This window comes from Talpa europaea, assembly GCF_964194135.1.
Source record: "Talpa europaea genome assembly, chromosome: 7".
Lineage (NCBI taxonomy): Eukaryota > Metazoa > Chordata > Mammalia > Eulipotyphla > Talpidae > Talpa > Talpa europaea.
Genome location: NC_140074.1, coordinates 114,802,895 through 114,947,073, shown reverse-complemented (window position 1 = coordinate 114,947,073; position 144,179 = coordinate 114,802,895). Strand labels below are relative to the sequence as shown.

General features: G+C 41.0%; 5 protein-coding genes across 6 annotated transcripts in view; 3 read left to right on the top strand and 2 right to left on the bottom strand.

The window, feature by feature from the left end:
- SPAG9 (sperm associated antigen 9) overlaps window positions 1-1,657 on the bottom strand; it is a gene marked incomplete at both ends in the record, with an annotated part of 115,738 nt that extends 114,081 nt beyond the window's left edge. Inside the window, one exon of the mRNA XM_084236191.1 lies at window positions 1,355-1,657. Within this exon, the coding sequence (XP_084092317.1) occupies window positions 1,355-1,657 (303 nt within the window). The remainder of the gene's footprint in view (window positions 1-1,354) is intronic.
- Window positions 1,658-24,128: 22,471 nt separating this feature from the next.
- On the top strand, window positions 24,129-28,665 carry LOC311173106 (nucleoside diphosphate kinase A; the record flags this gene model as incomplete). The annotated part of the gene is made up of 4 exons (XM_084236875.1): window positions 24,129-24,254; window positions 26,394-26,495; window positions 27,842-27,954; window positions 28,375-28,665. 4 exons carry the CDS (start codon window positions 24,129-24,131, stop codon window positions 28,490-28,492), a joined length of 459 nt encoding a protein of 152 aa, XP_084093001.1. The 3' UTR covers window positions 28,493-28,665.
- A 4,572-nt stretch (window positions 28,666-33,237) lies between these two features.
- LOC311173105 (nucleoside diphosphate kinase B) lies at window positions 33,238-37,598 on the top strand. The gene is made up of 5 exons (XM_084236874.1): window positions 33,238-33,353; window positions 33,685-33,814; window positions 34,691-34,792; window positions 36,003-36,115; window positions 37,369-37,598. The coding sequence occupies exons 2-5, from the start codon at window positions 33,689-33,691 to the stop codon at window positions 37,484-37,486; spliced, it is 459 nt and encodes a 152-aa protein (XP_084093000.1). The 5' UTR covers window positions 33,238-33,353; window positions 33,685-33,688; the 3' UTR covers window positions 37,487-37,598.
- A 5,562-nt stretch (window positions 37,599-43,160) lies between these two features.
- MBTD1 (mbt domain containing 1) lies at window positions 43,161-79,420 on the bottom strand (the record flags this gene model as incomplete). 2 transcript variants are annotated; one of them, XM_084238526.1, is made up of 15 exons in its annotated part: window positions 43,161-43,279; window positions 51,691-51,768; window positions 52,250-52,484; window positions 52,872-52,954; window positions 53,828-53,975; window positions 58,572-58,676; window positions 59,014-59,069; window positions 59,698-59,932; window positions 60,131-60,219; window positions 61,034-61,168; window positions 62,996-63,113; window positions 73,476-73,558; window positions 74,292-74,415; window positions 75,689-75,822; window positions 79,267-79,420. In XM_084238526.1, 15 exons carry the CDS (start codon window positions 79,418-79,420, stop codon window positions 43,161-43,163), a joined length of 1,896 nt encoding a protein of 631 aa, XP_084094652.1. The 2 variants fall into 2 exon arrangements, with proteins under 2 accessions (XP_084094652.1, XP_084094653.1); XM_084238527.1 differs by having other exon boundaries at window positions 74,301-74,415.
- Window positions 79,421-98,623: 19,203 nt separating this feature from the next.
- On the top strand, window positions 98,624-122,419 carry UTP18 (UTP18 small subunit processome component; the record flags this gene model as incomplete). Its single annotated transcript, XM_084237570.1, has 13 exons — window positions 98,624-98,941; window positions 100,651-100,763; window positions 101,964-102,062; window positions 103,946-104,013; window positions 106,409-106,497; window positions 107,893-108,018; window positions 108,138-108,312; window positions 110,431-110,531; window positions 110,778-110,868; window positions 113,801-113,924; window positions 115,386-115,560; window positions 120,030-120,172; window positions 122,395-122,419. The coding sequence occupies 13 exons, from the start codon at window positions 98,624-98,626 to the stop codon at window positions 122,417-122,419; spliced, it is 1,647 nt and encodes a 548-aa protein (XP_084093696.1).
- Between the last annotated feature and the right edge of the window lie 21,760 nt (window positions 122,420-144,179).

Below are 144,179 nucleotides of genomic sequence, written 5' to 3'. Positions count from 1 at the left end.
AAGACAGTGCTAATAAACTAGTGAACCCATCCTCAGAATTTTTTCAATTTCTCCTTCACTATATACTTGCAAAAACTCAAAGTCCATTTTGTTTGGCAAATAAATTCAATGCCACCTTTTGAAACAAATGGCTCGTAAAATCAGAACTGACAATCATCACTACACTGAGTTTAAAAAAGAAAAAGAGCTATCTGACTTGGCTCAAAGCAAAACGTTTAAATAGTGATACTATTCAATGCCAGGGAATGAGCTGCTAAACAAATCTTACATCCTAACATCTTTCAAGTATTTAGGAAAAATAACATGTTTTTCCTTCATTAGTTATTTAGCTTCCTCCAGTCGTCATTTCTCTAGCCAGGTATGCTAAATGCTGGGGAAAGAAAGGTGAACAGGAAACTTCCCCTGGATTAGGTAAATTCCGCAGAAATAATGCCATTGCAGTCTGAAAGCTATAATCCCCGACTGTCTCAAGAAGTGGAAGGAAGACCTATCACACTCTAGAGCTTCAAGAGGTTCACAAACTTGAGGCGAGGGCAGCGAGGTCACCGCTGAGGTGCTAGAGTTAACAGTTGGTCCAGTGCATCCATAAAACTTGGACTGGAGAAGGGTTTTGCTAACAGTCACCCACACCTCTCATCAACCCTGCCCCCCCCCCAGTCCTCTTTATAAATAGAGGGCTTTTAAAGGGAACTGTCCAAGGTTGCCACCTGATAGGGAGGAATGCTTTGGTGTGAGACACCAGAAAAATTAAATTGTTTACTCTCTCTATTTACCGAGTATTGCTAGACTAAGCGTTGACAAAGTGTCAACCAAAGCACATAAAACAGAAAATACAATCTCTTTCTCAAACAGGGTTAAAACGTCGAGAAGAAACTGGCCGAAAGAGGGAGATCTCCAACTTCCCAAAGCAGCAAACCCCCCAGGAAAGGTACTGGACCCAGCGGAAGTTACGGATCCAGGACCCAAGTGTTTAGATGCGCCTTCCCCCGCCCCCTCCCGCCACGGTAAAAGTTTGAGCCGCCTTCTGACTACCCTACGGTGGTCGGAAACTTCCCTAAACAGGAGGCCACCAGACACATTACAAACCACAGCCCTCGGCCAGCGCCAGGTGCCCTCGGGCCAGGCCGTGGCTTTCTCCCCGAGCCGCGCCTCTCCCGGGTCGCTCCCCTCGCCCCGACACTCGCAAGCCTCCCGCCGCTTCCAACGCCCGCCGGGAGTCCTGGCTGGGGCCAGGCTGGGTCGGGGGGCCTCGGCGCCAGGCTCGCCCCCGGGAGGCCCGGCGCGCCCCCCTCCCGGGCCCCGCGGCGACCCCCGCGCCCTCGGGCCCGGCCCCCGCCCTCCCCGCGGCCCTCACCTCCTCGGCGTGCTTGCGCAGCGCCTTCTCCCGCTCGTACTGGGTGATGAGCTGCTCGTTGTCGTCCCGCAGCAGCTCCAGCTCCACCTGGTGCTCCTGGTCCTGCGCGAACACCGAGTCCAGGTTCTCCAGCACGGCCACCACCAGTGGCATCAGCTCCTTGACCACCTCCTCGTCGTAGCGCCCGATGAGCCGCTCGAACTCGCGGTAGATGGAGCCGGCCAGGCCAGACACCCGCTCCGACATCACGGCCCCGGAGCCGCCGGGCTCCTCCTGGTACACCACTCCGTCCTCCAGCTCCATGGTGGCGGGCGGGCGGGCGGCCCGGCGCGTCGCCGGCCGAGGGGGTGGCACGGGCCCGCACGGGACGGGCCCGGCTGGGGCTAGGGCTGGGGCTGGGGCTGGGCCCGGCGGGGTGGGGGGCCGGGGCCGGCGGAGGGGAGGGGTGGGTTGAGCGCACTCGGCCCAACCGCCGCTGCACCAACTGCCGGAGCGGCCCGGCCGCGCGCGCCACACGTCACCCGTGGGGCGGGACCCACGCCGCGTCGGCCCGATGGGCGGGGCCCCGCGGGAGGCCAGGCGCGGCCGGGGGCGGGGCCAAACGTCACCGTGCGCCGGTGGAGGCGGGGCGATGGCGTCAACACTGGGCGCCGCGCGACAGTGCGTCCACCAATGGCAAGACTGCTGGAGGAGGGTGGTGTGAACTGTCAGCACCAGGAGGAGTTTGCAGGGCGGGTCCCAAAGGAAAGGGAGGGGTCCTGGGTTCTGGAAAATTGACTCGCCGTCCAGATTAACATAGCTAAAATTTCTCTTGCTTTTTACAGCTCCCAGAGTGCTTACTTTTTGCTCCTTACGCTAGGCGCAGTGAGACGTTTGACTGCTGTTTCACAGGCCGAGAAAAGTTGTAGTTCACTCAAGGTCACGCGACTAGAACGTGAAGAGGCTGACCCGGGACTCAAACCACTGCTGATTGAAAATTCCGGGCTCAGAAAAAAAGTGGGGAACAAAGAGGGAGGGAAAGCAACCTTAACTAGGACAAGGTCTGCCTGAGTGATTAAGTGGTCTCCATAAAGACAGAGCTGTTTGGGGATAATGAAAGGAAGAACAGTCTAAAACGTAATGCAAGGCAATTCCGGAGAAGGGTAAAACTGTAAGGCCATGAAATTCTATGATTCGCGAGCCAACTTGGCAGAGTGGCATTTCCTGGCTCGCGCCACCCTCCTCTCCCCTTAGACTTCTAGGCGGAGCGCAGAAGTGGGGGGCTGGGGAATAGAGGAAAGGGGTGGAGTCACTGGAGTGAATAAGTCCCATGATACGTGGTCTCCACCGCCTAGAACATCACGTGTGGGGAATGACACAACTCCCAAGCTTCAGGCTAAATGAGTCAAGGATCTCTTCCCCCTGTTCTCAGTTGCCCTCGGTATGGGGCGGAAGACGCTCCTAAAAGCCCCTTCTGTCCGTGGCAGGTGACTCAGGAGTTCTCCAGCCCGACTCACCTAAGAATGGAAGGAGGAAAAGCAGAACCTGAATAAGCAGGGACATCCCGGGATCGTAAATACCGTCAAATTGGTGTTTACAAGTTAAGATTTTTCTTACAAAACAGGAACCCGTCCCCTAAAGTGTCCCATTCAGAACCCACCTGGAGACCCACAGGAAGTGTGGAGGTTGGGTGAGGGTCAAACTATAAACCTAGGACAAAAATTTAAATACTAAGTCTCTTGAGGTAGGACAAAATTTGCAACCTAGACCGTCACCTTTCCTCACCCTTACCCACATCCACCCTTAAATTGTTGTGTGTATCTAGGTGGAAGGAATCCCTATCAGATAGTTGGGTGTGTGAGAGCCGCAAATGCTTTCTCTTTCCAAACCTCACACTTTGAAAACTAAAGATGAGTCTTGTTCTGATTCTTCTCTTTTCCTTTCTCTTCCTAGTGACTGTCACTTGGGCAATCTACCTACGTATTTGCTTCTATTTTCCCCGGAGTCAGAGGAGCAGGAAAACTTTGTCTTTCCACAATATTATATACATCAGAACATTTTGGGGGAAAAAATGTTGAGTTTCACGTGTAAGATTATAAAGACTTTCTATTAAGAATGCTTTAGGTGTAAATTCTACATGGGAAGAGATTAACTCTATAGTATGTCTTGATTTTAAGTTTCTGTTGGCAGTCAGAGATCACACTGATTGCTGTAAATAAAATTCAGCCAACTATCAACTATTGAATATACAAAACACAGTAGATTCCTATGATGGAATAGTTATTTCTCGGCAGTAAAAAAGAAATGAAGCACATTCTACAACATGGGTGAATCTTGAAAATATTAGTTTAAGTAAAACAAACCAGCCACAAGGAACTACATATTGTATTATTCCATTTATTTATTTTTTTAAGATTTATTTATTTATTTATTTATTTATACAAGCACTGGGTACAGTCAGAAGCGCGGGAGGGTGAGAGAATTCACCAGAGCCAGAGCGGGCAGAAGGACCGAAGTACACTACTGAGGGGAGCAGAGGGCAGCAGAAGTCTGCGGGCCTTGCGGAACCCTCCTCCAGTGGCCAGGGAGCAGCCGGGGATCGAACCGGCGCTGCAGAGGCTGTGGGCAGCTTCACAACCCAGCGCTCAACAGCTGTGCCACCGGGGAGGCTCTTTATGTGAAATGTTCAGAATAGGCAAATCTGGGTGTAGGGGGTAAAGGAAAATGAAAATAACTATTAATGGGCATTGGGTTTCTTTGGAGAAAGAATTTTGCCCAGGATGGGTCCTGTAATGAAAATGCTCTTAAATTGATTGTGTTCGTAGGTACACAGCTCTAAATATACAAAATGCCATCAAATTGTATACTTTAAATAGGTGAATTGGATGGTATGTGACTTATGTCTCAATAAATAAATGAAAGATAAATAATGAAATAAAAAATAAAATGGAGCATATGGCTATAATGATTTTATAGTAAACCTAATGGAGGCACATAATTCAGTGTTATAGAGTGAAAGAAAACGGTTTTTAAGTGTGGAACCTGGTATTCCAAACTTGGAATGTATTGGTCATTTTCAACAACTTAGGCCAGAAATAAAAAAGCAAATAGTTATTCACTGGTGGGTGCCATCATTGTGTTATAGGACAGGGAGAGGGGCAGCCCAAAACCCCTGGTAGCAGAGGACAGGGAGAGGGGCAGCCCAAAACCCCGCAAACCTGCCTATTCTACATGGGTTCTGCCATCCGCAGCATCAACACAAAACATAGGAGACTTTAATGAAAAGGAACTTTAATAAAACTAGGAAACAATACAGGTAAGGCAAAGAATCTAGTTTCTAAATCAAGCACCCAAAGTTACCCATCCCCTCGTGGGTAAAAGTCCATCCAAATGGGATCGGCCCAGAGCAAGGCCCCAAAGCCTGCCACAAGTCTAAAGCATCTTCCAGTGGGGACCCACAGAAAAGGGTCACAAACAACCGGACAAGCCTGGAAGGAAAAGAGCAAAATCAACATCAAGATAAAAGCTGCCATGGTCACCTCCCCACGGGTCTCACCCACATCTGTGTCACCCCGTCCACGACCAAAAGACAAGTGCAGTTTCTTCACGTGTCTCTAGGCTCCACGCGCCTCCTCCAGGTCTCCTGGCTCCATCCTGCTTCCTACCTCAGTCTCTTCTTCAGCTTCTCCTCTTCCTGCTCAGCTCCACCCTCCCTTGGGTGGGGCAGGGAACCTCCCCCTTTCCTGGGGACCACCCTGTTACAATTGCAATAAGGACTATGAGCATTTTTCTTCATTTGTATTATAAAGTGGTGTATGAAAGAATCTGTAAAGATTTCTTGCAATTCTAAAATTCTATTTTTCTCATTTGTGAGTGGGAGTGAAAGACAGGACACAGGACCTTGAGTTTGAATGCCATTAGTCAATTCTTAATTATGTAGGCAGTAATACTACCTCCTTACCCTGGGGCCTGGATAAATTCCCAGCACCCACCTTTAACCTCAAGGGCTGAGATTATTAAAGACAAAAGAGTCACTCAGGAAAACAGGTCATGTTGTGAACTTCAGAGTAAATGTTTACTTGTGACTCCTAAAAGGAAGGAAATTCCATTTTAAGAGATTCTTTGGCCTTGCAAAAATAGTGGGTTCTGTAATGGGAGCAGCAGAGGGGAGGAGTTGATGAGGGCAGGAAGGGAGGAGTTTCTTCCTAAACACAATAACTATAATCACTGGAACTGAAATGACTAGTCCTGTTGTTTGTCTAGCCTTCTGAAACTTGTACAGTTATTTCTATTTGAATCAAAGTCTCTGATTCCACAGATGAGATTTTCCCCCTTGGGGAGAAAGTGTGGCTAAAATGGGTCTCCCAGTGCACACGGCCTTCCACTTATTGCAGGGTGATATGTAAGTGATTCATCGCTCATACAAACTGGAACATGTTCAGTGAGGCAGTCTAGCTATGGAATTCATGGTTATTAAAAAGTGCCAGGGGATTTTCCTGAGCCCTTAGTTTTCCCTTTGAAAGCCTTTTTGAAGGTGTCAGGACAAGATGGATAACTGTGTCCAGGTTGAAGTTGCAGAAAGGCAACTAAGACAGAACTATTCCATTGTCACTCCCTCCCAACTTACAAGAACTTTGGACTACCAGAAATTGCTTCTACGATAAGGAGGCTGGGGCCTCCCTGATGTACTAGGGGTTAAGTCTCAGCACTCTCACCTCTATGGCCTGACTTAGATCCTGGTCAGATCCCACATATGGCATAGCAGACCTATCCTGTTTCTCTCGCTGTCCCCCTTAGCAGTGTGTTTTAGTAGATCTGCCTGTTCTGCTCCCCACTCTGTCTCTGGTGAATCCTCTCATTCCCCTCTGGCCTACACCCCAGTTCTTCTATGAAATAAATAAATAAATCTTAAAAAATAATAAGACAAGGAGACTGAACATATGGCTGAAGCAAGAATTCCAATATATGAGGCTATTCTTGATGGGTCCATATTTGTATCCAGGTCAATGAGTGGAAGTAGAGAGGCCCATGACCCTCCTTTGAGTATATTTTACACACAGAGCTGAAATTCACTCTGGAAATAAAACACATGCTTTCAAAACTAGATTGGTTAGATTCCCCTAGTCCCCTCATCCCCCCATAAACTAAATGCATACAACTCTAGAAAATTTTCTAAATACAGAAATGTACATAGAAGAAAATTAAAATCACCCATATAATTCCATCCCCCAGATAGCACATGGTTAATATTTAAAATGTGTAAAATGATCCAGGAAGTCTTCATTGTCCTTGTGGGAAAAAGAGTCAAGTACAAGGGACTTGTTTCCTCTGGAGTATGTAAGAATCTAGTGAGATTCACCAGCAAGAAACCTGAATTTTATTCCTCCAACCCTATCCCGTCCCCTCATTTGAATTTTCTAATAGATGAGAAAGGTATACATGAGAATTTTGGAAACATCAGACAGAAAGGGAGCCCATTTCCAAAAGAGTCTTTAAATAGATTTCATTGGGGATGACACTGCAAATTCATTCTAGTTTTGAAATTAATTTTGACACACTTATTACCAGGCATGCTGGAAAAGGAATGGATATGAGAAAAAAATTTTCTAAGTACCAATTAGTTTGTGTATATGATCTGGAGGGAAGAGCTCAATGACCCAAAACATCACTCCTGAAATCTGTGCCCTTCAGGAATTCAGTGCAATTCAGTCAACACTTGTTATCTGTTAAATTCCTGTCCCTACGCTAATACTAAAATGAAGATGCTAGGCTAAGGTCAAGATGATGTCAGGCATTGTACTTGCCTTCAAGACAGGCAGTATACAAAGGGAGGCAGGCTTGGGAGACATAAATCCTGTGAAAGTGAAGCAATTTAAATATCTACAAGGTGCAAGGATGGTAAAGAGGAAAGAATATTTTTTATTTTTTTAATTATATATATATATATATTTTACATCATTCTTCTTTTTTGTACAATGTGTGCTTTCTCCTCTCAGGTGTAGTCCCCATAAAATTCCCACCACCAGTTCACCTGTGAACCATCACCATAGTCCCTTGTGCACTTCCCTCCCCTGTTTTGATCCCTCTCCCTCCCCTGCAGAATGTCTCTGATTTATAGTTGCCTGTTAATTTTGTTTTTTAATTTATTATGATTTTTTTTCTGATCCTTTATTTGGTTCTCCTACATTCATCCTATAAGTGAAACCATCCAATATTTTTCTTTTTCTTTCTGGCTTATTTCACTGAGCATAATCCCTTCCAGCTCCATCCATGTTGCTGTGAACAGTATGAGTTTATCTTTTTTGAATGCTGAATAGTATTCCATTGTGTATATATACCATATCTTCTTGATCCAGTCATCTATTTTGGGGCATTTGGGTTGTTTCCACATCTTACCTATTGTAAATAGTGCTACAATAAACATAGGGGTGCAGGTATCCTTTTGAAATAATGTCTTTGTGTCCTTTGGGTAGATTCCTAGCAGTGGAATTGCTGGGTCATATGGAAGCTCTATTTTTAGTAGTTTGTGGAACCTCCACACAGCTTTCTATAGTGGGTGGAACAGTTTGCATTCCCATCAGCAGTGTAGGAGAGTTCCTTTTTCTCCACATCCAAGAGGAAAGAACTTTTAACTCTAGGGGTTATTAGGTGCAACCTAGAGGATCTACTAAGGGGGTAGTAATCTCAGCAGAATCTCACAGGGTGATTCAGATAAGCAAAAAAAAAAAAAAAATCTGATGCATTTGTTACGTATTTTTCTAAATGTAATCTGCCCTTTTTTCTGATATCAGACTCACAGAACAGACCTAGTTCAACGTCTAAAGGAATGATTGAAACAATCCCTTTAGGTCATGTACAGCCTCTCTCAATTAAGGATATTGTCTTTGAACTAATTAAGGATATTGTCTTAAGAACCTCTCTTAATACTCCCCTTAAAATAATTTAGAATATTCAGGAGAATTGTTTCTTCTACCCCTTGATTGAAGTAGACAAAAGTGAATGGGGTCTTGGCTCCAGGTAGTGTCTTTTAGTCTTTATTCCTTGCTTGCCTGGTCTCTGCATATCTAGCTGGTCTTCAAAGTCAAAGATTTGATCTACTAGAACTCAAGGTCCATTCTTTTTTTTTTTTTTTAAGATTTTATTCATCTTTTTTTTTTGCATAAAAAAACTGGGGTGCAGGCCAGAGGTGGGAGTGGGGTGGGGCGTGTGTGAGAGGATTCACCAGAGAGAGAGTGGAGGGCAGAACAGGCAGATCTACTGAAATACACGGCTGAGGAGAGCAGTGGGTGAGACAGGAGAGGTTTGCTGTGCCATGTGGGTTAGCTCCCTGGCTGGGGAGCAAACTCATGATGTTAGGGGGAAAGGATGTCCTGAGCTAATTCCATACAGGCTTTGTGGACTCCACCCCCACTCCAGACCAAAGCCATCAAGACACTGGGAAAGACAAATCCCATCACCACCAAAGGGAAGGTTGCTGGGACCTGAGGGTGGAGTTAAACAGCCAGGTTTGGTATAAAAACCAAACAAGTGGGTATTGGGGTCTCTCTCTCACCCGCCTCCTGCCTTCATGGCTGGTGGCTCGCCGCCAGCTCTCAGAGTGCCATTTGGGAGTCCGGATCGGTGGATCAGGTAGGACGCATTTAAGACTTTATCTCCCACTTTTCGACCTGAGTTGTACATTTCCTCATTTCCCCTTCCCTTGTAAATAAGCCTTTTATTAACCTTTTGTGTGTGCCTGCAGTAGAGTATTGATAAGTCCTTTTAAATGCACGGGTGAGGACCCACAGTCAGGCAACCTGTTTTGTATCAGGGCTGCCCTGTAACAATGCTGCAGTGGTTGCTGATAGCTTCTTAGTCCTGAGATTTAACCCCTTACACTACCAGGGAGGCCCTAGGGCAAAACTTTTAACAAGAGATCAAATAATAAAGCAATATATGGCTATGAAAGTGTTATGAAAATACAGTTGGATAAATATATTGACATTAAAAAATAAATTGTGTGGCCTCCCTGGTGGCGCAAGGAGTTAAGCACAGCACTATGAAGCTATCCGCAGCCACTGCAGCATGAGTGAGATCCCCAGCCAGGGAGCTACCCACATGGCGCAGCAGACCTCTCCTGACTCACCCACTGCTCCCCTCAGCAGTGTATTTCAGTAGATCTGCCTGTTCTGTTCCCCACTCTGTCTCTGGTGAATCCTCTTATCCCCCATACACACACCTCTGGCCTATACTCCAGCTCTTATAAATAAATTATAAATAAATATAATAAATTTATAAATAAATTTATAAATTATAAATAAATATAATAAATCTTTTTTAAAAAGGCAAAATTGCTTGACAATCTTGTCCCAGGTGGGGCCTGTCTCATAATCAGACTTCACAACATCTAGAGAGCACAGGCACCTACCCTCAGGCTGCCCCTCACCAAGGCAATGGATGATTATTCCAAAGAAATGCTGTCTATGTGATCACTTTGCAAGCTATAAAATGCAGTCACAACTGCTAGCATCAACCCCTATCTCAGAAAACTGCAAAAGCCCAGCTCTATAAACTAGGTCAATGCACAAGGAGAGAACAGGATATGAATAAACTATAACACAAAAACATACTGTTGAATATGTTTTCCATTTAAGGTGGACAGCTCATCTGAAATAAAACAGAAAAAGAGGGGCCAATTGGGAATGAGGTGTGGCCTCTAGTCAGAAGGGAAATTAACAACAGAGCCTATGTGACCTTTGTCACTTTTTCCTCCACATATTCAAGTATGAAAATGACTCAGCCCTAACACCGGTGGCTTATTTTTAGTAGGGGCAGCAGAGCCCGTTGAAAACCTAAGCATAGGAACCACTGCCAATCGACAGCCTCACACACCAGAAACAGGGAACAGATACTCATTTATTCATTTCAATTTGATACATGTGACTCAAGGGGCACCAGAGAGTCTCCCTCTTTCGAGATATATTTGTTCCTCCTTCTGCCACAGTGCTGGAAACTCTGTGTGAGAGCTGCTCTCTTCAGCATCTGGAGGTCGCTTAGAGCCAAGTGGAGTCCAATTTCCTCATTTGACATTTGAGGAATCATCCACAGCATTCACAGTCAGATGGTAAAGTTATGGTGGTGTTAGAACTGTTATCTAGAGCTCTGCACTCTCAGTTCTGTGCCCCCTTCAACCTCCCTTTTTCTCAAATTCCTAAGTCGAAAGCCAGGTAACATCACACATTTGATATAAAACCATCAGCCTGGGAGGAGACAGATGCTGGTCCGATGTCCGACTCGAATGTAAGGTCATTGATGCATATAAGGGATAACATTCTGTTCACGGCAGGATTAGCAGAAATCAGGACCCAGAGGGATGTATTCTTTTCTGCTTTGTAAAAATGATAAAATTTGAAAGCTAGCCAAACATGAAGCAATAAACAGGGGTGTGACTTTAGCTACTGGGGTCTGAATTCTGCTTGTGCCACTTACTAGCTGGGAAGTCTTGGCAAGTTCCTCTCTACCGCAATGTCATCAACTGCAAAATGAAATGGAGAACTTCCTAGAGTAATTGTGAAGGGTTAATAAGATAATATACCCAAAGCACTTAAAGGATCACTGACACATAAGTGTTCAGTATGTTAGCTAAGATTATTCATTGGTGTAGAGTTATTAGCAAGGAGTCAAGCATAGCTCCCTTTCCTATGGCATCTCTTCTTACTACATGTCACTGTTTCAGAATCACACCCAGCATGCCCATAGCAGTGTTCCAATTCTTCTGGGATCATTCTGCATTTTCTTCAGAAGGGTTATGCAGGATGAATTTATCCCTTAAAAACTACAGAAGGCCCTCCCTGGTGGCTCAAGGAAGTGTCAGCGCTGTAAGCTGTCACGGCAGCGCTGTAAGCTGTTGGCAGCCACTGTAGCACGAGTTCCATCCCTGGCCAGGTAGAGACTACATGGCACAGGAGACCTCTCCTGTCTTGCCCACTGCTCCCCTCAGGTGTATTTTAGTTAGTCTGCCTATTCTTCTCTCCTCTCTGTCTCTGGTGAATACTCACACTCCCTGCATCTCTGGCCTACACCTCAGTACTTGTATGCATAAATAAATACATCTTAAAAAACAAAACAAAACAAAAAACTACAGAGGCCAGCCAGGTATGTTTCAGGGAAAATGGCCTAGGGGAGAGGGAACTTGAAGCTTTGCATAAGAAGAAAACTTCAAGGATTATCTTTTTGAAGAGCATCCTGAGAGGAGATCAGTGATCTGTCTTCAAATAGTGCGTCATAATATTGGGGCTTCGCTGGTGGCGCAAAGCGTTAAGTCTCAGCACTATGAAGCGATCTGCAGCCTGAGTTCAATCCTCAGCCAGGGAGCTGGCCCACATAGCTCAGCAGACCTCTCCTGTCTAGCCTGCTGCTGCCCTCAGCAGTGTATTTCAGTAGATCCACCTGTTCTGCTCCCCACTCTGACTCTGACTCCTTTCACCCTCCCGAAACTCTGGCCTACACCCCAGCTCTTGTATGCATAAATAATCTTTAAAAAAACAAAAAAAAAAAAACAGAAGTGTGTCATAATATTATATACACATGAGGAAGTACACTTTTACTCAATAAAAGAACCTTTTTTTGAATCAGTAGAAGTTGTCCAGAAATGGTAAGGGGACTCTTGGGAAGCAGCGAAGTCTCCAGCAGTGGAGTTGTTCAAGCCTACCATGGGTAGCACGTGGCAAAGGAAGTGGTCAGAGGAAACACAAGAGAGCTGGAATAGCAAAGTTCAAAGATTTGTGATCTTAAAATGATCAGACTGGCAAAATTTGGTTTTGGAGCCAACGACCCCCCTTTTCTACAATTTCCCTAATTCTAATATTCTACCCTTATTGGCCCTCCGTTTTCCCAAGACACCTGAGGGAAGTCAGACTGCTTGCTGCTATGGGATACTCAGAGTCTTATACTGCTGTACTTCACCAGCTCCCCGAGCTTCCTCCTGTACCTAACCTTTAGTTCCTGATTCCAACCAGTTGTTAAAAAAATAAAACGTTTCCGCAGTATAAGTCCTACTCATTCACTTTAAAGGTATGTATAGGCTACATACTTTTTTTTTCCATTTTATTTATTATTTTTTATTTTATATATTTTTTACATCATTTTTTATTTTTGCACAATGTATGCATTTTCATCATGGTTATAGTCCCCATACAATTTCCACCCTCCTTGTTTTCATCCTACTCCCTCCTCCCCCCCAGCCCCCGTAGTATGTCTCTGGTTTATAGTTGCTTGTTGATTTTGATTTTTACTTTATTATAATTAGTCTTTTTCCTGGTCCCTTATTTAGGTTTTCTAAATTCCTGCTATGAGTGAGGCCATCTGGTATTTTTCTTTTTCTTTCTGGCTTATTTCGCTGAGCATAATCCCTTCCAGTTCCATCCATGTTGCTGCAAGTTGCATAAATTTATCTTTTTTTGATTGCTGAGTAATATTCCATGGTGTACATGTACCACATCTTCTTGACCTAGTCATCTATTTTTAGGCATTTGGGTTGTTTCCATAGCTTAGCTATTGTAAACAGTGCTGCTATAAACATAGGGGTGCAGGTGTCCTTTTGAATTAATGATTCTGTGTCCTTTGGGTAAATACCCAGGAGTGGAATTGCTGGATCAAATGGCAGCTCCATCTTTAGCAGGTTGAGGAATCTCCACACAGCTCTCCATAGTGGTTGGACCAGTTTGCACTCCCACCAACAGTGCAGAAGAGTTCCTTTTTCTCCACACCCTCGCCAACATTTGTTGTTGCTAGTTTTTTTAATATGTGCCATTCTCACTGGTGTAAGATGGTATCTCATTGCAGTTTTCATTTGCATTTCCCTGATTACAAGTGATATTGAACATTTTTTCATATGCCCGTTGGCCATTTGCATATCCTCTTTGGAGAAGTTTCTTTTTAGCTCTTCTGCCCGTTTTTTTGACTGGATTATTTACTTTGTTTTTGTTGAGTCTCATCAGCTCTTTGTAGATTTTTGTGATCAGTCCTTTATCATTAGTGTTGTGTGCAAAAATCTTCTCACAATCGGTGGGGTGTCACTTTGTTTTGGTTACTGTCTCTTTTGCTGTACAGAAGCTCTTTAATTTGATGTAGTTCCAGCTGTTTATCTTTGCCTTCACTATCACTGCTTTGGGTGATATGTCTTTAAAGATGTTTTTGAGGTGTATGTCATGTAGTGTTTCGATAGGCTACATACCTTTGAAAGGAATTTACTTGTTTGCTAGTTGTATGATTAGTATAATCACAAGGATATAAATGTGAGGGATATGAAGGTATGCCACCCCCAAAATATGCCTCTGTGACATTTGGATTATTCTGAGCCAAAGGCCACTGAGAACCAGCAGACTCAAAAAAGCTCTAAAAACAGTATGCAATTTTCTTTTTGTAAAGGAAATTTCAATTTATAAATGTGTCTCCTGTAGAAGGTGTCTCCCTTTTCCTAACCAGGAAGAGAAGGACTCTTACAACTCTAATTATGGAGAAGGAATGCACTTCAATCTGCATAACAAACTTTACTAAATAACCCTTGTTTATCCTATTTATCTGGTCACCTTCCCATAGCTTGCTTCCCCTGTCCGGATGACCCAACCCCAAGGGGTTATTTAGCCCCTTTGTTTACCCTAATTTGGTATATTACCCCAAGTTCTACCCAGCCCTTTAAGCTGCTCATCGCTGGGTGTTATGGACATGCACCATTGCCTGTCGAAAACTTCTGTTTGTTTTTGTTTTCTTCATCTGCCTTTGGCCAGTCTAACGTATAAGGGCCTAGCTGAAAACCAAGAATGGGAATAGGAAAGGATATTTTTTCCCTCTCTTACAATTGGAAAGAAGCATGCAAACAATAATTTGCAGGATGGTAGTTTTTTTTCGTTTAACTTTTCTTAAACACTGCCTTTGTAGTATGTTTTATCAAAACCAAAAGCATGACACTAATGCTAGTGCTCATTCTGATCAGAATGTGGGTGAACTAAGGAGGAGGAAACCCCTTTGCTACCAGAGAACATTGGGGTCCTTTCCCAAAGGTCTTTTTGTCTGATCTCTATTAAATTGTCCTAGGTAAAGAGGGAAGCAGGGGTGCCTTTAAGGATTTGTTCAACCTGAGGTTATCACTTCAGTATTTCCCCTGTACCCCATTCTTCATTCCATTCTAGAGAGTGTTTCTTGCTCTCAATGACTTCAATTTCAATTGCAATAAGTTTTGAGGGGGAGGTTTCTTTCCAGTCACTCTTATTTGGGTAGCTCCCAGACAATGATTGCATGCATGGGACTAGGGAGAAAACATTCCAGCTAGGAGGGAAGTCAGTGAAAGGGCAGAGGCAGCCTTCATCTGGCAGGAGATAAAACACTCCCAAGAACAAGAATGGGATTAAACTGTAATTTGTGGACTTAAAGGTAGAAGGTTAATGTCCAAAGTACAAGTGGATGGGCTGTGGTTAGAGTGGGAAAGGAAGAGACAAGATTGTAGCATGCCATTTGTTGATGACAAGAAGGCAAGGACATTTCCTGCTTGCAGGAAAATATGTTCCTTCATATTTTCTAGTTCCTTTAGAGTAGTTCTGGGCTAGGAAGAGCAGTGATAGATGTCACTTCTCGGCCTAGCCAACCATTTAAAGATTTATTTTATTTATGCATACAAGAGTTGGGGTGTAGGTCAGAGGTTGAGGGGAAGGAGGACAGAGGATTCACCAAAGAAAGAGTGGGGAGCAGAACAGGCATATTGACTAAAATATACTGCTGAGGGGAGCAGCTGGCGAGCCAGGAGAGGTCTGCTGAGCGATGTGGGTCAGCTCCCTGACCTGGGACCCAACTTGTGCTGCAGTGGCTGCTGATAGCTTCATAGTGCTGAGACTTAACCCCCTGAGCCACCAGGGAGGCCCTCCAAGTTAACCATTTAAAAGCTACTGTCTGGGGGGCCTCCCTGATTGTGGAAGGGGTTAAGTCTCAGCAATATGAAGCTATCAGCAGTCACCGCAGCACCAGCACTGAAGCATGAGTTCGATCCCCGGCCAGGGAGCTGAACCATGTGATGCAGCAGACCTCTCTTGTCTCTCCAGCTGCTCCCCTCAGCAGTGTATTTCAGTCAATCCATCTGGTCTGCTTGCCACTCTATCTCTGGTGAATCCTCTCCCCCCGCCCCCTACACCTCTGGCCTGTACCCCAGTTCTTGTAGGAATAAATAAATAAATCTTTAAAAAAAAGTTAGTTAAAAAAAAAATAGCTACTGCCTGGCCCTCCAGCTCTTTATGGTCTGGCGTATGCACAAAGACCTGGTACTGAAGTGGCAGAGCCATGAGGCTCCAGAGTCCCTGCAGAGAGGGAATTAACTGCAGAGACACTAGCTCTGCCATAGATATTGGGTGAGTGAGAGGGTCTGATTTTGTTTAGTTCAATGTACTAAATGCTTATGTCCTCCTCCCCTCAAAAAAGTTAACATACTAAAATCCTAACCCCTTAGGTGCTGGTATTAGGAGGTGGGGATCTGTGGGGGGTAATTAGGTCATGGGATTAGTAAAAAGGAGCTCTGACAGATCCCTGCTTCTACCCTGTGAAGTTGAGAAGAGAGCGATCACTGCTCACCAGACACTGAATCTAAGATGTTTTGATCTTGGGTTTCCCAGTCTCCAGAACTGTAGGAAGTAAATGTTTGTTGTTTATTTGCCATCCAGTCTATGGAATTTTGTTATAGCAGCCTGAATGGACTCGGACCTAACCACTGAGATTTGGGAGGATAGATTTTTTTTTTTCTGCAGCAAAACCTAGCCTATCCTGGTTAAAATGAAAGGCACTGCAACCATTGTACTATTGAAGTCACAGATTCCATGACACTCACCCCAATCTTCAGAGGCTGAGGGAGAAAGGAGGGACATGCTGAATCAACAGAGCAGCAGCTGCAGCAGCAAGACCATCATTCATACAGACAAAAGAAGCCAGGCCCATGTCAAAGACTCCCTGTAGAAGTCCTGGTGAACGAAACCATTTGAACATGAGAAGGAGAGGAAGGCCAAATCACCACTTTGCATGTTGAACTGCTTCATCCATCTAAGCCTTCCCCCAGCAGCTTTTTTTTTTTATCTCTTTTTTTTTTTTAAAGATTTATTTATTTATTATTTATACAAGCACTGGGTACAGTCAGAAGCATGGGAGGGTGAGAGAATTCACCAGAGCCAGAGTGGGGAGCAGAGAAGGCAGAAGGACCGAAGTACACTGCTGAGGGGAGCAGCGGGTGGCAGGAGAGGTCTGCGCGCCATGCGGGACCCTCCTCCGGTGGCCGGGGAGCAGCCGGGGATCGAACCAGCACTGCAGAGGCTGCGGGCAGCTTTGCAACCCAGCGTTCAACCGCTGTGCAACCGTTCCCCCAGAGACTTTTAACTCGAAAGACCAAGCCAAGGTCAAGAGAAATGGAGAGACTGGCACAGGAGAAGAGCCCATGTTTTTTGCCAACAGCTTTATTAAATGTAGGCTTACAAAGTAGAAACAGGGCCTCCCTGGTGGCCCATGGGTTAAGTCTCAGTGCTACCACCGCTACGGCCTGAGTTCGATCCCTGGCCAGGGAGCTAACCCACATGGCGCAGCAGACCTCTCCTGCCTCACCCGCTGCTCCCCTCAGCAGTGTATTTCAGTAGATCAGCCTGTTCTGCTCCCCACTCTGTCTCTGGTGAATCCACTCTGTCTCTGGTGCACCTTCTGCACCTCTGGCCTGCATCCCAGTTCTTGTATGCTTAAATAAATAAATCTTTTAAAATATTTTTAAAAAAGAGGGCCTCCCCTGGTGGCTCAGGTGGTTGAGCGCAGTGCTGTGAAGCTGTTTGCAGCCTCTGCAGCGTGGGTTCGATCCCGGCCTGCCTGCGAGGGTCCCACATGGCGCAGCACACCTCTCCTGTCTCGCTGCTCCCCTCAGCAGTGTATTTTGTCAGTCTGCCTGTTCTGTTCCCCACTCTGTCTCTGGTGAATACTCTCACCGTCCCGCGCATCTGGCCTGTACCTTGGTTCTTGTATAAATAAATAAATCTTTAAAAAAAATTAAAAAAAAAGAAAGTGGAAACAAAAAGAGGGGTGAAACAGAATGTAAAAATAAGTGGGAATGAGTTGCTCAATGAATGAAGATTAGTAATTTAACATCATTCTTCATCAGAAAGAGCCCAAAATGAAGAAATTCAAAGGAAGTCAGTATAGATGAACAGAAAGAAAAAAGATGACTGATGTAATTCAGGTTGGATTGTGATCTTAAATACTTTTTTTTTTTTTTAAGATTAATTTACCTATGCATACAAGAGCTGGAGTACAGGCCAGAGATGCCAGGGGTGGGGTGGGGAGGGGGTGGGGAGAGTGGGATGGGGTGAGAGGATTCACCAGAGACAGAGTGGGGAACAGAACAGGCAGACTGAAATACACTGCTGAGGGGAGCAGCGGGTGAGACAGGAGAGGTCTGCTGTGCCATGTGGGTTTCTACCCGGCCGGGGATCCAACTCATGCTGCAGAGGCTGCGGATTGCTTCATAGTGCGGTGCTGAATCCCTCGTGCCACCAGGGAGGCCCCTGGATTGTGATCTTTAAGGTCTCATGGTGATACCCAACGCTGGCTCATTTTAACTCAGCCAATAAAAGGAAACCGAGTTTGATTGAGGAGAAGGAAAGCAGTTTAATTTGTCCACTAACTGTGGAGGGCAGCAGACTCATGTCTGAAAGACCGCTGTCCTACTCTTTGGCAGAGGGCAGGGGTTTTGGCACAAAGGAGTAAAACAAAAGGGAGATGGGCAAGGGTCGGCATGTCCTTTTGATGCAGGCACAGAGAGATTTCAGGCAGGTGCCAGCTTGCTTTGTTAACACCTGATGTTTAACTTCCTTACATGTTTAACTTCCTTATTATCCTCTTAGGGACGTCTTTCCTTATCCTTAGAATGCAAGAAGACAAACTTGTTAAATGCAACAGATAGGAGGGACTCCCTGGTGGTGCAAGGGGTTAAGCACTGCACTATGAAGCAATCCGCAGCCTCTGCAGCACGAGTTCGATCCCTGGCCGGCCAGAGAGCTACTCACATGGCACGGCAGACCTCTCCTGTCTTGCCCGCTGCTCCCCTCAGCAGTGTATTTCAGTCAGTCTGCCTGTTCTGTTCCCCACTCTCTCTCTGGTGAATCCTCTCACCACCCCTCCCCGCATCTCTGGCATGTACTACAGCTCTTATATGCATAAGTGAATAAATCTTTAAAAAAAATGGAACAGATAAAAATGCTTATCTGATGGGGCAGGAAGAAAGACCTATCCTGTCCACTGCATCAACTGGACAAGGAAAGTCTATGATTCTGGGGCCATTCTAGTCTACGGTGCATACATAGTGTGGACGTTATACATGTGCACTCTGGAGTAAGAGGAAGATGGATTCACAGCAGGTTCTGCCACTTACTAGTATCCTGGCCTTGGGGTAATCATGTAACCTTCCTACCTCCATGGGGTAGTCATGTAACCTTCCTCTCCTCCAACTCCAAGGCTGTAAAATAGGAGTGAGAAGACTGCCCCCCTCCAATGGTTGTCGTACCAGACTATACACGGAGTCTCACGAATTCCTTCACCAACCAGCAAATAATGCAATCTTGTCAACAAATTCCCCTACCCACCTTCAGGGATGAGGGCCTCTCAGAAGACTGAGGTGGCTTCCTATGCATAGTCTAGAGCCACAAGCAGACAGATAGCCTGTGTGCAGGTTTTATAAAACACTCAATTACCTTCACTGAGTGAGCCTGCTGTTTGATCTGTAGCACAACTCTGGTGTCAGAGGTGGGAGGGTTATTCTTCATTCTTGATTATGAGCAGGGAAGAGTCCCTGGGGGCTCATTCCCAATTAGAGTTATGAATGTTCTCTCTTTGCCCTGCATCCCCAGATGCCTTTCTGGTTCTCACATGTGGTATAATGCATTTGCTTTCTGATTCCTTGAATCATTAATAACAGGACAGTCACAGCCTGAATCGATTCCACCCCTCACACAGTATTAGTGCTAAAACTATCTGGCTGGTCTTGAATTACAATTTCTTTTCACCCCAGAGGGATCACCCCTGTGAAGTGAGATCACAGAAGGGAGCCTGGAGCCCCATTAAGAGAGATCATAGAAGAAAGCAGCAGCACACATGTGGCTCCGAGCTCAGGATTGGCACTGCACACAGGGCTTGAATCCTGCTTCTGCCTCCTCTCTTTTTTCTCCTCTGGAATTCTATTTCTACTCTTTTTTAAAAAAAAAGATTTTATTTTTATTTATGCATATAAGAACTGGGGTATAGGCCAGAGTTGTTGGGGTGAGGGGATTCACCAGAGACAGAGTGGGGAGCAGAACAGGCAGACTGACTGAAATCCACTGCTGAGGGGAGCAGTGGGCGAGACAGGAGAGGTCTGCTGCACCATGTGGGTTAACTCCCTGGCTGGGGATGGAACGCGTGCCGCAGTGGCTGGCACTTTAACCCTGCGCCACCACAGAGACCTTATTTCTATTCTTGTATTAAAAAATGTTTCCCGGGCCTCCCCAGTGGCACAGCGGGTTGAGCGCTACACTGTGAAGTTGTTTGTAGCCTCTGCAGCGCGTGTTCGATTCCCGGCCGGCCAGGGAGATTCCCACATGGTGAGGCAGACCTCTCCTGTCTTGCCTGCTGCTCCCCTCAGCAGTGCTTTCAGTCTGTCTGCCTGTTCTGCTCCCCACTCTGTCTCTGGTGAATCCTCTCACCCTCCTGCTACTCTGGCCCGTACCCAGCTCTTGTATAAATAAATAAATCTTTAAAAAAGGTAAAAGATGTTTCCCACTTGGGCCTGGTGGCATATAGGGGTTAGTCTCAGTGCTATCACATCCACCACCTCAGTTTGATCCCTGACCAGGGAGCTAACCTACATATGGCGCAGCAGACCTCTCCTGTCTTGCCTGCTGCTCCCCTCAGCAGTGGATTTTGGTAGATCTGCCTGTCCTGCTCCCCACTCTGTCTCTGGTGAATCCTCTCACCCCTCCCCGCACCTCTGGCCTATACCCCAGGTCTTTATGCATAAATAAATAAAATAAATCTTCTTAAAAAATAAATAAAAAATAAAAATACTTTTTAGAACCATAAACCATCTTTATGCAGATCATTTCCATATGTTTCCCCATAGCCCTGAACATGAGATGAAAGTCTTCCATCAAGTACTGTACATTTTCTCTCTAGTATTACCCTTTGTTAGATATATGTACCAAACTCATCTTCTAAGTGACTCCCTTTGGTCATTATCATTATCGTCACAGTTTCTTAGGTGTAAAATTTTGTCACCCATAGCTATAAAAAACAACCAACCAACCAAACAGCTGACATTTATTATTTACTATGTGCCAGACACAGTGTTAAATTTTTATTGAATTACTTTATATAACCCTCACAACAATCCTATGACATACTATTATTATTCCCACTTAGCAAATGTAGAAACTGAGATTTAATGATGTCAAATAACTTGTCCAGGGTCACGTAACTAATAAGTAGCTGAGCTAAGAACCACAACCACATCTTCTGAAAACAGACCCATGCTCATAAGCACTATTTCTGGCTGTGATATAATTCCTATCTATCCCTTGTTAATTATATATAATCAATTCCCAAACTGTGTCAGCCTAGGAATTCTATCCTAAACATTCTTTTGCATACTTTAATCCAGAAGAGCTGATACCCTCATACCTTGATTTTTGGGGATGTCAGCATCCTCCTAATGGGGCTATTTGTTTCCAGTTTTGCCTTGTCCAATGTGTTCTCCAGACTGACTTGATTCTTCACTGTCAAAAGCTTAGCTCTCCCACGTACCAGTATAATCTTGAATAAACCAGCTCATCCTTTTCACCTAATTGTAAAGTGAGTGAATTAGATGACATCAACAGTTTTTTTTTTTTTTTTTCTGAGAGTTTCAAGATGTTTCTCAGGTCACTGTCCAATCCCCAAAGCTTCCTATTTTATTTCTGAACATTTCACTAATCCTTACTAATATATATGATTTTAATGATTTACATATAGGATATAATATCCCATATACAGGATGGGGCATTATCCATTTTCTTAATTAACTGTCCATCCTCCCCTTTCAAGATGTGTAGGCAAGGTACTACGGCACATATACACGTATACCTGTCTTATTCATAACCATATCCCCGGTATTTAGAAAAAAAAAAAAAAAAAACCTGGCACAAAAATGACAACCAACACATACCTGGAGAAGAATGACCAGATAAGCAACAGACCCATCTCCTCACCATCCAGGAGGATAAAACCACCAGATTAGTGATAAGTCTTGAATGCTAGTCTAAGAAGCTTAGAGCTAGAAGTTAATGGAAAACTATTGAATGTTTGGAATAGAACAGTGACCTGAGAAATGTCTTAAAATTCTAGAATTTTAAGCCAAAAGTAAACCTTAATTAGCACATGGACAAATTCCTCTCCAGAAATCCTTGTAAGGGATTTCATCCTCTGCTTGAAACCTCCAAGACTAGAATTCACATCAGATCACGGTCTGCCACCCTCCTTGTGCTAAGAAACCAAACCAGGGCCTTTCTGGTGGCGCAGGGGTTAAGTCGCAACACTATGAAGTTCATCGCCTGTTCTGTTCCCCACTCCGTTTCTGGTGAATCCTCTCTCCCCACCCAGAACCGCTGGCCAGTATATTTCAGGCTGACCTACTGAAATATACCGCTGAGAGGAGCAGGGGGTGAAATAGGAGAGGTCTGCTGAGCCTTGTGGGTCACCTCCCTGGCTGGGGATGGGATCCAACTCTGCTGCTAGCTTCATAGTGCTGAGACTTAACCCCTTGTGCTGCCAGGGAGGTCCCCGGTTTTTTATTTTTATTAACAGCAATAACATAATGTGACATATTATCTATTAAATTGCTCATTTGTTTATTGTTTGCACCAAGCCCACCAGAAGCTCTAGGAGAGTCTACTGCTAGATCTCCGGGGTCTGGAATAGTGCCTGGCACACAGTAGGAACTCAATAATTTATTGCTGACAGACTGCAAGGAATGAGTAAGTGTAAAGCGAGAGGGCCATGTTTACTTCTAGGTCAGGCGCTGGCTCAGACTTCCTGTAAAGTGTGAGCGCCACCTCTCGGGAAGCCAATTTACTTGGGATCCAAGGAAGTGAATCACAGACTCTTTAAAGAAGAAAAAAAAAAAAAGGCGGCCGGCCGGAAAAAGCAGTGAAAAAGCAGTGCCGGAAGTTACACTTCGGAAAGTTGCTCCTGCAATGACTCACAGGAGGAAGCGCGGGCGAGTGGTGTTCTGCCAAAAGGGCTCCCCGGCAGCCAATCCGGGCAGAAACGTTCCGTGCCTGCGCATGGCCGGAACCACGTGGGGACCCGGGCGGCTTCCGGTGCCGGTAGCAGCAGGCTGAGTTCGAGCCCCAGCAGCTGGAGGGGTAAGAAGGGTTTGGGGTTCTGAGAAAAAAAGGAGAGGGCTGGGGTTTGGCCAGGTTAAGAGGGCTCACGAGTTCCGTTCTGAGAGGTGACGAGGGGGTTCGGATCCCAGGGAAGGGCGGGGAGCGCCTGGCGACAGGTGCAGACCTGCCAGCGCACGCCCCACGCCACGTGGGCTTGTCTTTGTCCGTGACTGTCTTTTACATCAGGCCGCGACGACGGGGCTTGTGCCTTTTTTGTCTCTGTCGCGTGCAGTGCTAGACAGAGTTTGCGCTCAGTAAGTGTCCGCTGAATGAATGACAGCTGTGCGTGGTCGGGTGGGTGCGGAGGGGCATTTATGGGCACTGTTTTGGCCCCTTAGCCCTATTTTGTCCTGGGAAATCATGCTTGTGACCTTCCAGTGAGAGTGGGCCACCAGTCCTTTTGCTTTGTCTCTTTCTGGGAGGAAGCCTGAGTTTTTATCATTTATGACATTTTCTTTGCTCTCATTGAGTGGTAGGCCCTGGTGCTAGTCACCAGGGACAGACAGAGGAGCAAACCACCCCTTTATACAGACCATAGACTAGTGGTGAGACAGATACACACAAAATCCAAATGTACCATTAATGTGCTATAAGAGGTTAATTAAAGTATAAGAAGATCAAGCCAGGAGGTGGTGCTGCTCCTCATCTTAGGAACTGTTTTTCGAGGTGAGGGACCTGGTTCTTTTTAATCTTATGGAGACAGGGCAGGTCATGAGCTCATTCTTCTTTGACAAAGGAAAGGTCCCCAGATGCGCTGCAGGCTTGGCTTTCGTTGTGATGTCCTAAGTCATGATACTTACTTAGAATGCCTCTAGTTCTCCCACAGTCCATCTTTTGGTGATTAGTCAGAATATGCATTACTTATTATGAGTTAGCATAAATTGCAGAGGATTGAGAAATCTGGATTTATTCCTCATTCCTGTGCTCTTGATCTGTTAATTTGTAAAATAAGGGGGGTTGTAGTGAAATAAACTCTAAACCCCTTCCAGTTCAAATACCATGACTATGGCCATAGGTAAAACTATATTTCATATTGCTTTGTACCAGATGTCACTTTCACATTGTCAGTGTAGTTTTCCTCATCTGGATAATTGACGAAGATAGGATACACAATAGAAGCTTACTAAATCAAGTGGGATAGAAATGCTAGCTCCTGTTTTTGCAACCTTCCCTAGTCTGGGATATTAGTTCATAGAGGAGGGGACTTGAGCAGAAGTTGGGTTTTTACTAAAGAGGCTGGGAGTTGACCTGACAGATTTAAACCAGCTTTATGGGGTAATCCACTTGAGACTGATAATGATATAGGCAGGATACTCAGTGCTTTTTCATTCCCTCATCTGTGTACCCTCAGGACCATGGCCAACTGTGAGCGTACCTTCATTGCCATCAAACCTGATGGGGTCCAGCGGGGCCTTGTAGGGGAAATCATTAAGCGTTTTGAGCAGAAGGGATTCCGCCTTGTTGCAATGAAATTCATACAGGTAAGTGGACTTGATGCTTCCTATTTCTTTTTTTTTTTTTTTTTTTTGTACTGGACAACATTGTCGGCCCCCCGCCCCCCACCCCGCCCCGCTCTCTCTTAGCCTTCTCCATGTAGGGTGATCACAACAAATGTCCTGAAACCTGGAAACTTCTCAGTGACCTAGCGTTGTGGCTATATCTCAGAACAAAATAAATTTGGCACTTTCAAAAATAGCTTCCCTTTTCCTCTAACAATGCAGGGTTACACATATTATTGTAGCATGGTGATTTCTGAGTCAAAGCCTTGGGCATGTTTGAGTTGATCTTGAGCTTCCTGAGCAGATAATTTTACAAAAGTCCCTCCCTCCCCCTTGAGCCAGATTGTTATTCAGCAAGGAAATGGCTACATCATCATTTACCACCCACTTCATTTCTAGCACATGTTAGACATCACTGGGGGCTGTGGGGGAAAACTGATTTTGTCCTTGGGGTGGTCTACTTGAAGCAGCACAGCAGAGAACAGACACACTTGCAAGATTCATACAAAGCTATATTTAAAAGAATGCAAAAGATCGGTTGGCAAATATTCCTTCCTCAAACAGGTCTGGGGAATGCAAACTCAGAATCTCAAAGCAAATGAATTTGGGGATGATCATTTTTTCTTCCTAAATGAATCTACTTTGGACTCTCCTGATGCATTTTAAATTCAATTTTCAATTTTGTTCCTATGTGATGATTTAGAAAAACTGCCTTAATATGAAAGGGAGTAGACTGATGTTAATGTTGAGGGCAAACATGATGGAGGGAGTAGAGCCAAGTGCTGGGCCAGCACTGCTTGCCAGTTTGCATATTAATTAGGTTTTGAAGGTAAAGTAAAATGAAAGTATTGTTCATCAGACATTTACCACCTGCCAGGCACGTTTTCTCATCTCATCCTCACGGCAACCCTGAGAGGTACTTTGTCAATTGTTAAACGTTGGAGAGGCTTGGAGAGGTTAAATAATATACTTGAAACCACTGTTAGTGATGCACCTGGGATTTAATTTGGGTCTCACTGACCCCTATGTGTATACATTTTCTCCTTTACATTGCCTTTCCTGTCAAGGACACGCACTTGGTGAAGAATGGGAGGAGGGAGAGCCGCCTTGAATCTACAGGGTTATTTAAATAGGAGGAGGGCGAGGAGGGTAAACTTGAGGGGAAAGAAAAGACTGATCTATTTTGCAGACTAAAGCTAGTCAAAACAGTGTTCTGGTCAGGGAAGGCCAAGCCAGGGTGTGTTAGTAGGCTCCCCTCCAAGCCTTCCGCTTGGATCCAATGGGATGTGAGGGTGAATTATTGATGGAGTGGTCACGTGCTGTGTGAGTTTGCCTTGGCACGTGACCACCAACTAAGGGCCGAGGATGGATGCTCAGGATGTGCCTCTCTGCAGCACCCTCCACACGTGTGTGTCACTAAGTGGCAGTGTGCCTCGTGTCATGTAGGGCCATAGAGCTGAGAAAACTGAGGGACCTTGTTAGGCCCCTAACAAGCATCTTTTCCCTGGCAAAGGGAGAGCACAGCAGAGCAGATAGGAACTGCAAAGGAGATGGTTTACTCTCTAGCTATCTTGATCTCTTCCCACACACCAGCCTGGCAGCGCGAGAGAATCTAATTGGTTCTTCAGCAGAATTATGTATTGTTAGATGTCATGGACTTTTGGGTGGTTTAGATACCTGGGGGAACTGCATGGCCACTGTACCAGGCCTTTATCTTTTGAATAAATGGGAATAAATATCCCTGAAAATGACCTGCTTTAAGTTTGCTTCTTCTCAAATGCCAAGACCACCTCCCTTGCTGTACTCTGACATTTTAATTGAGGCTTGTCTGGGTGTGGAGATTCACCATATGTAGTTTTCCTTTCTAAAACAAGATAGCTGGGTTTGAGTCTAATGTTCTAATCAATAAGACCCATAGGGTGAAAATTGGTATGCAGTGAAAATACTTTTAGTTCGTATCACTGCTTCCTCTGATAGTGTTGAAAAGTCAGTTGGGTGACAACAGAATCAGAGAGTTCAGAGCTCAAGTTTTATAAAGCGGGAGGTTGAGTGGGAGATAGCTGTTCAGCTGGTCCTCAGATAGTTTTGGGCTCAATTCTCATTCCCTCTCCTGTGGACTAGGCTTCTGAAGACCTTCTCAAAGAGCACTACATTGACCTGAAGGACCGTCCATTCTTTGCTGGCCTGGTGAAATACATGCACTCAGGGCCAGTGGTTGCCATGGTGAGTGTGGTTGTGTGGGATATTGACATGAAAGACTCAGTTGGGGGTGGAGGGTGAGTGTTGTGATTCCTGTTTCTGAACAGGTTCTCACTGATACAGAGGGTGTTGGGAGGAATAGACAGTTAGGATGGGAGCCAGCTCTCTGACGAGCCGAAGATACATATGCTTACTGAAGACTCATGTGGGAGAGATAAGGGGTGTGTGTGTACAAAGTCAGGTCTTGATTAGTGAAATGCACAGAAATAAGATAGGAAGATGTAATAGCAAGTGGCCCTTTTCCAGAGCCTGAGAATTAGGTGCCACTTCAGATTGGGTGGTCAAGGAAAGTGATTTTCAAGCTGAGACCTGAATTGGAAGGAACCAGCTGTGCAGTCACAGTGAAGAGCTCTACTGAGAAAACAGCCTTTGCTTGGCCCTAGGGAGGGGACCCTTTGGAGTCACTGAATCCTGGGGTGAGAAAGAGTGGAATGGATGAGATGAGATCAGAGGCACTGGCTGTGATGGCCGCATGCTTCTCAAGAAGTGATGGGAGGTTATGCACTTGTTGTTTCAAAAAGGCCACTCTGGCTGCTGCGTCAGGAATGTATGGTAGAAAGGTGCGAGTAAGGCCAGGGCCTTGTGTTCCCGGAGTAAACAGGTGCTCCACAAACATTTGAATGTCATCTTAAAAGGGGCTTTTTTTCTGTTTTTGAATTCCTAGTTTTTACATTTTCTGCTGAGACTGGTTTTCTTTTTTTTTTCTTTTTTTTTTTTTAAGTTTTATTTATTTATTTATACAAGCACTGGGTACAGTCAGAAGCGCGGGAGGGTGAGAGAATTCACCAGAGCCAGAACGGGGAGCAGAGCAGGCAGAAGGACCGAAGTACACTGCTGAGGGGAGCAGCGGGCGGCAGGAGAGGTCTGCGCGCCATGTGGGACCCTCCTCTGGTGGCTGGGGAGCAGCCGGGGATTGAACCGGTGCTGCAGAGGCTGCGGCTTCGCAACCCAGTGCTCAACCACTGCGCCACCGGGGAGGCCCTGGTTTTCTTTTTTTTTTTTTAAAGATTTATTTATCTATGCATACAAGAGCTGGTATACAGACCAGAGATGGGGGTGAGAGGATTCACCAGAGACAGAGTGGGGAACAGAACAGGCAAATATACTGAAATACACTGCTGAGGGGAGCAGTGGGCTAGACAGGAGAGGTCTGCTGTGCCATGTGGTTTGCTCCCTGGCTGGCTGGGGATGGAACTTGTGCTACAGAGGCTGCGGATTGCTTCATAGTGTGGTGCTTAACCCTTTGCGCCACCAGGGAGGTCTCCTGAGACTGGTTTTCGTCTTTGACCCTCTCTCCCTCTTCCTCGCAGGTCTGGGAGGGCCTGAATGTTGTGAAGACGGGCCGAGTGATGCTTGGGGAGACCAACCCGGCGGACTCTAAGCCTGGGACCATTCGTGGAGACTTTTGCATCCAAGTTGGCAGGTGAGAGTTGGTGCTTTTCACTCTTTCTAAACCTCTGAGTTAGGTGCCGCAAGAATTTGAGGTTTCTGAGGCTAACCTGACACCCTATGCAGATCCATTTTCAATCAGAGTTTATTGTTTTCCTCCATCTTGCATTGCTATTTGGGGTTGCAGGCCGTCTACCTTTAGTCATCAACATCAGCATTGCGCCTCACACACCGTGCAGGCCAGGCTCCTTCCCGAAGGCTCTCGCTTGCTTGCATCAGAGCTGCCAGCACTGGACATGGGGAGGGCATGTTTCATCCCTACATTAACAGCAGTTGAGGACTAACCTCCACGGAGTTCTGGCTTTTTCTCCTGCTATGGGCCTGGGAGTGAGGGGCTTCTGGGCAATTTCATCCTTCTGGTCTTGGTAATATGGCCATCTCTTTCCCCATCCAGGAATATCATTCATGGCAGCGATTCTGTGGAGAGTGCAGAGAAGGAGATTGGCTTGTGGTTTCACCCTGAAGAACTGGTAGATTACAAGAGCTGTGCTCAGAGCTGGATCTACGAGTGACCTGGAAGCAGAAAGTGCTTCCCCCACTCCATTCCCTCTCTCCCATGAGCAGGGGACCAGGCTATAGCAAATCTAGTTATTTCTGAGAACTTCCTTATAAACTGGAGGAAAACTCTTGGAGCGGTGCTCCCTGTACAGTGTTATGTGCTACCACCAGATTAAAATGGTTCATCCTAACAGAGGACGTGTTCTTGTCCATGTAGTCTGGGTCACTGGAGGTAACAGAGTACACTATAGCAACAATTGGGATGACTTACAGTGGCCGGAGAGATCGTGCACACACACCCATAGATTCTGCCTGTCCCTCCCATCCCCCGTGCAGCCCATCCACTCTTGGCACTGAGCCAGTCAACAGGCATCTATCAAGAGTATGCCCTGGCCGGGCGTGGTGGCGCGCGCCTGTAGTCCCAGCTACTCGGGAGGCAGAGGCAGGAGGATCGCTTGAGTCCAGGAGTTCTGGGCTGCAGTGCGCTATGCCGATCGGGTGTCCGCACTAAGTTCGGCATCAATATGGTGACCTCCGGGAGTGGGGGACCACCAGGTTGCCTAAGGAGGGGTGAACCGGCCCAGGTCGGAAACGGAGCAGGTCAAAACTCCCGTGCTGATCAGTAGTGGGATCGCGCCTGTGAATAGCCACTGCACTCCAGCCTGGGCAACATAGCGAGACCCTGACTCGAGAAAAAAAAAAAAAAAAAAGTCTGCCCTGTTGCCAAGACTATACCAAGCACAGTGGATTCATCCAAAATAAAGCTATCCTTCCTGTTCTTGAGAAGCTAGCTGTTAGGGACTCAGTGGAAGGGGGAAGGTGAAAAGTTGTAATTACTCCAAAACAAGAAAGCTATAGAGTGGTGCTGGGACCCTGGGGTGGTCTCAGAAGTAGGGGAAACCTTGAAAGCAGCTTTGATTTGTTAAGATACTGATTTGAGGGCTTCCCCTGGTGGCGCAGAGGTAGAGCGCAGCCTCTGCAGTGCCGGTTCATTCCCCGGCCGCCAGCAAGGGTCCCACAAAAAAAAAAAAAAAAAAGATACTGATTTGACTGCTTTAACAGAGACAAGATAGAAATTTACTTCACTTTTAAAATCCAAGCTATGTACAGGACTATGACTATAGTTAATAATAATGTTATTACAGACTTGAAACTTGCTGAGGGTAGGAGAGATCTTAGCTGTTCTCACCACCCAAGAAAAAAAAGGAAAACTGCAATGTGAGGAATATGTTCACTAGCTTGAGTGTGGCGATCATTTCACAGTAATATGTGCAAGTGCACCCCTGAGATTCAAAAGCAAAATGTTCCTATTTCTATGTCTTGGTAGTTTGTTTTTTGGGTCTGGGAAAGCTGTTTGCATTAATTTATATAGAAAAACTTTTGAATATTCCCAGGTCCAAAAAATTACCTCCCAGATCGTACTCAGCAGGAAGGTTCTATTTTTGGATAGCAGGGGAAATCTGTATGTCAAAACATCATGTTGTATACCTTAAACACATACACATTTCACTTGTCAATTACACCTAGATCAAGTTGAAAGGAAGTCCAAGGGGCTACGTAAGGGTGGTGATGGTGGTAAGACTGATTCTTGAGGTTGGAGGGGCCTCGGTTTCCTCTGCCAATCCTGCAAGTTGGGAAGGAAAGTGAGAGTGTTTTCTTTTAAGGGCACAACTTTGAATTTACCACCTTCACTCCCCCTCACATCATAATGGCTGGAACTTACTCTTGTGGCTGGTTGTGTCTAATTGCAAGAGAAACTAGAAAATGTTCTCTTTATTTGGGTAACCTTGTGCCTGGATGAAACTCATGAATTGTGTGAGGCTGGAGAATGTGAGAATAGGTATTCCCAAGTTGATTTTTGCCACAAACTATAGTAGTTTTTTTTTCTTGGTATTTTCCCTATTTACCTGGCTTTGGGAAAAGCAATTAAGGTGAGCAACTTCCGAGGAAGGAGCTGGAAGAGGTGGGTGGCATGGGACTAACTTTTTTTTTTTTTTAGCTTTATTGTGGTATAATTGGCAAATGAAATTGTAAAGATATCTTAAGTATACAGTGTGATGCTTTCATAGACCTGTAATTGTAGAAGGAGTCCTCCCATCTGGAGCTACCTCTTTGGGGAGGGGGCAGCTGAAGTCTAAATGCATTTCTTTTTTTTTTTTTTAAAGATTTATTTATTATTTATACAAGCACTGGGTACAGTCAGAAGCACAGGAGGGTGAGAGAATTCACCAGAGACAGAGCAGGGAGCAGAACAGGCAGAGTGACAAAGTACACTGCTGAGGGGAGCAGTGGGCGGCAGGAGAGGTCTGTGCACCATGTGGGACCCTCACCCGGTGGCGGGGATTGAACCGGCGCTGCAGAAGCTGCAAACCTGTTTATTTTGGGGGTTAAGAGTGCCAAACTTTTGGGGAATGAATATATGTATAGTGAGGCAGCAGGGGGATATTTGTACCTTCCCTGTTAAGGACCATTGAGGAAGGGAAGGAGAGGTGAAAGAGGGGGGCTGCTACTGATTGTCCCTCAAGGAGGAACAGTAGCTGAACCATAAGGCATGTAGTGCTTAGAAGAAATTTCCAGTGAGATTCCCAGGGAGCCCCATAATGGAGGTTTTGTAGCTCTGAAAGGGCATCCCAAATGAGTGTGCTTCAGATTGAAGCCAAAGGGAACATTGGGTGTCCCGGCGCCAGAATGAGGATTGCCAGTGTATCATGGAATAATGCTGAGGGTAGAAGTTTGGAAAAACAACAAAGGGTAGTAGAGGCCCGGATTGTCATCTAAGAGTGACAGGTCATCAGTGCAGTGCCACGGCCACTAGGGCTGTGCCATGTGATTGCCCAGGCCATCCTGACAGCTTACTATCCTGAGCAGAGGCAGACAGTTCAGACCATCTTGGGGCACACATATTGCAGGATGGCTGTGAGGACTGTGGGGAGATGCGGGCTGACACCACAAGGGAAGTTGGGCACCACCAAAGAGGGAATTTTCAAAATCAAATGGCTCACTATCAAATGAAGGCAGCAGTGCTGCAGGAATATCAATCTCAGGAAAGAGTTGATTGTTAAAATCTTAGAAGACATTTCAAAACATATCTTTTGTCTTGGCTGCAACTGTGAAGATTGTCCAGGGCTTGCCAGGGACGATCCATCAACACATCGTACAGCTCCTCACTTTGCTCCGTGAACAATATAAAGATATTGGCCTCAGTCACACTCAGTTGTGGTGTGGGGTTTTCCAGAGCAACATCATCTCTGACTTCATAGGTCTACATGGTGATCTGGATGTCGCCATGCTAAGGAAGCTGGAGCTGCCCGTGTCTGGTCATAGCCTCACTGGGCATAGTGGTTCTAGTACTGCTGGTAGTACTACGGGTAGCTACCACCACAGCCGATTACAGTCCACTGGTTTTACACGGCTTGCTTTCGAGATTGCCACGCTCAGTCCCACTGGTTTTGACCCCAGTCCCACTGCTCCCTGGCACCATCAGGGATCGCTTCTGTTCCAGTTCTGTGAATTTTACAAGACATGCCTATCTGCTCCCCATCCACCGTGCCTCCAGGACAGAAGGGGAAGAAGAAGGGTAGACTGATGAATTCAAATGGCATGCCATCATCCACATCAGGGGTCAGGTCCCCCAAAAATGGAGTACTCAGGACTGTCATCTGGTTGTTTTCCATAAATGACATAGATCAGTTTAAAAATGTTTGCTGTTGTGGCTCCGGGAAGAGGTTTCCCCTTAATTTTATGCAAACTTTTCTCAGCTGTGGTCAAATACCCAAATTCTACAAAGCTGTAGCTACCTGGAATTCTAGTGAGGCAGATTCGCATAAATATGATGCTCATCAGGGTCTCCCTCATGGTGCAAAGGCTCTAGAGACAAAGGTCTCATCCACATAGGGCTCTGGATCTGGGACCTGCTTCTGTGTCACCCCAAAAGAACTCTCCCCATCCACTTTCACCCCCGACAGACGGTTTTTATGAGAATCTAGAATCTTGACTAGGGTGTGTCAGGTTGAGTTGGATAAGCTGAGCGCACCCTCCTGGGTGGGAAGAGATTATCTCGGGGTGTGGACAGGGCAGCAGTCCTGGCTGGAAAGGTGTCTGGGGAGACAGGCAGGGAGGGCGCAGGGCAGGTTGTGAAAAGCCTGGGGTAACTTGCCATCTGACTTTCGAATGCCAGCCGCGGGGCAGGGCCTGTCATCAAAGCGGGGCTGAAAGTCAGATGGGGGTGTGAGCTCGGCGCGGAGGGGTGCAGGGAAAGGTGCAGCTGCGGGGGGTCTGGGTGGCAGTTTGGTTGAGGGTGGGCGAGGGCTTGGCCCAGGGCTTAAGGGAGGAGGGGGAGGAGAAGCGAACACTGGATTTCATAGGTGGGAAGGACTCGTAGGTGCCTGACAGGGAGGAGAGAAACCTAACTCTGGTGCTCCGGGGGATGGGAAGGCAGAGGGTATGGACCTGGGTAAAGAACTCCAGACCAGGAGCGGGGATGGGGTTGGGGGTTGGGGAGGTGGGGGTGGTGGGGTGTGTGTGTGTGTGTGTGTGTGTGTGAGAGAGAGAGAGAGAGAGTGTGTGTGTGTGCGCAATTACACTGAAGCGAGGAGGTGGATTTGGCAGGTGCACAGTTTTACTTGTGGGACAGGAGGTGAAGAAGCAGCCACTTCCTGCCCCGAGCCCTCACTTGCCTCCAGCCTTTTCTGCAAACCCGGGGCGTGGACAAAGTCCTCCGCAGCGTCCGGCCTCGCGGGTTGCGCCTGGACCTCCGGGGTGTGGCCGCCGCGCGCCCCTCCTCCGCGGGCGGCTCCCGGCACCGGTGGTCGCTGCAGATCTCCGCTCCTTCCCCGGCCCGCAGCGCAGCCTCCGCCAGGCCCCGCCGGCCCCTCGGTAAGGCGGCGCGGGCGCGTCCCCTCCCGGCCCCGGCCCCGCTCCCGCGGGCCGAGTCGGGCGGGTCGGGGTCGGGCGCGCACGCCCGCCCGCTGCGCGGGGCTGGGGCCGGCTGTGCGCTCTGCGCGCCCCGGGGCCCCGGCCGCGTCCCACCCGCGGGCAGTCGGGGCAGCTGCCGGCCGGTGGCCCCGGGCCCGGGATGCCACGTGTCCCCGCGGCGCCGGGCGCGGCCGGCGGGCGGGGCGGGCGGGCGGGCGGCCCCGGGCGCTCACGTGGTGCCCCGGGCCGGGGGTCGGGGCCCGCGCGGCCTGACCCGGCCTCTCGCCCGCAGGACCATGGCCAACGCCGAGCGCACCTTCATCGCCATCAAGCCGGACGGCGTGCAGCGCGGCCTGGTGGGCGAGATCATCAAACGCTTCGAGCAGAAGGGGTTCCGCCTCGTGGCCATGAAGTTCCTCCAGGTGCCGCCGCCCCCCCTCCCAGCGAGTCGCGGGTTTCTCCCTCGCTGGGGGCGCCCTGTGCGCCTCTCTCCTCCGAGTCGGAGTCCCTTTGTACCGATTTCGCCCCGGCAAGGGTCCCTGTGACCGGCGCCCCCGCCTCAGGGCTCCTCTGGCCTGAGGCCGGAGGACAGACGCCCTTGGGAAGGTGAGGCGGGGAAGGTGACCCCCGCTCCGCGACGGCTTCCTGCGCCCGGCGCGGGCCGACACCTGCCCGCCGGCCGCAGGGGGGCAGCAGGGGCTGGAGGGAGCCTGCGCCCCCGGGCCCTCTCCCTGGCCCAGCGGGGCTGGGAAGCCCGGCCTGGAGGTTTGGAATCCCTTTGGCGTTAGCTTGCTGCGCCCGGACGATGAGCTTTGAGATGCGTCTTCCTTTCTCTGCCCAGCTCTGCCTTTTGGCTTCTGGCGGCAACTGCATTTTCCACATGCAATTTGGAGCCTATGACCTGAAGGGATAAATTTTAACCAAGCTAATCAGTAAAGACAATGTTTGTGTAATACTGGAAATGTTTTAAAGGGGTTTGTGTGAACAGGCCAGAGGTTTGATATGACTTCTGCCTGGCATGTTTCCTTAAACTCCCTAAATCTAGATCCTCAAACCACCTGTTTTTTAGGATTATAACATCCACGACGTTATTCACGTTGTCAGAGTACCCGCATGGTTAGAAACATTTTTTTTCTGCTACACTAGCCTTAGATTCATGTTTGGGATTTTTTTTATACACATCTTAGGAATGTGAGCTAAGTAGGTAACTGGGTTTTTAGAGAATCTGCAGGGGATTCTCAGGATGGGATTAGCCTTTTCAGTTTACTTCCTGACTGCTATTTCTTCTTAAATACCAGGCCTCTGAGGAACTCCTGAAGCAGCACTACATAGACCTGAAAGACCGCCCTTTTTTCCCGGGGCTGGTGAAGTACATGAACTCCGGGCCGGTTGTGGCAATGGCAAGTGCTTAGCCGAAGGGGAATGGAGGGAAACATGGAGGGAAGCAAGGGCTGGTGTATAACTGGGGTTGGTCAGTGCCCCAGTGTGCCTTTTTTAGACCTCTTTCCAAGCCCCTCCAAATTCCTTTTTTTTTTTTTTAAAGATTTATTTATTTATTTATACAAGCACTGGGTACAGTCAGAAGCGCAGAAGGGTGAGAGAATTCACCAGAGCCAGAGCGGGGAGCAGAGCAGGCAGAAGGACCGAAGTACACTACTGAGGGGAGCAGCGGGCGGCAGGAGAGGTCTGCGCGCCATGTGGGACCCTCCTCCGGAGGCCGGGGAGCAGCCGGGGATCGAACCGGCGCTGCAGAGGCTGCGGGCAGCTTCGCAACCCAGCGCTCAACCGCTGCGCCACCAGGGAGGCCCATCCCTCCAAATTCCTTTTAAAAATATAGCCTGCAGGAATGAGTTAACGGAGCAACTAGGGATGTGGGGGTTGGGGGGAGGGAACAGGAGGGAATCAGACCTTAGAAAAATAAGGACACTTTAAGGCAAATCCTCTGGGGTTTAGTCTCACTGTGAACCATAAAAGATTTCCTTGGTTGTCTAACAGGTGTTTATTTATTTATTATTTATTTTTAAAGATTTATTTATGCATACAAGAGCTGGGGTACAGGCTAGAGGTGGTGCGGGGGGGTGAGAGGATTCACCAGAGACAGAGTGGGGAACAGAACAGGTAGATCTACTGAAGTACACTGCTGAGGGGAGCAGCAGGTGAGACAGGAGAGGTCTGCTGCGCCATGTGGGTCAGCTCCCTGGTCGGGGATTGAACTCATGCTGCAGTGGCTGCCGATAGCTTCATAGTGCTGACTTAAACCTTGTGCCACCATGGATGCTCCCCTGGAGTGTACTTTCACCTTGCATATCAGTTGTAAGGCTTTTGGGATCTTCTTTCCAGTGATCCTATTCCTGTCCAATCACTTCTGTCTCATCGCTATTTCTTTTCAGTGTTTGTGGCCACATAAGAATTCTTCAGTCTTGTTTATCTTTGTCTGAGTGGTACTGGAAAGTTGGATTGACTTACGGTGTTTTTTTTAATATAGGCCCTTACTATCTCCTGTGGGTTAGCTGAAAATCAAGTGGCCGATAGGTCTGATTGTGTTAGGTAGGGGAGAATGTTTGTCTCTACTCTCCCTGGATGTCAGATCTACTTTTCATTACTGTCCAGGTCTGGGAGGGCCTGAATGTTGTGAAGACCGGCCGAGTGATGCTTGGGGAGACCAACCCAGCAGACTCCAAGCCTGGCACCATTCGTGGGGACTTCTGCATTCAGGTTGGCAGGTAAGTCCTGTGGGACATTTCCTGGAATCCGTATGTTATTTTTTTTAAAGGTTTGTTTTTATTGATTTATGCTTACAAGAACTGGGGTGTAGGCCAGAGGTGCAGCGGGTAAGAGGACTCACCAGAGACAGAGTGGGGAGCAGAATAGGTGGATATACTGAAATCAGCTGAGGGGAGCAGCGGACAAGGCAGTAGAGCTCTGTGCACCACATGGGTCAACTCCCTGGCTGGGGATTGAACTCCTGTTGCAGTGGTGATAGTGCTAAGCCTTAACCCCTAGGCCACCAGGAAGGACCCTGGTAAGGAAATTTTGAACATGGATGTATCACCTCAGGTTTGGGTTTTGGTCTGGGTTTGTTTGGCGATTCCTCTGTTTTTCATAATTTGAGAAGGAAATGTTTTATGACTCAGCAGTCTTGGGGTACAAGTACTGTTTTGGTTCCCCCCCCCCCCAGTAAACTGCATTATTTATTTTTTTTTATAATAAATTTTATTTTTATATTCCCCATACAATTTCAACCCCCCCATTTTGACCCCAATCCCTCCCCTCCCTCCACCCACACCCCCAAAAAGTGTCTCTGGTTCATAGATTTTTGTTGATTTTGATTTTCACTTTCTTATAGTTATTCATTTTCCTGGTCCCTTATTTAAGTTTTCTAGATTCCTGCTATGAGTGAGACCATCTGGTATTTTTCTTTTTCTTTCTGGCTTATTTCGCTGAGCATGATCCCTTCCAGCGCTATCCATGTTGCTGCAAATTGCATGTGTTTATCTTTTTTGAATGCTGAGTAATATTCCATGGTATATATGTACCACATCTTCTTGATCCAGTCATCTATTTTTGGGCATTTGGGTTGTTTCCAAAGCTTAGCTATTGTAAACAGTGCTGCTATAAACATAGGGGTGCAGGTGTTCTTTGGAATTGATGTTTCTGTGTCCTTTGGGTAAATACCTAGGAGTGGAATTGCTGGATCATATGGAAGCTCTTGAAGGGAGAAAACTTGGAAGCATAATTAAGTTGAACCAAGGAATGTTTTTGCACTTGATCTTAGCCAAAAGGCCGAGAAGCGATAAGGAATGTTTTTGATCAAGTACTTTTGTAGTTGCTTTTATGAGGAAATACTTTTGGGGGTCATCTGCTTTCAAGTGGCAGTTTCACTGAAAAGGTCTACAGTGGCTGTTCTTTGGTTTATCCATTAAATAGACTTTCGCACTTTAAAATGTGATGACTAGTAAATTGTCCTCTTTCTTAGGAACATCATTCATGGCAGTGATTCAGTAAAAAGTGCTGAGAAAGAAATCAGCCTATGGTTTAAGCCCGAAGAATTGGTGAGCTACAAGTCCTGTGCTTTTGACTGGATCTATGAATGAGAGGTAGACAAAGTCCCTGGAGTGTCCCTGGACACAGCTCTTCATTTTGCTTGGAAGCAATAGGATCTATCTTTTCTAAAGCATATTTACCAATAAAGCTTTTGGAAACTGGGTGCAGCCTCCTGTGCTTATTTGATTCTAAACTGGAAGTGACTTGGTTCCCTAGCTGTCGCGGCATTCCAGAACTAACTCATCCTGCTACTATAGAAGCCTGGTCTGACCCTTCTCCTTTTCTGGGTGTATTTCAAGACTTGAGGGAGGAAGAGGAGTGAGGCTGAAGAGGGCAAGTGTGGCAATGGCTGTGTACCTATGAAAACTAATAAGAAAATAATGCACATAATAATTATCACACCTGCTTTAGCTGATACTGTAACGTGCATTTCTGTATACAGAATTTGCTAGTACTTGATAGAGAATTAAGGCTAGTCAGGTTGTCCAGAGTTACATTGTTGGGCAGAACAGGTGGATCTACTGAAACACTACTGCTGAGGGGAGCAGAGGGAGAGGCAAAAGAGGTCTTCTGCGCCATGTGGGTTAGCTTCCTGGCCAGAGATGGCGATAATTTGTTAGCTCTGACTTTAACCCCTGTTCCACTAGGGAGGCCCAGATTACCACCTTTTTTTATGCTACAAGACAATGGCACAGTTTAACAGCTTGGCACAAAAACTCAAAATTCTAGTGTCAAGTCAGTTGATAAGAAATATAACAATTCTCAATTTTTCAACTTCAAATTTAATCTCATGTTTACATGCTACATGCTTTCACCAGTTTAAAAGTTTGATCATTAAAGTTCTAGGCTCTTGGGGCTCTGCATTCACTGGGCTCTCTGGTGATTCTATGCACACTGGCTGAGGTCCCGGGTGATAACAGCAGCAAAATACAGGCTTACCCTGAGCCAGGGTTGTTGTGGGTAAAACACATGCATGAATTCATTTTATCTTCAAGTTCTAACAGGTAAAGTTCTAATAGGTAAAGAAGCTGCTCTCATCTGAGCAGCTGTCTTCAGACTCCAAGCACTTGGTCATTGTGCCTTACTTCCTTATAGTCTCCAAGTGACAGGTCAAATTCGTGAGTTTAGGTGCAGTCAAGTCTGGAGTGGCAAGAGCTGAGAGAAAGAATTTGGCAGACTTGAATGAGAAAGGTATAGATGGGCAAAATTAAAGGTATAGTCTGGGGTAAACTTTGGTTTGGACCTAATCCTCTATACCAGATGGGTGTGTGAAAGTTGACCATTTATTCAGAACCTTCTGTTGCTTTCAGTAACTTTTTTTTTTTTTTTTTAAAGATTTATTTATTTATTTATTTGTTTGTTTATTTATACAAGCACTGGGTACAGTCAGAAGCATGGGAGGGTGAGAGAATTCACCAGAGCCAGAGCGGGGAGCAGAGCAGGCAGAAGGACCAAAGTACACTGCTGAGGGGAGCAGCGGGCGGCAGGAGAGGTCTGCGCGCCATGTGGGACCCTCCTCCGGAGGCCGGGGAGCAGACGGGGATCGAACCGGCACTGCAGAGGCCGCGGGCAGCTTCTCAACCCAGCACTCAACCGCTGCGCCACCGGGGAGGCCCGCTTTCAGTAACTTTTTGAGGACATAATAAATATGTCACTGTTTACATAATTGTTTTGGCCTGTTTGGAATTCTTAACTGCTAAAAAGGGTAAAAGTCTCGTAAAAATCTGTAAAAAGTAAATATTTAACTGTTTCCCTACCTCATAGGGTTTGAAATGATGCTAAAATGTGACTTGCTTGGGGGAAATACTGTTACTCAAATACTCTGTTACTCTTAAATATACTGTTACTCAAATATTTCCAACTAGCGTTAATGACTTAAAATGATTTGAGAGATGTAGAAATAAATAGCAAAACATGATAAAGCAAATGATAGTTAACCTGGGAATTCCAACTTGGGGCAATGGTTTGTCATTTAAATAGAAAGTAGGGCAGAAATTAGTTTCCACTTTTGTTGTTCTTGGAATGTGCTATATTTTTCTGAAGCATAATGAAATTAATGACTGAAAAGACCCAATTCATCCTCATTACTATCTTATGTCCACAGAACTATCTATGAATTGCTTTTGTAGTCAAAAGTTTTCCAGAGAGTCTGTTGTTGCTAAAGGAGGACTTTGAATTCCCTTTTAATGTGAACAAGTGATACCTAGGATAACATCTATATCCTATGAATCCCTCTGCTGCTCAGGTCATTGAAGCTTAAAAAAAAGTCCCTTAGTGGCGAGATGCCAAATCTGTAACACCTTGTTCTAACAGCTAAAGTGTCTTAATTTACCCATAAGTGGGCAACACTCACCCTTGCCCCCTTGCTATGGTTTTGCTTTTTCCCTCTGTTGCTGAAATCTCCACTCCAATCATACCCTAGTAGCGCCACCCTCCCACCCCCCAATATTCTTTTCCTCCCTATCTGCTAGTAGGAAATTCTTCCTCACTCATGTGCTTGCTTTCCCATAATAGATTACAGTTCCTTGAAGAAGGAACTGACTGGACTCCACAGGGACCTCTGATTGCTTACAGAAGACACGACATTCTGAATAAAAAATCCCCTTGAAGACCAAAGCATGTTAAAAAATTGCTCAAATACAACTTAACTTTAACATTTTATTTTGTGTAAAAAAAGGCAAATTTAGTGAATTACTTTCATCTTGTACACAAAGTTATAATTTTAATGCTTTTCACATCCATGCTGAAAATCTGCAGTTTGGTAAAAATGAAAGGAACAAATTTCTCCAAAGGAATTTTTCACGCATTATATACACTTCATGAGAAAGTTTCAAAGACTTTCTCAATGATCACAAGTTACCAAGAAAATAAAAGATTAAATTTGTACAGATATTGATCTATATATCAAATACATACAGAAATGATGTAAAAACCTTATGCAGTTTACTTTGACCTCTGTCCTCAAAAGATTTGCCCAGGGACAGATGCTTTTCATTTGTATAAATGACTGTGGCTTTATTTAAAATATGAAAATCAAAGGAAGAAACCCAGTTTAATCACAGTATTTTTAAAATCCCTTCCCAATAGTAAAGGATCATTACCAAATATATAGCACCATAATACAAATATTGATGGGAGAGGGTATTCACATCACGCAAAATTAATAATAATAAAAACAAACAAACACTGAAAACCCGTGTTAGTATCCGTAGAATAAGAAGTTGATAACAGCTTGAGCTTTCCTCATACATAGCAAGGAAAAGGTTAAAGATTTTTAACTACCAAAAAAACAAAAAACAAAAAACAAAAACCCAAATAACCCTAACAGGAAAAAAACCAAAAACAAACCCAAGGTCAGCAGTACATTTTGAATAACCATAAGAGAATGGGGCTGCTGTTGAGTTGTACAGTTGGAGTTATGGCTGAGACATAAATCTCCTCTGCATTAATTTATTTACTGAGGAAGAGGGCTTGAGATTGTGTTCAGATAGTAGGAAGTCCTGCCCAACCTTTAACTGTTGGTGACGGGATCAAGACAAACACTTCATGAATAGCTGGGAAACTTGAAAATACACAGAGCCTGGTTTTACTCTAGAATCGGAAGCTTATAAAACTTGGCTACAAATAAGTATTTCACAGAACTAATTACCAGGCTCCAAATCAAACCCCTCCTGGTTTATTCAGTTCCTCATCAAGCCCCTAAGCCCAAGGAATTGGTAGAGCACGCCATACAACTGGCTTCTAGTGCCCATGTCAATGGAATCAGTCTTGGGTTTAATTCACTGAGCCTGAGAATAAAGACTGCTGTGACCCTTGCTTTGGAAGTCTTCTAGGTTTTAAGTTTACGGGAAGATTCTTAAAAGTTAAAGATTTGGGAAGTGTGAGGATGTCACATTTACAGTAGGTCCCTCTCAGTAATATTGTTTAAGATAAATATCCAGTAATTTAACAGCTGAATTCACATATATTTGACACATGAGAAATCAACTTGGCGTTGATATGATCTGCATTTATGCCCCTAAAGAGTCAGTACTAAGAAATGTTGACATGCGATTCCATACATTCTTACACTATAAAATAACAAATTTTACTTCCAGTAGCAACTACAAAACCTTATGTTATTAACCCCTCTTGCATAGAATGAGGTAAACCTGTGCGTATTACCAATGCTATTATTCCCAAAAGTAGAGCAATATTTTAGAAAATAAATTGCTGGTTTTTAACGTTCTACGCATTTTAAAATTCAAACAAAAATCTTACCTAAAATGGTCTCCTGGGGCTTTCCATTAACATATTTTAAAGCATTCCATAGGCTGAAGGACTGTAGAGGTTAATCATTTTGATTAATTTCTAATTAGCCCTACCTATATTCCAGAGGAGATGGTCAATATTACCACTCTGAAGAGGTCAGGCTAAGACCCAGAAGCACTTCTAGAACTGATGCTATTAATTCCTGAGAGTTTAGTTTATGAACCTCACTGGTAAACGCTAGAGCTCTCTCATTCAGTCACAACTCAGAAAGTTAGAAAATGCAGAGAGCAAACTTCACCAATTTACCCTTACATCCTTTTTTAAAGGAAGCCATGTGAATTTCAAAATAGGGAATGTTCAAAATGGTCCAAATCAGTTATTAAAATAAATTCTGAATACCATTAAAGAGAATTCATACCATATATATATATATATATATATATATATATATATATTTTAGGACAATTCTCTTTCAAATTATTTTTCTAACAAAATCCAGAATAGTTAAAAGCAGAGCTGGAATGATTGTGAAATCTAAACTTATTTTGGCTTTACACAAATTTTGATTCTTCTGGTAATACAGAACATCTGTTTTGGGGTGTGGTTATACCAAACATTATCTCACAAATGGAGGGAAATGGCAGAGAACTGATCAGAATTCCTTCTGTGGGGTATTTTTTAGTAAGGAAAATAAAATAAACCTAGGACAATATTGCATTTCCCCCAACCCCTCAACATGTAGACCTATCCTGTATATGTTGTCAACCATTCCAGTTTAACACTTTAGTGTTAGATAATTTTAACCATTTTTTTAATTAAAAGAGAACTTATATATAAAAGTATCCAGAGTTCTTCCAGTTTCATACAGAACTCTAATTTTCACAGAATGAAAAACAATTCTGTACAAACATTTAAAATGGGCTGCAATAAAATGCTAACAAGCAGAATTAATCACTCTTTCCATGATCTTTGTGGTGATGAACCCTCCATATGGGGGTCCAGTTGCATATTTCTGCAGCAAAGGAAGCTGGAGATGTGACTGGCCTAACTTCTAAAATCCTCAAATCTCTCAACAAGTACCAAAAAAGGTTCATTTGTAATGACAGTTCATTTGCATTTACAACTATATCCTTCTCAAATCATTTCCTTCAATCCTGCTACCTAAACTTTAATCTTACCAAAAAAGTTAGAATTTCAGTTCTTGTTAACAATGCACATAAATCCAAACTTGGAAAATATTACAAAATTCTTTCAAAAGCTTCAAATACAACACAAAAATTGTCCATCTTTATAAATTGAAAAATTTCCCCCCACGACTAAAATAGTTTCCCCACCCACCTGAAAAATCTGGAACTGAAATTTTCTATGTTTAGCAAAATGTCCCAGTAGAATAGCCCCGCTGTACAGCTGGATTGACTATAAATCAGTCCTGTGTAAAATTCTTCCCCTCCCGCCCTCAGTTTCTGAGCCATGTCAGGGCTCTTGTTTGATGTAGAAGTTGGCAGAACCATTGCTTTCCTGATCAGATGCTCCTTGGAGGAAATTATAATCCTCTCCATCTATCAACTCCTCCTTCAGCTGCAATGTAGTCACTGTATGAAAGAGAGAAGTATATGGGGGCATTACTGAGCATCTCTGGAACATTCAGGTTGCTTTTAATTTTTATGTTGCACCAGCTTTAGTTAATAAAATGTCATCATTTTTTCAACAACTCTTAAAATTAACTCCCTGAATTTTAATTTTCAAAGTATATTAGCAGTTAGGGAAAAGTTCAAAAAGGAACAGTACTGAATACTGGATATTACCTAATGGAAATCATCAAAGAAATGTTCAAGGTAATAGTGTTTACTAATTTGACTAGAACAGAATTTTTCTTTTGATTAAGTATTCACTTTTATGTCAGAATCTATACACTGACACACCGGCCTATTCCTACATGGTTCTGAAGAATGTTATCTAACCATTGTAGATAAAATTTATCAATGGTAGCAAAGCGAAATCCTTGGTCCCAAGAAGCTAACACTGCCAATTGGATCACAACATAGTACTGCTGGTTTGAGTGCTCATCTGATGATCAGCTTTTACAGGAAAATGAACCAATGGTATAGTCTGTCCTCAGCTTATGAACAGGTCACATTCCAACAGGTCTCTTATTCTAGGGAAAGATTTTTTAATTTTCCCATATTTTCAGTGGGGCTTAGATTTCTGGGTAGCCACTGACATCACATTAGTCAGAATTCTTAGTGACAGGAGGGCTCTTTCTAATGCATGGGGCAAGGATAAAGAAAACGAGGATTTTTTTCTTTGCTGGGCCCAGCATCGGTCTTAGGTAAAAATTTTAGGCCAAGCTTAATTCTGAAATTTTCCTGTTTCTTTACAAATTCCTTTTCACTTTGTTAATGGTGTTGCGGTATTCCTTGTAATTTCAGATTGCCCTTTAAATCCTTGCCCCTGTCTTTTACAGGATTCAAAAAAATTACTTCCTTACTTTCCTAATAAAAATGATTTCAGCTAGGAGTTAAAAACTAGTCTTAGTAACTCTATCAAACTCTGAGACATTTTTAGTTTCTTAAAAAGTTACTGTTTAATCAAAACTAGCATTCTTGAGGGCTATGAGCAGAGGGAACTGAGTGGCTGCCATGCCCCTCCCGCAGAGGGAAGTCTCCCACTGCATCAGTGTTCTACCCTCACGTGACTCACTGAGGCAAGCCACTTGCTTCTTGTAGGCACTGGCTCAAGTTAATTTTTTTCTTCCATTATAGATCTTTTCATTATAATTGAGAGGATGCATAAATGTGGAATGCAAATTGGGAACTGCTCATATGGAAGAAAATGTCACTCTCTCTCTATATATATAAATGTAACTACATATATCACTAAATACTATATAAATACATATATATAAAAATAAAAGAATTGGGACTCAAAGATGTTGTAATTTAGATGTGTGGTAAACCAATGCAATTTTCATGAGGTGTCACCACAAGAGTATTAAAATGGCTACACTTGTAATTAAAGTCCAATAATAGTGTCAACCAAATACTTCCTGTCTTGATTTTAGTGGTGGTTAGTTTCAAAGTGATGGTCTTTGACATCTTATTGAATAATTTAAATAATAATGTTTTGAGAGATGCCAATTCATTTTATTTTACTTTGTCACTTGTTTCGGTAATAGTGGTGTGAAAATGTAATAAACCAAAGACAGAAAAGTGAATATACTGTGCCTGTAATAAAAGCAAAACACCAGACTGTTGAAAGATAAAGCAAACAAAAATTATAGTTTTCCATTTTCAAAAAAAAGTTAATGAAAATGATTTTATGGAGAATAATACCAAGTATATAACACTTATTTTTCAAATCTAACCAGCATGCATTAATTGGTAAGGGCATTTGAACAATACCATGAAAATAAACACATGGAAAAGGAAAAAAAAAAAACCCAATTTCATTAAAGGTGCAGTACCCACAATAAAAGGTTGATTAAAATAATATCTTGCTATATGATGGTCAGATGGCTAAATGAATGAGAAAAGAATTACCGTGCTTCAAGACCAAACATGTTCCATTCAAACGGATGTTTTTATTTTATTTTTTTAATGTAAGAAAGGCAAGTTGAGATTCTAAAGCACATCCTGAAGTTACTTGTACTTACTGTTAATAATGAATTTCTGGATTATGCTTCTTCTCATGTTAGAATATGAAACAATGTGCTTAAAAAAAGTGATTTAAGAGAAAGGTGAATCACTCACTCAGACGTGGAATGTTTTACACTTGATCTTAGCCAAAAGGCCGAGAAGCGATCAGACGTGGAATGTTTTAATGCAAAGTTTCAGTCTTCTCATGGAACCTAAAGCCTGTCTGGTATCTTCACAAGTCATTCTCCATTCCAGGCCTTATTCTCAATGAATGATGGATGAAATAAAATAAATCCTGTGGTTGAATGTTACTTTTGACACAAGTGCATTTTCTGAGCTCCATTTTTAAAAGGAAGCCACTTTGCTGACTAGTATTTCAGGAGATAAGCTAACAGAAATACATTTTCCTAGCTACAGGTCCATATATAATAAACTCAATAGCTAGTCAAACTGCAGCTCTCAGATAGTTAAAATACCAATTTAGTCCCATAGTAAAATCACACCAAGTCTATAAGGTATGTTCCCGGTTCAGAAGATACTCCAGACACTGTGGAAGGAGGAAGTCACTCAGGAGCCCTTATGGTCTTGCAATTATTCCAATCTTAGAAGTTGTTTTACATCACTTGGCAATCTCTCACAAAATGTGAGTCATGTCTTTAAAATCAAGACGCTTAAAGAAAATATATCTAAAATCCAATAAAATTCAAATATATCCAGAGCTACAATACCTACAGTTAATTACTTAGGTGAAAGAAGGCTACTTCAGAAATAACAAGTACAAAAGACAAACAAGAAATGGAAATGCTCTTTAGAAAGACCTTGAAGATTTTCCCATTAAAGACCAAATACATTTGGATTTGTAGTACTAATCTATTTTGAGATATAGATGTTTCCTCTTAATATAAGGACATCAGGGTGATCGTCAAAGAAACAGACTGGAAGCATAAGGATGAAAAGATATATTGATAAGGAGTCAAAAACCCAATACACCTTAAAATGAAAAAAAAAGGGTGATGACAACTACAGGAGAAAAAATAATAGCAAACAGAGAAATGAGAAAAAAAAGCCAAAACAAAACAGGTAGGTACTAAGTTCCATCAGGGTTTTCAACCAAAAGGCAATTTAAAGAATACTGATTAAACAATTAAATTTAAAAGCAACAGTAAAGAGAAGGGAGTACAGATGCCAAGACAGAAACATTAACTCTGAAGCTATCTGATTTGTACTCATGGGTGAAGTTCATCATATGCAAAGTAAAGAAGCCTTTCTGATATCCTGTGATATTGTTCTCTCTTAGCAATTACAAAGGGCAAACATTTTCTGCAGTCTTTCTTAGCTTAACCAATTAAACTGAAATGCCATCTACCTGATTAATCACCACACATGCAAGAATATGAAATTATGGAAATTTCACTTAAATTCAACACTGAAATCACACAGGCATTATATTTTAATAGTCCCCTTGTTCAGCTAAGATTGTGGTAAATGTTACTACCAGAAGCAAAATTACACTGGGGGCACAAAACATTCTATCCAATGAGTGGGACACTATGGATGCTATGAGCAAAGCCTCATCTTTGGATCTGATTCATCAGATCCTTAAGGGTCTATTTCTCCCCCAGGTCACCACAAAGAATTCTGCAAAGCATAATGTTCCAACGCTCTAAGGAAACCACGAAACAGTCCAGATGTCTCACAATTCTATAAACTGAAATGATGGCTTCACCCTAATTTGAAGCTCAGAAGTGGTTTATAATAAAATAAAAGTCCTTCTCTGATGATTCATCTTAGTGAAGTGACTACTAAGGACTAGTGAAAATGAATTTTTCAGTTGAAAGAAAAAGAAAAATTTCATGAGTCAGCACCTGTCATGCCAGACCATGCTTTGTCTCCCACCCCCCTACCCAGGCTTTTACCCTCTGTAGTACCTGATGTGCTGATGTGACTAATTACCTGTTTTGAGGCTGGGACTGAACTCTCGGCTAGTGCTGGGAGGTGGGAAGGCCTCCGGGGCTGTCTGTGCTGGAAGGGTTCGATATGGAGGAGGAGTCAACTCTTCGTCACCAGAGAAGCTCCTCCGCACCCCACCTGTCATGGGCAGGCTCGACAAACTGACAGGCTTCTTCCCAATTGGCATCTTCCTCTCTAAATATCAAGTCAAACTAAAGTAAGCTTTTACTTACATGCGTGATAAGAAAAGTGCATTAAATAACTAGGAAAGGTAGTGTTGCACAGGGTACTGTGAAAGAGAACCAACTACGCAAGGTTTGTATTTCTGAAAACGGAGAGAGAAAGAGTGTGTTGGTAGGTGGATGATGGGGTAACGGGTTATTTCAACTCTTGAGTATGGTGGTCTCAAAATAAATTTAGAACAAAAAGCAAAAGGAACTATGGACAGCATTTAGTGTGGAGGATAGCTGGCTAACTTCTTCAAGGAAACTTTGGCTTTAGGCAGGCTGAAAATCCAATAGCAGGGTTATAAAACCCTACCTGCAGGATAGTAGTTTGCTACCCAGGTAAGCTCAAACACCAGTTCTCAAGGAGAAATATGAGTTGAACAAATGTAATAACTGGGTAGCAGGATTTTACTGATATGAAATGAGCTATCCTAACATTTTTTAAAAAAGATTTATTTTTGGGCCTCCCAGGTGGTGCAGCGGTTGAGCACTGGGTTGCAAAGCTGCCCACAGCCTCTGCAGCGCAGGTTTGATTCCTGGCTGCTCCCCGGCCACCGGAGGAGGATCCCACATGGCGCACAGACCTCTCCTGCCGCCCACTGCTCCCCTCAGCAGTGTACTTTGGTCCTTCTGCCTGCTCTGTTCCCTGCTCTGGCTCTGGTAAATTCTCTCACCCTCCCGCGCTTCTGACTGTACCCAGTGCTTGTATAAATAAATAAAAATAAATCTTTAAAAAAAAAATAAAAAAGATTTATTTTTATTTATGTATGCAAACAAGAAATGGGGTATAGGCCAGAGGTGTGGGGGGAGGGGGGATGAGAGAATTCACCAGAGACAGAGTAGGGAGCAGAACAGACGGATACTGAAATACACTGCTGAAGGGAATGGATGAAACAGGTGAGGTCTGCTGCGCCATGTGGGCCAGCTCCCTGGCCAGGGATTGGATCTCATGCCAAGGTGGCTGGCGGATAGCTTAAGAGCACTGGGACTTTAACCATGGCACCACCAGGGAGGGCCTCCCTTAACTTTTGGTTATAATTCACTCTGTCTTTCAGGAAACACAATTCTTATTCTGAAAGGCATTTCTAAAACTTAAAGTTTGTTACCTGCAAGTTCTTAAGCAGCCTAATTTCCTTTTAAATACCCTTCAGTTATAATTTTATAAGCAAACATAAGCCTTCAAAGACTAATATAATGCTTTCACTGCTAACAAAAAATACTCGAGACTTTGCAAATATTGAAAAACCATGCATATGCATTAAGTTGAAAGCTGGACAATACTTACATATCTTTGACTATAAATTATATGTTTTCTTCTAGAGTATACAAAAGACCCATGAGAAACTATATTTTGCAAAATCAAGACTAAAAGATAATAAATTAAAGCCAGACAGGACTCCTATGTAAAATGATCTGGAAACTAACGTAACTGAATATATACCAGTGCAGACATATTCGATTCTCAAACACCAAAGCAAAATCACGTGCAGGAGTCACACTTGTTCTAACTGAATGTCTATATACACTTAGAGGTAACAATGTAAGGAATCTCCTTAATGCTCTTTTTTCTTATAATAGCCTCTCAAGATTGCAGAGAAATTAGTGGTGGTATTCTTGCTCTAGAATTACCACCCCTTGAGTAAAAAATAGGCTTTTTGAGATTGGATAAGTCACACACACACAACAGTCTACATGATCCTCTTGGGGAAACATTACCCTTATTTTTCAAAATCACTAGTGAACAGCTAACCATTACAAAACAAGCTAGAACAACAAAGTCAGTCAACGTTCTATTTTTGTAAAATGTAAGCAATACTGAAGAATACGCCAGTGGATGATTTTAGTTACAAAAAGACTGAAAGAGCTATAAGATGAAACAACAGTGTCAGAATATAATAATCTGCAAACAAACCAACAAAAACCTTTGTGGCCTATATGCTATTGATATAAATCTGCACGCAGTGGATGAGTTGGTTTCTTTCTTATTTGGGTAAAGTTTTATGGGAAAAATTTCTAATAAACTACTTGCTGAATAGTATAAAAAATAAAAACAGGCTGCTTCTTCATTCATGTGACAGTACAATTCCTTATCTTCAGTCCAAAATTCAAGGTTTTTAGGTAAAACTTTGGCAACAAAACCAGACCTCACTAAGTGATACCATTTATAATCTTTTGCCCATTTAAATATCTATATATATGTTTTGCTTCAGAAAATGCTCTAGAGTTTGCAAGGGGTATTACACAGTATATACTATATACACTCTATCTCTTTTCTAAAATCTGAAAAATTCTGAATTCCAAAATGTATCTGGACTGCCAAGAATATCAATAAAGGATTATAGGTCTACATTTTTTCCCTTTCCATGTTCAAGGACACTTCAAAGGCATGACAGATGTCTTATTTTTTTTTAAATTTTTTTTTTTATAGAGGCATGTTTATTTATTTGTTTGTTTGTTTTTTGTTTATACATGCACTGGGTACAGTCAGAAGCACGGGAGGGTGAGAGAATTCACCAGACCCAGAGCGGGGAGCAGAGCAGGCAGAAGGACCGAAGTACACTGCTGAGGGGAGCAGCGGGCGGCAGGAGAGGTCTGCGCGCCATGCGGGACCCTCCTCCGGTGGCCGGGAAGCAGCCGGGGATCGAACCGGCGTTGCAGAGGCCACGGGCAGCTTCGCAACCCAGCGCTCAACCGCTGCGCCACCGGGGAGGCCCTTATTATTAACAGCAATCGAAACGACACAATTAAAGAACACGTCGTATTTATAGCTAAATTAATTTTTCCAACTATTCCAGATATCTGATGTTAAATATCACTAAAAGCTGGGATGCTGATGTTAACCCTTCACTGATTTCCCTAGGCCATTCATTCAAAAATCATTAAAGTTTCATAAGTTAGAGACAAACCCTGCAAGAACACCACTTAGGGACGCACTGTGCACAGTGCTCAGAAATCAGTCCCCGCAAGTGTATGCTACATAGCTAGTGAGTAATAAAAAATGTTAATGCAGCATCTTGGAAAGAAAGTTCTGAAACTCAAAAGTCTTCTCCAAAAGAAAGTGAAAAGAAAGGCTTGTGCTAGTTTTAATCTTACAGAAAGCTATGACACCACATCTGTTATGGTTAGTCCACTGACATCAAGTTACTGGGTGAAGTCTCTTTGCTCATTTCCAGATAAATAAGTCACTTTGATCTTCCTGGTCCTGTCAATAACCTCTAAAGTTCTTTCAGCTGAATATCAAACCTGGCAAAATAATACTGGGCCTATATGAGATTATGTGTGTAACCTAGGAGAGAGTGCAAGAGAAAGATCTGAAGATTATCATTTCTGTGAGGCTGACTTGGATTCATTCTGAGAGGTGACTAAAGTACCAATGCAGTAGTTGATAGAAATTTTAAAGTTCCCTACAGAAAAATTTATAAAGAAATGACTGGTTGGAAAGGTAAGTAGATTTGAGTCTTCATGCTGCTTCTTGGTTGTCAATGAGGCAGCTAGCAATTATTTGAGCATACAATACATCAGCAGGAAAAATCTATTTCAGTTTTAATCCTCAAATGTACTTTTTACTTTAAAAATAATTTTATCTCAGAATGAAATATTCTGGGACATTCTGTGGCTTTCTACGGTGGTAAAAAATGATTTAAAAAGAGTAAAATAAAGCTACCAATATATTGAATATTATTTTTGCTGTTAACATCAATAACCATTCTCTGTAAGGTAAAATATAATACACAAGGCATATTTAGACAAATTTTCTTAAGCCCTACTTTTTAAATTATCAACTTCAACTTGTTATAAGATTCATTCTAGAAAGAGTTCAGGTTTATAAGAAGGATGGGCTTATTAATTGCTAGCCTATTGTAAGCATAAGCTTTTATGTTTTTTCATTAAAAAGTTGAAGAATAGAAAGGATTAGTTTTCCAATAGGCTTACATACTGTTTCAAGAATCACGTGCGGACTATTCTTTTAAACATGATTATGGTTAATCATTTTTCCTGTCAATTAAAATATAAGTCTTTCACATAATTGAAAAGGGTTGCCTTTTATGGCATACTGCACCTTTAAGCATACTACATTTAATGCACAGTGATTAGTGCTCACAGGGACATAATTTTTTGTGCAAGAAATTTGTGACCCCAATTGGTTTTAACATTTTAGGAAATATATATAAACACCATGTGGTGACCCACTTTTCTTATGTCCTTTGTATTGCTGGGACTTAGCCTTTTTCTTCTGTTTTGATGAACCTGATTGGCTTTCTCTTGATGCTGAAAAATAAAAGGAAAAGTTGGTACCAGGTAACTACTGATAACTCTAGATACAACTTAGATGAACTATCTTTACCAAGACCATTATGCTAAAAAAAGTACATAGAAAATCAGAGTACTTATTCCTGTAACACCATGAACCTCAATAACAGACTCCGAGATTTGATACACACATATTATATACCAATAAATTTTTAGCCTATAATTTAAAACTTATTAAAATAAATATAATTTAATTTGGTGAGTGCTCTTACTGTTGTGGCTCTACAGTCATTATGTAACTGACTACTGTGTTCACACAGCCATGGTACACATGGTCTGATTCTGTGATATTGTTGTTGAGTCTTAAGATCTTACCTGGCAACCAATCAGACATAGGTATATTCTTGTCCTGTGAGCTCATAAGATGATTTATGTGAGATAGTCCTCTGGAGAATTGCTGATTTTTACAAAAGGACACCTTTTCTGTATACCAACTTACACTGTGATGCTGGAGGCTGTAGTTGATATCCAGTTAATTGACACCACCCTACAGGATAGAGGTCAGGGGACTCACAGTCTACCCACTGATCATACTCTTCTTCCCATCCATCAAAATGTATCCTCAAGAGACGATGAATAATTCGAGTTACTGTGGCTACACATATTAATCGTGGCTCCATGAGATCTACCGCTTCTAATTTCATTCCTACACGAAATCCATGATTTGGAACATCCTGACCAAGAGAAGCAAAATATTAACACTGATGAAAAGAAGAATTCAGATCTTAATTGTGATGAAGAAAGAAAGTATAAGCAACACAATCAAATAACATAATATAACCCCAAAGTTCCAAATAACTCTTTTAAGTATTGAAACATGAAGGTCAAGCATTTAAACTAGTTAGGAAATGGACTCATTTACATTTTCCTCAGATTAAAAATGAAACAAAGTTTGAAAACAGGTTTCAATCCTGGGAAAATAAGACATTTATATTATTAATGTGTTCAGTTCTATTAATCATCACTACAAAATATAAAGCAAAGACATTTTCATCAACATTGATTTGCATTTGTGAGGCATCAAAAGATTATACAGTTATGATACCATCATTTAAATTTACCTTGTTAAATAGTTTTACTGGTGCTGCAATGGAGCCAGTTTCCCTGAGGTAGTCAAACCATTTAAAAGGAAGTTTTGTATAACCTGCAAAAAATAACTGGTTTAACTAACAGTTCATTTGTAATTAGCATAATATTAAAACATAGGTAAGAGATGACTCAGTAACAATAAAAACTTAGATTTTAAGTTATATGATAAACTTTTAACAAATGCTCTAATACTCTAGGTGCAGTAATTCCTCTATTTTACAAAGATTTCTTCCTTTTCAAAACAGACACTGGTGTGATGACTTATCTTAACAGAAAAGTGATTCTCTTCTCCTAATCTGCTCTTTCGTCTACCACAAGAACTAGACATTTGCTTTTTCAATTCCAGGCTTAGGACAGCCTAGCATTGAACACTTTAGTGTATTTTTCTTTCACTGCAAGTAAGAAAAATAGCCAAACTATTTTTAGTTTTCTTCCCTTCTTGTTTCTTAATAGAAAATTTCAAGATTCAGATTCAGATATTGAAATTAGAAAAGTCATTGGTTAAGTCAGAGAGCTATTTAAGGATATGCTTTCCTTTAAACAGTCATACAGTCATCTAAAGATAGAAACCTGCTTTCCCTGAAAGGCTAAAGTATGCATTTTTAAAAAGAGGATTATGTATGCAATAGCCCACTAAGCCTACAATCACACCATCAACAGGGCTTAAGAATACCAATAAAACTGTACAGGTGCTCAGGAAAAATTCTAAACAAATGTAATTTATTAAAGATAGCTAGAAAACTGTTTTTCATGTTCTTAGAGCACCCTACAGCCCTTGTTAAACACCTGTTTGTTTATATATGTACATATCCACACATACTACATATTCACACAGCAAGAAATCTAGGGCCTTGTTAAATGCGGTAGATAAGAGAACATGTTAACAAAACAAGGATGAAAACTCAGTGGATATACTAGCATGAAGTACCTCTGGGTGGAGTAAGTTCAATCATGTTAATTTCACAGAAACCAACAGGGAAAATAGAAGGGGAGGTTGCATGATAACAGAACCAGTCAGATCCATCTGCTGCTTCTGAGCCATCGATCCCAATCATTAGGAATCCGTCAGCCAGCACCTTTTAAAGTAAAAGAATCACAAGTATTAGAAATTAGATACTATTATTATAAAATGATACTTTAAATTGACATTCCCAAAGAAAGGAAAATCTGTTACATAAAGGTCTCTTAGAAATGAAAAGCTTTATTGAATTGCTAAATAATGGAAATCATAATGAAAAAAATCTTTGTCAATGACAGTGTGTACCAGAAACAAAAGCAGGGTAAAGAGAAGTGATTTCAGAGTCTAGAAAAAAGTAGAGCCTTAGCCAACTGCTGAGGCTGCCTGCTCCCCGCCCTGCTGCCATGAAACTGGTGCTCTCTTCCAATTTAAGATTGAGTCTTGGCCAGGCTCTAATGTACTCAAAAATAACTTTCTCCTTTCTCATGTATCACACAGATGAATTGTTCTAAACCCTTTCTATCTCCATCAAACTCCAACTTTACTTCTCTTATGCTGCACAATTTCCTGACAGAAACTAAGGCCAACCTATCTAAGGTCCTCAAATGCCTCAAATGTACCTCTGAAGCTGCTCTCTTCTTCCCCCAAAGACAAACTTCTCCATCTTGTTCTATCACCACCAATGGTACCTGGCACCAAAACACCATTTCTTGCAGGCTAACATCCCTCAACTTCCATCACATTAAAATATTTTAAAATATTTTATTCAGAAACAGTTTGTATTTCAGATGAGGAACAAGAATAGTACAATGAACAGAGTATTTTCTTTACCCAGAAATCCAATTTGTTATATACTATGTAACTCCCTGCAGTCTGATTTCTGTTCTTACCCTGCTGCTAAAGTTACCAATCAACTCCAAGTTTGTCAAACCTAGTGCCTTTCTCCCCACACTTACCCTCCTGAAACCTCAACCTTCTAGCAGTACCAGTACCTGTTGATTATGCCCAACTTCTATTTTTTTTTTAAAGATTTATTTATGCATACAAGAGCTGTGGTGTAGGCCAGAGATGTGGGGTGTAAGAGGATTTACTAGAGACAGAGTGGGGATCAGAACAAGCAGATTGACCAAAGTATACTGCTAAGGGGAGCAGCGGGCGAGTCAGGAGAGTTTGCTGTGCCATGTGGGTAGCTTCCTGGCTGGCCAGGGATTAAATTCGTGCTGCAGAGGCTGCAGACAGCTTCACAGGTTGCGTCTTAACCCCTTGCGCCACCAGGGAGGCCCTTCTCCTAGACTCTTACTGTTATAATCCAATGATCAATTTCTCACCTCTGATGATTCCTTCCATAATTTTTTTTTTTTTTAAGATTGCCCTTTCACGAACTCTAATCCTTCAGTTTCTGATTTCAGCCTTTTTCCTTTCTGTTCTGGTGATGTCATCCATGCCCAGCGTGCTTCAGTGATTGACATCCCTGCGACAATTCCTCAAGTCTTCTCATGAGCCTGTCTTGCTCCCAGTCTTAGTCCTGCATTTAACTGCATACTGACTCTATTCTCTGAGTCAGCCAGAGCGTCACATCAACTGATCCCCTTACACCTGCAATATATCAGTAGGGCTACAAGACCCCCCTCCCCCGCCCCCTCGCCCCGAATTAGTCCTTTAACCCTTGCCATTATTTTTCTCCACTATCTTGTCTGCTATCAGGGCTTCCAGCCTTCCTTTATGGCCATTTCCCCTCTTAATTCAACTTTTCTTGGTATGATCTATGTTCATGCCAGAAACCTTACCAACTATCCTGTTCACCAAAGCAAAGCTCAGTCTGCTCAGGTATTCCAAGCCTACACTACCTGAGTCCTCATTATCTTTTAGTCTCAGTCTCCAAGTTCCTTTCTTCCAGTTATTTCTACTATATTGGCTATATGCAATAACTTCCTTTTAAAGCTCAAGAGCTTTGCTCAAGGCCTCTGGAAAGGACTACTCCACTACATGTGGGGTTCCTTTCTCCCTTTTATTTATTTTTATTTATTTTTTTAAATCTTTTTTTTTTCTTCCCGAGCTATTTATTCATTTTTTTAAGATTTATTTATTTATTTATACAAGAACGGGGGTAGAGGTCAGAGTAGCGGGAGGGTGAGAGAATTCACCAGAGACAGAGCAGGGAGCAGAACAGGCAGACGGACCAAAGACACTGCTGAGGGGAGCAGTGGGCGAGGCAGGAGAGGTCTGCCGCACCATGTGGGTTTCTCCTTGGCCAGCTAGGAATCGAACTGGCGCTGCAGAGGCTGTGTGTGGACAGCTTCACAGCACGGCGCACAACCCACTGAGCCACCGGGAGGCCTCCTTTCTCCCTTTTAAATATAGCTGACTTGACCAGGAGCTAATATCTAACCTTCAGAGGGTCAAAAGTCAAAAGTTGGGATCATTTACATTCTCTGTAATTACAATTAAGAGACACTGTTATCAAGTCACTTAGTTAGGGTTGAAACAAAGATTATTATACAGAATTTGGTCAGGGAGTCATCATGTGCAGACTGAATGAGCAGGACACCAACCAAGAGAGAAAGAGAAGTGGGAAAGACTCAGAGCAGAGAGGAGCTGTGACAAAGAGAGATGCAGAGAGCAACATGGGGATTATGCCTTTCTAGTTCCCATCCTCGAGTCCTTGGCTGTCTAAGAGATCATCCACCGTGTCCTCAGAAGAACTAACCTGAGTGGGAAAGTCTTTACTAAAATTTTCAATGCAACTTGTATCTACTGTGTGTGAACTACCTGACATTTCCTAAATGTGGCCTGTACTCTCCTATCTTGAAACCTTTGTCCACATTGTCTTTCCAGGGCACAGTTTCTTCTTGCATTTCTGTTGGGCTCAGTTTTTCCCACCTTTCAAGATGAAGTTTCCATATGTCTGGTTTTTCTTTTCCAAATGTTCTTTCTTCTATAAAGATTTCCCTGAGACAATGTAACCTCTCCTTTATTTGAATTGCAACATTATGTTGTACCTTTAATGCATAGTTGATCGTGCATTAAACTTACTTTTGTACATCTTACCATGTTCTACAAAACTGTAAGCTTTTCAGAGTTGAAGCCAAACATGGCATGGAAAGTATTAACTAAGCCATCTCTGAATGAAGCTTGAGATTCTAATCACTGGGCATTTAGCTTTCATTTCACGAGCAGAGCATGGTATAATGGTACCTGTTTCCAAACCTGGTTTGGTGATTCTGGTTATCAGAATCACCTAAGAAAACCTTTTCCTTTTCTTTTATTTCTCTCCTTTTTATTATTATTATTTTAAAGATTTATTTATTTATTTATACAAGCACTGGGTATAGTCAGAAGCGCGGGAGGGTGAGAGAATTCACCAGAGCCAGAGCGGGGAACAGAGCAGGCAGACTGACGAAATACACTGCTGAGGGAAGCAGCGGGTGGCAGGAGAGGTCTGCACACCATATGGGACCCTCGCCCAGCAGCCGGAGATCGAACCAGCACTGCAGAGGCTGCGGGCAGCTTTGCAACCCAGCACTCAACCGCTGCGCCACGGGGGAGGCCCTATTATTTTTTTTAAGATTTATTTATTTATATAAGAACCGGAGTACAGGCCAGATGTGTGGGAGGGTAAGAAGATTCACCAGAAACAGAGTGGGGAACAGAACAGGCAGACTGACGAAATACACTGCTGAGGGGAGCAGCGGGCTAGACAGGAGAGGTCTGCTGTGCCATGTGGGTTTCTCCCCTGCCGGCTGGGATAGAACTGCGCTGCAGAGGCTCCGGACAGCTTCACAGTGCAGCACACAACCGCCTGCGCCACCAGGGAGGCCCTCTCTCCTTTTTAAACAAGTAGATTTCTGGGCAACATTTCTTGTGATTCTGACTGAGCAGGTATGGAAATCAATGTTTTAAAGTGTACCAGGTGGTTCTTGACCAGTAGGGTCAGGTAAATGGAGGACAGGGATGGAGCAAGTCTTTCCAGCCACACGAACTTGAGCACATGTGCTTGGCTTGGCAGCCATTATAACTGCTTTTGATGCTATTGGCTTAAGGTTTTAAACTGTGTTAAAATACAAATTACAATTTAAGTTATACCTTTATGTAGGAAGATTCTGGGTCAGTGGTTCTTAACCTCAGCAGTACTTGAGAACCACCAGGGAACTTAAAAAATTGCAAATACTAGAGCCTCAATCTAGACTGATGAAATCAGAATGTATGGTAAGAGGCCTGGTCACTTATATATTTGTTTTTAAAGTTCCTTGGGTAATTTTGATGCCTGCTAAAAATTGCGAACCACTCTTTAAGGTATTTTTATGTAAGTAGCTTTAAAAGAAGGAAAATGAAACAATAAAATACTACCAAAAGGATTAAAAAGGCACAAAAAGAAAACAAGAAACAAAAGATAGACTTGGACTTGCTACATTCCTGTATTGGACAAGCTTTGACCATTGACCAGGCAGTAAATTAATACTGTTCCTTTCACTTAGCATGTAAGTCCATAAATATAGGTAGCAGATTCAAGAAGACACAAGCTTGACAATAAGCTATAAAAAAAGAGAAACTATAAGAAAATTCAGTTTTTTAAAAATTCCTAGTAACCTTCTCCTCAGTGAAGATTCAGATACACACATTTTATGTTAAAATAAATACATGAAGGGCCTCCTCCTATTACCTTAAAATCAGTTCCTATAACTGCATTTCTATATTTTAGAACCTATTCTCTTACCTTTCTAATGGTTGCAACACATATTGTAGAAAGATTTAATGGGTCTATAGCTTCCAATTTCATTCCTTCCTTGAACCATTCCCCACTCTGGTCTACTTCTTTTACCTGAAGAATTACATGAAAGCACATTGACTGTTACAAATGTTATCATTTTTAACAACTAAAATATTACCAATTTGAAAAAGGTTTACCAGGTGAGAATACCAAATGTTTTCTCCTACCTACCTAGTAGTATAACTCAAGCTTCCATTAGGGAATATAGAATTCAGGCAAATAGAATTCAAGAATAATTATAATCAAAAGTTGTGACACCTTTGGATTACAAGTTCTTAATTCTTTTAAGTGAACATATGTAATTGTGATTTCCGTAATTTTAGGAAAAAACCCACAACCCTCTTTCAAACCTAATTTACAAATGAGGGTTCTTATAAAAACTTCTTACCTTAGCAAATAAATGTGGTGGTGTATCAAAATGTCCATCCTGTTTCTTTGTAATATCTACAAGGAAAAGTTACATACTAATCTGTCAGCATTTGTGAGAAGACCAAAAACCACGTTTCTTTGAAGGTTTCAAACTCACAAGGTATGTATATATAAAACATGGCAAAAATACATGCCTTCTACAGTTATGGTGAATAATATTCTTTAAGTCTTTCTCTCTTCAAAGTACATGTGCTATTAAATACACTCAGCCAATCAGAATGTTGGTAATTCCCTACTTAGGGAATTAAAACTTTAGAAGTATGTTTTTAATGTGTTTAATATTCAGTCTAACCACATTCCTTGCTATTTTGATTAAAAATGAATGGGAAGGGAAAAGCTATCTTTAGATCTTTCAAATGGGCTGGATAAGAAAAGTGTAATAAAATAAATGTAGTTGTGAACAAAAATGCATTATTTTTAAATTGAGAACAAGTGGAAGAAACATAAAGGAATTGGTTAGGGTACTAGTATTTCACTGTGAAACCTTCCCTAATTAAAGTAGAATAAGCAGCCCAGACTGTTAGAATGCTCATTTTTGATCTATGCTATTCTGTAGAGAAAAAAAAAACCAACCAAAAAACCCAAGTAGTATAATTCAGCCTGAATGATATTTTCAACAGGAGTACTTGTGACAGATGCTTACCAGATCTTTTGAATCGATGGCCTATGCTTCGAGACCAACCAATATGATGGATTAATGGGCTGTGCATATGGCACCAGAAGTCATCTGTTCTATCTTCGCTCTCTTCATAGACTAGTCTTAATCGTCCTCCAATTACACTTTCCACCACTGCTACTCGTGTTCGACACAAATGTCTCTTGTCAACCACTTCTACTCTCATGCAAGGTTTGAAAGAATACTGCATACTCTCTGAAACCTTGAAACAAAAGCAGATAAAGACAGGACAGGGGTTTATGAATAATTTGTATCATTTCATATTGCAATATTAAAAATACTGAGTGTACTTGATCATCTGGCTTACTAAAAAAATTATTCTTTAAAAAAACTTCAAAGTTTTCACATTTTTTGCAGCTCTCATTTGAAACTTCAGCTGTTTCTAAAATCCTGTCTTTACCTTTTGTGAGAAATCGGGAGGAAGAGTTTTGGCACCAGTAAGTCGTTTCACTAGAAAAGCTTTCCAGTTTGTATATTTATGCTGAATAGCTAAAACAGAAGAAATAACCAGTTATATGTTGCAAAGAACTAGAACTATTTCATAAACTATTTGTTAAAAAGGTATCAAATTTCCCTGCAATTTAGAGTATTGACTAAGATTCTGAAGAATAACCACAGATAAAACAAGTCTTGCCACTAAATAAATTACTCAAAACCACGAAATATTATTTTAACTTCTATATTGCTATAATTTCCTACATGTGAAGTTGCATTAATGTATATATATTTAAATTACAACAGTGTTGATTCAAAAGAACATCTGTACTCCTATGTTTATTACAGCACTATTTACAATAGGTAAAACCTGGAAACAACCCAAATGCCCAAAAATAGATGACTGGATCAAGAAGATGTGGTATATATACATAATGGAATACTATTCAGCAATCAGAAAAGATAAACTCATGCCATTCGCAGCAACATGGATGGAGCTAGAAGGAATTATGCTCAGTGAAGTAAGTCAGAAGGAAAGAGAAAAATATCGATGGTTTCACTTATAGGAGGAATATAGGGGAACCAAATAAGATATCAGTGTGAAAAAATATAACAATACAAAACACAACAAAACAAAACCAGACAATTATAAATCAGAGACATCCTGCAGGGGAGGAGGAGGAGGGAGAGGGATCAGAAGGAGGGAGAGAGGAGCACAGGAGACTGTGGTGATGGTGCACAGGTGCACTGGTGAAGGAAATTCTATGGGGACTACACCTAAGGGGTGGGGGGAAGCAAGTATTATTTAAAAATGAACAATGATGTAAAGAATAAAAAAAAAAATTACAATGTTAAATAAGCTACTTACTTCTAGGAGGGACAAGAGGTTTTCCACTGGCTGCACACCAACCAACTGGATGGATATCAGAACCACATATATTGCACCAGAAGTCCAGACCAGAGTCATTTTCAAATCCTTCATATCTTAAAAGGGCATTATAACCTGAAACCAACAAATTGATAACAAGATGAGAAAACAAAATGTAAGGAAACAAGAAACAGAATATGCTTGCTGGCAGTGGTTGTGAAATGCCGGTGTGCATATGTGACAATCACAGTATGAGTTTTGAATTATGGTGAACGGAACAATGCATGCATTTAGAGAATGTTTATATAGCTGAGGAAATGTTTTGAGGGAAGGGTGGGAATTGAACTGGGTAATATGGTATGTGTAACAGTCAATGTGCTTTCATGTAATTCTTTAGGTAAAAGAAGTAGACCAGAGTGGGGAATGGTTCAAGGAAGGAATGAAATTGGAAGCTATAGACTTGAGAGTGAGCACAGACAGAGGGGACAAAGAATGTGCTTCCTTCATAGGAAGGAGACCAGCTTCATTAGAACACATCATTTATTTTGTGGAGAAACAAAAAATTTGGCCAGGGGTGTATGATGCAACTCATTAATAGCTGTAAATGTGACCATCTTTATCCTAAGGACAAAGAACCCATTAAAGATACTTGGGCAGGGCCTCCCCGGTGGCACAGTGGGTTGAGTGCAGTGCTGTGAAGCTGTCTGTAGCCTTCGCAGCAGTGGTTCGATTCCCAGCTGGCCAGGGAGATTCCCACATGGCGTGGCTGACCTCTACTGTCTCACCCACTGCTCCCCTCAGCAGTATATTTCAGTCCTTCTGCCTGTTCTGCTCCCTGCTCTGTCTCTGGTGTTTTCTCTCACCCTCCCATACCTCTGGCCTGTACCCCAGTGCTTGTATAAATAAATAAATCTTAAAAAAAAAAAAAAAAAGTACTTGGGCAGAAAAATGTAATTAACAGCATTTTCAATTAAATTAATTCTACCAGCAGTACACAGTGAGCAGTATGTAGGGACTTTTATGGAGAATGGCTGGAGATAAGACTGCAAATTTAAGGTGAGTAAGCCAACTCCTTGAGTAATCTAAGAACATCTTTTGTTATCTGAGTGGTTGCCACTATTTGAAAGAACTATAGTGCCCTACTATGTCACTCATGAAAGACCTTGTCATATAATGCATTTGACACCTGGCTTATGTGAGTTCACTAAAAAACACTAGTCTTACACTTCTGCAGATCAGTTGCTCAGTGTCTTAACATAGTAGATACCAAATGCAATAAGCTATCAAGGGCCACGTATATAAAAGCAGTGAAATGGGTAGCTTTGCAATCCAGAGCTCAACCACTGCGCCACCGGGCAGGCCCCTAAAAGCAGTGAAATGGGAGTAAGGAAAAACCTAAGATATATGAGATCATCAACACTAGTTTACTTTTGTTATTCTGTACCTTATTTCTCTTTTTAGTATTTCAACTTTTTGTTGCATTTCAAAGTATTTTCCTAGACCAGGGATTGGTAAATTACATTATAGTCCACAGATTACATTACGTTTCACAGATTTGGCCTACTGCCTTATGTTTTTAGTCTGTCACTGAAGAATTGTTCTTACAGAACTTTTAAATGAGGGAAAAATCAAAGGAATAATATTTCATGACATGTGACAATCACATGAAATCCCAATTTCGGTATTCAGAAATAAAATTTTATTAGAACACAGCTATGTCTCTTCATTGGTGTAGTGCTTGCTTGCTTCTGTGCTATAATAGTAGAGCTGAGTAGCTGTGACAGACTATTGCCCACAAAGCTGAAAATATTTACTGCCTGGCTTTATACAGTAAAAATTTTGCCAACCTCTGCTCTGCATTGTATTTATTATTTGGCAATACTTGCAAAATTTATCAATTTTTTTACAAAAGTTACAAATAAAACCAACATTTTCTAGTAAATAATTATGCATGTTCTTCACCTGCTAATTTTACTATTCCAGCAATCCAGAAGACTTTGGTAGGTAGGCTGCAGTCTGTATTAGGAACTTCTACTCTCACATTTTCTGAGATATCACCCCAGCAGGTCCCCATAGGTGCCTGTCACATAAAAATCATTAAATTATCATTCTTGTTAACATAAAATCTAAAGCAAATCATTCAAAATTAAGCATTATCATCAACAATGAAAACATTACCCTAAAAATGCCATTTAATTCATTTTTCTAAAAATATTATTACTCCCCTTTCACGCAATTTTATTCAGAAAAAGTCAGTGTCAGAGTCAAGCTCAAGATGAAGACAATCCACATATATTAGAACAGATCCGTGTCAACTTCAAACTTCAGTAGTCTGTCCTAATACAAGACTTGGGTGGCAATTTTTATAAAAGGTGAGTCACAAACTTGACTGTAAGTAGATTTCACTGGATAAAGATGGCTTGAGAAACCCATTATTTTTAATAAACACTGAATGAATGTATTTTACCCCTAGCCTCTTATTTTAAAAGATCTGGGCACAGAGCAGAAAGAAAAATAATTCCAATCAGCAATATGGTTTCCAATAACACAGGAGAAACAAAACTCTATAATCTATATTTTCAACTTAAGTTAAATTCTTGGAATAAAAATATAGTCTGTTAAAACAGATATGAGGCAAAAGCACTGGACAGAGTTAGTAAAAAGACAGATTTGAAGAGTTTTTGGAGACGCATACCATGACAAATTGTAAATAATTACTTTGAAATTTCTCATGCAGGAGTTACAGTAAGAGAAAACTCAGTGTTAGAACTGGTAATTACTAGCCTCCACAACAAATGGTAAAGATGGGACCCAGAAAACCAATTAAATGAGTATCATGAATAGATTTTTCAATATCTAATAAATATTCCCAAATTAGAATTTCTAGTATATTTTAATATTTATAAAACTTGAGGCTATTTATAATTATCTGGAATTTACGCAATGGTTAATTAAATCAAACAAATAAATTAGGCATATAAATGCTAACACCAGTCTCTGTGGTCCTTGATAATCAGCTCTTTTTATTAAATATAATTTAGAACCTTGATCATAAAGGAGAGGATTAGGTGAGGCTGTTAAAGACCTGATAATACAAACACATCAGGAAAAGACCAAATCACTTCAAAGCTCAAAGATGAGCAGACAAAGACATCTAAGAATTACATGAACTAGCCGGGTGGGCAAATGTTTTGCATGCAAGGCCTCTCATATTTTGGTGGATACTAACCCAACAGGAAGTTGGTAGCCTAAATCAAAACTCAACCCTTATCCTCTCAATAGTCTAAGTAATTTCTGATGGAGAGGAAGAAAATATGAAATAACAATGAACTAGGGTAAGTCTAGAAATTAAAGACAATCCATTTGTAACTACTATTTTATATTCATGATAAGCAATTAATACACATTAATAACTTAAGAGACTGTGGCCTCTCTCACTTATTTCTGATTCTGCAGGGGTACATAAAACTATCTCTCTGAGCTATACAAAAAGTAACACATCGATTACGACTACCTCTTTCTGTTTTAAAAGGAAAGACTGGACTCTTCAGGTTCTGCTATCTCTCCCTATATCATTCTAGACTGGAGGGCCATCCCTATTGCCAGCAGATCTGATCAGAAAAGGAGAGGCTGGACGGAAGTTCGGTAACATAGATTTGCTGTCATATGATAACACAAAGACTGAATTCATTTCTGTGAGGAGTAACCAATTAGAGCAGACAGATGCAGCAAATGTACACACTGAATTAAGGTAGAGTACCTAGCCCTCTTCGCTTGGCTGCCAAATCTTGTGTATTGGTTTGTTTACTGCTGAGAAGAGGCGTGGTTATATTGACAAGTTGGGGTTAAGTTGACACTCTGCTAAGATAATTTGGCATACAGGACTCCCTTCTGAACTAGATATGACAAAGTCATACCAATGGGAAAAAAAAGCCTTAATTGTTTGGAGCAAATAACTTTTAGTCACATTTTATTAAGGAAAACAAAATGTCAATATTCTCACTTTAAAAAACAAAGTTAACAATCACTCTAGTGGGGGATGTTTATATTTTCCTCCCTACAGTCTGGATTGGTATAGGAGAAAGTAGCAGAAAGTGACATTTGTTCTTGCCTGTAAGGTTGTGGTTCTGCTAGGCCCTCTTAAACCAATCCATATGGTTTACTCTAAGAAAAAAAATGAAGAAACAAAACAACAAAAAAGAGCACCACAGCATGGCACAGTATGTGCTCAATGTGTTGAAATAATAAAGTAATTTCACAGATATATCTGCCCTTTTGTTTCAAATGAATATTTTTAAGTGTGGAAGACTAAATGACCCAGGGCTTGACAGCCATCTTCATCCAAGTCATCTGTCTTCTCTTGCTGGCAGGAGGGATACCTCTGAAAGTCTGGATTGGCATAGCATGAACTAGCAGAACCATAATTTACAGGTAACAACAAATTTACCTTCCAGACTCAGGATGAGAGGTCCACCTCAGGCTCCTCCCCAAACCAGGAAGATCTGCTTCACCACTTCCTGCTCCAGGGCCACTCGTGAGGGCTATCTGTGAGCGACTCTCCTTCCCTGCAAGGTAAGCTGTCATCAGGTCCTGCAGGACACGGCCATCCAAATGCTGAGGGCTCCCCAGCACAAATGTATGATAACTTCCACCTGCCTGTCCATAAGGAAATAACTGGGTGGGAAGTCTTACTTTCTGTACTTGAAGAATATCCCCAGGTAGTCCAAAAGCTCAGTGGCTAATATTTAGACTCTAGGAGGGTTGATACATGGCATACATGATGCTTTTATGGCAGAAATACAGATTTCTCTCTACAGAGCTGCCAACTTGTAACTTTTGGTAACCACCCACAATCTTCAATTTAAAAAGAGCTTAAAGGCCTCCCTGGTGGCGCAAGGGGTTTTAAGCACAGCACTATGAAGCTATCTGCAGCCTCTGCAACTCGAGTTCGATTCCTGTCTGGCCAAGGAGCTATCCACATGGTGTGGCAGACCTCTCCTGACTCGCCCGCTGCTCCCCTCAGCAGTGTATTTCAGTCAGTCTGTCTGTTCTGTTTCCCACTCTGTCTCTGGTGAATCCTCTCACCCCCTGCACCTCTGGCCTGTACCCCAGTTCTTGTATGCAAAAATAAATAGATAAATCTAAAAAAAAAAAAAGAGCATGCTTAAGTGGCAAAGTTTGGCCCTAATATTGCACATAGGTAACCAAGATCTATCCCAACAATGACAATGACAAATGTACAAAAATCCACCACTAAAATACCTGAAGCATCTGTTTAATAGAGGACATCTAGTAGAGAAAGAGGAAATATTTGACCAAAAAGGGGAGAAAATCTTCATTGAAAATTAACTAGAAAGAAATTAGAACTCCGCAATACTATTAAAGGAATTAACAGGAAGCAGAAACAGAAAAAAAAAAAAAAAACAAAACCAAAAAAACCCAAAAACCTGTTTCTTCTTTCTCCAGAAAGTCCACTCACTATTTGATACCAGAATCTACTTACTGGGGACGTGCAAGCAGAGTACAAAAGGAAAATGGGACCCATGATAGGGTGGAATTAAAATGGAAAGAATGCTCTCTGTACGTAAAAAGAGATAGGAAACAGTGACTACTAATCTGAAAGTTCATAATTAAATAAAAGTAAGTATACTGGGCCTCCCTGGTGGTACAAGGGGTTAAGCACCGCACTACGAAGCTGTCCACAGCCTCTGCAGCATGAGTTCGATCTCTGCCTGGCCAGGGAGCTACCCACATGGTGAAGCAGACCTCTCCTGCCTCGCCCGTTGCTCCCCTCAGCAGTGCATTTCGGTTATTCTGCCTTTCTGTTCCTGTTCTGTCTCTGGTGAATCCTCTCACCCCCCTGCATCTCTGGCCTATACCCCAGCTCTTGTATGCATTAATAAATAAATCTTAAAAAAAAAAAGAATATTATTTAAAATTGGGACATTCTAATAGAACTAAAAGGCAACTTTAGAAACAGACCAAAATTAAGAAACTAATCTAAATTATTTAGGCTTTCTTTAAAATATGAAAGACAGACTGGTGATTTTTATTATCTTATAGTCCGCTGTTTTCCTGTAGAAACTTGTTTCGTGGCAACACTCATAAAAGCTAATCAGATGCACTAACAAGTGCCAGAAACCAATTTAAGTTTTATTTCCATTACAAAGAAACTCTGTAATCTAGGATGACATACTGAAGATTCTAACTTTAGTTAAAATGGACATATTTATCTTCAACTTTCAATGGAATCGTGTGGGGTCAAGGTTAGGAAAAGAAAACACAAGGTAATTTTACTTTATAGATATTATTTTACTAATAAACACATATCTGAAAAATAGATCATGAGTTTTATTACAAACTATTATTATTGCATATACACAAACAGAGGGGTTTTTGTTCTTAAACCCAAAAATACGCTACATGCTGCAAACAAGAATGGATAACCTTATCCCCTCAAGCTGGTATACAGGTCAAGGAGAGAACTAGAATATATCATGTAAATAATACCAGGTATATCTGTGGAGACACGATGTCAAAGCCTAGTAAATTCAGCTTTAAAGTTACAGCATCTGTGTACCAAAAAAGAGGAACTTTTAAAAAAACTATAGAACCACAACTATCTTCAAGGGAGAAAAAGTCACATGATGACATTTCTGGTCCTAGCAGCAACAGTATCAGTAAGAGACAGAGTATACAGTTCAATATTAAACCAAAGAAATTTGAAGTCTGGGTGTGTGTGTGTGTGTGTGTGTGTGTGTGTGTGTGTGTGTATATATAAAACTATACAAACATTATTTTAGCTTTGGTTATATGGCTTGCACATTTGATATTAGCACATTTTGGTTCATGCTGTAACGCTAAGGAAAGAAATGTTTTACCTGATTTTACAAGGCAAAAAAAAGGGAAATAGTGTTTCAATTTAAAATGCTGACTTAAACTTAACAGTGCTTTAAGCTAATGGTTCTGCATACATATAGATCAGTTTCCTCTGGTTCAAACATAAGTTACTAAGAGAAGACAACAACCTGTGAATTTAATTAATATACATGCAGTGCACCTAATTAGCATAGAGTATAGCAGTTTTATTTTAGAGATTTTTATCCCACAGGATCAATATGGATACTGTTTTTGGAGGCTGTGAAATAATAGAAAAGAAAAAAAAGTGTGTATCTCTGCCCTAGTTTCTGGCACAGAACTCTTAAAAACCTCTGCAATTTAAGTAATAGGAGTACTAAGAGCATGCTTTGTTTTAATTTTGGTCTTTGGCTCTGTTTCCTGACATACTGCTCCTAAATCCTTTGGAATTTCTTGGGTGACAGGAATGCCTTTTGTTCTAGTGAGGTGACTTGCAAATAACTTCAGGAAGGGAATGGTCACCAGAAAGACCAAGCTATAATTAGAAGCTTGGAATTTTCAACTCCAACCCCCCACCTCTGGGAAGGGAGAAGGGCTGGAGTGAGCCAGTGATTGATCATGCCTATGGGATGAAGCCTCCACAGAAATCTCAATGCACAGGGTTTATAGAGTTTCTGGGTTGATGAACAACTTGAGGTGCCAGGAGAGCGGTGTGTCCGGAGAGGGTATGGAAGTGCCATATCCCATTCTGTATAACTTGTCCTACATATTTCTTCATCTGGCTTTTCATCTATATTCTTTATAATAACCCAGTTAACATTAAGTGTACCCTTGAGTCCTGTGAGCTGTCCTAGCAAAAATTAATCAAACCCAAGGAAAGCATTAAGGAAATGGTGATTTAGAATCAGCTGGTGAGAAGCATGGGTGGTAACCTGGAACTTGCGACAGGCATCTGCAGCAAGAGGTGGGCTTAAGAAGACTGAGCCCTTAACTTATGGGTTTCTGATGCTAACTCCAGACAGTGTCAGAACTGAATTGAATTGCAGGATATTCAGCTGGTATATGAGAACTGCTTGATGAGTAGAAAACTACATATCAGGTGTCAGAAGTATTGTGTAGTTGGAGTAAGTAAAAGAGAAATAGGAGTGTTTTTCTACAGGGGCTTAATTCAAAACCATACAGGGAAAAAAAAAGACTTTGCATTATGAAAATTAGGTCAAATTGGCACAGAAATAGATACAGAGACCAATGAAATAGAACTGAAAGCTCAGAAATAAACCCATGTACAGATTAGCACCTCACCTATTAAAGCAACTATGAACACAAAATGGGCAAAAAACAGACCCTAAGAAATGGTGTTGGGAATACTGAAAAGACACACATAAAAGAATGAAGTTGGATCACTTGATAACTCCATACATAAAAATAAACTTCAAATGGATTAAAGATTTATATCTAAGACCTGCAACAATAAAATATAGGGAAGAAAGCATGACACAATGGTAAAGATGCTTTTGGTGGTTCTACCCTTATGGCAAGGGAAATTGGAAAAAAAAAAACCAAACAATTGTGATTACCTCATTAAAAAGCTTTTATGTAGTGAAAGAAAATACAAGCTTAAAAAGACACCATAATGAATGGCAGAAAAACTCAGTATGTAACCAATGAAAGGGTTAATATCCAAAATATATGAAACTCACACAATTTAAAAATAAAAAAAACCAAAGAATCCTATTAATAAATGGATAGCAGATATGAATAGACATTTCACCAAAGAGGATATCCAAAAGGCCAATAGATATATGAAAAATATACTCATCATCACTTCCAGTAAGAAAGATGCAGGTTAAATCTACAAAGAGATACCATCTCATACCCTTGAGAACGGAACATAAAGTGCTGGAGGATGTGGAGAAATAGGAGTCTTATTATGCTCTTGGTGGAAATATAAACTGCAACCATAATGGAAAGCAATCTGGATTTGTCTTAAAAACTAGAAATGGAAATTTCATACAAACCAGCAACCCCACTCTTGGGCATCTATCCAAAGAACATGAAACCATCAATGCAAAATATATGTTCTACAATGGAACATTATTTACAACAGCTAGGACATGGAAGCAGTTTAAATGCCCAATGAAAGATGACTAGATCAAGATGATGAGATATATCCAAACTATGGAATACTATTTAGCCATAAGGAAAGATGAAATGCTGCCAGCAAAAATAGGGGGAGTTTGTGAGAATTATGCACATCAAAGCAAGTGAGAACGATAAAAACAAATACTGGACATTTACACAGCAACAATTTGATAAAACAAAATAGTTACAAAAACTAGTGGACATCAATAAACACTGTGAGGGCACAGAAGTTAAAAGGGAGGGAGAGGGTAAAAGGATGTAAGAGATGGTGGTGGGGAAAAGAAGCAAAGCAGCAAATGGTCAAAAAAAAAAAAAATTAAAAAAAAAAAAAGGGTTGTTAAAGCCCACAGTTGAAAATTATAATCAAGTTACTGGAACAAAAATAAAGTTTCTTCCTTTGTAACAAGGGATAGACTAGATGATTTTTAAGATGTCTTAGAGCTTTGTGACCATATGATTTTGAGCAATTAAAAATCACACTACCTAATTCAATGGTTTCCAACTTCAGAAAATGCAAAGGAAGGGGGAAGCCAAGGATCAAGGGCTAAGGTTCTGCTCATACCACCCCACCCCTGTCAGACCAATCAATACAGCTTCCTCCTATCCTAGGTATGTTTATTAGGGAAAAGAGGGATTCTGATGCTTGAATAAAGTCTGAAAAGTACCACACCAAGATAAAATGAAAGCTGTATCAGATATATGGTAATTACAATACATAGCTTTCTAAGCATGTATGTATAATTAAGCTTATATGTATATATAAGCATATATGCTTAGAAAGGGAAATAAGAAAATAAACAATTGAGATTATCAACTGACACATAAAATGACAATTGGGGCTTTATTTCCATTGCTATTTATAAAACATTTCAAAGACTTGTAACTGAGCGATTGAGTATAAACTACTACACATAATTATTTCAATTATCAAGGAGGATACAGTCCTATGATGTGCTTTGCAGAAACTTCATTTTCAGGAGATTAAAGATAATAGATGCCAGAAAGTAGAATTCTACTCTTGAAATTCTATGATTTTACAACTACTCACAATCATAGTTAAGTGCTGGAAAACAAAAACTGTTTACATGGGATCCTACTCCAAGAAGTTGGATACCTCTTCTTCTGGAAGAAAGCAGTTAAGGTTCTGACACTGTCCCCGCCCCCAATTCCTGATTCAATCATAATAGCTCTGCTTCCATGTTACATCTTGGATGTTTTTAAAAGTTTGTTGAAAAAAGAATCCCAAAGGAGCAGGGAAAGGTCCCCAACCTGTACTCAGGTTGAAGAGAAGGCAGATATAGAGTCTGGAGAAAAAGGCCCTGCCACTGAACCAAAGTCCCAGCAGCATACATCCAGTCTTAGACCAGAAGACAAACTAGAGGACATCAATAAAGTAGCGGACATCCTACAAGGCAGGATCTGGATTGGAGCTGATCCTGACAACAGGTGTTCTACAGCTAAACCCAGCAACTCTCCTTAGAGACCTAAAAAACTACCTGAGGGAGAGAACCATGAAAAGTCAACTCCAAAGGACAAAAGTGTAACATGAGCTCTGACCTTCTAAACCCAATGGCTTCAAATGAAGATGCAGGTTTATGGCAACAAAGCAAACACATTTGTACTAAAATATATTAAGAGATTGGCAATGTATTTTTTTTCTTATTTTATAAGAAGGTAGTAAAGAAAGATGAGTGGAACAGGAAGGGATTCAGTAACAGATAACTCACTTTTGAGTGAGAAAGAGGAAGCTCCACATCATCATCATAAATAAAAAAATTAAGACTAGCTATTCTATGTGCTAGAACATTTTAATCTAAAAGAAGCAGCCAGAATAAAATCACTTTCATTGTAAGAGGTTTTCTTGCAAAGAACTTTAATAATACAGTATTACTATTAAAATATGGACATGAAATGAAATAACTTCGGGTTTTGAGAAGCTACTTTTAAAATATTCTTCTTACATAAAATAGTTTGATGTGATTTATGATACTAAAACATAAAAAACAGAATGTTAAAGTAAAAGTAGAAGAAGAGAGAAAGGCTATTTAGAAAGAGACAAATACTCCAGGAATCTAGGATGAAAGAGTTACTGTCACTGAGAAATTAATCTAATTATGGACTTCTCTGTACCAGAAAGAACTATCCCAAGAGAGAAGGGTTAAAGATTTGCTCTGTAGTTCTATTTAAAGCTGCTGTGGTGGTGTTCTCAATATATTTCACAAAAATGTGACAATACTATCCACATTAAAGTAAAGTAAGTCACCAGGTTTACAGTGAGATAAAATATCTAAGCTTTTACTTGGGTTGATACACACAGTCAGCAGCCACTAAATAAGAAAGGGCTTTATACTTGTATCTTCAAAAGAAAGAAAACTAGCAAATTAGTGAGCTTGGCTTTAATTTATATTTCTACTACTGAATTAATGTGGTTAGCCTTGATCAAGATCCTTTACTGGCCAACAATGAATGAAAGTTCATTTGGCTTTCCACAGACACAAGCTCAATTTTGTCCACACATTGTTACTCATAACTAAAGCCCACTCAGAATCAACAAAATGTTAAGTGTAAACAAAATTTTATTCATTAGTTTTCTCAATTCTTTCTCTTTTTTTTTTAATAAATGGTCTGAGGCAGAAAGAACCTTCAAATATAAACTTGCAGTCAGGTTAAATAAAATATTGCAGAGAATTAATCACAGATAATAAAAAGAATGGAATCAAAGGAAAGAACTTATAATTAGATACATTTTTGACATTAATTCTGACTTCTTGAGATGTTCTGTGACAGTATACGTGGTAAAAAGAACATGCTGCCAAGTGTTTTACACAGTATCATATATTTATCTGTCTATAAAGTATATTACTAGTAGTCCCTTTTTATTTTTGTAACTTTACATTTGGACACAAAAACAAAACTGAAGCAAAGATCCTTTTCTGAATTACCAGATCAAATTACAAAGATACATGACAGATGGTTTTTATTAGGCTAAACCATCTGATACTGTCAATATACAACTATGGTTGTACCTTGAACACAGGTTGAACTACATGAGTCCATTTCGCGATTCTTTTTCTATGAAATCTTTTCATGAATTCAACCAACTGTGGATGGCTCTTGTCCCTAACACCTACATTGTGCAACTGCACTGTATTTTTATACACAAAACAGCAATTTTAAATGGTTTTACTTAATATGAAAACTGAATGAGACTTTTCCCTGTTTAAAATAATTTCAAATTACAATTTTTTTATGGGAAGCTTTTACTTGTAAAACTCACAGTAGAAGTAATTTTAAACTATAATATTTAATGAAAAAAATATCATTACAATGTATAAAATGTATAAAATAAAGACCTAAGGATAAGACGCTTAGGTGGTGGTGTATTTTCAGATTTAAACAATTATTAAGCACTTCACTATAAGGTAAGAAATTCCATACTCACATGTTTAAAGCAGGTAACTGGAGCTGCTATAAAGCTATTGCTATTGATGTAGTTACCCCAGCTGAAACCTTCCATGGAAACTGCTGCAGAAACAAAATAAATCTAGATATAGTACAATTCTTAAATCTTTTATTTATAAGAAGGATATGATTTTAAATTTGAGATGATACAATATTACCACCTTTAAAGTAAGTTTTTTTTTTTCTCCTGTAGAGACTGAACTCTAAATAAACCATATTTGCAAATAAACAGCGGTTAATTCTTCTATATACTACATATACTCCTCTGGAAGTAAAGAACAGGCTCTCCAGTCAGGAGAGACACAAAGAAGTGTGCAGGATAACAAATACTGCTATAGCTGCCTTTGTGCTTTTATTCCCTTGTAGCCCCTACTGTCTATTTCCATGAGGTGTCTACCTAGTATCTACCACCGCCCTCCTCCCTATCCACCTCCTTGCCTTTGCATGCCCATTACCAATCTTCTATTAGAAACAGTCCTCTCTCCTTAATGGCTTCCTGTTATTACCCTCCTCTCCCCAACCCCTTTCAAGTCTGCTAAATGTCCTATTTCTTTGCAAATTATCTCCACAGTGCTTCCCACCGAATATAAAAAATGAAGAAACCCAATAAAAGACATTAATATTAAAGAGATTTTCATAAGAACTGAAACTTGTGAATACAAGTTTCTTTTCTAGAATAATTTATTGAAACTAAAATGATCATCTAGTGACATAATGGGCTTAGAAAGAGCTTAAACAGAATCCAAAAATAAGAGTCATTAATCACAACTAGTTGAATCAATATCAAATATTTCACCCACATTACCTGCTTTAGTCTTTGCTTGATTTTGCAAGGTAGCTTGATACTGAGCATATGCGGCTAGTTTAGCAACTAAAGGTTGTTTCTGAAGAACTTTTGCTTTCTTTGTTGGAGGCTTACCCTAAAACAAGAAGAGTTAAGTAAATAGGATTCTTTTTTATTCCCCCCAACTTGATTGCAACTACTCAATCTGCTTAAGTAAACATTGAGGGTTTAGAAAATTGTTAAAGCAGAAGGAAACATACAAGAAATTTTAACACGAGGAATGTTTTCTGGAGTTCTGCTACAATGTAGGTATCTTATACGGGTAGCAGAGCTGGCACAGACTAACACAGCAGTATGCAAATTAATATGTTAATAAAAAATTATATCCCATAAGAGGTTAAATATAGGCTGTGGGTGGGTATTTGATTCCTTCTTATACTAGATAAAACCAGTGGTTATTCACTCATGCAGGTTGCCAAGCATTGCTATTTATATGGTAAGAGAAGATAATTTAATGTTTAAAGAGCAAGTGACTGAGGTTTATACCTTTAGTGCTAATGCAAAAGATCAATGACAAAATGATCATGGGCCAAATTCAGTGTGACAAACTGCCATCCATTTGGGTACAGACCACTGCTCAGGATCATTAGGTACTGTCTATCTGAAATAAAGAAATACATCTCAGTGATGTATTTCCTTAATTTTGGGGATTTAAATAATCCTTTCAGTGCTATGTAATGATCACAATAATAATTAAAGGACAGTAAGAAAAATGTGATCACCCAAATATATTAGAAAAATCAGCTATTTAGTGCCTTTAAAATTTGTTTATATGCTACAATAGCAACAACTTAGTTGAATCTCCATACTGTAGGCACTGATGTACATTTACAGAAAGATGACTTTCTATATCTATACCATTATTTTTTAAATAGTTCAATTAACCATATACAATTGTATCTTCATATACAATTTGAAGTATCAAATGTGTTGCAATTAAAAGTAAAAAGTAAAAATGATGGGAAGATAAAGGCACAGGGTAAATCTCCTCCCTCCCCATGTTAAAAGATTCTACCTTGATGTTAACGTAAAGGAGGAAAAATTGCTCCATTTTCTGCATATAAAAAAGTTTATTATAGTTACACATATTAGAAAAGGGTAAGTATTTTTAATTCACTTAAACTATTCATAATTTATTTTGGATGATAAGCCTTGTCTATTTATAGTAGATATTCAATTTTATAGACAATTTTCAGGGCTCACATATTTCCTAAAACTGTAGGGTGTAAAATGATAATGGGCCAACTAGACAGAGGTAGAGTGCAGTGAATCACAATCAAATGACAGATAAACAGTGAAAGTCATAGGAATAACAGGTATAAAGAATAAGAAAGTTTCTGTACCGTTACCTGAAGTCTGGCCAAAATGCTTGCCTTCTTGGAGTTTGACGAGTAACTTCTTGAACACGAAACGCTACAGAAACGCTTTGTTTTAGAGTAAAAAGCATCTCGAACGCCAACCATCCCACACATTTCACAGGTAGCTAGTTAACAAAATAAAAACATTGTTAATATGCTATAAACCAAATGTTATCAAATAGTTTAATAATTTCTTCAACTACCTAAGGGTTCTGATTAAAAAACTTCCTTCTTTCTGCTGTTACACAAATGATTAAAAAAAAAAAAGGAAACTGAGGACAGCTGGGGAAAAAAGGGGATGTCAAAAGACAAATAGAAGTCAGATTCAGCTAACACTTCCTAAGTGCTCACCACGTGCCAAGCATTTTTATGTACATTATGAGCTCCAGTCTTGGAAAGGATTATAAACAAAAGATAGAAAGAAATGCAAGCACAGCACAAGCCTTCAAAGGGCAATAGGAAGAGTCTTTCAAGGAACTTTCAAGGTATATGTTCAGGGGAAAAGAAGGAAGGATATGTTCAAAGTTTGAGGTAGTTCCTCTATTATTAACTGATAATAAGAGTGAAACAAAACTACTGCTGTGCCTCTGCTATAAATGATCATAATGGACAATAATCTGAAAGGCAGAATTAGAAGAAAAGGGTCACAAGAACTGAAGATCAGGAAAAATATATACCAAAGAGTGGGACTGCTGGATCACATGGTAGTTCTATTTTTCCACAGAAAATTGATTAATTTATATTTCTACCAAGGGTTCCCTTTTCTCCACAGTCTAACTTGTTAACACATCATTTCTTGGCTTCTTTGATAACTGTCATCCTAATGAATACAAGGTGATATATCATTGTGGCTCCCCTTTGCATTTTCCTGATGATTAGTGATAAGAAAGCACCTTATTACGTACTTACTGTCCATTTGTATGTCTTCTTTGGAAAATGTCTTATTTAGGTCTTTCACCCATTTTTAAATTGGATTATTTACCATACTGAGTTGTATGAGTTCTTTATATATTTTGGATATTAACTCCTTACCAGACAAATGGTTTGCAAATATTTTCAACTATTCTGTAGGTTACTTTTTTGATGTATCTTTTTCTGTGCAGAACCTCTTCAGTTTGATGTAGTCCCACTGTTTATTTAGCTTTTATTGCCTGTGTTTTTGTTTATTAACTAATTTGCTTGTCAAGACTAATGCCAAGGAGCTTCCCCTCTGTGTTTTCTCCTAGGGGCTTCACGGTTTCAGGTTTCACATTTAAATCTTTAATCCATTTTAGGGGTGGGGATCAGGATTGAATAATAAATATTTATCCATTTTGAGTTAATTTTTTGTGAGTGGTATAAAGAGGTCCAGCTTCATTCTTTTGTATGTGGATATCAAGTTTTCCCAATACCATTTAAAGACCATTCTTTCTTCATTATATGTCTTGGTGGTCTTATAAAAGGTTATACAACCATAAACCATTATCTCAAAGAGGCACCTGCCCTTCCATGTTCACAGTGGCATTGTTTACAGTAGCTAAGATATGAAAACAAATCTAAGTGTTTTTCAACAGATGACTAGATAAAGAAAAGGTGGTATACACAGATACATATAATGAAATAGTATTCACTAAAGTAGAATATTATTCAATCAAAAGGAGATTTAAAAGAAAGAAATGGTGCTATTTTTGATAAGATGGGTCATTACGCTGTGTGAAATAAACTGGACATTAACACTATATGGTATCACATATTTGTGGAATCTCAAAAATTTAAGAAAGCAGATTTCACAGAATGGTGGTTGCCAGGGATGAGGGAGAGGGGAAAAAGGGAGAAATGTAGTCAAAGATTACATGTCAGCTATTAAAAAAAAAAAGTTCTAAGTATCTAGTAATCCAGCAGGATGATATGGTTTAACAACACAGCATTATAATCTTAAAAGCTGTTAAAAGTAAATCTTAAGTGTTTACACCAAAATAAAAAAAAAAAAAAAGAAAAAGGAAAAAAGAGAAGTTCACTATGTGAGGTGATGGGTATGCTAATTATCCTGTTCTTGGCAATCAGTCCACAATGTCTGTGTATTTCAAATCATCATGCTGTAAACTTCAAATATACACAATTATATTTGTCAATCATTTCCCAATAAAATTGGAACAAAACAATTAACGATAAACAGAATGTAATATTCAAATAACTGCTTGAGTAGTTCAACTCTCCAACCCAAACTGGAGGGATTTGTACTTTTACCAGTACTTATAAATCTATGAGAAATCATGGAATGAATATACTAGATTAGAGATAACCAATGGATAACTACCAAAAGAAATAAAAAAGGGGTGTCCCTGGGGACCTAAGGGTTAAATCTCAGCACTATCACTACGATGGTCTGAGTTTGATCCCTGACCAGGGAGATAACCCACATAAGGTGCAGCAGACCTTTCCTGTCTCTCCCACTGCTCCCCTTAGCAGTGTATTTCAGTAGATCTGCCTGTTCTGCTCCCTACTCTGTCTCTGGAGAATCCTCTCACCACCTGCACCTCTGACCTGCACTCCAGTTCTTCTATGCAGAAAAAAAATAAATAAAAAAGGACTTGCTTTCTGATGTAAAAATTCTAGAATAGATTGTTAAAAAGGTTTGTGACCAGCTATGTTTAAAAACAAAAGAAAGGGCCTCCCTGGTGGCGCAGCGGTTGAGCGCTGGGTTGCTAGGCTGCCCGCGGCCTCTGCAGCGCCGGTTTGATCCCCGGCTGCTCCCCGGCCACCGGAGGAGGGTCCCACATGGCGCACAGACCTCTCCTGCCGCCCGCTGCTCCCCTCAGCAGTGTACTTTGGTCCTTCTGCCTGCTCTGCTCCCCGCTCTGGCTCTGGTGAATACTCTCACCCTCCCGTGCTTCTGACTGTACCCAGTGCATGCATAAACAAAACAAACAAACAAATTAAATAAATAAATAAAACATGCCTCTATTACAAATAAATAAATAAATTAAAAAAATAAAAACAAAAGAAAAAGAGAAATCTGTGATTCCCAAGAGAATGTGAATTTTTGAAAAGAATCATACATACCAAACTAGAATCCCATGGTTAGTATGTGGCTCCATCAGGGAAGGGACTTTATATTATTCATTTCTGCATCTCTAGTATTTAAGACAGTCTAGCACATATAAAACTTCAAAAAAAAATTTCCTTTTGTAATAAGGTTACCAAACTGGTTTCTATAATTATATTATGGAAAAAGCATATATTAAGAGGAATTAATTTTATTAATTTGATAAGGTGCTCATGTGGCTTTATAAATAAACAAAGATCAAGAAATTTAAGCTGAAGTACAAGACACTTAGGCAGACAAAGTAAGTTGATCAACAGTCTTTGCTTTTTACTTTGTTCTACTTGCTTTCTACCAGAAAGTGGAAGTAGGAAAAATAAAGAGACAAACACAAACACAGTGACTTATCTAAAATTACAAGTTTCAGGCTGTGTTTCTTCACATTGCTCTCTAAAAATTCTAAGGAAGGGAAATGACAGAAGTATGGAGACCAAAACATACTATCAAAAATAAAGTTGTAGAACAGGTGAAGGCTGAAAATACGTACCCATGCCAGATTTACCATCTGGGTATGTGTAGACTTGTCCATTGTTTTTGATAATTGGGAGATTAGAAGCTAAAGGAGCAACTTCTTCTTCACTCTCTTCAGAGCTGGAGCTACTACTTGTGTCCTCACTGCAGCTATCATAACCGTCAAACATCCCGAATGAGTCTCTTCTTTTCCTTTCGGATTGTGAAGAATGTTCAGTCTTAAAAGTTGAAGAAACCAATAATGTATGATGTGGTACTCAGATACATTCCCTAACAGACCTTAGTTCAAATCTGGTAAATGAGATTTGAAAAATTAAAATATGTTTGTGTCACAATGAAGCTCTTTGTATTTATGAGGCACAAATCCATTAGCTACCATCTTACCTAATGAGACTAACAGTAGTGATGGGAAGAACACTGAATAGGGACCAAAAGATCATGTAATTCAAGTTTTGTCACAAATTAGGTGTGTCAGTTCTCTACAAAAAGATTAATAGAGCTGGCACTATCTTTAAAAAAAAAATTGTGGGTCCTCCCTGTTGGCGCAGGTGGTTCAGCGCAGTGCCGTGAAGTTGTCTGCAGCCTCTGCAGTGCCAGTTCAATCCCCACAGGCCGCGGAGCAACCCACATGGCGGGGCAGACCTCTCCTGTCTCGCCTGCTGCTCCCCTCAGCAGTGTATTTCGGTCATTCTGCCTGTTCTGTTCCCCGCTTTGCCTCTGGTGAATCCTCTCACCCTCCTGAGCATCTGGCTTGTACCCAGGTTCTTGTATAAATAAAAAAATAAATCTTTAAAAAAAAAATTGTGAAATACACAGAAGATTCATTAACTTGCTTTTCATCTAAAATTGTAAATGTTTTTAACAATAGGAATTAGGTACTTTTAAAAACTGCTAAGAGTTCTGGAGACAATGTTTTAGATATTAACTGTTTTAAAAAATCATAGATAAAAACATTTCTATATGACCCTATTTCATTTTCAGTATGAGGAATAATTAAAAAAACTCCCAAAAATCTAGAGCTAATTATTATTTCCTTTTAAAAGGAAATTCACAAAGACAGTATTTTCATCTTTAGTGAATGTTAGTCTATGTTCCTCCAAAAGATGTTTCCCTCACTCAACCACTAACAAAAAACCAAACCCCAAGCAAACACGCTCCACTCCAATTTTTCCTGAAACAAATTCCAAAACTTTGAGTTTGATAAGAGTTAAAAGAAAATAGTAAATCACAAAGAAAGAAATTAAGTGATATTTGCAATGGAAAAAAGAAATTAAACCATCACTAAACATTGAGAGTAAACCAACAGCTTAAGAAGATTATATATAGAGTTTAGTACCTATCCTCATTCTTCTACTTCAGTTAATATATTTTTTTGTATTATTTCATACATTTTTAACCCCTGGCTGGTTTAACCTCTTAGCATGACCCATAATGACAACGCTGAAATCTGTTGTCCAAAGCTAGGGTTGAATAAACTTGAGCAGTGAAAGGCCAGTGTGGCTGGTGTGCAATGTTGAGAAGGATGGGAGGAAGATGCAGTGGTCAGATCACAAGTGCTTTTGAACGTCAGGGTAAAAAAAAGGGATGCATTTTTTTTCCTTTGAGGGCAAGGGAATGACATTAGGAAATATTTATCATGGTGCATAGAAAACACTTAATAAACATTGGCTAGAATTCTAAGTTCAAATTCATACAGTCCACCTCTATGCAGAGATGATCATTTATACCCATAGTTTTCATATAATTTTATCCATTTCAGTCAGCTGGGTTAGCAGCTAATGCATATTTACTGACCCTTAAATGTCAATGCAGAATAAGATCTTATCAGAGAATATAACTCTGAAATTTCAAAGGATCAATGATTATAAACATCCTGATTTCAATCACTATAGGCTGTTAACATTTTTTAAAAAGTACCATGATCAAATACACTTGGGAAATGTGCCTTTCTTCAGGGTCTCTTCCAGTCTATACAGCTTATTAACATGATAACTAAGGAGCGATATATAGTATGGAAAGCATCATCAAAAGGATTAATGTTTTAGAGGAATTCTCTTTGACCTTTCCAATGGTCCAATTCACACAGAAAATGATCAATTATACAACATAAGAGGAATAAGCCCTGGATGTACCTAGCCTGAAGTCTCGGATTATCTCAGGTATTGTAGGAATAAATACCTTCACATGTACATACTCCAGAGCACACTCATTCTTCTTGGGGAATGTTGTTCCTTAAATACTTCTTAAATTAGTATAGAATACTAGTGAACTATGTATTTGAACTGTAATCAAGTTATCCTACATAAAACTTACCATTTATTGATATTTACAGTAGGTAAGCCTAATTGGAAATTCCTGTATCAGCATAAAATAATTACAGAAGCTGCAATTTTGATGAAAGAAAGGGAGAGGGTGGTGGAAAAAAAAAAGGACTATATGCAAATGGTACCTTCAAGGGAGCTTTGAGATTCCCTTGGGTGCAGGGGGTTTCTCTGAGATTATATAATCATAGGCCTGCCCTCCTGAGTATGCCTGATGTTATAGTTTATCCACCCTGGATGGTCAGGAACTCTCCCGGTCAAGAAGACCTTCAGTTACTTCTGCCCCATGACATTCAGCAAAAATAATCCTAAATCATCCCAGGAAATAATCACTTACAATTCAGGCCTTTCACAGATTTTATCAAGTATGAAATATCCAACAAGAATCCACCATGTATGTCAGCAGAAACAGATTAGGAATTCCAAATTGGTAGGCACAGGAATTAACAGAGATAGAATATAAAATAAGCACAAAAGAACTGCTTTAAGAAGAAAGTTGAATGAGGTACTGGTTGAGAATTCTGCAGAAATAATGAAAACAAGTCCCAGAACTACAATATATATTAAGCATAACAAAAAATATCCACATCTAAACAGGACAGACTAGAAGTGCTGAATATCCAATGGAATAATTTAAAAAAAAGCAACCAATCATCAGCGAATGTCATTTGCCAACCATCCAATGGAGGCACATGCAGTCCAATCACCTACTTAGAATCTAACCTTTAAACATGAACAGACAAGCAAGGGTCACCTGTCATTTGAGAAAGGCCTCCAAGAATATGAAAGATGAAAACAAATCTTCAGGAAACAGAAGCAATTTAGTAACAAGAGAAAAATTTCAAAGAATGACATTAATTCTTCACATATAAGGACAATTCTGAGGTACAGGATAAATCTTACAATTTAAAAATTGGAGAAGCAAAACAAATTCAACAAATGGATAGTAAACCCAAAAAAAATCTTTCCAAAAAGCTTATACATGTGTATACATGAGAACAAAAGAAAATAGTAAATCCGGAAGATTCAAAAGAAAAAAAAACCAAAAAACCCAAAATCCAATGAAGACAGGTCAATCAAGATCTGAGGTATTTTTTCTTTAGTCCAGTATCACATATTTATGTCTCTTAGTCTTTAATGTGGAAGGAGACTTGGTCTTTCTTAACATTTCACATATTTTAAGATTATAGCTCCTTCCTTAAAAATTTTTTTAGAAGTTACAGGCTCAATGAAAACTTGTACATACATACAGATTTCCCATATACTCATTTCCCCTATTAACATCTTATAATACCTACTTTCATAAATTTCATTTGTTAAAATTAGTGAATCAATATTAATGTAGTCTACATTGAGATTTTCTTCATTTTTACTCAATGTTCTTTTTCTGTTCCAAGATCCCACATTATATTTAGTTGTCCTTAAGCTTCTCTTGGCTGTTTTTTGACAACCCTGACAGTTTTGAGGAACACTTGCAGGTATTTTGTTGAATGTTCACCCTGTGATTTGCGTTTCCGCATGATCAGACTGGGGGTTATGTTTTGGGGAGAAAAATCAAAGGTAAAGTGCATCATATCAAGGATTCAATCATCTCAACACAACTTATCACTGTTGGGCCTCCCCGGTGGCGCAGTGGTTGAGTGCTGGGTTGCGAAGCTGCCCGCAGCCTCTGCAGCGGGGGTTTGATCCCCAGCTGCTCCCTGGCCACCGGAGGAGGGTCCCGCATGGCGCGCAGACCTCTCCTGCCACCCGCTGCTCCCCTCAGCAGTGTACTTCAGTCTGCTTGCTCTGCTCCCTGCTCTGGCTCTGGTGAATTCTCTTACCCTCCTGTGCTTCTGACTGTACCCAGTGCTTGTATAAATAAATAAATAAACCTTAAAAAAAAACTTATCACTGTTTATGTTGACCTTCATCACCTGCCTGAGGTTTTGTCAGCTTTCTCCATTACAAAGTTACTCTTAACTGCTTTCCACATTGTGATGGTTGAAAAGAGCACAGCCCATACTTAATGGGAGATCACACCCTCTTCTCAAGGGTGAGCTAAATAAATTTGGAATTTTTCCATACATATTTCCTCCCCTTTTCTAAAATAAAAACTTCATTTTTAGACAAAAAAACAAAAGTTTTTTCTTTCTTTTAGATTTGAGGTTTTTCTCATGATCATATTTAGGTTGTACTTTGCCAGTTAAAATGCCATGAAACTGATACTTTCTCAGGGTAGCAAATCCAGATTACATATCCACCTGCCCCTTACTGGTGATATAAAGATCTGGTCTAGGTGTGGTAGGGTTCTTGATTATATAGCCTTATTATTTTCCCTCCTCCAATACGCAGTCTAAAGGGGATAAATACCATGCAAACTTGAGAATTTCTTTGTAGTTCCTTCTCCCCAAACGAGGGCCTGAGTACTGCATTTAAGAATTACCTGGATAATTTACCATCTCTTCAGTGTGGTTCTGTTATTGATTTGAATTTCTTTTTTTCTTTTTTTGGTGGACTATCATGCACTGTGTAAAGATGGTTCAGTTAATGATAGACTGCATCTAGGATGTGGTCCCAACAGGCTACTCCACAGAGCTTAGGTGTGTAGTAGGTGCTACCATTTAAGTTTATGTAATGATACTCTCTGATGTCCACACAGCAAAATCAGCTAAATATGCATCTCAGAATATATCCCTATCTTTAAAAGCATGATTGTATTCAGCTTATCAAAATTTCATTATAGAGTTAGCATACAGTGATGATCTTGCTCAACTTTAGCTATGATTTTCCAACTCCAGAAACCTTTCCATATTCATCAGCCAGCCTTCTTTAATGAAGAAATCAAGAAATCTGCCCACTTGCCCTTATTATGGGTACCAGCTCATGCATTTCTACTTCTCAGTAGTTTATAATTTGCTATTGTCATTATTACTGGGCTCAAATTGTATAAGGATGGACAATTTGGGGAGCTCCTTCAAGCTGACTCCTATGTCATTTATGATATGCCTTATCCTATTTTTAAACATTTCCTTTCTTATTGGCATAGATAAGATGTTCCCGTTTTTTTTTTTTTTAAAGATATATTTATTTATGCATACAAGGGCTGCAGCACAGGCCAGAGATGCGGAGGTAGGGGGTGGGGGGAGGGGTGGTGGTGGTGAGAGGAACCACCAGAGACAGAGTGGGGAACAGAACAGGCAGAATGACTGAAACACACTGCGTGGAGCAGGGGATGAGACAGGAGAGGTCTGCCTTGCCATGTGGGTTTCTCCCTGGCCGGCCAGGGATTGAACTCATGCTTCAGAGGCTGTGGATTGCTTCATAGTGTGGTGCTTAACCCCTTGCGGCACCAGGGAGGCCTAGATGCTCCAGTTTTATGCTCATTTTTCTGTCTCAGCCATGGAAACAACCATTTTGCTGAAGTCTTTTTCTTTTTTAAAAAGATTTATTTATTTATTTATTTATTTATTTATTTATTTATTTATTTATTTATACAAGAACTGGGGTACAGGCCAGATGCACAGGAGGGTGAGAGGATTCACCAGAGACAGAGTGGGGAACAAAAAACAGGCAGACTGATGAAATACACTGCTGAGGGGAGCAGCGGGCGAGACAGGAGAGGTCTGTCACACCGTGTGGGACCCTCGGCCGCTGGCCGGGATCAAACCCGCGTAGCAGAGGCTGTGGACAGTGAAGTCTCATTTTCTGTAGTGGAGGTTAACATAAAGATCTAGGTGACCGTGTGCTCACTGCTATGGGGGTAGCTCTCTGCCTCTGGGCCCTTCAGTGGACAGAATTAGAATACGTACACATATGTATGTGACATGTTATATGTATATACATGTTTCTAAAAAACTCAAGTTCACACTGGTACCCCCAATTCCAAATCATCCTCACAGGATTTCCTCATTTTTCTAAATCTGTGTCTCTCCCACAGGGAATGCCCTGGCTCTCAACAAAATTAACATTTAATTCATTAGCTCAATCTTTTTATATGTTTAAGCAGGTTCAGAAATACTGCATCCAAAAGGTTGCAAAACAAACTTCAGAATTTTTGTAGTATTTTTACAAGGACCTCATTAAACCTCATAAACTTGGGAAGACGTGACATTTTGATGTTGAGAATTATTTTTTAAAGGTTTATTTATTTATGCATACAAGAACTGGGGTGTAAGCCAGAGGTGCAGGGTGTGTGTGTGTGTGTGTGTGTGTGTGTGTGAGCGGATACACCAGAGAAAGTGGGGAAGAGAAAAAGCAGATGTACTGAAAACACTGCTAAGGTGAGCAGTGGGCAAGGCAGGAGAGGTCTGCTGTGCCATGTGGTTGTTCTAGTGCTGTAGTGGCTGGAGATAGCTATGCCACTAGGGAGGACTGGATGTTGAGATGTTTTAACCAAGAACACGGTTGTCTTTCTATCTGTTTATCTTGTATCTTTTGGGAATGCTTTATAATTTGCTCTTAGGCTTTTACACAATTTTTGTTAAAAGGTAAGTTCTTAGGAATTTAAGGATTTTTTTGTTGTTGCTATTGTAAATGCAATTTTCTCTTTTGTTACACTAAATGATTGCTGAATACATGACATTATTACTTTATAGCCTGCAATTTTGCTGAATTATTTTGATAGTTTTGTTACTGGTTTCTAGGACTTTCCAGATAAACAATTATGCCACCTGCAAGGAAACTTTTTTCTTCTTTCCCCATATTATGCCTCTAATTGTTTTCTTTCCTGTCTGTTTTCAATGTTTCCAAATATACTGTTAAAAGTGGAGACAATGGGCATCCTTTCTGCTTTTGACCTTAGTTTTTTTCCTGTTAAGATGCTGGTTTAGGGTTTGTGTATGCAATCATGCACACACATTTATGAAAGTCATGTTAAGACAGGATTCGTCCATTCCTGATTTTTCTCCTTAGACCTATTAATATGGTGAATTTTATCAAAATTCCAAATACAGACTTATTCTTTTATTTCCAATAAAAAGTTACTTTTCAATGATATATTTTATTTAACAAGGTGTTAGACTGCATGATATTTAGAATTTTGCATTGATATTCCTAATTATCTGTAACTTTTGGTTTTTACAAATTGAGAAATTGGTATTCCTGTGATCTCACAGAAATAATTATTAAGTTTTCTTTCCCTGTTCTGAAACAATTCATGTGGCATTGGGAATATCTGATTTTTCTAAAGGTTTCACAGAAATACCCTATGAAAACAATGGGCATGGTTGTTTCAGGGGATAGGTCTTTCATAAATTTCTCTACTTCTTCTATAGAAATTATCTTGTGTTTTTTTTTCTTTTTAAATCTGAGGTCAATTTTCTTAAGCTTTCCCCCCCAAGAATCTATTTCATTTAGGTTTTCATACTTATTTGCATAGAGGTGTGCAAAATAGTCATGATGATTCTCACTTTTTCAATGGTTATTTCCCTCTTGTCATTTATTTGTAAAGTTGTGCTTTCTCTGTTCTCCCTTGATTAAAACAGCTAGTCATTTACCTGTTTCATGCATTTTTCCCCCAAAATTCCAGGACTGATTTATCAATTTGATGTATAGTTTTTGTTCTTTAACTCATTAATTTTTTTAAATTTTTATTATCTTTTGTTCCTTTTCATCACTGAGTGAAGAAATTTTTCTTCTTTTAAATAGTGTTAAAGTAACCATCTTAGTCTCAAGATAGAGTCACTCATGTTAAGTCCCATGTCAGTAACCAAAAACTTAACTATGTTTCTATGCATGGCTCTCAGAAAAGGCAGGCAGAAACCAACTTAACAAATGTTGACCTGACCAGACCCAGCTCTAAGACTGTGCTTCATATAAGAAAAGAAATTTTACCTTAACCAATCAGAAATGCCCAGTAATAGCTTCCTTGTCCCCATTCAATTTGGTCTATAAAAATTTCTTACCTTATTCAGTTCTTCAGAGCATCATTTTAAGTGCTAGACTGGATGCTTCTCAATTTATGAATCACCAAATAAAGCTTCAGATTTTTAAAATTTCCTCAGCTGAGTCCTGCTCTTTAGCAACTTACCATACGTGTGTATGACTGAATTTTCCACTGCTTCTGATATGGAGTATTTTCATATTGTTTTTATAAACTTATTATTTGCATTCCTTTTACCTTACAGATTTTTTTTTAAGCTGAGGCATAGATTTGAATGCATATAAAAATATAAAACTTTTGTCTGTCCAGAAGAGTTAATTTAGCACATATTGAAGACCACATAAATGGAGTAAACCTGTATGGACATTTTTATATCTAATTTCTTTTATTAAGCAAAGTACTTCTGAGATTCATCCATGCTATCGCATGTACTTTTTATTGCTGCACAATATTCCACTTCAATATATTTATCCATTCTCTAAATTTATCTTTATTTTTGACTACGATGAATAAAGCTACTGTGAATACTCTTCTACAAGATTTTCTAACATACATCCTAATCTCAAGGTAGAAGTGCCCTTTTGCTGTGTGGTTTTGTGTTCTTGTATGGGACCTACTGATATTTTCCTAATATATGAATAATTTTTGTGAGTATTGTTTACCCTCTACTAGGATGTAGTGATAGTTATGTTAGGATCTACTTATATGTTGTTTTCATCTTTTAAAACCAAATTTTTTATCCACCAAACCTATGTGTTTGAGAGAATTAAAGGCTATTTTTAGTTTTTGACCACTTGCATTTCCTATAGTTTCTACTTTATACAGACTGCTGCTGTTATTTGGTGCACACATACTTATAACGCCATTTCTGCTATGAATTGTGGTTTTCAATATTATGAACTATGGTCCTTTGTCTTAATTCTTTTTGGTATTAATTCTATTGGGTGTTGACATTACCAATTCTGCTATATTTTATGTGCTGCTGTCTTTGACAGTCTCTTTACTTCTAGTCTTTTTTGTATCATGAAGTAGTGTTTTCAATAAATTTGAAAATATTTTTCTTTTAATTGGTCAATCTTCATTACTCATTGATATAACTGATATGTTTGATCCCAATTTTGCAATGTTATCTTGTTATAATTACTGTGTGTTACATAATACTGATAATGTGATTTTTTCCACTTCATGATGGTTTTCCTTAGCATTGTAAAAATTCTTTAAGTCATCTGGAAGGTTTCCCCCCCGCCGGTCTTACTTTTGTATTAATGTCTTTTTCTCACCCAACCTTTTCATTGCCTTTCGATTTTAGGTTATACCCTTTGAGGCCCTCATAATAATTTAACTATAGTCATTAGTTTTATTCTAAATTTTCCTTCCCATCGGTTTTTTAATTGCATTCTTTTTATTTTGTTGGAATATATAACATTTATGCACTGTTTTTCTATCTATGTTGCCTATTCTTGCTTTTGGTCTTAGCTCAAAAAGATATACAAAAAAGATAAGTAAAATCCAGTCAGTTTTTTGCTAAAAATTTCCCAAACATCTCTTGTAAGAAGCTCAACCTTAAACATTTTTTTCAGGAAGAGCTAGTTGGTAGAGTATTCCCGAAATTCTTAGCATTTTCAAAACAAGTTTTTCTAGACTTGACACTTGCAAGACAGCTGACGGGATGGATTTTTGGTTAGCATTTTCCTTCTTTCTGCTGTTTCACTATTGCCTTGCTCTTTAAGTTGCTTTTGAGAAACTCATTAAGTCTAAATCTTTTGTCCTTGTAAAGTCACTATGTCTTTTTTGGCTGGAGGTCCTGAGAAATTTTCTACATCTTTAAAGTTAAACTAAATGACAAAGGATATACCCTGGAGTTTATCTTTTGGTATAAACTTATGATGCATAGTTTAATTATTCCAGGAAGTTTTCCTGGATTATACTTCTACATATTATAGCTGTAATCGATATTTCTTCCTTCCTGAGGAACACCAATAGCACACATTAGACTTTTTGTCTTCATCTTCCAAGTACAAATAAAACTTCATTTTCATTCTCTTGATAATCTTCACACTTTCCTTCAATGTCTTTTATTATTTTCAATTTGAATCTATTGATTGGTGGGCACCTTAAAACTCAGACTTCATTGCTGACTTTTTAATTCTCTTCTGATAATCTAACTTCGTTTTTTCCTGGGTTTTGGTTTTGTTGTTACTTTTGTTTGTTTTTATATTATGTTTATTGAAGTAATGGTGATTTAAAATGCTGTACATATTTTAGGGGTATAGTGTTACTCTTCTAAATCATTGCTGTTCTTGGCTTTAGATTTCTGATCTAAGGTGTTTTTCGTCCCACTCACATGTTAAAATATTGGTTTTAGGATGTTCTATTTCATTTTGAGTCTGATGTTTTTCCTTGGAGGGGGGATGAGGAGAAGGGAGAGTTTCATCAGCTTAAATGCTTTGATTCACATTATCTTTTCTTTCTTACAGTAGTTCTGTGTAGATATGGTTCATTTATTTCTGTAACATGGGCAAAGTTCCTAGTTCAAGAATATTTTCTATTAGTTCACTTTCTCTTTCTTTTCCTGAAGGATTAATTTTTTCCTCTTCCTTCTTCCTCTTCACTGTCATGGCTCTCAGCCTTGATGCCTTCACTCTGTCCCTATGAAAACACTGATAATTTAAGTTTACTTAAAATTTAAGCCTACCAGTTCTGGGGCTGTTTACTTTCAGGTTTTCCTCTGTGGCTACAGCTGTGACCAAACTTTCAACCTGTGTTCAGTATTTTGTAACTTCGTGTTAAAATTCCTTTTTCTGGAAGTGATATTTTGTGCTTCCTCTAAAGTCTTCTGTGCCCCTAAGCTCATTTTTTCTCTAGACCTTGGTGCCTACACAAATATATCTTAGTAGTGTATTAGAAAATGTTATTTTACAATTACTGCTCTGCATTCTCTGAAACATTTCATCTGTCAACAAGAGATTCAGAATAAGTCGTCTTCATTTTTACCTAATTTGGTTCAGAAACACATTTTACCCTATTGGAGTTTGTTTGTAAATTCCCTAATAACCACTAGCTTTTGTTAGTGGCTTGTAAAAGGTCTGGATGATTATCAATACAACATACATAGGATATCTGATATGTGCTAGACATATTCTATGCACTTGATGTTTAATAATATACTTTGCTCTTACAAATATTATTACTCCCATATTATAAATGAGGAAACAGAGGCCAAACAGATGAAGCAATTTGCCCACGATCATACAACTAAATGGACACTAACAACATATGAATCAAGAGAGAATATAGGTTTTCCCTGCTATCTCAAAGTAGAATGTCCCTATTTGGTATGAATTAGTTGATTATTTTTTGGGCCTAGGAATGGTTATCATCTTAATTTATATGAAAAAATGTATTTGTAAACCCAAAAGTAACCCACTAAATAACAGTAATAGGAAATGTTCTACTTTCAGATAGTTGGAGAAAACCTGTTATTTTAAATCTATGTCAAATTTTGACTTTCCCTTTGTTGAAATATGGTTCTGTCAATTAACATCTGTAAACATAGAAAACAAGTAAAAACTATTTCAGGAAATATGCCTTTCTGAACACTTTAGTGTTTAAAAAAAAAACCTACCATGGAATATCATGGTAGGTGACAAAGGCTTTGTATATAAAATGATGGGACAATTACAGGGAGGGAAACCACCTTATACTAGGCATACAAGGTAACTCCTCATTCACCACAGAGGAGGTGAAGATAGTAGCTAAAGTTCATACACTAGGTGAGTAATATAATCTAAGCATTTAGAATATGGAGATAAATCCTAAAGGAAATAGTTAAAGAATTAAAAGTAGTTGTCTCATGAAAACTAAAATGGGAAGAGATTACTACAAGGAATTCTTTTTTACTTTTAGTCTTGTTAAACACTATATTATCAACTGCATATATTAATTTCATAAAAGTAGTAATTTTAAAAAAGATTTTTATTTATTTATGCATACAAGAGATGGGGTGTAGGCCAGAGGTGTGGTGGGGAGTGAGTGAAAGTATTCACCAGAGACAGAGTGGGGAGTAGAACAGGCAGACCTATTTGAAATACACTGCACTGCTGAGAGGAGCAGCAGGCGAGACATGAGAGGTCTGTTGCACCATGTGGGTTAGCTCCTTGGCCAGGGATCGAACTCATGCTGCAGTGGCTGCTGATTGCTTCACAGTGCTGAGACTTAACCCCGTGCACCACTAGTAATAGTTAATTTTTATAAAGTATAAATTACCCTTCAAAGTCTATTAACCTGGTAAAATTTGAGAGATTGATGGTATCTGGTACTGGCAAGTTTACATGAGGGAGAAATGTGACTCATAGAAGTGATAAAAAGGCAAATTTAACATTATTTATGAAAACCTAAAAAAAGAATGAGTGCACCTTTGATCAGGTAATTCTACTTTTAGGAATCTATCCTTCAGAAATACTCACAGGACACAAGAACCTATGCAGAATGATTTTTTCCCCAGCAATAATATAATAGTCAAAAACTGGATGCAATCTAGTCATTGGTAGGATGATTACCAATTAGCAAAATACTGAGTGAAAAATATAAATTGTTTTCTTAAGAATTACTCACTTCTTCTTAAGAAAAACAATACATGCTGTCATATGCCCAGACTGATAGAGAACTGTATTTGTTTACATGTGCATTTATAAAGATCCTAGAAAGAATAGCTAAGCTATCAACAAGGTGAGAATGAGATGGGAGAATGATTTTAACTTCTTTGTATTATGTATTATCTTTTTTTAAATAGTAAATGTGCAAAACTTTGGTAATGAAAAATAAGACAAAGGGTTTTTATAGTGAACAATGTTAAGAAGGAATCACAAATCACAATTTAATATTATAGGAATGAACTTTCTTCCTTATATTGCTAAAGGAATTAAAAGATATTACCATTAACTTATTATAATTAACCAAAAGTTCCAGGAGAAATTTTACAGAAAACAGAGATACAGAAATTCTAAAATGCAAGTATATATAAACATGCAACCAAGTAACAGTATATTTTCAATATGAATAAACTCATCAAAAGTTAACCCACTCTTTGTCATCCAAACCAACAGTCCACATTGTTTTCAAAGTCACAGAATGTAAGTTTTCTAAAACCTCAAATTTGAAAGTTGTGTAAACTCACAAAGTTCAAAAGAAAGGATTAACAGATATTCTATGATGACTGAACTCAGTAAGAACTAGACAGCTGTTTAGCTTTTATTGGTTTCTTCCTTACTACCAGGATGGAAGGTACAGTTTGGCCTAGTGATACAATTCACTGGTTTAAACAGAAAAGTCTTCATTCTTCCTAAGCTTACTGAAAGGAGGAAAATAAAGGGTAAGGATTTGAAGGTATTTGGTTTGTTTCTCCCAAGTTCAATGTGAAAGAATACATTCTAGCCAATGATGCAATCAAGAGGAAACTGAAAGCAGTAATAACATGAATAAGTTGCCTTGAGAAACTGAAAAGTACCCAGCAAACAATATGACATTATGCTACACAACAAATTCTAAGATTTAAAGCAACAATAAGCAAAGGAAGGTATTCTTTCAGCTGTAAGAAATAAAATTTCTAATTTGGATTCAAATTTTGGTTCTATTACTCATAACTTTGTATGTAAAAATTTCTTGGATCTTAGTGTCTCTCTTTCTAAATAAGGAAAACACCACTTACCACACAGGAAGGATGAATGATAAAGTAAAATAATTCACATGAATGGGCTGTCAGTTCTTCAGAAGAAAGCTATGAATCCTTAAGTATGAACCTGAAAAGCTAATTAAAAATAAGATGACCATGTCAAAATAAAGTCTGAAACAAACAGTCGCCTAGAGGCTCTTTAAGATCATTATTGGCTATTGGTTCTATAACAAAAAACAGAATCACTGTAAGGCTGGGGCTGTAGTGAAAATTAGCTTGAGCAATCAAATGAGAACTTTTATTAATATGTTAATATAGTGAAATTAAGTTAAACATGTTATTCTGCACAACAATGATTTGATACAACCTGGTGTTTAGCTTTCAAAAATATATTTGGAGGTGGTTGCTCAAAAGCTATACATAACTGGAGAGTAAACACAGGGTATTAATAATGACACAAAACAAAGTTAAACACATATATGTACAACACAAAGGATTTACTTCTTTGGTGTATAAAATAATGTGAAACTAGTTAAAGTCTTGAGACCTTAAAGTGATAGATGTTATTATCCAATATTTATTGAACAACACATACATATCACTATGCAAAGCACCAGAAATACAAAGTATTTATGTGCATATTCTACACAACCAGACTGGAAATTATGGTCAAATCATTTAGGCAACAAGAAATTACTAAACTGATGCGTTGTAGAGCACCAGTTCTGTAAGAACTGTAATGCAGTGAAAAGGGAAAAAGAAAAGAGGATTCTGGGAAGATCATTTATAGCAGCTTGCATTTTATACAATGGTTATGACATCTGATTAGAGATTTACAGAAACCTCTGAGGGAGGCAGGGATGATGCCTGGCCCATATTTTAGACAAGGAAAATGGAGCTGTAAGAGGTTAGGCAACTTGTCTAAGATCACAGGTCAGAAGATGGCATAGCCAGAGTCTGACTAGTTTACCAGCTTCACCCACAACTTACTCTAAGTCATCAGTACTAAAGTAAGAACTAGAAAGGAGCTTAGAAATCTTCTGATGCAGGGTTTCCCTAGCCAAACTGATTAAAAAAAAAAAAACCAACAAAAAACTTTCTGGGGTGTTAAAAACATAAGATTCCCAGGCCTCACTATAGACCTGCTAAATAATCTCCAGGAGAGAAGATCCCTAAAAGATGAGCCTAGTGACTAAGCCTGTTCTATGTCTATGACACAATTCTATAGCTACAAATGCAACTGACAGATATGTGAAGATTTAAATCCATACAGATCAAAGTAAACTTGGGGTTTCTCACTTGTGCTAGCTACCTTTTAGATAAGTGCTCATTAGCCACGTATAGCTAGTAGCACAGGATATTTTCATCACTATGTAAAGTTCTATTGGAGGATGTTGACTCTAGACCAACCCTTAACTATGAAAATGAGAAAACTGAGGTAGCAGAGTATTATCCAACAAGCACTATGAAGTTAGTGGCAAAACTAATACTGTAACCTAGAATGGCAGGGGCCCTCTGATTATTTCATTCCATCTCAAATTTAGGGTTCATTCAAATGGGAATTATTTTTTCTTCCATCCTTTCTTGAGGGTTCCAGCAAAACAAGAAGAGTAAATCTAAATTTGTGTGTGTGTGTGGGGGGAATCCTGTAAGTTTATTTAAAAAAAAAATCATGATTTAAAAAAATCAAAACCGGGCCTCCCCGGTGGCGCAGCTGTTGAGCGCTGGGTTGCGAAGCTGCCCGCAGCCTCTGCGGCGCCGATTCGATCCCCGGCTGCTCCCCGGCCACCGGAGGAGGGTCCCACATGGCGCGCAGACCTCTCCTGCCGCCCGCTGCTCCCCTCAGCAGTGTGCTTCGGTCCCTCTGCCTGCTCTGCTCCCCGCTCTGGCTCTGGTGAATTCTCTCGCCCTCCCGCGCTTCTGACTGTACCCAGTGCTTGTATAAATAAATAAATCTTTAAAAAAAAAAAATAAAAAAAATAAAAAAATCAAAACCAACCAGCATTTTTTGAATAAAATTAAAAGTGGGCTTGGACTAATCAAAATTAAAAGTATAGTTAAGCATACCCTAGCAGCAGGAGGCATATCTTAGCTTAACCCCTTTAAGTCCTTCCTGGTCTACTGTCCTGATGTTTTAATCTTTCTCTTGGATTTGAAACCCTAAGACTAACACTACATTTTAGCCAGGTTACATTAAAATTATGAATGTGAAAACCTTAAATCTTATTTAGTAAGCATTTTCAAGATAAAAAATTGAGAAAGCAGCAGCAACAAAAGCAGTGACTAGTCTAATTTTAGAATGTGGTCACTCAAACCACTGAGCATTCTGGGTCTTTAGTAATTTAGCGGTTGATATTGATGACATTAATAAGCTGTTTTCACTTCTAAGCTATAGATTTACCTTTTTTTGACTACTATATCTTATAACAACTTAAATTATGTTTTAGTTTCCAATGTAACTGAGGGATTTAGAAGCATTTGAAGAAGATATAGGCACTAATCAGGTCAACATACAGCCAGCCATAAAAAAATAGAGCAGTGTCTTCTTTAAAAATAAAACCAGTTGTTCCTGTCTAGTACGTTTAGAATGCAAATGTCTCCAAAGTCAGTGAGCTTAAGTCATGACAGTTCATGTTTAAAGTAAGTAGGCTCCATATTAATTAAAATTTTAAAAGCAGAATTATATAGCTCCATTACTTTTTTTTGTATCTAATATTCATTTCCATGTTAAATACTAGTGACTAGATATTGAGGAAATCTATGTCAAGGTTTGTATAAAATTAAAAAACTGGACAGTTAACAAATATGGCCCAACCTAAGATACTTATGAACAGATACTTATTCAAAACAGTTTTTGCCATAATTTGCAAGGCATTCAAAAGCCCCAAGTATGGGGTTCTATATAAATAGAAGCTACTTGTTATTCAGAGAAGGAGGTGGTGCAAAAAAAAAGACAGCTATTTTCTTTCTAAACACTCTTTGGTGTTGAGGTAAACAAATAAAAAAAAAGCACACTAGAGCAGAACAACAATCTCTTAGTATAAAGGAGGAGAGAGGAAAAAAATGTTAGTCCCAAAACATTTTGGACAGGGTACTGGGAATTTGAAGTGAAATTTCTTCCCTAGGTTTCTGTATCAAATTCATTACTTCTACATCTTATCTGCTTTATTTTGACTCCCACTTCATCACATTAGGAAGAGGAAAAAAAGTGTCCCCTCAATTTTTAGGACAACAAAACTACTTTTTGTGGCAACACTGCTCACTAAGTAAAAGAGAACATTAGAAAAACACTAAGTGACAGTGGAAGAAAATGAAGTGTCTGGAGGGCTGAGTGTAAATTTCTGGGGCATACAAAGAGCATTACAAATATTGCAAACTCGAAGCAAATATTGTTGCAAAATTTCAAATATCTTAAGAATTGTGGGAAAAAATGAAAGCATTGTGAAGGAGGGACCCTGAGAAGGAAGACCAATTTGCAAGGAACACATTGGGTAAGAGGAGGAGGTGGGGAAGCAGTTCTAATTATCGCTCAGCCAGGAGACGCTTTTTAACAGTTTCAGTACTACCCCCAAGAGGCAATTTTAGGCATCCTTAGGGAAAGTGATTTAAAAGCAACAAGCAAATATGCTTGAGAATATAGAGATGATACCGAAATTTCGAACTCCAAAAAGATACACTAAGAGAAAACAGCCATGAAACCCCCAGGTCCTAATCCCCAAGCTTCCTGTAGATAAACACCAACCATTCTCATAAGCTAGCGTATGACCCAGCAAAGTTTTCGGCTGGCCCTCACTATCTCGCAGATCCTCCTTCCTGCACTTCCCTGCTGTTCTTACTTGGCACATAAAAAATATAGGCCAATGAGCGGTGGGTGGGTGAGGAGGATGTGAGAGAAAATTTGAGAAGTAAAAAAGGGAGCAACTTAACGAGAACATGAATGAGACTGAAGGGTCTAATGAGGGTAAGCAAAATAAGTAGAAGTGAAAAGATGGAAGGGCAGCAGCAGGGAGCGACTCGGAGCCTGGAGGGGTTTCAGCAGAGGCCAGACTACCTACCACTTTTCAGAGAGGCTGCAGAGGGGACGGCTGCTTTGGGTGACCTCTAACGTCTCTTCCGACTCTGAAACGTCAGGATTCTTATCTCACAAACGAGAACGCAACTGTCACAGAAGCCCGCCCCCCCCTCCTAGAACCCACGTAATTAAAGCGGCCCTAGGCCGCTCCCCCAACACCACTCCCACCTCTCCCTCCCACACGTGCCCACCCCGCCCCCTTTCAATATTTCCACCTCCACGTGCGAAATGCTCCGCGGCACTGGCCCCGAAGCGGACAGGCGCCTTCCCCTGCAGGGCCCCCCGATACCTGCTGCGTGGGGGGTAGCGAGGGCTCTACTTTCCCACCCTGGGCGGCCAAAACAAAAAAAAAAAAAAAGGGAAAGTCTCAAATCCAGCCTAACCCCCCCCAGCCAGAGCCGAGAGGGGAGGGGGGGCGGGACGCAAAGAAAAACTTTCTTCTAAAATTTTCTTCCAGAGAGTGGAGGGAGTAGAGACAACCCCGACAGCCCGGGGGTGAAGGGTGGGGGGAGGGGAACCCCTGAATCGTTTAACGGCCGGTAGGGGGAGGGGGGCTCCGGAGCTTGAGGGGGCGTGGGATGGGGAAGCAGGCCTGAGAGCGGGGTCAGGGAGCTGCAGGGCTCCTGGGGTCGGGGAGTTGCTGGCGTCCCCCCCACCTAGCACACAAAGCGGCTGCCGCGCTCGGCTCTCACCAGATCCTTTGTGTTTTCCATCAGGGCCTCATGGGTAGGGGCTGTCCGTGCTCCCCGGGCCCGCGGCGCCCCCTCCCCGAGCTGGGGGCTGGCGCCTCTCCCTGGGATTACGGCGACTACAGGGGAGCCCCGGTTGGGCCCAGACCGGCGGCGGCTGCGGCAGCCCCCGGATTTCCCCCCTTTAACTCGGGTGGCCCCAGGATATCAACAACATTAGCATAGCCCTCCCTCCCCAGCGCGCCTGCGCCGTGACCCGCGCCCCGATTGGCCCACTTCCCTACATACCCTCCTTTCCCTCGTCCAGCGTGGGACCCTCCGCAGGCGCCGTACTCTACGGGCCGTACCAAGACGAGGGGGTGGAAAAGGCAACTGGGGCTCGCGCTAGGGCGAGCGATTAAAAGGCCCGGGGAGGAGTAAGAAGTTTCATTCAGTCATCTCAGCTTGGGCTCTGGCTTCTCTGCACTCCTTTCAGTTAAGTAGCAGCTGCTAAGCTGTGGCGGAAAAGACTTGCCACTCCAGGCACGCCGCTTCCCCCTACACCCGGAAGATCGGCCCTCCCGGCGGAACTCCCCCGCGGGGAGGGGCTCGCGAGGGGAGTGGGCGTTACGTAGGGGCGGGCAGGCCGGTCACGTGCCGCAGGCCGCGCAGGCTCCTTCCGGGCCCTCGGGGGCTCGGCTGCGGAGAGCGGCTCGGCGCCTGGGCGCACGCGCAGGAGGTTCCACGTGAGCGCCTGCGTTTCTTCTCCAGCCCCACGATGCCGCCGGAACGGAGAAACCGCACGAAAGCGGATCGGAGACCCGGAGCGAGGCGGGACCGGAGAGACCGGGCGAGGACGGGAGGGCCGCCCCGAAAGACGGCGCCTGCCTCCCCGCGGAAGCCGCCGGCGCCCCCGAGCGCTGCGCCCGCTGCGGGCGCCATCGCGGCGGAGGAGGAGGAGAGGCGGCTCCGGCGGCGGAACCGCCTGGCGCTGGAGGAGGACCGGCCGGCCGTGGAGCGGTGCCTGGAGGAGCTGGTGTTCGGCGACGTAGAGGACGACGAGGACGCGCTGCTGCGGCGGCTGCGGGGCCCGCGGGTGAGGGAGGCCGCGGCGCGGGCGGGGCGCGCGGGCGGGGCGTGGTGGGCGGCGAGCTCCGGGGGCGGAGCCTGCGCGACCTGCGGCGTCGGGGGCGCTCAGGTGGGGGGGCGCGGGGGCCGCCGGGCCGGGGGCGCTCAGGTGGGGGGGGCGCGGGGGCCGGGGGGAGTTCAGATCGGGGGGCGCGGGGGTCGGGGGGAGCTCAGGTGGGGAGCCGCGGGGCCGGGATGCTCAGGTTGGGGGCGCGGGGCGCCAGTGTGCGCCGGGCGGGAGCCCCCGGGCCCGTTGCACCCCACGCGCGTGCCTCACCGGCTGTGGTGAGCTGCTCCCTCCGCTCAGCCCCACTAGCCTCTCCCCGGACTCAGTGTCCCATTTCCGCCCCCCAACCCCCGGGGTGGTTCTGTCACCGCCTCCATACTTCCCAGGGATTCCCGAGCTCCTCCTCTGAGAAATCAGATTGTGGAGAGGGCCCGGGAATCTGCGTTTTAGCCGCCTCAAGTGTTTGCCAACTTTGGAGAATGACCATGTTTCTGACTCTTGAACGATTGACTGAGTCCGTTGGGTGCAAGATAGTTTCCGTGGCAGTGGGAAAAACCCTGCGTGATTGGTGATAAATTTTGCACACAACTTAAAAAAATATAATTTATTCTGTGCCCGACTTTCCTTCCCAAATAGCGCATTCAGGCGTTACTCTAGGCGCTGGTAAGAGACAGTATTGCACTGAAACTGACAGCAATCCCTACTCTCTTGGAGCAGCTTAGTGACAGAGAAGGAAAATTAAGGCTATTGGTAAAACTGAAGTGTCAATGACAACTGCTCAAGAGGGGGAAAAAAAAGCATGGGGAGGAAGGCAAGTCTGTTGATATGGCTTGTGAAACTTTACATGGGGTGGCTGAGCAAAGCTTCACTGAGACGACTCAGTTTGTTAATGTGAATGAATGTGGACCTAGAAAGTAGCAAATATCAACTCATTGCCATATTTTTTTGGGTCCTTATGGAAGAAGCTGCAAAAATCTAGTCTTGAAATGAGGAATTAGTACAAGGAAAATGGTGAACTGTGCCACATTCATAATTGGGAAAAGGTACAGTTAGGTGAGGTCAGCTTTAATGGACTTCAAAGAATCATAGGCCCAGAGTAGAGAAGCAGAAGTCATTTGGAGGTTTCCATCTGTGTGTTGTTTTGGGACAGCTTGAGTTGACTTCAGGAGCCATTGTGTGGCCTAGATTTAGATCTGACAGTGAGTATAGCATTTCTTGAGGGGGGGGGGTAAGAAAAAGAAAGCTTAAGAAAAATAGAGAAAGAGGTATGTCTGAATATGAGATAAGAACTTGGATGTGTAATTGTGGTATTTTATGTTTGATTATCTTTGATCCTACCTGCCTTTGCTCCAGTCATTTCAGTAGTCTGGGGTTTTTTTTCCTGCTTCCTCCTTCATCTAATGACTTACCTTCTGTTCATCTCTTAATTCAGGTTTTCCTTTCAGCATGTGGATTTTTCTTTCCGTGGCTGTGTTATCTTACATTGTCATGTGCCATCATCCAGTCTCACTTACTGTTCTGTCCCTGCATGGGCTGCGGTAGCATTCCATCCCGTTATTTCATCAGAGGACTATAAAGACATAATTCTCTAAGCCAGCAAACGACCAGGTGTATGTGTCCGCCTGTGGGATATGAAACTCAGTGCTTGAAGAATGTATTGTCTTTTGTAGGTTCATGTACAGGAAGACTTGGATGACTCAGAAGCGGAGAATGAAGCAAAAGATAATTTTCCATCTCAAAAGAAGCCAGTTTGGGTGGATGAGGAAGACGAAGATGAGGAAATGTAAGTTGCCTAATTTATCTTCCAGGATCCTGGATGCTTTCAAAGTTATTTTTCAGATTTTAAAGGCTTCTCTTTATGAATATAATTGTGTGGTTTTGAAAAATAATGGAGTATAGAAAGAAAAGCTCACTCAGTTCCACCAAAGAGAGAACATCAGTGTTAATATGTTGCCATACTTCTCCCTCTTTTTTTTTTAATGCTGTATTTAGTGTCAGACCTGAATTTGCTTTCTAATTTGGCCAGCTTGACAAGTTTGAAATCTTTTCTCATTTGTGAAATGGGTGTAATTGTAGCTGTATCAGAATTTCTTGAGGTTAAATGACAGTTTGAACCTTTTCCCACTTTTGTTAAGTATTAAGATTATTTGAAGTACAATTACTTTAAAGCACAGGCATTTTTAAGGTTCTTGATAAATTCCACTAGACTGGTCATGAGGTTTTCTAATTTATCTTCCCATTGAAAGGTGTCCTTTTCACTCCAGCACACAAATGGAAACCTCCAAATGACTTACGCTACTCTACTATGGGCCTATGATTCTTCAAAGTCCAGCAAAGCTGACCTCACCTAACTGTTCCTTTTCCCAGTTATGAATCTGCACAGTTCACCATTTTCCTTGTACTAATTCCTCATCTTGAGACTAGATTTTTGCAGCTTCTTCCATAAGGACCCCAAAATTTTTACTTTTTAATAAAATTTTACTTTTTAATAAAAGCATTTAAGGTATCCACAGCATGATGTTTTGAGAGACACGCACGCACGCACGCACGTCCCCTCCCACACACTGTAAAATGACTGCTACATATTTGTTTCACATCGTTACCGTTTTTTGTGTGTGGTGAGAACACTTGAAATCTACTCTTTCAGCAAATTTCTAGTATTCGGTACAGTATTATTATTCATATTCGTTATGCTATATATGAGATTTCTAGAAATTACTTTGGTGAGTGGCATGAAGTTGTGTTGAGATAAGTCATTATGTGTTTGACTATTAGCTTCCCAAAGGGTAAACTGAATGCTCTGAAGTAGTGGATACTTCTTTTTGCTTCAGGAAGAATGGAAAATCTATTTATAAGATGTTATACAATTTACAAATCTTGATTTCTATTTTTATGTTAAATGTTTTCTCAATATACTAAAAGCAATAACTATTTTTGTTGATTCTTTAAAAGTCATTTAAGCATGCTATTATGTTTTTTAAAGGGTTGAGATGATGAACAATCGGTTTCGGAAAAATATAATGAAAAATACCAGTGAAAATAAACTTTCAAAGGACAAACTTCAAAAGAGACTTAAAGAAGAGTAAGTGTCCATTTTCATATGATTTATGAACATTTACTTACAACCAGCAGTTTTGCCCAGTATTTGGCTGTAATAACTTCTTGGGTAAGTAAGTTAAATAATAAGAGCCTTTTATTTTATTTATTTATTTTTAAAGATTTATTTATTTATGCATACGAGAACTGGGGTACAGGCCAGAGGTGTGGGGGGGTGAGAGGATTCACCAGAGACAGAGTGGGGAGCAGAACAGGCAGATTGGCGAAATACACTGCTGAGGGGAGCAGCGGGTGAGTCAGGAGAGGTTTGCTGTGCCAAGTGGGTAGCGCCCTGGCTGGGGATCGAACTCGTGCTGCAGTGGCTGTGTCTTAACCCCTTGTGCCACCAAGAGCCTGTTAGAAATGACCTGACTGTCGAAATACATAGGTTGATTCTTACTTGTGAGCACCTGAAACTTATATAATGCCATGTTACTCCAATAGTAAGAGCATTGCTATTGGGAGAAATTATTAGATGTTAGAATCTGAGGGGAGAGGGACTACAAGTACAGAAGAATAGTTGAGAAAAAAATTGGGACTCCCACCACCCAAATATAACTGATGGTAATATTGATCACTTGTTTTTTAACTTGTGGATGGTAAATTATCTTTTTTCTGCAACCTCACAGAAAAATTTCAAAATCAAACACCAGCTGTCTGGGCTTAATGTTTTGGGTTGTTGTGGTTTTGGTTTTTTTGGGGTGAGGGTCTTTAGACATTCTGTCATATTTGCTTTATTTATTCGGGGTTGTGTATTTTCCTGATCTGAGAATAAGATGTAGATACCGCAACAACACTCTATTCCTAAATTCTTCAATATACAAATGTACATTGCCTGAGATTAGGAACATGGCCCTTTATTCACATTGCTATTATCACACCTAACAAAATTAATAGCTAATATACAACCTATATTTATTTATTTCTCCAGTTGATATAAACTTCATGCTTTATATTTGGATTTTAGAGATTTTAATTCTTTTTTTCATTTACTCTAGCACACCCATCTTTTTTCCCTCCATGATAATTTTTTTTTTTTTTAAATATTCTGACCTGTTGTCTTGTTGAGTTTCATTCTGAACTGTTTTCTCTTTTTTGTTGCTGTTGTGGTGAAATTCACATACAATTTAGTGGCATTTAGTATATTCATAGTGTTGTGTAACCACATCTTCCAAACATTTCCAAAACATTTCATCTCCCCAGAAGAAAGCACTATTTCCATTAATCACTCCCTGTTTTTTTCCTCCCTCAAACTCACCATTTAATTTATTCTTACGTCGGGCCTCCCCTGGTGGCGCAGTGGTTGAGCGCTGGGTTGCGAAGCTGCCAGCAGCCTCTGCAGCGCCGGTTCGATCCCCGGCCACCGGAAAGGGTCCCACATGGCGCGCAGACCTCTCCTGTCATCCGCTGCTCCCCTCAGCAGTGTACTTCAGTCCTTCTGCCTGTTCTGTTCCCTGCTCTGGCTCTGGTGAATTCTCTCACCCTCCTGTGCTTCTGACTGTACCCAGTGCTTGTGTGAATAAATAAATAAATCTTTAAAAAAAAAATTATTCTTTTGTCATCTGTATTTCCTGTAGAAATGGATTCAGAAGCCTGCTGATCAGAATCAGATTATTTTTGGCAAGAGTTACTAGGTCACTGGGAGCCCTTCAGAATATAAGTATCATGCTTCTAAAACTTTTCCAGAGTGAAATACTCCCATTTTCTTCAAAGAATGTCATGTTGAAGTGCTGTGCGTTCTCACCCACCTAATCATTTCTTTCAGAAGTCTCTTCTTTGGAACATACTGTCATGCTCTAACCTGTACTTTGTAGATGTATCAAGCTCTGTGAGTTACCATCTATGTTTATTTTTAATCTTTTTGCTTAGATTCCAGCATGCTATGGGGGGAGTACCTGCCTGGGCAGAGACTAATAAGAGGAAAACATCTTCAGATGGTGAGTTGTAGTATCTCTGTTTAAGTTAGTAAGTAAGTCCCTATTCCTGTTCTGTTATTATTTGAGTTTTCCCTCAAGGCTCATAAAAGCCTGGTGCTTTAAATATGTCTTTCTCCTTTTTTTTAAATGTCTGGTTTTGATGTCTGCCTTTTCTCTGACAGAAGTCTTTTTACATCACTGCAAGGCTTACTTAATAGCATATTCTCTGCTATAAGGACAATATTGGGTGAATTTGAAGATGTTTCTCAACAGAACTATGTTGCATTTTTCACCTCTAGATTTCAAGTTTGTTTTGTACCATAATTATTTTCTGATTTTTAGATACTACAAATTTGAGTGGTTTAGCCAAGATCTGATTTGTGTGCTTGGAATTTTAAATTTCAGACTTGGAACTGACCTTTGAAACCCTTTAGGGAATGCAGAGTATATCCCACATAACGCAGGAACCCCACCTCTGCATTCCTTGTAGTGCTGGTGAGCTTCTGTTTGATTCCCACCATCCTCACCCCCTTTCTCCCCACCCCCCACCTCAGTCCTCATTGTATTCAAGTACAGGGAACCCATATAAGAAGTGAGTTCTCCATATGTTATTATGTAGAAGTTTGGTTTCTGGCCAGGTGCTTTTTTAGAGTTGGAAGGAATGTTAGCGATGTTGCCGGAATTTATCTTCTGTAAGAATCTTTTCTACAACATCTGTTACATTTAGCTTCTACTTAAGTATGTCAAATAATGCTGTATTTTGCTGAACTATTTTTTCCCTTTCTCATCTTGTTTCTATTCTAGTCTTCCTTTCCTTTTGGAATACCAACTACATGTATGTTAAATGCATTTTTAAAAAAAATGCTGTTAAACATGTTAATATGTTTTCTCTTTTGCTTTCTGTACTGTAATTTGGATTTTCTTCTTATCCATTTTCCAGATCTCTAAATCTCTTTTTTTGCTAATTTTAGTATGCTGTTATGGGAATCCATTTTAATGATTGTATTTTTAAAGATTTATTTTATTTATTTATGCATACAAGAGCTGGAGTTTAGTCCAGAGGTGTGTGTGTTGGGGTTGAGGGGTTTGAGGGTATTCACCAGAGACAGAGTGGGGAGCAGAACAGGAGGACCTACTGAAATACACTGCTGAGGGGAGCAGCAGGTGAGACAGGAGAGGTCTGTGCCATGTGGTTTAGCACCCTGGCTGGGGATAGAACTCATGCCACAGTGGCTGATGATTGCTTGATAGTGCTGAGATTTTAACTCGCGCATTACCATTGGAGGCCCAATGATTATGTTTTTAAATTTCTATATAATAACTTTATTTTTCAGTTCTAGAATATCCATTTGGCTCTTTTTTAAATACAGTTCTCTGCTTCAATTCTGAATCTTTATTTCATTATCCCTGAACATATTCAACATAATATTTTTAAAATTTACATCTGATTATCTGTAGATATACTGTATTGTTTGTTTTTTCATAGATTTTAGTCACATTATCTTACCTTGTTATTTTTGATTTGCTTTTATTTCCTTGAATGCTGGAATGGTACATGAAAAGTAGTATTGATTAACTGGAGACCTAGGACAATGTCTTTATTTCTCTTGTTCTCCAGAGACTTGGTATATTTGTTTTTAGGTAGGTAACTGGGCAAGGGACACTAGCAATCCCAGAGCATCTTGTTCCCATGAGCAGTTGTGAGGAGTGAAAGCTGGCTTTTAGTTCTTGGAAGATTTTCTCAGAATTCTTTGATTTCACCCTCAATCCTAAGTGGAGCCTTTTGTGGCCCCAATATAAAACTTGATGGTTTGCCAGACCCCCTTAAGAACCTCTTTACAGAGCCTGTTGCGCTAATTATTGCCTTCTTGGCACCCCCCCCCCCCCCAGTGTTTTAAAAACTCAGCGTAGCTTCTTAGCTTTCTTTACTAGGCAAGTTGGTCATCTGTAGGGGAAAAACAGCCCTTAGTTTTCTTTGAAGTTTTTTTTCCTTTGAAGTTCTGACACAGCTTGCTAACATTGATCTTTTTGCCAACTAAAAGTCAACGTTTTTTCTTGTGAGTTGTAAAGCTAGGTCTGCTATCCTTGCTATTGCTAGTTCTGCCACAATTATGAATTGCTCTTTTCAAATATTGCCTTTATTTCATCTTTTATTTCATTTTATCTTGTTTTAGTCACTGTGTTTGTGTGTCTTTAATTCCAGAGTCAGGCTTTTAATTTTATAGATTGAGCTCTGTGTCATCTTCTTTCCTCCAAGTATATTTTGGTGTTTTATTTTCACCAGTTGTAGCTTTAATAAAATGTTTGAGGTTGGGAGGCTGAGAGTAGAGTTAAAATTTGAAATACAGATGATTGGTGTAGGAAATGATCATCTTACTGATGCTAAACATCAGCCTTGTGGGTTTGTTTGACTTAGATGAAAGTGAAGAGGATGAAGATGATTTGTTGCAGAGGACTGGGAATTTCATATCCACATCGACTTCTCTTCCAAAGGGAATCTTAAAGGTGAGAGTTAGTGAAGTTGGGCCTGTCCTGCCAGTTACCTCTGAAATCCAGTGTGTTTCCTAGTTATCAATGTATGGATTTCTGTCATCTGGGATTATGTTTGCTATCATTTTGCCTTGGTGTAAATAAGTTAGTCTTTGGGGTTTTTTTTTTCCCCTTTGTAAAAATAATCAAGATTATTATTATTATCAATAATATCTCCAAGCATCTTTCAGGAATCTTACTTGATTTCTCCTCTTATATTCCTTTCCATTTCCATAGGCACCATCCTGATTCATGCTATGATCTCTTCCCAGTAAACTTCAGTGACTTTGTAATTAGTTTCCCACTTCCATTTCACTTCTTCCTAAACTTTTTCATGTAGATGCTAGAGGTGTCTTTTAAGGACAAAACATTTAGTCCATCATTTTTTCATTGCTTTTTGAGAACTTCTGCATTCCTTATTGTCTACATGATCTGGCTTCTGCCTGTGTCTAAAACTACTACTGACTGTTCCATCCTCATTCCCTACTCAGGGTTTCATGAATTTTTCTTGTTTATCTCATGCTCTTGCTCCTCTCTCTGTTTTTCAAGCACTGCTAATGACCAATTCATTTTTACCTTCCTGCTCTCACAGAAATCACACATTAGAATGATCCTTTTACACTAGTTACCTTCTAACTCATCACTGTGTCTAGCTGTTCATAAAGGTAACCTGATAGAGGTGTCTGTCTACCTCACTTTAATGTCTGTCAGATGACCCCTTTCTATGACATCAATACTTTATCCCATTATAAAACGGTGCCATATGTATTTAGATGGGGAAGGTGCCCTATTGCAGTCAGTTTCTAGGGGGAAGGGTGATTCTGTCTTCCTCTACCTAATGAACACCTTTTTTTTTGAATAACGGAATTTTTAATAGAGAAGGGGAAACCTATAAAAACAAAGTAGTCCAAAGAAGCGTGAGTTCATGATTACTCTAAATTAGTAAACTGTGAATTGGCAACTGTGTGCCCTGAGAAGAGAGCACAGCAATCCATGTCAACCATTGGGCCATAGGGACGACCTCAGAGTGCTTCTTTGTGCCATAAATATAAAGATGCTAGCGTAGGAGTTTCAAGTAAAATTTCCCTGGAAATCAAAGTGTCCTAACCCAGATGGGTGTATCTTGTGGAAATGATTATTTACTGATGCTATGAGACCTCAATGATTTAGTCCCCTTATTTGAAAGATGATGAAAATGGATTCTTGTATAGTGATGTGAATTTCTAGTTGGCAGCAGGGCTGTGGTCATCTGCTTGCCACTCCAGTGCATTTCTGGATTATAAACCACTTTATAATGTGCTTTCTTTGTGCCTTAAAGAACCTTGTGTTAACTGTTATGAATTGATAAAATCCAGCTTTGTGTTTCCATAGATGAAGAACTGCCAGCCCGCTAATGCAGAACGTCCTACTACTGCCCAGATCTCGTCCGTGCAGTTCCATCCTGGTGCACAGGTGGTGATGGTCGCTGGACTGGATAATGCCGTCTCGCTATTTCAAGTATGCATTTTAAAATAAAGACTTGTAGCGAAAAGTGTTTGCTGCTGTGAAAAGTGTTTACTGCCAGGATACAGGGTTTATGGAAATAACTAACAGGGACATTCTGTAATTCCTTTTAGGTTGATGGGAAAACAAATCCTAAAATCCAGAGCATCTATTTAGAAAAGTTTCCAATCTTTAAGGCTCGTTTTAGCGCTAATGGAGAAGAGGTTTTGGCCACTAGTAACCACAGTAAGGTCCTATATGTCTATGACATGCTGGCTGGAAAGTTAATTCCTGTGCATCAAGTGAGAGGTAAGGTTTCTTTTGAACACACAGTTGAGCATCTCCTGTCTTCCTGCCCTCCCACCCCCCAGGCCCACAACTGAGTTCATTTAATGGTATTTACAGCCACTTTTTCCCCTTCCCAGAGTTCTTAAAAATAAGTTTCTTTCATTTCAGTATTTAGAAAATGTTCGTTTTTGAGATAATTTAATGAAAATAGTGAACTGACCTCCCCCCCCCTTTTTTTTTTAAAAATTAAACTGACTTTATTGAGCATTTATGGGGAAAATAATCTGGGACTAAATTTCCCCCCCCGATGAGAAAAAAAACGGCTGCAAGTAGTTATCTATAAGGTTAGCAGTTGATGTAGCAGAAAGCATGAGCTGAGAGCCTGATGGCTTGGGTTCTACTTTCTTGGACAAATTATTTCACATTTCTGACTTACAGGAAATTTGGATACTCTAGTTCTAGTGTTTGTTGGAAGAGACTTTTTTGGTCTACATTGGAAGGAAACAAAGCATTGTCTTTGGGGGCTATAATGTATTTTAAGGAATGAAACTTAAAAAAGAAACTTTTTTAAAAAGGAAAGATGAGACTCTTTCCTCTGCCTTACCCAATCTTTCCCTGCCTCCTCTGTCCCCACTAAATATGACATCTTCTTTAGGGACTCACAGTTCATGTGTCTGGATTGATCCCAGTCAAGGGACTCAGGGTGTTCAATATGGAGGTCGTACTAGTAAGGAGGCACAGTTTGCATTAGTGTGAACCCGTAAGTCAAGACTTGGGATCCTTAACCAGTATTTTCCTCAAGGAAGGATAAGAGCTCATCACTAGATTTTTCTAAGTTCCTTTTCTCTAATATTTTTAAGTTAGCAACTTGAAATGTTTTATTATTGCACATTTTTTAGCAGCAGCCAGTAACAAAATTGTGTCATGGTCCTTTTTTATTTATGCTTGTGTATATATGTGCCTGTTGCTGTTTGCTTATAAACACCAAAAGAATATACAGCAAATTCTTGGCAGTGGTTTTCTCTGGGAGATGATAAGATAATAGGGGATTTGAGGTTTTTTTCCTTAAGTAAAATTTTTTTTTATATTAACATTGGTTTACAGTACTATATGATTTAGGGGAATAAGCTCACATCTGCCCAAGTGTATGTCACCCACCACACCCAAAACCAAAGTACCCATAGTCCTTTACCCTAGATCATTGGGCCCACTTTATTCCCACCCCCACCTTCCTTTCCCCTCTAGTAGCCTTACTTCTGCATTCATCTTTCTAGGGTGTTGCAATTTTAACGAAAATTGTTTTTGACTAGGCAATATGTTCACAAGGTACAAAAACCCAATACCTAGTAATGGGAGATAGTGAAAGTCTCTTCAGCTTCATGTTCTTAGCCACCTACTTCCCTTCCCTTCCCTGGAGGCAGCCACTTGAAACCATTCTTTATGTATCCCTTTCTGTTAGGAAATTTTTAAATGTAACTTGTCTCTTTAAGCAGTCTGATGTCAGAAGGAGTCTACTGCATAGTCAATATGAGTTTTTTTAGGCATGGAAAAGACATATTCTTTTGTAAATAGGTACATTGATTTGGTATATATTCATCGCACATAGGTTACACAAGTCTTATCTTGAGAAGCTAACTAGCTCTGGAATACACTGACATCTGATTTTTTCTTTTTACTTTTGGATCCACAGAGTTAAATTAGACTCATGTTCCTAATGGTATGTTTAGAGGTGCCAGCAACTACTTCTTTATGTTACCATGTTTTTGGCCATCTCTAGTAGCTATGTCCCTTGTGGTTATGAACTTTTGTGACAGTGTAGTTTAGCCTTTTAGCTAACTACAAGTTTCACTGTTTACATTTAGAAAGTTAATTAGTTGATAAGTTTACTGTTTAGAGAGGTGAATCTGTAACCTGCAATTAAAATGAGAATATGACCAGGACAAAGAAGTTGCTGAGCACTTTGTGGGGATCTTACATTGATTGATGCATGGAATCAGACTTAGAGTCTCTGCCTAGATTTTGTTTAACATGAGGCACTGAGATGATTTAGAAGGCCGGAAACTCAATTTCAGTGAAAGATTGAAAGCAGTATTATCTAACTGAGTAATCCTTATCTAACTGAGTAATCTCCATTCTTAGGTTTGAAAGAGAAGATAGTGAAGAACTTCGAAGTTGCCCCAGATGGGTCCTTCCTGCTCATCAATGGCATTGCTGGGTATTTGCACTTGCTGTCAATGAAGGTGAACTAGTATTATTAGTTGTTGCTTGTTCTTCTGGAATAAGATATTAGTGTAAGGATAGTCTTAAACCGTAACTCACAGGTGTCCTTAAGTCTACATCTCAAATGGAGGAGCATAGTGGAATGTGGAGACAGGGAAAAGCAGGTAGATGCTACAAATAGAAAATGCGATTACTTTTATCTGCACAGTGTGATTCTTCCAGGCACCTCCTAACAATTTAATAAAAAATATTTATTATCCTTTTAGACAAAAGAATTGATTGGAAGCATGAAAATTAATGGGAGGGTTGCAGCCTCCACATTTTCTTCAGACAGTAAGAAAATATATGCCTCTTCAGGTAAGTTTATGATATGGTGACACAAAGAAGCAGCTTTGCATGTGTTTACAATTCAGATTTAATCATAAATGCTTTTGTAGCAGTTTTAGTAAGAAAGTCAGTTTTATTTTTAGAATTCATTGTCATTTACCTTATTTACTATTAAGTGTGACGGGCTATTCATTTAACATGTACTGTTAACATGTTTTGGGGAAAGATGGGAAGAAAATGCTTATTTACAAGATGATTCATTTTGACACTTTCTTTTTTGAAAGTTACTTAGGGTCCTAGACTTTTTTTTTCCTTTAGCAGTACCCCTTTGACTTTATTAACACTTGGCATTTTTTAAATTATTGACTGAAAACAATTCAGATCTCCTTGCTGACATTTCTTTAGCATTGTCGTCCAGCTTTTTCTCATGCCTGATGGTCTTGAATCTTGTGTTTTGTGACTCTTCTGCCTACATGACTGTTCAGTGTCTTCCTTCATTCTTCCTCTCCTAAAGGATCTTGGGTGTGCTCAGCATCTCAGTGTAGCTTCTGCTGTTTGGTAGTGGGGGGCATTAGAGTGGTTCTGCTTGCAAGCTGTGCAGGACAGTTTAGCAGACTGTTATTTGACTTCAGTTAGTAAAATGCAGCTTTAATTCTTACAAGTTTTAAAGTCTTTTTAAAAAGAGAATTCACTATAATAATAACTTTGTTTAATTTTCTGTTTTTGTCCTAGAATTGAACTTTTACAAAGTTGAGTTAGTTACATTTGTGTTTTTTTATCAACTAATATAAGAAGTTCAGCAACATCTATATTCCTTACATTCTAAGTTTTCTGAGAGGTAAGGAATAAATGTGGGTTCAGGATAATGCTCCTAATGAAATGGCCCTTGGACCCAGGGAGACTGAGAATTGGGGAGAAGAGGTGGAAGAGGTTCAACAGAGTTAGTGCAATCTGGCGTATGAATTGGATGCAGTTGTAAAGTACTTATACATTTGTTCACTATGGTGAAGAGCTAATTTACCATAAGGTCTTAAAGCAGGGAAGGAGTAACAAAAGTCCAGCCTTGGTAAGTTAGGGGTTGCCTATATTTTCATTGTTGCTCTTCTCTGTCCCTTTCCCCCTCATTTTATGATTTTTTATGATTGGCATCATAAAAGGAGTTTTTATGATTGGCATCATATTGTTACATATAAAGATTATTTCAATATAGAGGGAGAGTTGAAGAAAAAAATATCTTTTACCTTTCAGCTTTATCCACTTTTTCTTTTTTGTTTCCTATGGGTGCATTTTGTCCTCTTTTGCCCTAATGTGTCACTGGCTCATGACCCACTGCTTTCTAGATGATTCCTTCTCTACTCATTTTAATTTTTTGCTAGCTAGGCTGATCTGTAAACACCTTCCTTTATTGTGACATTTTCCACCAACAAACAGAAAGGTCTTTTAATTAAACCCCATTCAGTTTTTTCAGGTTATTTTACTATACCTAACTTAAACTCTCACTCTAGTTTGGGAATTCTATTGGTCAGATATGATTTAGAAACAGTGAGATGCATTTGATTGTTAGTGGGGGAATAAGCGCATAGAAGGGTGCTTGTTAGAACAGTATCCACAGAAAAGTAAGCAGTAAAGCGGTAGGTGGGGAGTCACCTTTAGTGACCTTAATTGAATTAGTGCCATTAAGAAATCTATAATGGGGCCTCCCCGGTGGCGCAGCGGTTGAGCGCTGGGTTGCGAAGCTGCCCGCAGCCTCTGCGGCGCCGGTTCGATCCCCGGCTGCTCCTCGGCCACCGGAGGAGGGTCCCACATGGTGCGCGGACCTCTCCTGCCGCCCGCTGCTCCCCTCAGCAGTGTACTTCGGTCCTTCTGCCTGCTCTGCTCCCCGCTCTGGTGAATTGTCTCACCCTCCCACCATTCTGACTGTACCCAGTGCATGTATAAACAAAACAAACAAACAAATAAATAAATAAAATGTGAAAAAAAAAAAAGAAATCTATAATGGTATGAGGAGAGAGTGATCAGGATCAGATGGTATAGGGGAGAGAAAACAGAATAAGGATTGATTTCGGCAGATATATGAAAATACTTGTTTTCTCTTCAGATATATTATCCTCTTTTATCTTGTTTGCACTTTCCTTTCCCTAAGCTGTATGTGCTTATTGCTCACAGCATTTCTTTTTATTTAAATTGACTTGGCAGTAGATAAATTGTACAGTTTTTTTTAAGGTTTTATTTACTTATACAAGAACCGGGGTACAGGCCATGTACGTGGGAGGGTGAGAGGATTCACCACCAGAGACAGAGCGGGGAACAGAACAGGCAGACTGACGAAATACACTGCTGAGGGAAGCAGCGGGCAAGACAGGAGAGGTCTGTGCGCCGTGTGGGTTGCTCTGAGGCTGGCGGGAATCAAACTGGCACTGCAGAGGCTGCAGACAGCTTCACAGTGCTGTGTTCAACTGCCTGCGCCACTAGGGAGGCCCCAAATCGTACATATCTTTTTAGTTATAAACTCCTAGTGATCTGACTTAATTCACGCTTCGTTTCCTCCTCCGTCATCATTGGTTTGGTATCTAAGTTATCAAGCCTTAGATATCTTCGGTGCTCTAATTGACAAGTGTTGGAAGACCCACATTGGGTGAATATTTTGCTTTTTTGTTTTTTTCCTCAAAGTTTTGCTCCTATAATCTGAGTGAAATGTAGACATTTTTTCTAAAAGTTCAACTCTACTAAATTTGTGATTTTTTTTTTACTCTTAATCTAAAGATAGTGTTTATTAATGACTATGTGGTTGCAGTTTGCTATCAATGGGAATGTATACAAGAGAGATTTTTGAGGTCAGTTTTCTAGATCTAGGTTTTTATTTGTAGTATATTGCACTATTAAAGAAAGACTAAGAATGATTAGTTCATTTGCCTTTCAAGTTTAAAGTAAAATTAACCAAACCTTGTTTTGTTTCATTCAGGGGATGGGGAAGTTTATGTTTGGGATGTCAACTCTAGGAGGTGCCTTAATAGATTTGTTGATGAAGGCAGCTTATATGGCTTAAGCATTGCCACTTCTAGGAATGGACAGTATGTGGCTTGTGGGTAAGTAATGAGAGGTTCTCACAATTTTTAATCATGTGGTGCTAAAGAGAAAATATTAAGAATTGGGTATACTGGAGAGTGCTTGAGTAGCTCTGTTTGTAAACTATTCTATAATAAAGGTTTTTTACTTTTTATTGTCTTAATGTAGTAATGATAATGTTAATGCCAGTTTATCAACTCTTTAGCATAGCGAATACTGGGTTACCTTATGACATTGTATTTTTTTCTTTTTGAAATTACATCAGGTTTTCCTTTGCTATTTTAACATCTTGTTATTAATGAGGAAGTAGAATAAGTTAAATGTTGTGTTTAAAACTGGTTTTTAAGCACAAACATGGGTTTACTTAGTCTGGCCAGGTGGTGTAACCCAAAAAACATGCTCCTTGGAAATAGTGTTAGTTTTATGGAATCTTAGAAAATGTTATCAAGAACATATTATTGTGTTACCACTGGAAAAAGTGGCTGACTATTCTACTGGGGAAAAGATGGCTTTATTCTTGTAGTCTTAAAGATGCTAGGTGGGGAAAGATTTACTTTTTATTATGAAAGTATTGAGTATAATTTATTGGTGGTCAAGGTTTCAGAATACTTGGAGTTGACGATCTCTCCTGTAACTCTTGACTGTAGATAAAGCAGTAGAACAGAACTCAGATGCGCTGTTTTAGAAGTTCTTACAATACGATGGGGGGAAAAAGAGATCTAGATAACAAGACAGCTCTCTTGTTCACATATTGGAATGTAAGGTCTGTCATAAATGCCATGAGGGGGCAGTTTTAGTGTTTTTTGTATTCAGGTACTTAAATAGTGCCACCCTAGAGGTGACATTCAGTAAATATTTATTGAGGGCATGAATAATGCAGATTCTGTACTTTGTTGGATTTTCTAACTACAATTGCAGTTGAAAAGCTGCCAGAGTTAACAAGAGTTCAGCCGGACTGCAGTAGAACTATAGGATGTGTCCAGCTTTTACATGGGGATGAACTCTCAAGCCCCACTAGTCCCTTTTTTTAAAATTTTTTTTTTTTAAATTTTTTTTTTTTTTAATAGAGGCATGCTTTATTTATTTGTTTGCTGGTTTGTTTGTTTTGTTTATACATGCACTGGGTACAGTCAGAAGCGCGGGAAGGTGAGAGAATTCACCAGAGCCAGAGCGGGGAGCAGAGCAGGCAGAAGGACCGAAGTACACTGCTGAGGGGAGCAGCGGGCGGCAGGAGAGGTCTGCATGCCATGTGGGACCCTCCTCCGGTGGCCGGGGAGCAGCCGGGGATCGAACCAGGCCGTGCGCAGTTTCGCAACCCAGCGCTCAACCGCTGCGCCACCGGGGAGGCCCCCCACTAGTCCCTTTTTAACATGTGATTCCTATAGACAACAGTTCGTGGGGTTGAATCCATATTCACTTAGTGTGTAAAAGCCTTTTTGCTTGTTTTTAATCTGTTGTATAATTCCCTTTTCTCTTTGCAGTTCTAATTGTGGAGTGGTAAACATATACAATCAAGAATCTTGTATCCAAGAAACAAACCCGAAGCCGATAAAAGCTATCATGAACTTGGTCACAGGTGTTACTTCTCTAACCTTCAATCCTACTTCAGAAATCTTGGCAGTTGCTTCAGCAAAAATGAAAGAAGCAGTCAGATTGGTAATATTTCTTTACCCTTAACTTTCCTCATTGAATCTTGAGTCTTAAAATTAAAGCTGAAAACATGGAACCATGACAGGAACACAGAGTGTTGGATTATTTTAAAAGCCATAGCTTCTTTTTGATAAAGGATTATTAGTATTGTACTTTGTGGGTGTGGTTGTAGAAATGATGCTTAATAGCCACCACATTTGTTTTATGTCAGTTCTTCCAGGGAAATTGTTGTTCTTTCTTAATACTTAAGGGGCAGTCTTCATTTTCAGAGGTTTTTCAGTGCGCGCACGTGCGCATGTGTGTGTGTGTGTGTGTGTGTGTGTGTGTGAATATGTTTAAGCCAAACACTTCATTCCTCTACAGTTTTCATTCATGTACCTTTTGAAGGCTGTTATCTTAACGAATGAGTGGAGGCAGTTCTTAACTATTGAAATTAGATTGAGCTTGAAAATAAATTATGCGAGGAGATTGCAGTTTAAGTATCTGTGGATATACTTCTGTGCCAGGTTTGGTGATTTATTGGAAGGACGCCTAGGACTCAATATGCGGTCATATCCATGGCTGAAAATGATTATTAGGGAAAATATTCAAGCAAAATCAGCAAAAGGAAAGGTGCATAGTGTGCTAAGCCTGGAGAAACCAGAGGCAGATTTCTAGGAGTCCTCTTCTAGTGGAGACCTGTAAGATGTTTTATTCCTCCAGCAATAAGTTGTGACAACAGGTATTAAGTGTTTTCTACCAGAGAAGCTCATTAGAGGCTTGGTCGCCAAGGTTTGTATGGGGGGTTGATCATAGTGGTTCCCTCTGTCTCACATGTACCAAAATGTTATGCTTCCAGAAGACTAGTATTCAATATAAATCACAGTATACAAATGAATCTTACCATTTAGGGAAAGGTTCATATCAGGTAGGGAACTATTTACCGGTCAACCACCAAAGGGTCACTTTTGCATGCAGGTCATTTAAGGATAACAGCTTTAGCTCTGTTTGAACTTTCTCCCTGACCACAGAGCTCCGCTTACATGTAATTATCTCTGTGAAGTTCCCTATCCTTCACAGAACCAATTTCTTCATCCATTTAACAGTATTTTCCTGTAGGCACTAGGTATACAGATGGCATAGAACTTTGAATTAGCAGCATTACATTGTGCTGCTGTTATATGTATACTGCCAGGTTGTAAGCACATTACAGAATTTTGTCTTGCTTCCAGCAATGTCTTTCATACTTTATCAGCTTTGTACAATAGTGTATAGTTTACAAAGATGTTTAAACAAATTAAAGCCAAATAGTAGTCCTCAGAGAATTAATTTACCCAAAGTCAACAGCTAGTAAAAAGCAGAGCTGTGCCTGTAGAGTCTATATTCTCTCTTCTTAATGGTTTTCCAACAGAATTCCTTGGGGTCCTAGATTGTGTACAGAACTTCAAATGATAAGAAGGGCAGGGAGCGGGAGGGATGGCAGGGAGGGGGTACACTCCTACCTCAGTCATACAGAGCAGCTTTGCTTTCCTCTGTGGTGTATATTGGCATTCATTCAGCATAGGCTTTTCCTTGCGGGGAGGAAGGATTCTGCAAAAAGTGTTTTAAGAACACAGCATTGTGTTTTATTACCTCTCTGTTGAATAAATCACTTGATAAATGAGAAAGTTCTAATTCAAGTAGCTTTAAAATACCCACTCCTCTGTTGGGAGTGGTAGACTAGTACATATTAACTTTTCATCATTTTAATAGTAGTAAATTGTTTTAGAAAACCATGGGATCTATCTCCCGTTGACATAATACATTCTCTAAGATGCTTAGTAGTTAGTTCTGCCTAGTTTGCTTCAGTGATCATGGTGGCATTTATGGTTTTTTATTGTGGCAAAATCACATGAGGAATTCATTAGTAACAGCCAAATCCCATTTTTTTTTTTAGTGGTAGTCAACCATAATATCTAATGGAAAGAAGCCAGGCAGAGCAGCTTCAGAATGCCTCAGTGAAACTGTTAGTATATCATTAAATGCAATCTCTTATAATGATCCAAACAGTTCTATTATCCCAGCACAAAGCAATGACTATAAATCTAAGCCATTGCAACACTGGAGGCACAGAAATTAAATTGTTATTACATCTGCAGTCTTGGGTGTAGGAAGTTGGGGAACGTCTTACCATTAAATTAAGAATGAGCTTTTACTTGTTGAGTTTTGATATCTGAACCCTTAAATATTATGACAGAAGTGGTGCTGGAGATAAAAAAACTACTTTCTGTTAAGGAACTTGGATTTTTATGGGTCTTTATCCTTATGATGATAGCTTTTAACCAGGGCCATAAGGAAGGTTGGAGCACACCTGAGTCCCAACCATATGGTGGCCTGCAGGAAGGTTCATGGAGGCAGTGAGAAATCATGTAGGGAACTTTGCTAGTAGATACCAGTAAGTCTTGTGAGAGGACATAAACATCCCCCCTCCCCACTGATTTCCAGGTCAATAGAGGAGACAAATTATAAAGATGTTGGTGAGTTAGTTTATCCTCCATCAGCGCGAACCCACACACACCAGCCTGTGTGTGAAGGTGTAGCTGTGTGTGTGTGTGTGTGTGTGTGTGTGTGTGTGTGAGAGAGTGAAAACATACCACATCCAAGGAAACAGTTACATCATAAACTTCCTAATAGTGTGCATTTACCAGTGTTTCCAGTACTCTGTTCTATTCATTTAGCTACAAAATAACCAGTACTTTCTGATAATAATGAGCTACAAAACATTGCTTATGTGTCTTGTGCCTGAATTTTTGCCCTGTTGTGAGCTCTATTTGTAACATGCAATTGACTTAACTATGATGGTACATGAATCCAAATCAGGAGAATGTTTTTCCCAATTTCGGTAGGAAAACAAAAGGGATGTTTTGATATAATTTTCTTTAAGGAATTATTCAAGTAGAATATATGTGGAAAAGCAGCTCCCCAAACTTCAAAGTCGTGCCAGGAAAGTCAATGAGCAAATATCTGGGGCATGGTTTCAGAACATTAGGTTATTCATAGAGTGGAAACAAAGTAAGGCACAGGACAGTTCTGTTTTTGGCACTAGTGACAAATAGTTATTTCTTGATGTCTCACTCCTATGATGTGATGGGCTACCTTCTCCTAGTTTGGTGCATGCTGGGAGGATGCAAACTTGTAATAACCTAAGCAAAACAATTAAGAAGCCATACCACTTATCAAAAATTCTTAGAATTTCTCCATTTCTAATTTAAGTGTAAACCTATTTTACAGTATCCATTTGTGACTTCTCTTCTAAAATAGTAGCCTGCTTTTGTTAAGTTTATTCAGGAACCTATACAGAACATGGTGTTTAAGAAGTTTAAAAGTTAAGATGAACTACGGGTATTGCCAATTTCTTAGCCTTAATGGGTCATACTCTTTCTCTTTGGCACTAATGCCTTTGCATTGATCCCAGGCTGTGTAGGTAGAACCTGCTATTGGGAAAACTTGAGAATAATTGGAAATGACTTAGATTCACTGTAAACTTCTCTTTCTTGATAAAATGGTCAGTAGGTATTTATCCGCAGGAGTAGGTCCTAACTACTCCAGGTTTGACCCGATGCTAGTCAGAAAATTCCCTTGGTTAGATAGTGTAAAGTCTCATCTGAAAGCATGGAGTGTTACAGATACAAGATACATAGAATGATAGCTCTATAAGTGTTTGAACATGAAGGTACTGTATTTCGTGGAAGAGCTGGAGGACTTTTGAAAATGAACTTGTTAAAATTTCAGTCTGCTTAGAGTGACTGCTTCCATGGTTTTATTTATCCACAAATTACATGTTGTCTTGCCTGTCAATGGGCCCATTGAACTTGGGCCCATTGAGAAAGAGACTCTTAGAGAAAGAGACACTGGCCCTCCTCATGCCAAGGCCTGGCCTTGAAGTGAGCTTTGGCGCTCACTAAATTAGAACATAGTTTTACTTGATGAACCAGGTTTTCATGATCAGTCCTCCCCAAGGAGAGATTGCACCAGGCAGTAATATATCACCTAGTTGAAAAGGAAATTATATGATACTGGAGTACTTGGTATGATCTTGTGTAGGCTTCAGTTATATAAAATGAGACTCTCCACATGGTCAAGATACCTGTTGCCTATGATTAGTGTTCATTACTGTGGTCATTAGTTTAGAGCATGAATGAGAGTTGCTGTTGGCTTTTCAGTTTAGTTTATTCATCCAGCAAACATTTGAATCAGGCACAAGTGAAAATGCTACTATATTAAAAGCGTCAAGAAAACGCTTTCTTCTTTTGCTTCCTTTAATAGCACATGGAAAAGTAAATTTTAATTTTGGAACAACTGGTTGCATTAAGAGGAAGACCTATGTGTTATATATGCATTACAATCAGAACGAACTTTTTGTTCCAGCAAAAAGATAGAATGAAGACTAACATTCAATAAAGGTGGGTTCCCAGTTGTTGCAGTTTAAAGCTAAAGCTTCTTATTTTCTCCGATAGGTTCACCTTCCATCCTGTACAGTGTTTTCAAATTTCCCCGTTGTTAATAAAAAGAATATTTCTCTTGTTCATACCATGGATTTTTCTCCCAGAAGTGGATATTTTGCTTTGGGGAATGAAAAAGGGAAGGCCCCGATGTACAGGTAGGTGGTGTTTATGCTAAAAAGTCAGAATTACCTGTCAATTTCTTTTCAAAATGTGAAGAGATACTGTTGTTATATTCCCAATTTTATGGTTATATTAAGTTAATCTATAATTATTGTAAATTGTTAATAGAATGTTTATGACCATCATCATCATCTAACAAAACATGCATTTTTCTGCCATAAAATATCACTAATAGAAAAACTTTTCAGCAGAAAATACCTGGTAAGTATTTTGGGGGCGAGAAGGATGTGTTTTTTTAAAATTGGTATATGATTGACATATAGTGTTATGTAAGTTTCGGTTATACAAAAGAATGATTTGATAAATGTATATATTAGGAAGTGAGTATCACCATAAGTATGCTTAACATTTATTACCATATAAATTACAAAACAAATTTCATGTGATGAGAACTTTTTTTTTTAAAGATTTTATTTATTTATGTATACAAGAGCTGGGGTATAGGCCAGAGGGGTGGGGGGTGAGAGAATTCACCAAAGACAGAGTGGGGAACAGAACAGGCAGGCTGACCAAAGTACACTGCTGAGGGGAGCAGCGGGCGAGTCAGGAGAGGTCTGCTGCACCATGTGGGTAGCACCCTGGCCAGCTGGGGACTGAAATCTTGCTGCAGAGGCTGTGAATTGCTTCACAGTGCAGTGCTTAACCCCTTGCGCCACCAGGGAGGCCCTGATGAGAACTTTTTTTTTTTTTTTAAAGATTTATTTATTTATTTATTTATTTAAGCAGTGGATACAGTCAGAAGTGCGGGAGGGTGAGAGAATTCATCAGAGCCAGAGTGGGGAGCAGAGCAGGCAGAAGGACCGAAGCACACTGCTGAGGGGAGCAGCGGGCGGCAGGAGAGGTCTGTGGGCCATGTGGGACCCTCCTCCAGTGGCCGGGGAGCAGCTGGGGATCGAACTGGTGCTGCAGAGGCTGTGGGCAGCTTCGCAACCTGGCGCTCAACTGCTGCGCCACCAGGGAGGCCCACTTTTAAGGTCTACTCTTGGCAACTTTTAAATGTAGGTTTTCCCATTATCTCAAGGTAGAACATTACTATTTGGTGTGATTTGGTAGGTTATTTTTTGGGTCTGGGAATACTCAAATTTTTTTCCATATAAATTAATCATCAGACTCCAAAAACAAACTATTAAGTCATATCAAATAGGGCCATTCTACTTTCAGATAGTGGGGGAGACCTATATTCAGTACAGTATTGTTAACTTTAGTCACTGTGCTGTATACTAGAGTATCCTGTGTTTTGAGAATATCAAATTAAGGGGAAAGTAGGCACCCCTTGATGGTTTATATTTAGGTGACCTTTGTTGATTTGACAATTTAGTGCATATTCCACCAGATTTCAGCTGATCTTTTTTTAAAGGCATTTTTTATTTTACCTGCAGCTGTGGGCTGTAAATGGTGTCAGTTGCAAAGATATCCAAAATTATATCCTCTGTCCAGGTTCTTTTCTGCACTCAACGTACTTCTGTATAAGCAGGAGCATTGGAGCATTGTTACTAGAAGAAATAGGTGATAAAGTGATTCTTTAGGGAGACCTAAAGAGTGGAAGCCTGGGACAAACCTCAGTCCCCTTTCCTGACTCCCCTGTGGTGCTGGAAGTGAGCGCTGTGTGGCAGCCTGCATTTGTGTCTCTGCTTCAGGGAAGGCCACTTTCAAAATAAACTCAAGTCTATGGGAAAGAAAAGGAATGTAAATTGGTTTTGAGGCAATACTTGTGAAAAAAAGAAAATGGCAAAATATAACATGGTTTACAGTTCTACTTTGAAGTGGATTTTACTGGGAAAATTGATAATTCTGTCACTCTCACTTTAGATAGATTTTGGAGTGATTTTTGCAGTTCACATCCTTATTGTACCTACAAATTCCTTTCCAAAGCTTTGGTTTATTTAATAACTGAAAGTTTCTTTTCTCGAAGCCCATTTTCAACAGAGCTCTGCTCTCTAGTGAGTCTGTTTGTGGCAAGTGGGTTGGATTAACAAACAGTATTTCTCTTGGGTATTGTCTAAACGGGTATTTCATAGATCCCAGTTTGATGCTTTTATCTAAAATATCAGATTGAGGAGTCTTAACCTACCTGCCTGGTGAGAATGATTATGATTACTTTTTTCCCACTAAAATCTTCCTAAGCACCATTCTGTAATCTGATAATACTCTGGGCAATCACAGAGTTGTTTAGATGATTTGTCTTTTACTTTTTCAGGCTGCACCATTATTCGGATTTCTAAAGTGATTATTTGAAGTAAGAAAATCCTTTTTTATTTTAAGGTTTAAGGGTTTTACCATTGCTGTCAGTTGGCAGAACTGATTTTGTTTCTGAGCCCTTGGGTTGCTGTATTTTCAGTGAGGGTAGCGGGATGGAAGTAGATTAGGAAGAACCTAGTGGATTTGAACCTTCTTTGGGGATTTCTTATCCCAAATTGCAACAATCTGATTCTCTTCTTTGGAGGTCACACATCGCTAATACTGTGTTCAGTTGCACTTGCATATGGAACAGGGAAACCAGAGGGCCAGATAAATCCGGGCCAGTGACAAACCCTAGATATCTGACTAGAGTGATGCTACCATAGGGGAAGGAGCAGGAACGGGAGGGAGCTCAGTGCACCGTGGTGAAGGGAGAGCCAGTACTTTGAAAACAAAAAGTTGCAAATCACTGTTAGGGCAATAAAAATAAAAATCATTGAGATAAAAAAAGTAAACAAAAGAACACCAAAATTGTAACTGCCAACATTTAACCCACAAAGGAGAACAGACTTAATAGAAAGAGTTAAGTATCTTCTATTATAGTTTATATGAATGCTGACTCTGTTATTTTGTGTATGTTTCTTGAGAGATTCTAAGTGGCTTGCCCTGTAGCTAGTTAATGGTTGTGGTGGCTGGTCATTAGTTTTGTTGTCTGTTAAACACAAAGACATGCTTCATTTTACGTAGTCTGATCTTTGATCTGAGAGAAGGTGGTGGTTCTGAGGTTGAGCTTTGCAATTGGCTTGTTCATTATAATCAACCATTTGGTCATTGAGTTTTGTAATGCTGAGGAGAAACTCTGGGTGAACTTAGAGATTTAATGAGGGAAAAGAATTTTCGAAGATAGAGGAATTTTGAGGAAAAGATTAGTCAGTATGGGAAAGTAATTTAGCTGTTCAGTCTCCAAAAGTTATGTTGTCCTTACCTGTTGCTTGTTGATTACCAGAGCTTATAAATCAACAATATCATTTCTTCTGTTTTTTCCTTCAGCTCCAGTTGAACTGTAAGAGAAGCCCTTCCTGAAATATCTTCTCAGGAACTTTCCTGAATGTGTGATAATGTGTGGATGATTGAGCCAGCTGTGCTTATTTAAGTTAACAGAAATACCTTAATAAAAATAAAAAGTTTTGTTGGAAAATAAGTATGTGTGGTTTTTCCCCTCCACCTCCGCACACACACACACACACACACAGAGCTTGGATGCATTTAAGACTAAATATTAGAAACATCTATATGTAACTAAAAATAATGTAAGAAGATATTTTCATATTTCACAGTAAACCCTGATTAATATCTCCCCCTTTTTAGCATAGATTTTTCTGCGTTTAAGGGTATCAGCTAATAGGCTCTGATGATGAACTGTAGAGAGCAGTTGATTAGATATGAGAGCAATGGTATCTCATGGGCTGGATTTTGATTTTCTAAGCTTTCCTAGAAAGGTGGTTAATGGGAGCTAAAAGATGTTTCTGGATTTGATGCTTGGACTGGTTATGATTGTTACTTAGGGAGGGAGCAGGTGAAAACCTGATATACTTGTGCTAATAATAGTCACTCTCCTAGAAAATGTTCATTAATCAAAATGTTAAATTTTGCTTACAAGATTGATAATTGGTTTCATAATTCTTTTAGCCATAGTATATAGCCTTGCTGTAGACTAGTCCTTACATTTCTTAGGAAAAAACTTATGCTGTGTTATGTATTTAAGCAGTATTATAGGGGATTAGTAATGAACAGTTTCATGCTAAAACATGAAAAGGTTAGGTTAGAGGAGAGTTTTCTCAGTGACAAAATGTCTCTTCCTCTGCCCAGAAAATTAAAAGATTTCATTTAACTGTATATTCAACCAAACAGGTCAGTGGAGGATGTCATCATTACCTTTGATGAACCTTCTAGGACTACTGGCAGGGACCTAAAGCAACCCCATGGGTATGGGTTGTGCTAACATGCCAGCATCTTTTAGAAAAGATATTTTCTGTTGGCCTCCCCTGGTGGTGCAGGTGGTTGAGCGCTGTGCTGTGAAGCTGTCCGCAGCCTCTGCAGCACCAGTTTGATCCCAGCCAGCCAGGTGAGGGTCCCATATGGCATGGCAGACCTCTCCTGTCTTGCCCGCTGCTCCCCTCAGCAGTGTATTTCGTCAATCTGCCTGTTCTGTTCCCTGCTTTGTCTCTGGTGAATCCTCTCACCCTCCCGCATATCTGGCCTGTACCCCAGTTCTTGTATAAATAAATAAATAAATCTTTAAAAAAAAAAGACTTCTGTTAAGGGGGTCTGTTGCTATGCAATGCTGGAGGCTTCCTCTGTCCTGTTGTTGCATAATAAACATGCTAGAAAATTCATATTCCTGAAACCAGTTGGTTTATTAGTATTTCTCTCTGGAGTTGCTAGAGGGCAGCATTACATTATGGGAATAATTGAAAGCAACACAAATGTAGCTTTTTATCATCACCTTGTCTTTCTCTTCGGCTAAAGTCATTGTTTCAGTTGTGGACACCAAACCTTGTATGTAATTATTTTTTGTATATGATTTTGGGAGTGAAAGAACTACGAGAATTTGTTTTCTAGAAGAAATGATGGAAGTGGCGTTTAAATGTCAACTCTACTTCACATCTTTGGATAATTTTTATACTCTACTAGGGGCTGAGAAAAGAATTCCCAGTTCTAATGTCTGAGACAGATAAGTATGCTGTTCTACAGATGAGATGCTTCCCATCCTTGTGTCTTAACTTTAATGTTTTCCTCCTTGATGGGAGTTGGGCTATGGCCAGCATTTCTGAATCCCCAATGCTGGATTTGACATCAGATGATTAGTGTGTGGTAATCTTATGAGATTCTCACTGTTCGTCTGTAAGGAGAGTAGTATTTCCTTTTTTACAGGGATGGAAATTATTATTTGGAGAGGTTGGACATGTCAGTTCTGAAGCCATCCTTACAGTGGTCCTCCAAATGGGGTGTGCACAGCACAACAGATGCAGCCCATTAGAACTGACAGGCTGTGGAAATGGTGTTTTTGTTTCGTAGTGCTTTTCTGCTATAGATGACGTAGATTTCTGAAGAAATAGTTTTTCGTGGGGGCTTTTTACCTAAAGATTTTCTATGAAAGGGTCATTGATTTAGATGCCCAACCTACTACCACACCAAATTTGACACATCCAAAACTGAGCACCTTGCCACACCTTTCCCTCTGCTTGCCCAAACTTGTTTTTGTATTTATATACTTATCCCCCTTCATCTGGGCAATACATTGTAAGACCCCCCCCAGTGGATGCTGGAAACTGGATAGTATCAGATTTTATCACGTTCTTTGTTTCTGCCTATACAGAGCTATGATAAAATCTATAAATTAGGAAATTAGGCACAGTAAGAGATTAAATATAATAAATGTGAATAATATACAATTACAGTATACTGTAGTAAAGGTTATGTGAACTCTCAAAATATGTTACCATATATAATATTTTTTAGACTGGTTGACAGAGATAAAAACTACAGAAAGTAAAACGGCAGGTATGGGAGGACACTTGAAATATTAACAACTCCATTAACCTAATCATTTAAACTAGATACCTAAGACTACCTTTTTATCATCAATCATCTGTCTACTTACTGGTTTTTTTTTTAAGTATTTATTTATTTATGCATATAATAGCTAGGGTACAGGCCAGATGCACGGGAGGGTAAGAGGATTCACCAGAGACAGAGTGGGGATCAGAACAGGCAGATTGACTGAAATACACTGCTGAGGGGAGCAGTGGGTGAGGCAGGAGAGGTCTGCACCCTGGCTGGCTGGAGATTGAACCCATGCTGCAGAGGCTGCGGATTGCTTCATAGTGTGGTGCTTAACCCCTTGTGCCACCAGGGAGGCCCTGTCTGCTTATTTGATAATGCAGTTTTTTGAATAATTTTTTTTTTTTTGCAGTAACTGGTTTACAACACTGTGTACGATTTAGGGGAATAGGTTTGTCCCCTCTCCCCCTCAGATGTATGTCACTCACCACACCCAATACCAAAACACCCATAGTCCTTTACCATAGATCATTGAACCCCCTCCCCTCTGTTTCTCTTCGCCCTCCCCATCTAGTACCCCCAATTCTGCTATCATATTCCTAGAGTTTGTTTTGGCTTAGTTTTGCTGAGTCTCTATAAGTCTGAGCTTTTTCTCTACGTATCCCTATCTCAAAGACCAGTTACCAAGCATTTTTTTTTTCTCAAAAAAGCTCACTTTTTTCTTACGTACTGTCATTCCCAGCTCTCACGAGCTTATACCTGCTAAACAAACCCCTGGCTAGTCTTATTACTTCCTACTTTCTGCTTTTCAGTGGGAGCTCCACATCACAGCCAGAGATTAAAACAAAAATAAAAGCAAAAACATTTGTTACATAAAACTTCAAACACAAAAGAGATAGGTTAGTAGAATAATCTCCCTTGGACGCATACCCAGCTTCAGCAACAATCTGCTCCTGGAAATCTCTATCTCTATCCCCACCCACAAACTGGTTATTTGAAACAAAGCCAAAAAATAATTTCATCTGTAAATATTTGAATATGTATAGAGAGGTGTTTTTAAAACATAAATCTCAACCTACTACTCTTGCTTAATATCCTTTAACCACTCATTTCTCCCAGACACTTTCATTTCCCTATCTCTGGAAAGGGAATAAATATAACCTGTCCTGCAGGATTGGTTACTAGGTTTGGAACAGGGCCTGACCGAGGGCAAGCTCTCAGTAAGCATGAGCTGGCATGTTATAATCATTACCCATGGTCGGGTACAAGGTGATATTCAAGCTCCTTAGCTTGGCAAATAGGCCCTTTATTTCATCCTCTTCCTATCTTTCAGCTTTCTTACCTTACGCTCCAGAAATCTTGAGCAATGTAATTTACTTGAATAAGCCTGTTTTTCTCCCCCACGCTTTTGTTCTTGCAGATGTGTCCTCCTTACCCATTCCTTTCTGCCTTTCAGACACTGCTCATAGCATCACTCACTGTGAACTTCTCATGTACATTTTTGGGGGGATGTAAATTTTGTCTTAAATGTTTAATTCCTACAATGGATGAACTTCTATTTTACCTGTATCTTTTGTTGCATTTTTTTTTTCTTTTATAAGTCTTCGCATGGAAAATCTGAAGTGACTTCAAAACATACAGTAAAAGAGGACAAATGAGGACTAGCAGGGTAAATGAGATCCCAAGTATGTAGGCCAGATGTGGTTACTAAAATTTGATAACATTTTTTTTCAGTTTTGGCCTAAGAAATATTCAAATACGTTTTCTGGAAGAAGAATTTCAGGAAAAAGTGAGAGTTCTCTTGACCCTTTCTACCCAAGGGAGCCTCTGCTAACAGTTTGGTATGTTTCTTACCTAGTAGGTTGTTTTTTGTTTGTTTTTTGTCATTGAGTCCATCGTTTATTCAGATGTAAGACAAATAGCGGCGTACATCAACAGGGACAAAACTGATTTGTCGTTTATTGGAGAAGTTTGCCTGCTTTCAGAACCCCTCTGGTGGCTCACCAACACGCCATCTCTGGCCGGTATGTCTGTGGTTCTTGGCCTGTGTCTCACGGCTACAAAATGGCTGCTATACCTCAAGTCCCAACCTCACACAACATGGGAGCACCCTAGGCAAGAACGAAGCAGGGGCGCGTGTAGGGACAGGAGAAAATGGCCTGTCCCCTGACAGGGTATTTCTTTTTCATCAGAGGAGAAAGTTTTCCCTAGAAGTCTCCCTGCAGCTGTTCCCTCACGTTTTCTTGGCATGATAGGGTCTCAGGACAACCTCCCGACCAGTAACTGTCAAAGAGGACCGAATTTCCATAAAACCAGTCATGCTCCATCCAGGGCTGGCAGTGGGGCCTGCTGTCCCTGAACACAGAGGTATCTATGCCTGTTGCTTGAAAAAACTCTGGGTGTCCTGTTTGCAAGGAGGATGGAGGAGTGGGGAATCACTGGGAGAAAACCAGCAGTCCTTGCCTCAGGTACACGCGTGCATGTTTTTAATTTTTAACAGCAATGGCTCCATTTTGCAAAATTTTCCAACTCAAATGTCAGTAAATATAGATTTACCTTTACTCCTTCAACTCTTTTTTTTTTTTAAAAGATATATTTATCTTTATACAAGAATTGGGGTACAGGTCAGAGATGCGGGGGGTGAGAGGATTCACCAGAGACAGAGTGGGGAACAGAACAGGCGGATGGACCGAAGTACACTGCTGAGGGGAGCAGTGGGCGAGACAGGAGAGATCTGTTCCACCATGTGGGTTTCTCCCTGACTGGCCTGGAATTGAACCTGTGCTGCAGTGGCGGATTCCTTCATAGGTTGCATCTTAACCCCTGCGCCGCCAGGGAGGCCCCTTATTCTTTCAACTTGCATCATGTCTTGGGCTGAGGGACATTTGGGTAGTTCCCTGTCTTAACTATTGTAAACACTGCTGCAGTTAACTTTCTTATACAGGTCTCTTGGCACACATGTGTATTTCTCCAGGAGAGGGACCTGAAAGTAGAGTGGCCGGGTAAGCACATTGAAAATTTTCATTAAAACATTTTATAAAATTGCTCTCCAAACAGTCTATGACTAGAGAGAGAGTCCCCCATCCCCACTTTCTCTTTGACAGCTAAGCAGTGATACAATTTCAGCACTGGATAGTATTATTTATAATCCAATGAGTAAAAAATGATGCCTGCTAGTTGAGTTTGTTGGTATCAAGATTTTTATTCCTTTCATTGAAAAAAGTTATAGGATTGACTTTGTCCATAAGAGAAGTTAATGCTAGTTTCCTAGGGAAAACAGACCCCTGCCATTCTTCTTCTTCTTTTTTTTTTTTAAAGGTTTATTTATTTATTTATACAAGCGCTGGGTACAGTCAGAAGCGCGGGAGGGTGAGAGAATTCACCAGAGCCAGAATGGGGAACAGAACAGACAGCTGATGAAGTACGCTGCTGAGGGGAGCAGCGGGTGCGGCAGAAGAGGTCCGCGTGCCATGTGGGACCTTCGCCCAGCGGCCAGGGATTCAACTGGCGCTGCAGAGGCTGCGGGCAGCTTCCCAGCCCAGCACTCAACCACTGCGCCACCGGGGAGGCCCCATTCTTGACTATATTTGTTAACATATTTCTCTCCTGCTCATCTTGGCATCTCCAGCATCTAGTTCTGTATATTAGATATATACTTTCATGAGCTTAAAAGAATCTGACTTGATTACAGAACAAAAGGTAAATAGAGGGTAATTATGATGGAGAGCATGTTTTCTGAAGACCAAATCTAGATAGATGTGTTCACTAAGGATTTTTGGGCCACATTCTGATGTGAAAAGCTGTTTTGGAAACACAGTATGAATGTAGAAATGATAAAACTTCTGAGCATTGTGATGGGTTATACAGACAGCATGTCAGAACATTGAAAGTTGGGACTATTTTGGAGGTTAAATTGTAAAGAAGAGCTTAAAAGAGAAAGCTGAGGCATAAGGAGAGACGAACGGTAGGTAGCCGGAGGCAAAACTCAAGTCAGTAGTTTTTAAAATAGATGATGGGTTGAAAATAAACTGTGGAACTTTGAATCAGTCAGCAGCCAGAAAATGCATTTTCTCATTGACAGCTAAGCAGTGGTAAAATTTCCTTATTGTGGGTCTCGCCTCCCCTTAAGAAAGCATATATGGACTTGGCATAGTAAATGAAATCAAATTACCAAAAATTGTAGTAAGAGGCTATTCTATTATATGGAATATATTATATAGATTTCAAGTGTACAGCATTCTAGGTTGACATCTGCAGATGCAATGTATATTATGCCCACCTCCAAAAGTCTAATTTCCTTCCACCGTCATATCTACTGTTGTATCCATATGCTTCTTCTCCCTCAAATCCTTGCTTCCTTAAATGTAATGTCTTCCTTCTATTACCTTCATCTGGATTTTCAGATCATTCTTCCATCCATTCATCCACCCACCCAGCCCCCATCCCTCCATCCCTCCATCCATCTATCCCTCTCTCCCTCATCCTAGCTAATCCACTCAATGGATATCAGTTGAACACCTGTGCGTGCCAGGTAATCTGTTGTTCATGCTGAGTTCCCAGCATTCATGGAGAGATAGCCTCTCCCCTCTTGGATGGAAGGTCAGGCATTAGTTTGACAAGTAGGACTGAAGGGGAAGGAAAACTTGACTTGGTCCAAAGAGTCTTGGAAGGTTACTGAGGAAGCCATGTTTAAATTGAGAACTGTGAGTAGGAGTGAGTCAGGAGGAGGAATATTTCATTGCGGACCCTCCTTTGCAACTCATCCTGTTCTCCCTGAGGTCTACCCTCCATCATGTTCGGGGAAACTCCCCATCCTCCTGTGCAAACTGCCTGTGCATATTTGGCCACTTCTTTTTATCTGAACCTGGGTCCTCCCTGAAGCCTCTGGGTCTCCAAATGGACTTCTCGCTCCTTTTTGATGGTTCTGCCCCACCTGGCTTCCCCCCTGCTCAGTTTGGTTGACATGGAATTCTCCGGTGACTTTTTTTCTCAGAGGCGCTTAGAGCTCTGCAATGATGTTGAAAGGGCAGGGAGTAGTTTTTTGTTTTATTTCCAAGTTTTGGAAAACTTTTCTTATCTGGCCCCAACAGTAGAGTTACTTGTCCAAGGTCACATAACTTGTTAATGCACGGACTGGGATCCAGGTCTTCCTGACGCCTGAACCCAAGAGTCTTGGCCCACACTTTAGTTCTTTCTATTGCAGTACCCTGGGTTCTCCAGTCTCCAAGGGGACCCTTATGGTGCTCTCTGTCTCTTGTCACTGGGAAGGTGACAAAGGCCTTGAGCTTGCTCTCTTAAGATTCCTCCTCCTTTTGTCTCTCCTGCACAAAGAGGACTGTCTCATTCAATTCTGGAAGCTCTCAGGGGTTCTTGCTTCTCCAGAGAGCACCTCTGGCTGACTCCCAGGGACGGAGTGAGTGGGGACGCTGCAGTGCTTCTCGCTGCTGTTTCTGAGGCTGACCTGTCCTGAGGGTTTGGAGGGCTGAGTTCCCAACGCTCCCTCCATCTGCAGTCTTTACTTGGAGGGGTCCCTGAAGCGTCTCTTCTGCTTTTCTGTGGAGGAACTACCTTCCAGGTGGCAGGTGGTACCTACTGTGTGTCTTCTGTACAATTTGCAGGAAATGGCGTCCTTTCAGAGACATGCTGCAGGAAGCACTGGAATGCTCCAGACTAAAGAGCAGGAAACACAGAGTTAGTCTGCTTACTTGTAAATGTCAGCTCTAACTTGGGAAATTACACTCTCCAAGTCGGTAAAAGAGGGACAAGAGAGAAGCCACTTCAGAGGGTTGATGCAGAATTAAGAGCTACTGCAACACATACAGCCCATGGCCACTCGCGGGGTGCATGGCAAGCTTTCAGCAAATGCCAAGTGTTATTATTTTCTCATCTGATCCATGCAGCAGCCTTTTGAGGCAGGCAGGGCAGGTGTTATTAACCCTTTTATACCCCTGGGAGGGCTGAGTTTCAGAAATGTTAAATGACTTGATCCAAGGTCACCAATCCAGTAAATGGCAGTCAGGACCCCAGGTGTCCTGACTCTGAGCCCAGTACTCCTTCTGCTCTCAGATTGGCCTCTGGAATGAATGCTATTTCCCTCGGGAACCTGCCTGACTGACTTTCCTGTCTGTGAATTCTCTTTCCTTCCTGCTGCTGTCCTTCCTGCCAGGATCCTGCCAGGTGCTAGTCTCTAGCAACCCTCAGGCCAAACCTCTGCCTGTGGCTCAGAGGCAGCCGGGTGCAGGCCTCTCTCTGGAGGGACAGGAGGAGCCCTCAGCAGCTGCCAGACCTGGGAGGTGGGGTGTCATCCACACAGGGATGTGCTGAGCCTTCAACTACACGTTCACATAGTTGTCTATTGAGTGGAATTACTTCGAGCTCTTCCAACTTAAAAGAGGACCTATCATATCTTCATGCATTCGAAAACTGCAGAATTCTTTAATTCTTACAGCAGGTACTGTAATATGTATGATCCTGATGAAAGATACTGAAGAGGTTTATGCTCTTGCACTTTATACAAGATATCACTTCTTATGTAAGGTCTCTGGGCTTCTTGCTTTTATGTATCACCACAAACATTCCATCTTGTTCCATAAAAGCACTGAGTTTCATCCTTTGTCATCTGATGCACGGGCAGTGTAGATGCTAGTGCTTGCTCAGGAGTGTGACTTTCTGAAGTGAAAAGGTCTTTTTCCTGCTGACTGAGTGACTTTGGGCAAGTGGCTTCTTTCTCCTGTGTGGATGCTGATAAGTACCTTGATTTCAGGGCTATTGGTGATTTTCCCCACTCTTGTATTTTGGGGCTTATGTGTATACCTGGTCACGTTTTGATGTAAATGTCTGGTTTTGGTTTTGTTATCTAGTTGCTCTGTAGTTTTTTGCATTGGGATATACTGAAAAGTTAGGATGCCACTGCTGCCATCTCCCCAGGATTCTCTTCATTGCAATTTTAAAATTTCTGTGTTAATATACTGACATTAGGCCCAATATAACTATATATAAATATATATAGTATATAAAAATAATTTTATGCTATATAACATATAACATTCTTAAAAGATACATATACATATTGTATACATATATATATTCTCACTTCTATAGCAAATGCAGCAAAGAAAATGTAACAAGAAAAAGATGACCCCAAACTCCCAATACATTAGGTATTTTGTCTTCCTCCATCAGGTTTATTATTTCATATCATACTTCACTCAGACTTTAAAATTTTTAAAATGTAACAGTTAAAAAATGAAGGGGTTCTGAAAGGTTTATAATGACAGCCCTGCCTCCCCACTCTTTTTTTTTTTTTTTTAATAGAGTCATGTTTTATTTATTTATTTATTCGTTTGTTTTGTTTATACAAGCACTGGGTACAGTCAGAATCGCGGGAGGGTGAGAGAATTCACCAGAGCCAGAGCGGGGAGCAGAACAGGCAGAAGGACCGAAGTATACTGCTGAGGGGAGCAGCGGGCGGCAGGAGAGGTCTGCGCGCCCCTGCCTCCCCACTCTTAACCCTCAGTTCTACTACTTAGAGGCTGCTGTTTTGAAGCCCTTTCCAAACATTGCTTCTGGATTTCTAAATAATAAGCTCCTGCTACTATTTCATGGTCTAGCACCTTTAGACCTGTTTGCTTCCTGATGTAACATGAGGCTATATTCCTATTGCAATCTCCCCTCCCCTAGTCAATTTGCCCACTAGAGTAATTTCGCTATTTTTAGTTAAAAGGTGATTCCATTATTATGACTGAACAAATAGTATTAACTCCAAAGAAAGTAGTACATTTTAATCACATTTAATTTCTTGTATGGCCTTGCTTTATCTCTCCTGGCTACCCTGCTCTGCCACACATCTATTTTCTGGAACTCTTCCTTCTATTTTCTGGACTGCTCTCTTGTTGAGCCTGGTGCCACAGCTTCCATTTTCTTGGTTTAGTTTCTTGTTTCATCTTAGAACATTCTCAAATAATTGTCTGAAATAAGGTGTATTGGAGGCAAATCTTTTTAGAATGTATGTGTATAAAGATCTACTTGAGCCTGAAAAGTAACTCCTATAGCATTCTTACAAATGCGGTGTCACTATTGAGAAATCTGATAATATTAGGATTTTATTTCATTTTTATGTAAATGAATCTTTTTCAAATGAATTTTTAAAATGAATCTTTTTAAAATAAATCTTTTCATTTTTAAAATGAATCTTTTTCAAATGAATTTTTAAATGAATCTTTTCTTTGTTAACTTTAAGAATCATTAAAAAAATTTATTTTGGTACCGCAGGATTTTTCAATGATGTACCATGGTATTTGTCTTTTTGCATCTGATTCTGTGTGCTCAATTCCCATGCTCTTTCTTTCCAGAACTCATAAGTTAGATTTTTGGACCTCTTGAATCTATTTCTCTCATATTTTTTCCTCCCATATTTTTCTGTGTCTTGATAATGGTGTTCTATTTTCCGACTTCTGGCCTGTTGAATTTTCATATTTTATCACTTCTATTTTTAATGTCCTTGAAGGCTTCCTTTTAAACTTTATGTTTGCCCCTTTTTTTGTAGTCTTATTCCTATTTTATGGGAGCAATATCTTCTTTATTTTCTTAGGATAATTTTTATACGTTGAGTACACAGAGTTAGGAAGTCACTTTTTCATGTTCATCTTTTTTTTTTTTTATTTGTGGAGATTTCCCCTCATGTTACTCAAATAATCTGGTGAGTTTTGACTGGTCCTTTCAATGGCAAGAGTGAGGCGAGGTAAAGCGGATCAGAGCTGTGTGAAGAGCAGGGCCACTGTATGCCAGGCTCACTTGCGTTGGGGATATGGGGAAGCTGCTATTGCTCAAATAGAGGATAATGTCAGAATAAAGTGATTTTTTTTTTCCTGGGATGGCTTGATGTTTTTCCAAAGGAGAAACTTCTAGTCTTGAGTCATGGTAGGGAGCTACCTGCCTACTCATTAGTGTTCTGTGAAGCTGGGGGTGGAGTTGGATGGTGGCAAAGGGGTGGGATGTGTGGGGGTGGGTGTCTGCTCTTCTAATAGAAACTTTTAAACAGAGGGGTTACCTCTATTTTTAGCCCTGAGTCAACTTCTGCCTTCCTCTGAACTGGACTGCCTGAGCCCTGAGCCCCTCCGCTGGGTTCCTTGAGCTCGGTTTTGCTGTCTTTTGGCCTATAGCCCCCACAGAAGCATGCTCTGGGGTTGGGGGACTCATTTGTTATGTCAATTCTCCCTCCTCCATTGGCTTCCTGACATATTCTACAGTTTTGTTGAAATCCCTTGTTCACAATAAACTGCCTCATCCCCATTCTCTTTTTTTGTGGGCATTAAAATTTTTCATTTATTAAATATTGAGGAGAATCTAAAAAGAAAGGAGATAAATACATGTGCTCCGTCTACCATCTTCAACTGGAAACGTCTAATATTCCAATTTAATGAATTTAGACCATAAATTATTTGCTGCAGGACTGGGCTGGGATATTTTTAATAGTCTCCTTTGGGGAATATATAAATTTATATTTAATATATGTCCACAAGGACATATTTACCAAAACCAGAGATTGAACTTGTTAAGCTCTCTCTAATGGAATAGGTGCTGGAGAGTTGCAGTGAGCAGAAATCTGATTTACATTCTGCTAACTACTGAGATTTGCCCAATGGAACAAGTTTCCTGCATTTGATTGTGCTTTGGGTTTGCCTGGTTACCTCAATATTCTAGCTTAGTGATAAAGAGAAGGCTTAGGGTGTCTGGGATTCTTTGCAACCTCAGGACTGAACTGATTCTCGACAGGAGCCAGTCTGGCTGAAAACTCCAATTTCCGGGCTTCCGGGCTTCCTCATAGATATTCCCACTGTGCCCTTTACACACCACTAGTCTTTAAGCATCTCAGAGTCAGGATCAACACCTAGTTCATTTGTGTGTGCTGCCCTGAGTGCAGTGCCCATCACGTACCGCGACGTGAGTTAGCAAATGCCTGATCCATGACAAGGTTTACAGTTTGCTTGACGTATTTACATGGATGTTTCTGCCATAAGAATGTAAGCATCTCAAGAACAGGAATCAGGTGCTATTTGTCTTTGCAATCTTCCTGCCCTAGTATTCTCTGAGTGAATTACTAAGACTGAGAACAGAATGTCAGAGGCTTTTAACAAGGACCCACCTTTTGGATCTCCTGATCCTTTAAGGGACATAATTTTGCTGTGGCTTTTATGACTCGGAGAAGACTTTGAGTGGAGTCCAATTTACTCCAGCCATCATCACTATCTGAGCACGTGTTCAGGTTTGTCCCCTAAGACCCAGACAGAACAGCACCTCATCTGCTCTTCCTGTCAACCCTGCTCAACTTTGGAGTCTGGCCTTGGGGAGTAGACTTGCTGGCGTGGCCTCAAGATCTGACATTAGGCATTTCATGCAAGGCATTTTGGATTCTCTTCGTCAGCAGGCAGCAGGTCAGAGCATGCCTCTTTAAAATAGCCTGTGGGTGTATTCACAGTTGGAAAGAACTGGTTGTTTTTTCTTTTTCTTTTTTTTTTTTTTGTAATTCTGAAGACCCTATTTAGACCCCTTTCTCCAACTCTCAGGAAGCTTGGGCCTCTCATTTCTTTTTGGGCCTCATTCACTTTTTCATTCCACGATAGGCAGGGATGTCACCTCTGCCCCATTCAGCTCTGGGACACACTGGCTTGGCAGTGGGTGCTCTGACCCATGGTTCTCATGATTGGCAGCTGTGACCACCACACATCTTGGGGCTCCTGAGAGAGGAGGATGAGTGGGTGGCAGTTCTGCCAAGAAAGATGAGATGCATTAATTACCACTGACATTTTCCTCCACTGTAAATCCTTTCAAAGAGACCCTCAGTCCCTAATGGGACTTCTTCACAGAGAGAATCAATCATGGCTTCATTAGTCTTCCCTGCTATTTAATGTTAGCTGATACCTGCTCTTCAGGCAATCAGCACCTAAAGAAAGAGGGTCAGGCTGGCAGGACTCAAGTCAACAGGGAAGAGGCTGGTTCCTCCTTTGGAGAGCAAATCCACTCTCATGCTTCATTACTGAACCAGTCGCTCAAGGGAAGATGAAATACAAAGAGAAATAAACAATGAACACAGGGAGAAAGACAATTAGGAAGTGGAGGAGAGAAAGCAAGATGGCATCTATGGTGCGCTCTAGTCTTTGCTGAACCCAACCATTCTGGATTCTTTCGCAACTATGTGCATCCCTATATGTCTTTATACATCTCCCCATCTACTCCTCATGAAGTCCCCCCGATTATCTTTACTTTAGGGAGAAGAACCAGAGACTCAGGGAGGCGAAGGGTCCTGCCTGGCTGCCCATGTGGAAGGGCCTTGGGAAAGCGAAGTTCACATCCTTTGTACTGTTCCAACCCAGCCCAAGCCGTCACTCAAAGCCAGAGGTGGGCACACACCTTGTGGGCTCAATACCCCCTGTTGCGTGTTTCTGAGTAGCTGTGGTCTAGGAGGGCTCTTCAGTTTTGAATGGTTTAAAGAAAGTCAAAAGAAGAAGACTATTTAATGACACACAAAAATTATATGAAATTCAAAATTTGATGTCCATAAATAAAGTTTTAGTGTCCTCATGGCTCTGCTCATTGGGTTACAAACTCTCCACTGCTCTTGCTCTACCTGACAGGCGGCAGTTATGACCAAAAAGTTAAGCCAGCAGGACCTTAAATATTTACTAGCTGGACTTCAAAAAAGTTTACCAATCCTGTTTAGACTGATTTCTGAACACCCTGAGTGAGAGAGGAGGAGATTGAGTTCAGGCAAGGATGCATACTTTATTGATAACCGGCTTTGTTAGACATAATTAAGCACTCACAACTTCAGAAACATCAAACACTGTTCCATCACCAGCCAGGAATGGCCCCGTAAGGGTTTTAGGATTTATAAGCATCATTAAATATTGTAGTAGAGATTGTTCAGCCACTTCAGTGACTTGCCTGGAAGGTACTTAATATTTTCAAGTAAATGCCAGGGATGGGGTTTTGAAAGTAACCTGAAGAGTTTGCTAATTTCTTTGTCCCTGGATGATCACATTTGTGCGGCTACTGCAAAAATGTATTTACTTTCCCCAAAGTTGCTTAGCAGAGGGTTTGTGGCTGATTTACCAGTGTTGATGATATATGTCCCATTTGTCCATTTCAGATAAAAATGGAACCAAAGAAAAGGAGAAGAAGACAACTTATTGCAGGCTCTTATCAGGCCACTGGTTTTAACACAACACACTTTTAGAAGAACATGCATAAGTGAGTGGTCTCATTTTCCAATCCAAAATGTTTGATTCCTCTGTGATGAAAAACTCATCCTTGGCAGGAAAATACCCAGAGAGAGGCAGAAGAGGAGTCAGAAGAGGAGGAGTCTTTCTCTCTTCCTATTTTTCCAATATGGCTTCCTTTAGTTCAAGAAAACCCTCCTGCCCTCAGCAGCTCTGTCCAACTCTTGATCTCTATGCAGATTGCACGTTGATTGTGTTTTTCTCATGCCCTCTTCAAGCTTCACTTCTGTGATCTCTTGGATACCTTCTGGTTAAATCTTCCTTGCTGTTTCCTCTCTATCTTAAACACCTTTCTGCCTTATCATAAGGTCCATATCTAACCATAGGTGTGTTTAGTTCTTTAGTTCACCTATTTCCCTTTACTCTGGACTTCTTATATGTTTCTGTATCATTCATTTGTCTTTTGGTTCATCACAAAATTGATTCTGATCCTTATTTGTTGAATGGATGAGTGAATGAAAGGACAGGGTCAGAGGCCCTTTGCTGGGAGAGTGCCCACAGGCTGAAATTCTGGGGCTGGAAGGCATGTCTTCCTTTTCCTTTGGATAATTGAGAAGAGAGCATGTCTACCTGACTTCTGAGGGAGTCTTCTGCTGATCGTAGTACACCTTTGAACACCTAGAAAACAGGGCTAGAGAAGGTGAGTGTGAGAACTGAGGCCTTAAAACAAGTCATTGACCATTTGCCGACAGCACCTCGACTGAATCAGTGTTTCAGGAGAGGGTGTGGAGGGTTGGGAGAGTGGAGGAGGAGGGCTAGGGCTTGAGGGGCAGAGTTATGTCAATGAGTGTTAATGGTGTGGTGGGAAGATCCCGGAATTTGGATTCATGCACACCTAAGTTTGGATCATGCTGATCTTATAGCAATTTACTAAACCTTTCTGAGAGCTTTTGCTTTTTTTGTTGGTGAAACAAATATAATAAGAACTACTTGCAGGATGGCTGTGAGGGTCCAATATGTAAAGTGGTTGGCACCTGTGTATCCAGGTGGGTCCCATTAAGGTTTGCTTCTTTCTCCTTTTTCTCCCCTTCAGGAAGTATGGCATAGAGAATGCATGTGAGTTTTCGGTTAGACTGATGAGGATGAGATCCTGCTTGGCCATGGACTAGCTGTGTGGCCCTGCACAGGTTGCTTAACCTTTCAGAACCTCCCTGTCTTCAACTGTAAACTGGGGATAGTAAAGAGGTGTGGGGTGGTGGGGGCTAGCAGGTTGAGTTTCACGCAAGGTAATGATTGCATGGTGGTGCCTGGCACAGAGTTGGGGGTGAATTCATTCATGGCAAGAGAATTCCCCCTTCCACACTTCTTTGTGCAATGGTGAAGTAATTGATAATTATTTGCCTGCCTAGGGGCGCTTGATCTTAACAGACACACACACACACACGTGCACACACACACACACCCTACCCCTCGGAAGGACATGAGCCAGGAGCAGCCCTGCAGAATTTTAACTAAGATGTCTGCTTGCACAGTCTGTCTCACGAAGGGCCGTTTGAGGATCGTGCTGGCGTGGGTCTGCCAACCGTGCACCAAAATCACGCCTCTGTACCAGGTGGCTCCTCTGCCCCACGGATTCGGCTCTCTCTGAACCATGAAGCTTCCAAGACGTCTTGACAAAACTCTTGCTGTTATTTCAGGAAGTGTAGCTCCTTCATTTCATGTATAAAAATAGTCATGGAAAGGAAACCAAAGCCTCCTTCCTAAGTTAACCCCAAGGGTGTTTTTCTGCTTTCACCCACAGATGGGCTACAACAGTCTCTTTCTAGAGGTATTCTTAGACCAGGGTTTTCTGGAAATGGGAAGAGCTGAGGTTTCCCTGTGCTGAACAGACTGGTGCTTCCAGCACGGCTGGTTCTCCAGAAGCTCTTCACGCATTCATTTTTCATCACCTTTATGCAAAAGGCAGAGGGATCAGATAGGGTTTCTGCCGAACTTCTGCCAGCCTCTAACTGCATTTAAGTGAGTCCTGACTTTGGAGTCAGACCCACCGGATTTAGATACGGCTCTGCCATTTTTCTACATTGGGCAGATGCCTTCATCTTTGTGAGCCTCAGTTTTCTCATCTGTAGAATGGGGGGACACGATGCCTCCTAAGGTTGTGTGGGGGTTTAAATGCTGTCACACAGTCTCAGCCTCTCGCATAAAACAACTTAGTCCCTGACCAGTGTAACTCCCTCCCTTCCTCATGTCCTCTAGAGTCTGTTCAAAGGGTGAGTGAATCAAGTGTGACAATGCTTAGCTCCTCAGATGGCCCCCCTAGCCAAGGAAGACAGCAGATCTCTTCTGGGCAGCACTTTTGGGGCCTGGGAACTGTTTGGCCAAGCAAAGCAAGACATGTAGGTAAGCTGGGACGGCATGTGCCTAGCCACAGGTGCCCAGGTGCCAGGGTGCCAGAGGCTGTGGCTCACTGGCCTGCACCTTTTGGCCTATCCTTTCTCACCATAGTCATTTTGCGTCATGGGATGGGGGTGAGACTTCCTTCTTTCCCACCCTGCAGGTGACACTGTCTGTGTCCTAAGGGAGTCCGGGAGTGTGGTTGGCTGCTTTCTGATTGGCAGAAGTTTAAGCCATGCCTAGTGACCCCTCCCTCAAGTGATGCCTTCTTCAGGCTCTCTCTTCTTCCCTCCTGGCCAGGGCATTTTGTCTGCTGTTCCTTCTGAGAGTGGATTAGCAGGAAAAGCCTGGTGTGGAGCAGGGTCCAGCTCTGACATGGAGTCAGACCCTACATTACAGGCGTGACTTCTTACCCTTGGTTAATGTGTCTGAGACTCAGTTTTCTCATCTGCAAAACAAGGGGACGATACCCGTGCCAGCATTTCCCTGTCTTCTACTCTGGTTTGGGAGGGCGCTGCCACCATCACGGTTAACAGATTTCTGTGGTCAGACAGTATGAGCAACACCGACGCAAGCACAGCCAGGCCTTGGACCTCCCTGAGCAGTGTGCACGAAGGGGTTGCCTTGTCAGCGTTTCCAAACTGATTTCACCACGTTTTCCTCACAAACAGAATATCCCCTGAGACATAACTGGGTGTGTGGTGCCCAGGGTCAGGATACAAGCTGGGTTGCCGGGACAAGCCCCACATCGCCCCTTGCTGGTTGTGGCAGGTATTTACTGCTGTGCACCTAATCACCACAGGCTGCAGGCAACTGAAGGTGGTTCTCTCAACACTCTGAGTCAGGAACCCCGAGCCTTAGCTGGACTATTGCCCAGAGACACCATTGGGATGTCTCTCCCCAGGCCACTGTCAAGATGTTGGCCAGGAGGGGAATCCCTTTGAGCTCTCTGCTGTGGAAAGACTTGCGTTCTAGCCCACGTGGCTTGGCGGGATTGCTCTCCCTGGGGGCCATCGGCTGGAGGGGGCCTGTCTAACATGGGTTTCCTCATGTCCAGCAAGGGACCAAGGCCGCTGGCAAGATGGACGTCACAATCTTTTGTAGCCTCGTCTGCAAGAGCACAGACACGAGTCGGCGGGGATCTTTGGGGGGCATTTGAGGGTCCAACTGAGACTGGACTTTGGGCAATAACTGAGCTTCAATCTTTTCATCTGTAAAATTGGGATGACAAAGATAATATCTTCTGTACAAAAGCAAGTCAGTGAAATAACAGAGAAAAAAGTGTCTGGCGAAGAGCGGTGTTTTGCAACCATCCCAGGTCAGGTAAGTTCACCATTGCATGTAGCAATTTGAAGAATTTTGGAATCTTTGATATCATTTTCATATTTTTTTTTTTTTGCATAGGAGAACTGGGGTGTAGTCCAGAGGTGCGGGGGTTGAGAGAATTCGCCAGAGACAGAGTGGGGAGCAGAACAGGTGGATTTACTGAAGTAATGGGTAAGACAGGAGAGGTCTGCTGCACATACGTGAGTTAGCTCCCTGGCCCAGCTTCAAACTCAGACCACAGAGTTGATAGTGCTGAGACTTAACCTCAGGGCCACCAGGGAGGCCCCGTTTTCATAGGTTTGCACGGTAATCAGGGGAAATAAGCCAGCAGGGAGACAGCAACTTGCGCCCCCTGTGAATCTCTATACACTCTTTCCTCTGGGCTTTCTCTGGCATTCTCTCATGGTCTCGCTATCTCTGAGCAACACCGCCCTTATATCCCCGACCTCTAGTCTCAGTTGTGCACATTTGCACATGCACACACACCCATGCTCAGGTGTACATAGTCTGCCCCACACCATACCCACACCCCTTCTACCGCAGCAAGATCAAAACCGCATGTAAAAGCCTGATCAACTTCATTAACCCTAAAAGCGGGCACTCTATAAATATTTGCTTTTATTATTACCAAGACCAGAGTAGACCACATGGAGAAAACAGTCACTGGTTGAATGGAAGAATCGAGAAATGAGCCTGCATTGCATGAAATGCGCCTTGGGAGTTGCTGCCTTCCTTAGGAATGAGGCAGGGGTCAGGTGTGAGGATTAGGGGAAGACCTGGCATGTGCGGGGTCCTAGGCAGTGTTAGTTCCCCTTTCCATGTCCAGGTTGGCATGTCCAGCTTGAGGTGTAAAACCACAGAGAGGCCAGGTCCATTCCCCGCCCCTCCCCTCCCCAATTTACCTTCTCACTCTCCCCCTTCCTCCTACACCAACAGTAATTTTCTCAGTCATGGCTGGTGTGGAGCCATGAGCAGTGAAATGCATCAGGGCTCAGGATGAGGCTGTCCCTGGCAATTAAGTGCACTTGAAGGGCCCAAGCCGTAGAAATGAGGTGAATGGGTGTAGGGTAAGGAAAAAAATGTCAGGCTTTTCTGCCCTCCCGCCATCAGGATAGATGATGGATCCTTGCGGTCCTGAATGCATGCCTGATGGCGGGCACCTGGAGTAGGGTGTGGGCATAGGTAGATGGGATTCACCTGGGCTAAGACTTAGGGCGGCGTCACGGGCACGCCAGCAGCAGCAGAAGCCGAAAGAGAAGCCGAGAGAGAAGCAGAAGCAGAAGCAGAGAACGCCAGAGAGCCCAGCTAGAGTGAGGATTTGCTGGGGGCTGGGAGGCCTGCCAGCACCCTTGCCTGCCATATGCCTGGTGAACCCCAATAAAAGACCTGCAAAAACCATTGTGGACTCTGACTCCTCCTTTACCCGGTCTGCTGGATCAGAAAACCTGCTCAGTGGTCCATTCCTGCCTCTACAATGGGGGAATGAGAATATAAAGCCCCGAAGAAGTGGGGAAAAAGACACAGGAAGGACCAGTTTGAAAGCAATGCTATTTCTTTCACTAGGTGCCTAAGTGTCAAGGTCTTTTAAGAATCACTCTTAAAATCTCAAAAACATTTGGATTAAATGAAATCAATTTTTCCTTTCATGTTAGCTGCTTGTATTTACTACATTCAGAGCAGATATCCCTTCCCGTGTTCTCCTCTGCAAATGTCTGCAAGACCTCTACTTTTGTGAGTTCAAACTGATTTTGCAACTTCCATGATCTCTCTTGAGCTAATGAAAACCACCGACAGCCGCCCGTTGCTCCGCCTTTGCAAAGTGCTTTCACACACATTATCATGTTTGAGTCTCAAAACCACCTGGTAAGGTGGATAGTGCTGCTTTTTTAATTAAAAATTTTTAAGAAATTTAAAATTTGGTGGTTACATTTTTACTCCTCCATATATGCACTTGCTCCACACACATTCCACCAACCCCCTTCCCCATGCCAATACCCTCTGATTGCCACCCCTGCTATATCCCCACTCCCCGCGCTTCTCTCCAGTAGCCAGTCATTTTTTGTCTTATGGTAGAAAGAAAATGAGGGGTCACTGAAATGAAGTGACCTTGACAGTCAATTGATCCCTGGGAGGAGATTCATTCCTAGGATGAGCAGCTGTCAGCATCAGGACCTGCATCACAGCGTGGAGCTCCAAGCAGGCTTCCTCCTGCCCTCCATCTTGGTGGCTGGTATCACCGGCACGCTGATCATAATTGTGGCAAACGACTCAGTCCATCTACGTCCACGTTGCCAGTTGGATG

What these genes read in the sequence shown, in the direction of transcription:
- LOC311173105 (XM_084236874.1), top strand. Translation starts at nt 33,689, where the DNA reads ATGGCCAACGCCGAGCGCACCTTCATCGCCATCAAGCCGGACGGCGTG. An exon ending in TGGCCATGAAGTTCCTCCAG is followed by an intron (nt 33,815 to 34,690) that starts GTGCCGCCGCCC and finishes CTTAAATACCAG; the next exon opens with GCCTCTGAGGAACTCCTGAA. An exon ending in CCGGGCCGGTTGTGGCAATG is followed by an intron (nt 34,793 to 36,002) that starts GCAAGTGCTTAG and finishes ATTACTGTCCAG; the next exon opens with GTCTGGGAGGGCCTGAATGT.